Source organism: Juglans microcarpa x Juglans regia, chromosome 2D, assembly GCF_004785595.1.
Source record: "Juglans microcarpa x Juglans regia isolate MS1-56 chromosome 2D, Jm3101_v1.0, whole genome shotgun sequence".
NCBI classification, from domain to species: domain Eukaryota; kingdom Viridiplantae; phylum Streptophyta; class Magnoliopsida; order Fagales; family Juglandaceae; genus Juglans; species Juglans microcarpa x Juglans regia.
The window spans coordinates 43,052,319-43,166,569 of record NC_054596.1 but is presented as its reverse complement, the minus strand read 5'-3'; the positions used below and the strand labels follow the sequence as shown (position 1 = coordinate 43,166,569).

The 114,251-nt window shown below is 36.7% G+C and overlaps 10 protein-coding genes across 19 annotated transcripts; 7 read left to right on the top strand and 3 right to left on the bottom strand.

Annotated features, from left to right (window-relative positions):
* Positions 1-8,307: 8,307 nt before the first annotated feature.
* On the bottom strand, positions 8,308-9,009 carry LOC121249541. The gene has a single exon (XM_041148241.1). The coding sequence runs from the start codon at positions 9,007-9,009 to the stop codon at positions 8,308-8,310; it is 702 nt and encodes a 233-aa protein (XP_041004175.1).
* A 13,014-nt stretch (positions 9,010-22,023) lies between these two features.
* Positions 22,024-27,147, top strand: LOC121250418 (SNF1-related protein kinase regulatory subunit beta-2-like). Of its 3 annotated transcripts, none has more exons than XM_041149553.1 (5): positions 22,024-22,160; positions 22,984-23,168; positions 25,297-25,478; positions 25,574-25,736; positions 26,728-27,147. In XM_041149553.1, exons 2-5 carry the CDS (start codon positions 22,986-22,988, stop codon positions 27,097-27,099), a joined length of 900 nt encoding a protein of 299 aa, XP_041005487.1. In that variant the 5' UTR covers positions 22,024-22,160; positions 22,984-22,985; the 3' UTR covers positions 27,100-27,147. The 3 variants fall into 3 exon arrangements, with proteins under 3 accessions (XP_041005487.1, XP_041005486.1, XP_041005485.1); XM_041149552.1 differs by lacking the exon at positions 22,024-22,160 and adding an exon at positions 22,167-22,484; XM_041149551.1 differs by lacking the exon at positions 22,024-22,160 and having other exon boundaries at positions 22,167-23,168.
* A 1,056-nt stretch (positions 27,148-28,203) lies between these two features.
* Positions 28,204-29,167, bottom strand: LOC121250419. 2 transcript variants are annotated; one of them, XM_041149554.1, is made up of 3 exons: positions 28,945-29,154; positions 28,734-28,803; positions 28,204-28,600 (listed from the first exon to the last, which is right to left on the bottom strand). In XM_041149554.1, the coding sequence occupies exons 1-3, from the start codon at positions 29,072-29,074 to the stop codon at positions 28,456-28,458; spliced, it is 345 nt and encodes a 114-aa protein (XP_041005488.1). In that variant the 5' UTR covers positions 29,075-29,154; the 3' UTR covers positions 28,204-28,455. The 2 variants fall into 2 exon arrangements, with proteins under 2 accessions (XP_041005488.1, XP_041005489.1); XM_041149555.1 differs by having other exon boundaries at positions 28,394-28,617; positions 28,945-29,167.
* Positions 29,168-36,702: 7,535 nt separating this feature from the next.
* Positions 36,703-50,224, top strand: LOC121250869 (phytochrome C). 3 transcript variants are annotated; one of them, XM_041150100.1, is made up of 6 exons: positions 36,703-37,275; positions 37,378-39,487; positions 45,548-46,364; positions 47,345-47,641; positions 48,213-48,299; positions 49,380-50,224. In XM_041150100.1, the coding sequence occupies exons 2-6, from the start codon at positions 37,444-37,446 to the stop codon at positions 49,588-49,590; spliced, it is 3,456 nt and encodes a 1,151-aa protein (XP_041006034.1). In that variant the 5' UTR covers positions 36,703-37,275; positions 37,378-37,443; the 3' UTR covers positions 49,591-50,224. The 3 variants fall into 3 exon arrangements, with proteins under 3 accessions (XP_041006034.1, XP_041006033.1, XP_041006035.1); XM_041150099.1 differs by having other exon boundaries at positions 36,703-39,487; XM_041150101.1 differs by lacking the exon at positions 48,213-48,299 and having other exon boundaries at positions 36,703-39,487.
* Positions 50,225-50,865: 641 nt separating this feature from the next.
* Positions 50,866-54,990, top strand: LOC121250870 (putative pentatricopeptide repeat-containing protein At5g09950). The gene has a single exon (XM_041150102.1). The coding sequence runs from the start codon at positions 51,057-51,059 to the stop codon at positions 54,291-54,293; it is 3,237 nt and encodes a 1,078-aa protein (XP_041006036.1). The 5' UTR covers positions 50,866-51,056; the 3' UTR covers positions 54,294-54,990.
* A 1,179-nt stretch (positions 54,991-56,169) lies between these two features.
* On the top strand, positions 56,170-60,173 carry LOC121250646 (putative protein FAR1-RELATED SEQUENCE 10). Of its 2 annotated transcripts, none has more exons than XM_041149822.1 (5): positions 56,170-56,305; positions 56,428-56,515; positions 57,554-58,634; positions 58,708-59,151; positions 59,269-60,173. In XM_041149822.1, exons 3-5 carry the CDS (start codon positions 57,612-57,614, stop codon positions 59,869-59,871), a joined length of 2,070 nt encoding a protein of 689 aa, XP_041005756.1. In that variant the 5' UTR covers positions 56,170-56,305; positions 56,428-56,515; positions 57,554-57,611; the 3' UTR covers positions 59,872-60,173. The 2 variants fall into 2 exon arrangements, with proteins under 2 accessions (XP_041005756.1, XP_041005757.1); XM_041149823.1 differs by having other exon boundaries at positions 56,173-56,305; positions 56,437-56,515.
* A 2,651-nt stretch (positions 60,174-62,824) lies between these two features.
* LOC121248491 lies at positions 62,825-63,707 on the bottom strand. Its single transcript, XM_041146966.1, has one exon. The coding sequence runs from the start codon at positions 63,573-63,575 to the stop codon at positions 62,916-62,918; it is 660 nt and encodes a 219-aa protein (XP_041002900.1). The 5' UTR covers positions 63,576-63,707; the 3' UTR covers positions 62,825-62,915.
* A 7,335-nt stretch (positions 63,708-71,042) lies between these two features.
* LOC121250287 (glucose-6-phosphate 1-dehydrogenase, chloroplastic) lies at positions 71,043-75,526 on the top strand. Of its 4 annotated transcripts, XM_041149374.1 has the most exons (11): positions 71,374-71,512; positions 71,994-72,113; positions 72,209-72,437; positions 72,604-72,698; positions 72,790-72,904; positions 73,266-73,471; positions 73,547-73,696; positions 73,792-73,912; positions 74,185-74,414; positions 74,526-74,726; positions 75,132-75,526. In XM_041149374.1, exons 3-11 carry the CDS (start codon positions 72,279-72,281, stop codon positions 75,382-75,384), a joined length of 1,530 nt encoding a protein of 509 aa, XP_041005308.1. In that variant the 5' UTR covers positions 71,374-71,512; positions 71,994-72,113; positions 72,209-72,278; the 3' UTR covers positions 75,385-75,526. The 4 variants fall into 4 exon arrangements, with proteins under 4 accessions (XP_041005306.1, XP_041005305.1, XP_041005308.1 ...); XM_041149372.1 differs by lacking the exon at positions 71,994-72,113 and having other exon boundaries at positions 71,043-71,512; positions 72,247-72,437; XM_041149371.1 differs by lacking the exon at positions 71,994-72,113 and having other exon boundaries at positions 71,043-71,512; positions 72,244-72,437.
* Positions 75,527-86,678: 11,152 nt separating this feature from the next.
* LOC121248960 (transcriptional regulator STERILE APETALA) lies at positions 86,679-91,267 on the top strand. The gene is made up of 2 exons (XM_041147589.1): positions 86,679-86,942; positions 90,137-91,267. Exons 1-2 carry the CDS (start codon positions 86,700-86,702, stop codon positions 91,265-91,267), a joined length of 1,374 nt encoding a protein of 457 aa, XP_041003523.1. The 5' UTR covers positions 86,679-86,699.
* Positions 91,268-93,877: 2,610 nt separating this feature from the next.
* On the top strand, positions 93,878-95,329 carry LOC121249540 (desmethyl-deoxy-podophyllotoxin synthase-like). The gene is made up of 2 exons (XM_041148240.1): positions 93,878-94,546; positions 94,652-95,329. The coding sequence occupies exons 1-2, from the start codon at positions 93,878-93,880 to the stop codon at positions 95,327-95,329; spliced, it is 1,347 nt and encodes a 448-aa protein (XP_041004174.1).
* The last annotated feature ends 18,922 nt before the right edge of the window (positions 95,330-114,251 follow it).

Below are 114,251 nucleotides of genomic sequence, written 5' to 3'. Positions count from 1 at the left end.
AAGGTTTGACAAGGAAAAGTCCATAGATGGTAATTATGTTGGCATAGATGAAGTAACATGTAAAGATTTTGGAATTTGAAGTTGGATGGAATATGTGAGTGTTGTTGTAGAGGACTGAATTTTACAGGAATCAAAAGAGATATTAGTAAAAGGAAATTGATTTTCATAAAAAATAACATTCCTAGAGACATAGAAATGACCAGTTGAACGATCTAAGCACTTATAGCCCTTATGGTGGTTGGTGTAGCCAAGAAAAACACATCTAGTAGATCGGTAATCTAGTTTGTGGGTATGGAAATGTCTAAGGTGAGGCCAATATACACAACCAAAGACTTTAAGAAAATTATAGTTTGACTTTTAATTGAATAGAAGCTCAAAGGGTGACTTGTTTTGGGTGGCAGGAGGAGTAGTCTATTTATAAAATAGGAAGTTGTAAGAAAAGTTTCATCCCAATAGGCTTGAGAAATAAAGGAAGAGGCAAGGAGAGTAAGGCCAGTTTCAACAATGTGACAGTGTAGACATTCAATGGAGCCATTTTACTGATGAATATAGGGACAGGTGAGACGATGGAGTATCCCATATTTTCCTAAAGCTATCCACCACCATCAGACTATATAGCTTTAATTTTCCAACCAAAATATCGTTCAACATGAGTTTGAAATGTGATAAACACTTTGGAAACATCATATTTTGCAGAAATAGGAAAAAGCCATATGAACTTGGAGAAATCATCCACAAAGCAAATATAGTAGCGATATCAATTGATAGATAAAATTGGGGAGGGACCCCATACATCAACAAATAGTAAATCTAAAAGACCATATAAAATAGAAACAAATGAAAATGCAAGTGGTGACTTTTGCCAAGTTGACATGCATGATAGATAAAAGGAGACTTATTATTTATAAGAGAAGTTATTTTGAGAGACAGTTTTATGAACTATTCTTTGAGCTAGGTGACCAAGTCTGGAGTGCCATCTATTTATTGGAGTTCGTTCACCAAAAAATGTTGAAGCAGATTTGCAGTTGGAGAGCAACTGTGGAAGAGGATAAAGGCCGCAATCACTCTTACATGTGAGGAGTGTAGCTCCCGAGGATTGATCATTTATAAGAAAAAAATGAAGGATGAAACTCAAAGAAAACATTGTTATATTTGGCAAAGTGCTAAACAGATAGCAGATTTTTCTTTAAATGAGGAACATGTAAAACATTGGATAAAAAGAAAGACTAGGAGGAAAAGCATAAAATAGAAGAGCTAATTTAACATATTTTCAAACCTTATTGCCTACTTGCACTTGATCTAGTCTAGTGTAACTCTCATTATGCATATTGAGGTTTTGTAGATCAGAAGTAATGTGATTTGTAGCCTCAGTGTTAGGGTACCAAGCATTGTCAACTGGTGTAGGAGTAGCAGCTACATAAGCTTGCATGGGTGTTTGATTAGGAGTCTAAAATGACTGGTCAAAGCGATGCCAGCATATAGAAGTAGTGTGTCCATCCTTTAGAAAAATTTGATAGAATGATTTATTAGAACCCCAGAATTAGAGGTGTATCTAGAGAGAGCACCTCTGCCACGACCCCGTTCAAAAGAGCAATCATTAGATGAATTACCACCACAAGAACAGGAGCCGTTTGAAGATCAATAGCCATGACCTGAGGAGGAGGAATGTTGAGTAGCAAGATTAGCCGATGGAACCCCAATATCAGCAGTTGCTGCCTGTTATTCAAGACACATCTCTTGCATAAGAAAGTGACCATAAAGATAATCTAAGGAGACTGTATCCAAGCAAGTAGTAATAGAAGTGAAAAGTGATTCACAGTCTATGGAAACTCCAGCTAAGATATAAGAGATGACTTCTAAGTCTGGAAAGGGTTGACATATTGATTAAACCCAAACTACTACGCGGTGTTATAGTATAGTTCAGGGTGTCGATCCACAAGGAGATGAAAGAAACAATACAAGATGCAAGTTTAAAGAAAAAGATCAAATGACGAGATGACAAGAATCTGAAAAGTATTTTGAATTGTAATTAAAATACGTAATTAAAATGAGATTAGGGCACAGGTAAAAAGGCAAGAAAAGCTTTGGGTTTCTATCAACTGAATCCAACACTTTGACTTTTCCAATCGAAACTATACACACAATTAATAATTCTAACACCAAATTCCTAATTGAAAGATATGACAATATGCTCATCTAATTTCACAAATTTAACTCTAGAATCTATTTCTCCTTTGCAAATAACAGTTTTCATGTATAAAAAGAAATATTAGATCTAAAGATGACACTATGTTCATAAGCAATAGTATAACAAAAAATTACATTAATGGCAGGAAAAATCTGTTTAAGTCACAATCATATATTCATAATCCCATAGCTCAACAAAATTAAACAATAGCAAGATTTAATATAATTGTCTCAAACTAATATCCAAAACAAATAGAGAATTCAATCATAGACTTAAACAATAAAGCTTAATTTGTAAATTAAAATATAGTCAAAACATTTTCACCAATCAATTTCTGCTCTAGGCTTTACCTAAAATTTAGTTCTTCATGGGAGCAACAAAAGAATATATTCTTTTTTTTTTTCCTCCTTCAGCCATGTGCATCCTCCCTTCAAAACTCTCCTATCTTATATCAAAAGTTTCCCGCTTAACTTGGTTGAAAATTTGCTTGTTGAAAAGTCTATCCATTGGTTTGAAAAACTTCCTCACGTTTGCAATTGAAGAGTCCTAATTCAATAAAATCCTCTCCAATTTATCTACCAACCAACCTCAAAAACTAATTAATCCACATTGAAAATGATGATCACCTACCAACCTATTAGATTTGTAAAGTCCCTTGTATGTCCCCACCAACCAACGTACCCATATCTCTATACTTGCAAAATTTTCATTTATTTGATATTTTTCAAAAGCAACTCTAACCTATACAATCCTCACCTACCACCTTATTTGAAGTGATTCTTTATTTGATATTTTGGAAAGTTATCCCAACGTTAAAGGCTTCTCATGTTAAAGCATCATTGTTTTGTTGAAAGTCTACATGTCTATCCACATTGAAAGTCAGCCCACGTTGAAAATGAAGAGTCCTTATTACTTGAAAATTGCTCAATTCAAAAGTTATGCTTCATTGAAAACTCTTGAGAGTTATTCCAATTCAAAAACTCCTTTGAGTTTGACTGGGTTTTAACTATCTCTTTTATGAATTCTGAAATTGAATATAAAAATGTGCTTAGAAACATCTAAAATAAATAAAACCTAAGTTCAGAAATACAAATTAATTTCTATGAAATCTATTCACATTTTAGTATTTTAGTCTAATAATAGAGTATTTACATTGCACTTTCATACACTTATCACATATAGCATCTAAAGTGTTAGCAAAATTCTTGATCTTTTGATAATAATTAGATATAGAGAGGTTGTCTTTCTTGATTGTTGCTAATTGATAGTTAGTGTGCATAATATGAGCAACCGAATGAGTAGTGGACATTTTAGATAAGATATCCTAGAGGTCATGAGATGTTTGAATCCCAATAATGAGGAAGAACACTTTCAAATAGAGAAGAGATAAGGGTGCTCAGAATGGGCTGATCTTATTCATACTATTGCTTATAAGCAAGATTAGGCAATGGTGTAGGGGAGGTTAAGGAAGTTGAAGGAAGAAATTTGGGACGCTGAGTGATACTGCCATCCATATAACCAAATAATTTCTAACCACTCAGATAGGGAAGCAATTAAGCACGCCATACAAGATAATTATCCCAAGTAAGTTTTAGAGTAATGAGGTTGGCTGGGTTGACAGGGGAAGAAGAGGATTGAGAGGAAGTAACTAAATACAAGAGTGATGAACTGTAAGACTTCATGACGACTTATGTCAGAGTGGCTCTTGATACCATAACAGATTTATGAAATACTAGAGATAAAAGCTTCCCATATTCTATAATGGGAACAACATGTGTATTTATAATAGTTGTTTGTTACAATAGGATAACATCTGTTACATATGTTTTGAAATACAAAAATAAAAAATTCAAGTTATCTCATAATCTTGGGTGGCTTTATCTTCAGTTGACGATGTGCTGTCAATATTTGAACTTATGTTAACATTTAAACATTGAGTCTTATTTGAAGTTTTATCCGTTGGTTGAGAGTCTTATGGTGTAATAGTGTGTGTGTGTGTGTGTGTGTGTATATGGGGATCAATATGCGACATTTATAAAGCTATGAAATCTCTGATTGAGGAGTCAATATGTTAATATTGTGTGGGGTTCACATAACAAATTAAGAATGTAGCCTCATGTATAGTAGCAAAAATTCAACGACCCCTATATTACATTCGCTTTTGTTGAGAAAAAAGTAACTAAAGTAGGCGAGGGAGGAGCAATGAGGAATTAAGGCAAGAAGTCACTCGTTTGCCATCACCCATGTCCAAATCCACAAGAGCTTAGTAAGATGAGCCAATAGGCAGAGAGCTTGCCAAAAGGAAGTGGCGAGATGAAAGTGTAGGGTGAGACTCCCACTAGAAGGAAGTGGCAAGATGAAGGCCTAGGACAAGGGTCCCACCATAGAAAAGGATGATTGGTAGAGAATGAAGATTGATGGATAAGACGTATGATTAGACCCGACATGTAAAGCATAATAAATAAGAAATAGCTTGCAATATTTCATGATTACCCTACCAACAATAGCAACAAAATTCAACGTGTATCTAGCAGATGACTTATATTAAATGCTTCATCAATCAAGTAAGAAGTTAGGTAACTTCCTACATAAGACACAAATTGTATGCTACAAATACTACCTAGTAAGACATAAAACTCTCTAGACTCCTATAGGATTATACAATTATAATATTTTTAACTTAATTTCAGAGGTGTCCTTCACTAAAATTACTCGATGTATTTTTCCTTCTGGTGCTACGTGAAAGAGGCTACCGTTGTTTTTGGATGAAAGAAAATTGACCCAACAACTTTCATCACATATATCTCTAAAAATAAAAATTCAAATTAGTAGAAGATAAGAGCTAATAGCTAAAAAAACCTATGATTTATATTCATGTTGTTGTTTTGTTGTTTTAATATTCGTTATAGTTTGGGGATTCGATTTATTATTTGATATTTTAAACTTCAATAGTTACATTGTGAAATTGCAATATAGATCATTTAAGCAATCATATAATAATATATACGTACGCGTTCATGAATGGAATTTATGTTTATGGGTATAGTAGTAGAAAAAGAAGTAATTAATGGTCTTGCGTAGGGGTGGCAAATTGTGTTTTCGGGTTGTGTTCATATCATATCAAGTCATGAATATTCGACTATCTAGGTCAACCCGAACCCAACCTGTTAAGCTAAACGTGTCAAACTTCTAAACCCCAACCCAAACCATTTAGATAACGGGTCGTGTCGTATCACTCATTTTGACCTGTTTAATAATTAACTAGAAATATGTTAACACAACACGACTCATTTAAACTCATTTCTTTCATGTAAATGGGTTGAACTAAAACACATAACTCATTTAACCTGATTAACATTTTTTTAGATATATAATCGATAACATTTATTCGTCGAAAGGACATTAAATGCAATTAGCATAGCTAATGTCTTTTTTACTTTTCTTCTTCTATAACAAGAACATTATATTAATGAAAGAGACATTATAGACAACTATCAAAGCAAATTGCTTGAGAGATAAAGTCTAGAAAACTAGCCCACCACATCTCAATAGAGTCAACAGACCAAGCATATCAAGTTAGTCCATGAGTAGCCTCATTTCCTAACCTAGTAACTTGTTGAATCTAATAGTCCTAAGAAACAGCCAATAACTTCTTTGTTTCTTGCAATAAGATCCCCAATATTGAAGAAGAATCTGTTGTAGCTTGTAGCTCTCTTACAATCAGTAGAAAATCACTCTCTATGATTAGCTTTTTAATACCCATATGAGCACATAATTGCAGACCTCGGAAGACAGCAAGGAGCTCTATATCCTCAAGAGCAACAATCTCAAATTCAGCTTTGCTAACAGCCATAACAGTTTCACCTTTAACAACTCTAAGTATATCTCCAATCCCTGCTTTGTATTGATTTCTAAACATAGCTCCATCCACATTAAACTTCAAAAAATTAGAAGGAGGTGGTTTCCAACCACAATACTTCTTAACCTCTGAAAGAGACTTCGGCCTTATGTCTGTGTACATCCTATGAAGAGATAAAGCATGCTCAACAACCTATCTTGGTTGAAGTATCACCTATTCATGCATCTTTTTATTCTTCCTATACCAAAATCCCCAAGCTATTAAGAAAAAAGTAGTCAAAGCCTTTGTTTTACCATAAACTTTAACTCGCATAGTAGCCTTCAAAGTTGGGATATTTCTTTCCACTTATGGATGGACAATAAAGCAAAACATGAGTCAAGTCTTCATTTCCAGCATTACAGAAACAACAAACCTCCTCATTAATCATCTTTTTTCTTTTCAAATTATTTTGTGTTGGTAAACCATCCTTACAAGCTCTCCATGCAAAGATCTTAATTTTGTTTGGAACTTACATTTGCCAAATAGTCTTCCACGGAACTTGTTGTGTACTGGCATTCGAACATTCACTTGAGATTTTCTGTGATCCCTACCTTATCAACCTATAAGCACTTCTCACACTGAACATGTCATTCTTCTCTTGGATCCAAGTCCACCTATCTGGCTAAGTACTTAGGCAGATTAGTATTTTCAGAATCTCAAAGGCAACATTTGGATTGAATAGAGTTCTTGTTTTTGCTATATTCCACCAATTAGTATTACTATCCAATAAACTATCCACTGTTTCCTTCACATTTATTGCAACTCTGTCAGGATTAACCAAAGCAACATTACAGAAACCTGGAATCCAAGGCTCAATCCAAAGCTTAGCAGTTTTCCCATCACTAATTCTTCATCTACAACCTTCAAGCAGCCAAGATTTTGCTTCCCAAATTTCTCTTCAAGTGTATGAAGGTTTGGCCCCCAATTTTGAGTCAAAGAAATTTTTCTTAAGAAAGTATCTAACCTTATAGATTTTGTGAATGAGTTTTCAGCATTAAGAATTCTCCATCCATATTTAGCAAGTAAGGCTAGATTGAAAGATCTCAAATCCTTGAAAACCAAGGCCACCTTTAGCTTTAGACTCACACATTTTCTCTCAGCTAATCCTATTAACATAATTTCAAATCTAATAAAAGATAATCCAATTAAAAGATAATCTGATTAACATAATTTTACATAAAAGTTAAAAATCTATCTTTATTAATAATCACAATATCTTAAAAATATATATATATATATATGAATATTTTTCAAATTTTAGCATATAATAAAACTAATATTACAAACCATACAATAAAAATATGAGCATAGGTCTAAAATTACAATTCTAACAATAAAAACAATGAAAATATAAGAATACTGAGAAATACAAATATTACAACTTAACAATAATAAAATTTTAATTTTGAAATAAAATCTAAATGGGTAAAAACGGGCTGATTTCGTGTTAAACAGGTTGATCCGTTATTGACATGTTTATAAATCGTGTCTTAACGGGTCAAATACAAACATACTAATTTCGTGTCGTATTCACATTAGATTCACGAATTGTGTCACATACTACTACCTTAGACTCTTGCGGCGTGATGCATATATGAAACTGAAACTGATCAAAGGTGGTCTTTCCAAAAGCAAATTAAAGCAAAATTTTCATAGTTAACAATTAATTACCATCACTAAAAACTGACCTTAATTACTACATGATTAAATTCGTTGGTAATTGATCATTATGCTTTCTTGCTAGCTTCTAAAGACATACATAAGAGTGAATTTATTAGAATACTTCTAAAACATTGGATAATGCCAAATGAACAATTTTTTTTTTTTTTTTGACACAACCAAATGAACAAATTTAAAAAGAAGATCATGAGTGAAAAAGGAGATAGCAAGTGGAATAATTAATTTATTCCATCGATTGGCCATGGCCTTCCAACTTTTTTTCATTACTTTCATGTGCATGCATTAACATAAAACAAAGGGCCATAGTACAAATGCATTGATGGGCATCCAAAGTCTGGGAGGGAGCACAAGCAAGCTTCTCACAGTCACAGTCACAGTCACAGTCACGACAACATTATAACAAATTGAAGTAAAGGAAGATACAAGCTGTATGACATCCTAAATCCAACATAATCCACGCAAGAGGATCAAAAACTTCAGCAGTGTAGTTATTAATTTTTGTAACCCCCCCCAAAAACAAAAAAGATCTTACTGATCATCATCAAGCTTCAATCTCAAACCTTGAACACTTTATGGAGCCCATGGATATGTCGATCTCGATCATATTATCTTCCTCGTTCATCTCATTATTTATCTCTGATAGGAGCTCCATCAGACAATATGTATGTGGCTGAAAAATGGATTCCTGAGAGAAATCTGACACCTTGATCTGCTGCTTGTTATCCTTTGTCTTCTCTTCGTTATGACCAACATACTGCCCACTTGGAAGAGCAATTTCAATGAGGCTTTCCTCGTCAGAAATTGAACCGTCGGAGTAATCTAAGCTGATCTGATCCACATCTTCTCGGAACGGCCACTCAACTTCCGATCCCTCACTAGTCGATAAGTGATAGAGGCATTCACTCTCTGATAGCGCGTACTGTTCATAAATCTCGCTCGCACTTTCTTGGGCTTCTCTCTTTTGTGTTTGAGTTTCACTCTCAGCTGGCTCAAGTTTTGACACAACATCTTCCATTTGCGTTGAGCTTGCTTGGTCGGACCCGAAAACTTCTTGGCTCTCAGCTTCCACCACTGGTCTGTGCTTTGAGAATGTGAAGTAAACGAAAGGCAGGACCCATACTGTAGATATAAGGAGCAAAGAAGAGAACCCAAACCCCAAAAAACCAGCAGAAATCAGCAATGGAGCAAGAGTACTAGCAAACCATGGTAGTGGGTTTCTAAAGCCACGTAAAGGAGAAGCCATTTGATCTTTAGCTGTGTTTTTTAGGTTCATGAATTAGAAAAAGCGTAGTCTACTAATCTGCTATCCCGAGAAAAGTAATGATGCAACAAAAAAGGAAATAACTTTTCCTTTTATCGAACTGGAAGAACAGTAGATGAGATCAACGGAAGATAAAAATGGATGGAAAAGATAAAACTTTTACTGAGACATTAAAAGGATCAAGCTATGATATGGATCAAGGGCATGAGGAAGAAGAGAAATGGCAGTTGAAAAAGCATACTAGCTAAAGATACCATATATTAAACTAGATGATGGATCTAGTAGTATATAAGGTGGAAATTGCAATTACAGTACTACAAGTGAGAATAGCGTGCTTTTGTAGAAACAATAATCGAACGACGATTTAAGCTCCCCTGCTTTTCTTACTCAACTAGTAGAAGCGACACATAGCTAAAAAGGAAAGATTTTGTACGTGGGATTGAAACAAAATCTGCAGATCATATTAATAGGCAGATGAAAAATGAATGAATAAGGAAGAAACCAGAACGAACCCAACTGCACTGTTCTTAGAGATTTGAACTACAGATGTACCTGCACTGGCATGCACAAGAAAACACTGTCCTTCTATTTGGTTACTTTAAAATTGCACTTGCGCTGAAACTAAGTTACGGGCCTGTTCTCATATCTCATACTCACAGTCCTCCAGGTACCATTGCTCCTAAAATATTGGGTTTTCGTTTCCTAAAACCAATCAGGTGGTTTCTTTGCAACTGATTCTCTTGAAAAACCCAAAACAGCAGGTTCCCCACTACTGATTCACAGTCTAAGAGCTTGGGAATGGGAAAGCCATGTGCACATATCAGAGCTCACCACATGGCACTCCCCTCCAATTTCTATGCAACAAGTTAAATAAGGGACAAAAGAAAGTGAAAACATGCAGAACAGGCCTGTTAAAGGGAAAAAAAAGGAAAGAAAAAAGAAACTCAGTTACTTTTCTATTTCTCTGCACCTCCAAGAATACTCTTCTCAAAACTATACCAGAAGCCTCGTCAACGATGGATGAGTACATCACCCAAGCAAGAACATCCATTTATAGAAAAATTCTTGTATTCAAACGCCTCATCTGATTGACCAAAAAAAGAGCTATTTTGTGCAGAAACAAAATTGCTTTCAAACATTTATGTGCCGTACCATCCTTGGTACCTCAGGCGCAGAAGAAGCGGCCTTTAGCAAATTCAGAAACTTTGCTACAATGACATCCAAGTGTAATACAATCATCTGAAATTTGTATCGATCGAAGTATTTAACTTCTTTTTAACAATGTCATAGACCAAGTCCTTCGAAGCAAGTGAAGTTTTTAACTTTTTCCCACTTCTTACTTTATATGAATTTTACCTTAGAATATAATTTAAAGAATTAAATCTATATTTCCCCCTTCAGCTAGCTTAAATGTTTTTTTTAGATAAGCAGTGATCTAACGTGATATAATCATAAACACCCGTGTGATTAGAAGATCTATCATGCATAATCAACTTAGATTAAGACAAACACATGATACGAATGTCATTGTAATGAATTGTCAACAATGAACTATATATCAACTTGGGTACTGCAATTGACATAATCGAGTGAACTGAGTCGTCCTAATTAAGGTTTGTTTAAGCTCATACAATGTCTTGCGATCAAGGCGGCAAACATAATATGGATGATTATTGATATATATACAATACTACTTCCTCCTCTAGTGCACCATATTGGAGAGGTCAAGGTGTTTGATATTCCAATCAAAGTGTACTATTACAATAGCCAAAGCAAACCAAACAACTGATCAAAACAAGTTAATTAAATTATAACATAGTTTATAATAGTAATCGCTTGAAAAAATAAAGATAGAAACGAAACAAGAGCTAGCTATCTAGTAATTTTATAACTCCGAACGTACGTAACACACATAAAGTGGTATATATATTCAGATGGAATCTATATATTCAACTGATAAAAGCGAACAAAGGGACATTGCTTTGAATTTACTTTTAGAATTACATTCTAGCTAGTTCCTACAGTACTACTCATACACCCATGCACGTACATATGAACTACTTTTTTAATCTTTTGCATGGCCGGCCGGGCGTTACATACTAAGAGAAGAAAAAAAAAAAGTTGGTAATCAGACGGCCGGCCCTCAACCACATGATGGACTAGTAGAAGAAAAAAAAACACCTATATTAATCGATCTCAACCTGTTATATATAAAAAAACTGGTTTCTGTGGCCATCTTTTGGCCGCGGGGACGCTTTAATTCTCATCATGATCATTATCTATATATATATAGGAAATTAATGGACGTTGAATGATAACATGATACATATATTATATATATATATATATATATATATTAATTTATATTAATACATATCATAAGATGGGATGTTATTGACATGATTATGAAAATAATGCTTTCGGGGTCGGGCTTTAATTAGGAGCTAATGTGAGGGATAAAAGTTTAGACGTCGCGATAATGGTATTTTGCTAATTTCAGGGATGGTTGGGGCACTAATGATGGCTTCGAGCAATAAGCTGCTAGCTTTTAACATAAAGGCCAGTGATCATGATTCATGATCAGCAGTAGTGCGTGCTTGATCTAGTCTTATACCCCAAAACAAATTAAAAAAATGCATGCTTAATTTCCCCTCTTAGCGGCCTCCACCATTGATAATGCTGGCCGGCCTGTACGTGGAACGCAATGCCACATACAATCGGCTTCAATCAGTATCACAAGCATTACTAGCTCTTTGCAATAAGGCATTAGCTAGGAATTAGTCAATTATCTTCTTCTTCTCTTTTTAAGAAGAAAAGTCATGACCAATTAATTAGTTGTTTTCAGTCTCCACTTAGAAATAAGTTGGTGAGAAGAAAAAAAAAAAAGAAAAAGAAAAAAAGAAACAAATTAGATGATTCCAGTACTTTTAATTCGCACAATTGCAGGTGCTAGTTGCACAAGAAAGCAATGATGATCATCAGTCCCACATGAAGACACTGGCCAAAATGTGACTTAATTATATATAGGTGATCATGATGATGTTTACTGGCTTAGAGGAACCTTTTCCTTGAAAGAAGAATTGATTTAAAAAAAACCCATGCAACCAGTTTTAGGGCGGAGTATAACGTAAGGAATGTTTTAGTACTACTAGCTTGTATATATATATATCGATCGATGAGATCGAACGGGAGGGGACCATATCTAGGTTTTGATGAATGTTTCATTGTAATTGCATGTAGGAGTGTGAATAAATTGTACTTCTTGCTTTGAATCTAGATCGAGCTATAGCTAAGACTTCATTGAGTACTACTGGTCCCCAGCCTAATTAAATTAGCTATAGCTTATTTGATCGCAAAAGTGGCCGAATCATCAGCTGGCACATGATTAATTAAGACCAACTTCAAAGAAGAATGACTTTTCTTAATGGGCCTATAACCTAACCCAATCATATATCCAGTCCTAATTATTCACTTAAATTTCTTTTAAAATAAGAAAAATAGCAACGTCTAAAAGACAAGTATTTATCGAATGGTATCTTCTTCTTGATTTGGATCTAGAGGCCATCTGTTTAATAATGATTGTATTTATGTGCATACTTGATATACAGTGTTGTAAAAAGAGTTGTGCATGAATCATTACTTATACAGGCATATTAGATATTTTCTTTTGGGATGTTATCTCTAGGAGAAATTACCATAATTATCTTGACTGATAAGTGATTATCTTAAAGAATTGAACGCGTTATGATCAGTGTATGATCAGCTAGCTAAAGATATTTTGGTTAAACTGCTCTCTCAGCTCTCACTAGAGTCTCCTGCTCTCTCACTAGAGCTCTCCGCACACCACTGTTCTTCTGTTCCCACCGAAATAACCCAGTCAGTTTTGTTTTTTTGTTTTTTTTCCTTCTGCTACAACACAAAACAAGAACTTGTAAGGAGCTGCAGTCGACATCAGCAATGTATGGACTCCCTCATCACCCAAACAGAAGCTTTGTCATGGCATGATCTCAATCTTCAACCTACACCAGAGTCAGCAAGGCAACGTCAGACCAATTCTTGGTAGGAAGGTTAGTAGCGGACAGACCCTTGAACAAGTTTGCCATTTACTCTAGTATCAAAGCAACTTGGAATTTTATTTAGAATTTCCTTATCGAAGACATGGGCACAAACAAGTTCATATTCACTTTTCGATCCCCTCAAGATAAACTTAAGAGTTCTAAACCAAGCCCCATGGAACTTTAAAGGACATCTGTTAATATTAAAGCCGTGGTCACCTGGTGCAACTCCCCAAGAAATTTGCTTAAACCATGCAATGTTCAATGTACAAGTGCACGGGTTACCCCTTGATCATATGAACCTAAAAAAATGCAATCAACATTGGGAACGCTTTGGGAAAACTGATCAAAATGGAAGAAGACCCTATCTATGGAATAGTCTACAGAAAGTTCATAAGGATCAAAGTGGAAATAGATGTCACGAAACCACTACAACAAGGTTTCAAGATGCCAAGGCTCGGGAATCATGAAATATGGGTCTCCATTAAATATGAAAGATTGTCTTATTTTTGCTATGCATGCGGAAGACTTGGACATTCTCAGATTTTCTCTAGCTACCAGAAATCTACTTCAACAAAGCTTACTTTCGGTCCATGGCTTAGAGCAGAGTATAACAGCAACCAAGGTAACACTGAGGCATTTCAACAAATGGATGGAGGACAATACACATAGGTAGATCATTTGGAAAACTTGGCACAAACCTCCGACTATAGCAACAATTTCAGCAATAGAAGATCATCATTTTCAGCAAAGAAAAAAGGGGAAGAGAATCAGATTACTCTGATGGGCCAGCTTACACCAAACAGAGGAGAATTCAATCCATTTTCAATGGAAAAACCGGAACTCCTACAATTCTTCCCACCCTTCTCAATTTCCCAGCAACAGCGTATAAACCCCAAGCGTGCGACACCCTCCAACTCCAAGACACTGTACAGCTACAATGAACAAAACCCATTCAATTCTCCACCTGCAAGAGTCAATATATTCACTGTTAAGCCAACAACCGTATCAAATCACTTAACCTCAATCAATAGCCAAATCTCCCTCATAACTTCCAATCCGATCTTCAAGGCTACCGAAGGAATTATGGAAGCAGAAAATACTTTATCAGATTTCACATCAACGGTTGCTTCGGTGTCAGCCAGGAAACACGCCCCTTGAAGTCTCAGTGGAAGCAAATTTACCCTGCCATGCAAGGCTATAAAACACAGCAAATCAAACATGCGATTGGGTCTTCTTCGGCCCATCTAGATGAGCCCACTACTCAACTTTCATCTTCAATCATTAAAAAGCCTTATCTTGCAAACATCTCTCTGCTGGCCCAAGAAAACATCATAACCCAGCCCCAAGGCCCAAAAAACCCACTCAGTTGGCAATGGCCCAGAGTAGTACTATGCATGTCCGGAGCCCACCACCTTCAATCTGCAGAGAGTCAGCAAAGCATATGTCGGCCACAGAAGAAAAAAATCCCGTAGCCACTCAGACGGAATTAATTCATGAGAATACAAAAGTTAACAATGCAACTCCAGATTCCCAGCCAACAGATTCGCCTTCGACAGAATGCGTGTCAACTGATAAGGCCTCAAATGTACATATTTCTCAGACTCTACATTTGTACCATGATATTCTTCCAGATAAGAGACATCAGAGTGCAGAGTTACCACGATATCAAGAGAGGAAATCACAAAGTCTTAGTAAAATAGAAAAGATGGAATCTGAAGTGTGCAAAACCAAAGCTTCACAGACAGAGGAATCAGCATTGGCCCTTACACTTTTGGAAATGCAATCAGGCTCAACGGGCAAAAATTAAAAAAAAAAAGTCAAGGGAAAAGCCAAGATGACACCCTGTAGTCGACCATCACAGCAATCTCCAGAAAAGTCCAAACAAGTGAGGCAAGTTTCAAAATGCCTCCCCCGCTAAATGAAGACACTAGCATAGAATTGCAGGGTTAGCTCGACCAAGGCAATCATAAACCTAAGAGCTAATATTAAGACTTATAACCCGGACGTAATTTTTTTTTTAGAAACGTTGGTGACGGAAGACCACACCTTATCTATTGTAAATAGCGTATGTTTCCATCATTTTATTCATTATCCTACTGATTGTAAAAAAAAAGGAACTTTTACTTTTGTGGCGTCCAAGCATAGAAATAGAACCTTTCCATATTAATATTAATGCAATCTCAGTTTTAGTCTACTTGGATTCTCCACATCTTCCTTGGTTAATTATCTATGTATATGCACCGGCCCAATGAAACAACAAAGCAAACTTCTGGAGTCACCTGGACTCAGTACATCAAGCTTTCCAGAGGCCTTGGGTATGTATGTATGGGAGATTTTAACGACCTCATTGATCAAACTGAAAAGCAGGATGGACGACCCATCTCTTACAAGCCAAATATGGGCTTCAAAGCACTTATGGATAGAAATAGTCCCATCGACATTGGTTACATGGGTCCAAAATTCACTTGGACTAATAATAGACATGAAAAAGCTCTTATATGGAAAAGATTAGATCGAGTAATAGCAAACCAAGAATGGAGACTACTATTCTCATATGCCCATTAGACCATCATCCTCTCTTGTTGCAAACTATGGCAATGCATCGTCATGCACCATCTTTCAAGTTCGAAGAATTTTGGACTTGGGAACCTTTAAGCCATCAAATAATAGAAGAAGCATAGAGCAAGCACTATCAAGGAAACCCGGCTTTCATACTCTGCAAGAAAATCAGATTAAACAAAGATGCACTCAAAGTTTGGAATAAAAATCATTTCGGGCGAATCTAGAACAACATCCAACAAATTGGAAGGGAACTTCTAGAAGTACAAAGCAACTAGATGACTCCATGTAACCAAGAAAAAGAAACATTTTTGCAACATAGACTCCACAAGCAAAAAGAAAATGAAGAAATTCTATGGCGTCAAAAATCTCGGATCACTTGGCTCACCTCTACGGACCTCAACACAAAATTTTATCATCTGACAACAACAATACGAAGAGGAAAGAATGCTATATACTCCATCAAACTGGGACCTAGTAATTGGACAATGGACCCCCTTGTTATTGAATCTTCATTTATTAATCATTTCAAAACAATATATTCCTCATCGAATCCGCAAGTCCTGGAAAATCTTGAAAATCTTTTTGATAAACAAATTTCGGACAATGAGAATGAATTACTTAATGCAATACCAAATGAAGAGAAAATATTAAGAGCTCTAAAGCAAATCCCAAGCCACAAAGAGCCAGGTCCAAATGGTATGACGACTCTTTTTTATAAGCACTATTGGAATATCATAAAAAAAAGAGGTCATACTAGCAGTGTAGAATTTATTTAGAAGTGGTAAACTCTTGAAGCAAATAAACCACACCAACATTGCTCTTATCCCCAAAGCCCAAATACCTAAGCCAATATCGCTCAATCAGTCTCACAAATGTCAGCTACAAAATAATAACAAAAATGTTGCTGTAATTACACATTTTTTTATCAGATTTATCTAACTTTGATTAAATCTCAAAGCCTTCATTACCGTAAAAAGAAAATATCATTTTGCTCATGAACTTTTCCATCATCTCAAACGGAAGATAGTGAAGAAGGGATTAATGGCCATTAAGTTGGACATGGAAAAAGCTTTCGATCTTGTCGAATGAGATTTTCTTTTTACAGTAATGAAGGCTTTGAGATTTAATCAAAGTTAGATAAATCTGATAAAAGAATGTGTAATTACAGCAACATTCTCCATCATCATTAATGGTTCGCCAATAGGCTTCTTCAAATCACAAAAAAGAATCAAGCAATGTGATCTATTATCACCTTTTCTCTTTATATTAGTAACGGAAGCCCTTTCAAGAATATTATTAAAAGCTGAAGCACAAAGAAAGCTCGAAGGGGTGAAAATTAGCACAAACAGTCCATTCATATCACATCTGCTCTTTGTAGATGACACAATTATTTTTGCAAAAGCTACGGAAAAAAATGCACAAGTCATATTAGAAAGCTTGGGAAAATACCAAAGGTGGTCGGGGCAAAAAATAAATTTGAGTAAATCCTCTATGTTCATCACAAGGAATACTAGCCAAGCTATCAAATCAACCATATCTCAGTGGCTGCCATACAAAGGATCTTCAGCAAGAATGAAATATTTGGGTTTGCCTGCTTCTTTCAATAGAAACAAAAAAGAAAACTACAACAATATGTTGAGCAAAGTGGGAAGAAAACTGAAAGGCTGGAAATCAAAGATACTATCACAAGCAGGAAGAACCATGTTGATTAAATAAGTAGCAAGTACGATCCCATCATACCACATGAGCTCTTTCCAATTGCCAAAATCAGTATGTAAGGTACTCGACACCAACTTCAAAAGTTTTTGGTGGGGCTTCCCAAAAGAAAAAATTCATAATCTGACACTCAAATCATGGAAGTCCTTATGCCAACCAAAAAAATTAGGTGGCCTTGGAATCAGACTGATGGAAAAAATGAACCAAGCATTGTTAGCAAAGACTGGTTGGGAAATAAGTAGAACTAGTAATGGCCTATGACATTTAAACCTATCATCAAAATACCTTCAAAACTCAAATTTATGGTAGACACTTCCAAAGGCATCAGATTCAAGCATGTGGAAAGGTAGACTCAGTACAAGAAATCTACTCAAGAAAGGAAGATGCTACCAAATCTTTAATGGACTCTCAGTAAATATCTGGTCAGATCCGTAGATCCATTCTCTGGAAAGTTTCAAGCCAAAAGCGATTCAAGGTATGGACACAACTCTCCCTTCACTTACAGTTTCAAACCTCATAAAAGATAATCAACGAACATGGGACATGCTAAAAATGCAAGACCTCTTTGATCATGAAAGCATATCAGAAATTCGAAGAATACATCTGTTAGCAACTACACAAGAATAAGATAGGGCCATCTGGGTCCATAATCTCAATGGGAAATTTTCGGTTAAAACCACTTATCATGCTACATTAAGCCCCCAAGATCCGATACAAAAAAATTCAATGATGCCACTTTTGAAGCCTCTATGGAGTTTAAAAATTCAAGATCGCCACAAATTAATGCTTTGGAAGATACTCTGGAACATTCTCCCTACTAATTCTCAAATTATAGAGGTAATATCTCAACTAGAATCTAAAGAATGTCCATTATGCAACCAAGCGAAAGAGACCCTGCTACATCTCTTCATAGAATGTCCAATCAACCGAATATTATGGCAACAGAGTAGTTGGCCCTTAAATCTGGCAAGAGTGCCTATCAACTCCATGACGGACTGGATTAAAATAATCATACATCCAAAAAAGGAATTGGGATTATGAGACAGGGAGAAACTCCACTTCCAATTATTTGCAGTTATTATTTTGCAGAAAAATGTTATTCTACCAATCACAAAACTAATGGGTGATCGAGAAGACATTGGACCCAAGGTTCTTGGGCAAAATCTGACTATGCTTCCATCAATAAAATTGTAAGAAGTTATTGTAGTTTGCCACATATATAGTGTGCATAGCACATAGTAAAGTTGTCTGCCAAATTTGTAGTACTTATAAGCTTGTGTGTAAGAACATTGTAAGAAGTTGCTTGACTTATATTGTTTAGGTACATTCTATGTAATATATGTTGGTACCTTAGTTTACTCATCATGAGTACTAAGGGAAAAAAAACACTACTCAATAAGTGAAAGCAATTATATATTTCTAGTTAATATGGAATCTATGTACATATTAGTTTTTTTACTTAGCCAGTAGGATATAATGATTGGTAATTGGATTTTTTGTATTTACATGTATTTGGAATGATTTTTTATTTGAAAATATTTTTTTTTAAATCATTTCAGGTTAATTAATTGAATTTTTTTGTAAAAATTCAAGGGAAACATTAATATTTATTTTATTTATTTTATGGATTATTAAAGTTCCTAAAGCAGTAAACATTTCAAGCATATTTATCAATGACCAGAAATTCTAATATGCTATCTCGCTAAAAACTCATTTGCGGCTAAAAGACATTAATTTTTTAGCATCCAAAATATGCAGCAGGTAAACAGATATTAGCGTCCATTTTGCTATCGTCCGAAAAGTATAACATGAACCATGCCATTTACCTCTTTACCACCCAAAGCATCTGTGACGCTAAACTACCGACGCAAATAACTTTTTGTTTTTTGTTGCACTATCTCTCATATTTGCAACAACCTACATAGTTGCAAAAGATTATGTATTGCGGCTCCAAATTCCTTTTGTAACCACATTCATGTGCCAAGAATGAGAATTGATTTGCGGCTGTATGTTTTTACGACACTATAACATCGTTGCAAATAGGTACTTTTGTCACTATATCTAGCGTCATTTGCGACAAAACATGCTATTTTTGTGTCCCCACATTATGACACAAATAGTCTAGTTTTTGCAACGTTATCTACCTTCAACGCAAAAGTGCTTTTGAGAGTGAGCAGTACCGTCTCCCTTGCGTCGATGAGGAATGGATGGAAATAATCATTTGCATCACTATTTTGGCCTTTTTGTGTCGATTTTAGGGGATGCAAAAAGTCAATTTTTTTGTAGTGTTGGGTTCACAAGTTGTGTCACATATAATTATCACCACTACATTATTTCATAGACCCAATAACAAACTCAATCTGCTAATTGTTTACATAAAGTAATTAACCTAAGCCATGGCGTTTTGTTTTGGCAACCACTATAGATACAAATTATACATGAATTAATATTGCAAGTTATAATATTTGCTTTCTGATCATATAACCACTCATATATAATTTGGTCATGTGCTGTCGCAAATAATCCAAGTGAGTAATTCCTTGATCGGTCCATGCACCGGTACCTCAATATGCACAGCCACCGTTTTTTCTTCAAGACTTAATATACATGCAAGCAACAACTTATAGAGATAGTTTTACTAAACGAAAGTCATTTCCAACAACTGATCGACGCGTACCCATGCATGCAACTAACAGTACTTATGATCATGATCAGAACATAATTAAGTAGTACCGTTTAATGATAAATGACAAGGAACGTTAGCATGATGAACTCAAATCACGAAGAGCACAATTTAATCTTTGTGATCCAACAAAAGTCATGATCAATATATGATTGATATTCATGATGCATGCATGGTATATATATATATATATATTAAGTTGTCGGAGATGGACCCATGTATGATATTGAAGCCTACCCACTAAGTAGATTCTCAGCTTGCGCCCAGCTCGCATCGCCACCAATCATGTGGTGCTTATATATATATACGTAAACACCATCCTATAAGCATCAGTACTTGTCAATTCTCCCTCTCTCTCTCTCTCTCTCTCTCTCTCTCTCTCTCCCTCTCTCTCTCTCCGTCTTTTACAATTCTTTTAGTGACGTTTTTCACCGCTTTCTTTTGCGTGGATTCTTTAAGAACAAAATCACTCTCATTAGATTCCTCACAACCTCGATTTCAAAGGCCAAATGACCCAAAGATGGATGAAATTGTATGCTTGGGGTTTGCTTGCAAGCATCTGCTCTACCTTGAGCAATAGCTAGCTTTGTTATAAATGATCATTGGATGAACAAAAAAGAGATGCTCACTTATCTCCATATATATATATACACTTTGCCGTCGAGGTAGCATATTTTCCTCTCTCGCTCACTTGCTTGAAATCTCCAATATTACACCCACTAATTCTTGCCTTGGTGGTAGTCACAGCATCTATCTTAGCTAGTAAGCCTAGTATATATTTGGCACATGATATTCTCTTTCGAAAATGAGAAATATGTCACATGGGGTGACAGCTAGCTTTAAGTCCCTTTTTTTTTTCTTTTTCTTTTTTAAGTTTTAAGTTTTTTTTCCTAAGCAAGCGGTTTCATAGATAAACTAAGGATTACATAATACAAGATTCAATGGGGTGGGAGTCCCCAACAATCATCTAAAAGCAAACAAACGCAACATTAGTGAAAATAAAAATAAAAAAGAGAGATGATCTGGAGTCAAAATTTGGCTCTCACCCATTTCTCACTAAGGGGAAGCTGCTTGAAGCCGTTTTTGAATAGTCTGATAAATAGACTATTAAACTACGACTAAAAGTCGTAGTGAGACGATATGTGCTGCAGCTTGTTTGTCTGGACTGACTATAGGAGTCTTCCATGACCACTTTATCTTGATCATCGATTAGAAAAAGCAGAAACATAGGGACGTAACAATTGGAGAACTCATTGATACACCGGCATAGGATTAACACTGACTGTGGGGGCACGTGTGGATCACACCCACTCTAGGAAAAAAGGTGGTGGTCGGATCTGAGAGATCTGAAGCCACAGTGATGTCATGCATGGCGCTGACAGATGCTCACTGAAGTGGTGGCGTGTGAGGCTCACGCGCGGGGCTCACGCTCCGCTCTTTTAAGCAGTTTTCTTAAACCGTTCAATAGATCGGCGGTTGGAGAGTCTGCTAGCGTGGCGTGTGGTGGTCGTGGGAGGCCGGTAGGCAGTAGATCGATGCTTCTTGGTGCTATGGATGGAAAGCACTAAAATAAACGAAAAAAAAATACTATAGATAACTCCGACGTTAGCCGAACAGGAGGAGGGAGGGAGGTGCCGAAACTCCAACCCCCTCTGGGTAGAGCGGGGTAGAGAAGGATGCCGACCATATTGGGGAGAGAGAAAAAGGCTCGAGAGACCCATCTTTATTTGTATGGCTTGTAAAGCAGCTTATTACTACTTTATTTATTTATTTTTTTAAAAGATTTTGCATCAAAAAGGAGCCCCTACTTTATATGTACGTTCAATTACATTTCAACGAGATATATAAAATATTACTATTTATAAATTAATTTAAATTATCTAAAATTACCTCAACCACCACATACAGACGGTTACACAACACCTAATGTTTATATATAATTCTAATTTGTCTGCCCAGAGAAAAAAATTCTTTCTTTGTTTGCCCCACAAAAAGAATCCAATTCTCCACATGGCTAAAGCAGTAACTTGGTGTAGTGATCACTGATTTCGTGGAGTGGCAGGCTCGTATTCGTGCCCATGATTGAGGACATCCGCCAAATGAAGAGGAACCAGGTAATAGTGATGGCAACTTTGGCAAGGTAGCATTCCTATTTAGAAACCGAGGTCCACCCCAAGGAGAATCTTCCGAACTCGCCGGAGAATAAACAACTGTTCACAAAATTCTGTTTCTGTTGGAGGGAGATATAGAAAATTCCAGGGACACAAAAGTGATCATTTTTTTTCCTTTCTGAGGACAAAAGAGGGTGTTTAAACAAAGAGTCAAGAGTTGGAGGCTTGGAGCGAACAGAAGACAAATTGCAGTTTCCATAAAAACACTCCCTTCAGTCAATCCTCGCTTTGCTTCCTTGTGTTTGTGAAATTCTTTTGCAGATATGGGCATGCCACCAAACCCAGTGTTTTAAACACTTTTCTATTGCTTTGTTGTTTATGGGTTTGTTGTGTTTCCCACATTCTGTCAATTGGGTTCCTTTTTTATCTTTCTTTGTGGGAGGGGCGGGGATGGTTCTAGACTTTTTTGTCTCTCACAATCTGTACTTGGGCATGGCTTTTTTCTTCCTCTGGAAGATGAATTTTTGTTCGTGGGATTGTTCTGTTCATTTTTCCAGTTTATGGGCATGGCGTTGTTTGCTACTTGATTTCCTTATCTTGTCTTCTTCTTTGGATGGGAATGGCAATTTTTTTCCTCCTCGAACTAATTTTTGTTTATATGGTTATTATTTTATGAAATTATTGATTTTTACGGCTTGCATGATTTCTTATTACTGTTATGATTATGACTTTGATTGTTCTTTGATAAGCAGTATTTTTTAATTCCTAACGTTTATGAATTTGACAATGATTATAAATATTATGTCTGGGATTATTTTGTTTTCAGTAATGGGAAACCCTGGCGGAAGAAAAGGTCGAGCAGACCCTTCTGCAGCTAAGAAGTTTGAACAAAACTGTGAACAATCTGTGGAGCTTGCACAGGATCGAGCACCACTTAATAATCATGCTGATGTGCCCATGGTTCACTCTCCTTCCCATGACCCCAGGTTACTTTTCATGTTTAATCCAGAGGTCGGGTTTTCTATCTAAATCTATTTCTTTTTGGGTGCATATCTAAATCTAGTAGAATTTATGGACAAGGGGTTCTTTGAATAGGGATTATATTCATTTGTTTGTTTATATCAAGAGAAGCTGTTTGCTAGTGGAAATGTAAAAATATAAAATCTTGCATGCTGTATATTAAGGTGAATTCTGAGATTCTGAAACCTTTTTGTTAGAGCTCTTTGCTAGTCTAATGAAGTTGATTTTGTTTTCTCCGGGCCTATGTCTCCTGTCATACGCTTGAATGTTTAATGAAGTTAATGACAAAAGAATCTGGTTTATAATACTGTCACAAAACAATCAGGAGAATTTTTTTTTCTTTCCTTTCCAGACTAATTTTATTTTTAAGAATGTCTATAGGGAGTCAGCGCCCCAGATAAACTATGCTAAAAGGGGGATACCTAGGAAGTTTGTGTCATATCCATAAATGTCAAAATGCATGCTCACAGGACATATCAAATTTTCAATGCTATTTTGGTGTGCATATACGCAGAGACACTTGAGGGATTTTGGGAATTCCTGATATAGTTATACATGCTGAAGATTCATGCTTGTAGATATCTTCTATTCATGCTTATAGCATTATCCGTATAGACAGACTTATAATCGGGATACTAATATAGTTCCAAGATATGGTCAAGCTAGTAAGCCCACATAATACTCTTCAATTTCATGGAACACTAGTTGCAGACCTGCAAAATGCGTGAGAGTTTTAACTTAATTGTCGTGCATCAATTGTCCAAAATTCTGTCTCAAAGAGTTTAAAATGCAAGAACATTTTTATAATAGAAGTGTTAAGCGATGGGGAAGCATTAAAAATAAACTATTGAGAATATAAAAAGCTTAAAATAGAAGAGTATGTGATGAGGAAGTCAAAGGGGTGAGTAATGGAGAATCAATAACTATAATAAAATGAACAATTTTTTATTTATTTATTGAATTAGTAATCATATGATGGTGGGAAATCTTTCATCTTCAGAAAATTATTAAAATCTAAATGTTTAAATTTATTGAGTAAATTGGACAATGTGGCTCCATAGGAGCAAAGCTTCTGATTTAGAACTTGCATATTTTACTGATATGGCTTTGACACAATTAAACTTGCATGGACAAATTTATATGCAAAAGTTAAATGGACAGATATACACATAGAGGGGGTGAATTAGTGTTGTATACCTATACATGCCAATTTAAAGACTCAACAGGTCAATATTTTCAAGCAACCACAAATAAAAAATATCAAAATAAATAAAGTAGAAAAATAAAAAAACATTAGAGATTTGTTGATGAATGGAAAAATTTTGAAAAAAGTCTTTAAAAGAAAAACCACTCGTGCTCAGTTATCGCTTATAAGTTCATTATAGAATTAATTGATTACCATATGTTTTAGACACCCTAAAACATTTATCATCTCTAAACATCACTTGTAATGCTCACAAATAACCCACCTGATCTCCACATTATAGAAATTCTAAGACTTCAGTTTCTTCTATAGCTTCTTCCACAAACAAACTTATCCACAACCTAGATGTCCAGGAACTTTGATGAACTCATCAGCAATAATCCAAGAATAGAATTCTCCAGAGATCCTCAGAATGGTGGTCTGTATAAGGAGATTAAATTATTTGGTTTCAAGGCGTTCATTGTCACGTAGGACTTTCTCTCACAAGAACAAAAATTAGGATCTTTGAAAATATCCTCTTCACACTCAAAAAACCATGTAATCATGTATAGGAAATTTTTTATAGAAACCTTTTTAAAGGAGAAAATATGGTACATTCAATTGATTTTGGGCCTGCCCTGCATCTAGTGAACTCAAAATCACAATTTTTGCTTGACTGGGGGTCCGACAATAGGTCTAGCAAACTTGCTGGAATTTTAGCTTGACCAAACTGTCTCAAAAGAAGTCTAGCTAAAAATTTGGCCGGCCAAATGTCCAACAGGAGGTCTAGCGGATTTTGGTTTTGCCAAATTTGCACTTTTCTGAACTGGTTTCAAACTAGCCCTAATTTTATGTTTTCTCGTTGAATATGCCAACACAGCATTTTAAGTTAAGAAATATGGATTGATCAGCCTCATCTTATATTCTACTTTTCAGATGCTTGTGACTCCCTGGTTAGGACCTGGACTGGTTATGCCATCCCAAGTTCACTCTTTACCACAAAGCATAACAGATAATAAGGATGATTTCAATGGGAGGTGGATTTCCGTTGAGATCACATGGAAATATGCTGGCAATTTAGTAGCTGTTGTGGGCTCGTGGGACAACTGGCAGACTATGTATCATAACTTTCTTTTGCCGAGCTCCAACTTTATTAATTTTTATTTTTTAACTCAACAGTTTGATAGGCTGGAGTTTCTTCTGTTTCAATCAGGGAGCCCTTGCTGCATGGAGGCAAAAACTTAACTGTCACAAAAGTTCTTCCAGTAGGAACCCATTACTGCTGCTTCATTGTTGATGGAGTGTTAGCATGTGCTCCAGACTTGCAATGGGTTGGTGATGTTTATGGAAATCGCTATAACATTATAAGCTTACAGGTAACTTTATGGTTTCTGTTTTAGTTTTTACCCCTTTAAAAATGAGAAATGATATTTGCAGTCATAGAGTGCACAAGCGCTACTCACTTTTTTAAAAAAAAAAATTAGTAAATATGAGACCCACATGAAAAAAATTAATTTTTTAATAGTGGACCTCACTCTTTTTCTAAAGGAGTGTGCGGCGCTTGCACAACCCATGACTGGATCTAGCATTACTCTTTAAAAATTGTTGCAATTTTTCTCATCTTTTGTTATATTACTTGCGATAGCGTACTTCATTTTCAACACTAGGTTATCACCTTGTTTGCTTTTTAATTTGATCCGTTAATTCTCTTCAAATGTCTTCACGGCCCTTGGGTGGGGTGGTGGGGAACTAAGTATCTGCAACTCGTATTGCATTTTAGTGCTGAGTAACATTGTTAAGGATTCAGTATGTTGTTCATCGTTGGTAGCATCTAGTCTGGTCCATGGTCCTGCTGGCAAAAAAGGCTCCATGCCATCAAATTATCAATAATGCTACATTGTCTCAAAGAATTGATGCTTACTACACGATTCCCTTATGACAAGTTATTGTCAGGGAACTTGGATTATTTCTTATCTTCATTTTGACTTCCCTTAAAGCTCCTTTGGTTGTTGAAGACGTAAAGAGCAAATGAAATAGACGCTATTGCTCCAAAGTGAGCAAAAGGGACAAAAAAGCCTGCATCTGGATAATTTCCATTCTAATCCTGCCATCCTTTTAGCCCTGTTGATCATAATTAAAAATATGTCATTGATGGCATTTATATTGTATTTGGATATAGTTTAACATCATTTTGACTTACTTGCATGTTTCTCCTATTGGTGAGTATGCATAGGGAATTCTAAGTTTCTCCAAGTTGTTCAAGTTTTGAGTGCCTTTCTGGAGTTGGATTCTGAGCTCGTTACAATAGCATTCAAAGTCACATACTTATCTAAATCGGTTTCACTCTGTTGTGTAAATATTGTACAGGAGGACGTCCTAAAATCGACTGCAATTGGTCCTGCAAATCTGTCAGAGTTTGAACATCCTCCTTCCCCTCCATCAAGCTATGACAATAGATTTTTCACTGATGAAGATTTTTTGCATAAAACAAAAGGCAAGGTTTGTGAGGTTCTACCCCCAGAACTACCACCACAACTAGAAGATGCAGTTTTGGATAGGTCATTATTGGATAAGCCATCGTCGTTGACCAATCACTGTCTACCAAGGCCTGAATTTGCACAGTTGAATCATCTATACACTCGCAAGAATGATCAGTATGTAGAATTCAGCTCAACACAGAGGATGGGCGATAAATATGTCACAACCATACTGTACAAGCCATTGCCTAAAACAAAATGAGTGCAACCTATTTTTTACATTAGGACTTCTGGAGGTAAATTTATTTAACATCAATGACTTTGTATAGGAGATTGCTATTCTTTGAGGCTGAACAAAAACCGACGCAACCGGCCGCCATTGACGGGAACCGATCGGCCACGTCAGGAACCCGCCGGCGTGTGGTGGAAAATTCAAGGAACTGACGTTCAACGGTTCGGTCCCGATTTGAAGCTGGACCGGACATCTAAACCGACCGATAAAATAAAATTATATTTTTTTTAATATACACTAATCAAAACGATGGCGTCATTTTGCACTTATAAGTATACAAAACATAATAGAAACGATATTGTTTGGTACTATACCAAACGGCGTCGTTTTATTTAACACATGGGAAAAAAAAAAGTATAGTATGTATGAAACAACGCCGTTCCACTTAAACTAAACGGCGTCGTTTCGAGATGGGGTCGTCTTCTTCCCCAATCACCTTCTCCCCTGCATTTTACACCTCTTCAACTCTCTCCTCTGCAACTCTATCTCTCTATTCTCTCAAAAGAATCTCGTCGCTAGGGGAACCGAACTCCGACCAAGAACTGCCAAAGAACCACTTCGATCGGTTTCCTTCTCCCCATCGACCGGTTATGGTCGGTTGCTCCACCTAATTTTCTCTCATCGGTCGGTGTCGGTTTTGCCCAAAAATCGCGCTGAAGGGGTCAGTTTTCACCCCTTCTATTCTTATTGATTTAGTTTAGTAGATTTGGTAGGTTAGTGCAGCAGTTGGTCTAGGTTGGAACTAGGAACTTGATTTTGCGAGTGACCTGAAAAATAAATCGTGTATTACACATGCTGATGCTGCTGTATTTGATGACAAGTCATCAAAAGTATGGTTTAGTTTAATGAGATGCTTATGATTTAATTAATCTCAACAAAAGAAAAGGATTATGTAATTATAACTTCCGTACAATAAATAATGACAGGGAGCTCTCTCATAGATCCCTGCCATTTCAGCTGCTCTTCGTGCCCTCTGAAGCAAGAAATAACTCGATTGAATATGAATGGTTGAATTAATCAATGGGCTTGCGCTCATAGAGAAACTGATCGAAACAACCAAATGCATCAAACAGAAGCCAAGCAAAGAAATCCCTTTGTCCTTGATGGCATTCCTTGACGGTACAAGCTATAACTTGACATGGTATGTGCATTACCAGAAAACAATAGATAATAGTTAAAACTTGTATGTTTCAGCAAAGAAACTCTTGAACATTCAACGATTGTCGAAGAATATACGCTCTAAGAATGGTTGATTACTCATGAGTGGATAAGGATTGGGCATTCATGTCATGTTGCTGCTATTACATTACAGAACTACTAATCAAATCATCGAACAGGTACCTTAACCCAACCATTTGCAAAAGCAATGGCTAAGATTACAAAAGGTGTGGACATTCCAAAAATGATAATGTAAGGAAGGGGGGTTTTCATGGGATTCTCCCCTTCCCTTTCTCCTGCTGTTTGCCAATACCTGCATTTAGGAAACCCCTTTAATTGGTTATTGCCAAGCTGAACATTAGTTCAAGGTTGCCTTTGACTATTTTGTTGAAGATTTCAATGGTGTGAAGTATTGAAGAAAAGATTACAGTGAGTGGAAGACTTACTGTTCTGGTTCTTGATCTCTAGTGATGAATTTCTTTTTTCCTCCCTTCTTGATTTCTTCTTCCCCACCACCTAACAGAATCAAGATTTTAACCACTCAAGTTATCAATTCTTATCCTAAATTTTCTCGAAACTTTGAACAAAAGCCAAACAAAGACAATTCAGAAATACTTTTAGTTGCGGTGAACAAAAAACATAAGAGTAATCTCTTACCCAAATTTGCATGGATTTTGAAACGATGAACCCTTGTCTTAGGTAATATGTTGTTGCAAGAGAAAGGAGATGGTAAAGATGGCTTAAATGGGTGTGGAAATCTGGTGCTGAGGGAAGAAGAAAGTGCCATATTTTTTTCCCCAGGAACTGTATGCTCTGTTTGCTCATGCCTTGACCATCACATATATCAGTTTTGGATATGGTACTATGGATATTGTGGGATTGATATTTTTTAACTGTGGATATAAACATTGTGTGACCAACATACGACCAGCATACCCAAAGTACCGAATCATCTATTTTCTAGATATGCGGTGTAGAATCATGATCTTGAAGTCGTTGTCCATTTATGGTTTTTCTTTTTTTTTCTACATGGATGGTGTGGTGTAATAAAAACCTTCAAATAGAATTATTCTAAATCTTTTTCATTCTATATTTAAAAAGCTTATGGGGGCATTTTACTGTTATAAATTAACCTCTTTTTATGAGAGTGGGCAATTAATTCTTCAAAACCATACAAAACAGCTATCTATCCATTACCTTTTCTTGTGGATCCTATTTTTTATAAAAAGAATTTGCACCGAGTTTACACACCCTAATTTTGCACAAATCATTTTTCTACATTTAATGTTATAAGCACCCTAACAAATTAACAATGTGTGGCATCTTACATTAATTTTCTTTTAATAACAATTACATATGGCATCCATCCTTAAAAGAATTAAATTTAACTTAATATTTATCATTTTTTAATTATCATTTCTTATTTTCCCTAATCGTTTTTTAGTGACTGTCAATTATTATTTTCTTTCAGTACCTTATACCACCTATTTTGTAGAAATTGGTGACAAAGTGATCATAACATTTCATATTCATTGGAGAGTCACGACGAGCACCAACTTCCAATCCATTGAAACCACAACAATTGTAAGAGTGCATGGCGGAATACCTCAAGCACACCTTTTCGAATTGCTCCATGATATCTAGCCTAGCCAAAAAATCCAGCAAGCCTCAAGCGTCTTCTCTTAGTGGTGAAGTGTATTACGTAGAATAAACTAGAATAACACTCAAAAAATCTCACAGCCTAAAGGCTTACTCAAGAGAGAATAAAAACAAAGAGAGATTATGTGCTTATCAAGAATGGTGTGGGATTCAACTGAGGAAGGGCTATATATAGCTCTCTGTGTGCACCACTCACGAGTAGCCTTAAAGGCCAACCTTTAATCCTCATGAAAGTGCTTTCAATTTGAAGCATAACGTATGCGTTACACGTCGTTATAGCACATGAGAGGATAGGTCTGCCCACATAAGCGCCCTTCTATCTCACATCTCTCACTCGCACACAATAGGCATGACCCCAAATCTACATCTCTCAATCGTTTTCAATCTTGTTCATACAAGCAAATAGGTTGTGCGACCACTAAGCACACCTGCAAAAGGAAGGTGGAAGCACTATACCAAATCTCTCCTAGAGACGACCAGCATAGCAACATCCCTAAAGTTTCTTGTCATGCCCTAAACTCATTCGATCGCATCAGATCAAACATTTTTTAACCCTCTTGAGTTTCAAAAGGTACAAAACAACTTGACTACCTCCAAATCATTTTGATGTGTTCACAACCTTAGTCGTTACAATGTGTAGCGCTATAGTTTGACGTTAGCAAACACCATCGAAGATACGATTTTTGATAATTCAATATAATCTCTATCATTATCTTGTTTAGTTCTTACAAGTTGATACATGTAATATCCATATCTACATATATATATATATATATATATATATATATATCAATAGTTAATTAAACGAGTTGGGATTCTTGCTAATAACTAGGGAAATTGATCCACTTATAACTATTTTACAACTCTACATAAAATGAAAGGTAATTTTGTAATGAGTAATTCTACATACAATTGTGAATTGCGTAATTGTCGCGTAATCGCTTTAAAAAAAAAGTGTGGTCTACTATTAAATCATTTCGATGTGTTCACAACCTTAGTCGCTACAATGTGTAGCGCTATAGTTTGACGTTAGCAAACACCATCGAAGATACGATGTCAAATAGTCTTTCCTTCGCCCTCATATCATTCAACTTTGGTCGAATGACTTTCCCAACAATGTCTCTTTAGACCGTATCAATCATGGCCAAAGACAACATGCCAAAGTAGTAGACATCACAACCTCCATATTATGATATAGTCAAATGTAAATAAAGTGTACTCACTAAAATATGAGACTCACACAGTGAGAACAAAAGTGAATCATTTACTCACTTCCTTAGTTGGTCGAATAAACGCATGTAGTATGAAATATATGTTACGGTATATTTCTCTTTCTCAAAGAGCGTATGCATATCAACACCATATAGATCTTAGTCTAGTCGCTCCATAAGCGTTTAACCCAAACCCCTCCATTTGCTCACCTCCAAGACGCCAAAAAGGATCTTTCATCTAACTAACCACAGGCTATATGGATTGTAGGATATCCATGCATGGTCCTCTCAATGCAATGGACCTCATCTTAACTCTCACTAAGACAACATATTTTTGTGTCAACCAACTTATCCCATTGAGCAAGTACTTAGAGATACAATATCTCATATCTATTCACTACTCAAACGCTAGAGGTGATCACTCGTGTGAGTGGGCTGATCTAAGCCTGTTTACATACATAGTGTGTGTATCTGAAAACAATATGATAAAGACAAGAACCGAATAAAATCATATTACATTAATATCTCAAAGAAAATTTTACATCTTAATGTCAACTGAAACATAATTATGTTCAAAATCTACGCAATTCTAAATTCCTAACATAAGCCACAAAAGCATCTGGTGTGCGGCTTCAAGCCACTACTGCCCACCATGTGGGTGTGGAACCACCGGTTGCGGAGGGGGTCAAAAATGATGGCAGGCCACTGGGTAGCCGCTGGTGACCCTGTCGTGCCATGGCGGTACTGGGCCAAGGAGAACACCTTGACACGTGCAATTTTGTGCACATGGTCACGCGGCGAGGTCTCTGTCGTGGGGTGAGTTGTTGTGGACTGCCTCCGAGGAGACAGACGACACTAGTGGTTCGTTTGGTGATCGCCGACACATCCCTTTAGTTTTTCCACGGCGGGGCCGTGGCTCAACATTGTACAAGTTTCCGTGCACCTTCGTGCTACAGCCTGCCGATGGGGGCCACTGGCACCAAACAGAAATCGCCAGCGAGTCAAGGCAAGGTGGCGCGGGGCTCCTGGGTGCACCCGTGTACACTATGCATGCCATGCACAGTTGAACGTGCATGGGCAGTACACAGTGCCCGCCTTCTTTGTACCTATGTACGCGCCCAGTGTTTTCCAAATATACTATGTACTTTAAAGTGCACGCAATGACATTTACAGTTTAAGCAGCTCGGAAGTTTGGTTCCCGACCCTTCATGCTGAATATATAAAAAATGCTGCGTACTTTTAATAGCCTCTCTCTTGCAGTAGTGTTTTTCATAAAAAAATAAAAGTGGAAAGACTGAAGATACTTATTTGGAAAAGTTTCATATGCTCCTTTGGAGATAATTTTAGCGTGCTGAAAAATCGTCCTCCTTCCACTTCAAGTCACACAGAAAAAATCTTCGACGGCATACACAAAGAAAAAATTTCGTTCTTGACTTCTGAGTTGCCTGATACGGATTGTCACAGGCATACAAAGTACATGCAAGATCTATAGCGATCCCACAGACGATGCTACTGTTAACGTCATTTTTCGCACGCCTTTAGGCCAGACCCCTGTAACTTAGGTTTCAGAGTTGGGCCTCTATCGATGTTGTTTGGAGTTCTCGACAATGGTCCGGTGCGGTTGTACGATGTCGGTTCATACCTCCATAGTGATAAACAATATTTAAATATATAAAATAAAGAAAGATGAATACACAATTTTACATGGTTCGAAATAGGACTACGTTCACGGAAGTTTAAGGAAGGGAGATTTCACTATAATAAGCTTATTTACAGTCTCTCATAGACTCTCATTTTACACTGTACAATGGAAGTTCTAGATCTATCTATAGGAGGAGAAGTTCTTTCCAGAACTCTTAGGTTGAAGAAAAAGTCCTCCCAAGTCTGAAGAAGTCGAAGGCATCCCAAAAAAGGTCCCCAATCCGTAAGTTTCTATTGTCTTTTATCTCACCCTTTGCTTGCGTGCCCCCATTTGCTTTAAATCACTTCCATACTTTTTCTCTTCTGATACCTTACACCTTAGTTTCCCTTGCTTTATGTCAAATCTCCGTTTTCCTCTCCTGACATTAATTTCTCATGCTTCCTACACTTTCATGCCTTAGTCACTTTTTGTCTCCTCTCTTTCTTTCATCTCTTGTCTTATATTGAGTTCCCCAATTGGTTGGACTTAAGAAATTTCATGAGCGGGAGAAAAATCCTCTTACATAGGTGATGTTATTCAATGCGTAAGGTTAGATGCTCATGGATTTGAGCCATTGTAATTAGGCCCTACATGAGCTTATAAGAGTAGCTCTAGGAGGTAATAAATAATCTAAAAGATTATATCTGAAGCGGAAGCAGCTTGTTTTGTTGTCGCTTTTGATTATCTAACGTATCTAAGGGGATGTCAAGTTTTAGTTTTATATATAGTAAATGAGTCTTCCTTTAGGTTTCGATTGTTTCGAGGTAAAATATGTGGACGGTGACAAATTACAATGCAATGCATAGATTAATTGTATTGATTATCTTATGACCTTAACAACAACTTTTTTATAGGCTTAACAACGATTTTTGACAATTCAATATAATCTCTATCATTATCTTGTTTAGTTCTTACAAGTTGATACATGTAATATCCTTATCTACATATATATATATATATATATATATATATATATATATTTATATCAATAGTTAATTAAACGAGTTGGGATTCTTGCTTATAACTAGGGAAATTGATCCACTTATAACTAATTTACAACTCTACATAAAATGAAAGGTAATTTTGTAATGAGTAATTCTACATACAATCGTGAATTGCGTAACCGCCGCATAATCGTTTTAAAAAAGAGTGTGGTCTACTATTAAAAAATTAGAGTTAATTACATTTTACCTCCTTGAACTTTCACTCAATTTACAATGTGCCTCTGAACTAATAATTGCATCAAAATGGACCTTCGAACTTTCAAAATTTTCAAATCCCCCATTCCGTCTACCAGCAGCGTTAAATCTAACAAAAGTTTATTGCACGTGTTGCTCATGTGCATAACATTCATTGCAAAGATATAATTTTCATCTAATTTATTATTATTGATCATATAAAATAATATATATTATCAATTAATAATAAATTATAAATCATTAAATAATTTTTTTATTAATTTATATATGGTTAATGAATATCAAATAATTTTATGAAGTACATATGTTATTTATACTTGCTTGCAACTTAGGTATAAAATAATTTTATATATGGTTAATGATTAATGATTTACTTTTAATTGATAGAATATATTATTTTATATTTTATATGGTCAATGATAATAAATTAGATGAAAATTATATCTTTGCAATGAATTTCCATTAGATTTGACGCTGTTGGTAGATGTAATGGGGGATTGAGAAGTTTTGAAAGTTCGAAAGTCCACTTTGATACAATTATTAGTTTCGTAGGTACATTGTGAATTGAATGAAAGTTCGAGGGGACAAAATGTAATTAATCCAAAAAATTATATTTTTTGCATGTGAATCTCATGTTTTATTCATTTTTTTCAATGTGATTACACGACAGTTGCATAATTCATAATTACAAATATCTTTTCTCTTTTGTAATATTGAAATTTATTTTTAATGAAATGTCGTGATTGTATTGATTGATTGATTGAAAATAAATTGTAAAATAATTGTGAAACAAATTGTAAGTATATCATTACCTTATAACTGATAAGAATTGAATTGGAATTGAACTTTATGAAAGAGTTGGATTCAGTTAACATCCCATCCCAGTTACAATTAATAATGAGAAATTAGAATAGAATAAGAAATTAGAATAGAATAACGTAGTAAATTTCTTATGATGATCCCACTCTCGCGTGGCTTGTCCTGCTCATAGCTACCACGCACTGTTGCGTCAAAATGTATTTGATGGTTACACGCGTCTTACTAATAATTTCGTAAGTCAATATCTTTTAGATTTGACCCACCATGCCGCACTATTATTGATGCGTGGTCTCCACGCATAGTCATAGCTCGGGCTTAAAGAAAGTCAATCACAGGCAGTTCGGAATGCCCATCTTTTTATTATGTTTTTGCTTTTCTTAATTAAAGATACAGAGAGTATAAATCTCTTCTATAAATATATTAAGATTACAAACTGCAGTGCACTATCAGCATCAAACGCATTTAAAAGTGGCAATGTGAATTATAAAAAAATTTATCATTTAAGATGGCACACTCTTTACAGAAAATATGTGGAGACTAGTTTTTTATCCTAATTAAGCTCGATCTTTTTTAACTTTTTCGTTATGTTTGTTGTAACGGGCGTTTGTTGGGGGAAGTCCACCTTCCATGTAAAAATAAATTTACAATGACCTTTATCAGCCTATAACAAAGAAAAAAAAAGGCTCAGTATGACCGTACCGAGTTGGTAGTCAGTAGAGAGTACTTTTTAAATTTTACTACTTATCATTTTCATATTTATTTTTATTTTTTATTCTTTTTAAATTAATTAAATTTTTTACTCATCATTCATATACCATACATTTAATTAAAAAATAAAACAATAAATATAAAAAAATTATGAGTCGAATTTTTCTTATTTTCTACTTATCTCACTGAATTTCATTGCTCTAATATAAATAAACAAAATTGATAAAATATTAAATATTCAAACGAGATTCACATCCTCTAAAATAATTAGTTAGACTGCATTTAAATGTTAAACTGAGTTGAGTTGAGTTAAGATGATAAAATATTGTTAAAATGTTACTTTTTAATATTATTATTATTTTAAAATTTAAAAAATTAAATTATTTATTATATTTTTATTAAAATTTTAAAAAAATAATAATAATAAATTAAAATGAATTGAAATAAGTTAAACAAAAGTCATTGATATCTCCGCCAACCGGCCCCAGAAACTTTATCGTGTGACCATCAAGGACGAGAAGTGAGATGTCTCTGATTCTGATTAATCAAAATGGACGACAAAATCTGATCCCCAAACTACACTGCTGGTTGTACTTGAGATACACACAAATCCTCCCAACCCAATCCAACCCCGCTCCCCACCCCCAGACCACAAGTACAAGTCTACAGGCGTAGAGAAAGTAAATTTGAAGTTAACAAGAACACTACCCACAATGAAACAAAACCCACGTCCCATGTAAGCGAAACACTACCCGGCTTTATTTTATTTATGAAAACTATCCCAATCCATTTTTAAGTTATTAGCTTCTCGATTAATGGGTACGCAAATTCAGGTCGGTTTCACGTGTTGGTTATCCGTGGCCTGCAAGTTTGACGGTCAGTAGCACACATCACTCTCCCACCGTCCGACCGGCAACTTTTATTTGTACAAGGATGCGGTGATTATGCCGTTTCATGTTGACCGCTGAACGTATTATTTAGTATAAATTTTTTTTAATATTTTTTTAATATATTTAAAAAATAAAAAAAATATCAATATACTTAAAATTACCTTTTAATCATTAAATAAAAAAAAAATTAACTAGCAGTCAAATAAAATGGATAAAACAGAGAGACAAAATAACTTTTTCCTTTATACAATATAACTCTCTAAATAGTTTCGGAATATTTGTTTAATATTTATCTTTCATAAGCTTTTCGGAACTTTATGAATACTCGGCCTTGGGATTTGAATTTGATTTATATGAGTGTCAATCTCAATTTGAGGTTATAAAACAAATAGTTGGGATTAGTTAAGTACGCGCCGAGGAAAAAAAAAAGAGATCTTAAATAAGCTGCGGAAAATGGTTGTGTTATGGGTTTTCAGATTTTGTTCTTATCTGCTCTGAGTATGTGGGGATATTGTTATCTAGGATTCGTTTTTGGAGGGGTTTTGTGAACGCTTTATAGACAACCCTCTTTGGTGATGTTATAGCAGAATCCGTTTTGGATGACCCCTTTTTCTTTTCTTGGGGGCCTTTTCACTTTTGGTTGAGAATAGAATCACGAAGACTATGTGAATTGAAGTACCTTCTTTTTGTTTTTAAGCTTTTCATGGCTTCATGGGATTTTATATGAACGGTCTGCTTTTTTGCTATTGAAATGGTGGTGCGTTTTACTCTTTTCGACTTTCATGATGATTCGTGGTCCGGTAGATTCCAGCGGAAAAAAAGTAGGTTATTTGAAATGGATTTTGAATTTGATTTCGGTTTACGCAGATAGTTCGGATTTACATGTTTGGGGTTTAAACTCAAGTACAGTAGTTTTCCATAAGGGTTGGGTCGATCGAAATTGCTACTGGAGGAAGAAAGAGAGGATTGTGGAGGAGGAGGGTTGAGAGATGTCATCAAATTCGACGAACAAGACGAATTGCTCTAGGAACAGCTCTGATCGATCAAAACGTGGGGCTCGTGTGGTTGCGCAGACCCCCATCGATGCGAAGCTTCATGTAGACTTTGAAGAGTCTGAACGGTTTTTTGATTACTCAACTTCAATTGAAGTCAACATCTCGAGTTCCACTAGCAATGTTCCTTCCTCTACTGTGTCAGCTTACCTGCAAAGGATGCAGAGAGGAAGCCTTATTCAACCGTTCGGTTGCTTGATTGCTGTGGACGAGCAAAACTTCACGGTTCTTGCCTACAGCGAAAATGCCCCTGAAATGTTGGACTTGGCTCCACATGCTGTTCCAAGCATTGAACAGCAAGAAGCCCTAGCTTTTGGAACAGATGTTCGAACACTCTTTCGGTCGTCGGGTGCCACTGCTTTGCAGAAGGCAGCAAATTTTGGGGACGTAAATCTTCTCAACCCCATATTGGTTCATTGTAAAACCTCAGGTAAGCCCTTTTACGCGATTCTGCACCGAATTGATGTGGGGTTAGTTATAGATTTAGAACCAGTAAATCCAGCTGATGTGCCAGTGACTGCTGCTGGGGCCTTGAAATCTTATAAGCTAGCAGCCAAAGCCATATCGAGATTGCAGTCCTTGCCAAGTGGGAATATATCACTGATATGTGATGTTTTAGTCAAGGAAGTTAGTGACTTGACAGGTTATGATCGTGTAATGGTGTATAAATTTCATGAAGATGACCATGGAGAAGTGGTAGCTGAGTCCCGCAGACCTGATCTGGAACCTTATCTTGGTTTGCATTACCCGGCTACCGATATACCACAAGCTTCAAGATTCCTATTCATGAAGAACAAGGTTAGAATGATATGCGATTGTTTGGTGCCTCCAGTTAAAGTAATTCACGACAAGAGATTGTCTCAGCCACTGAGCCTTTCTGGATCTACTCTGAGATCTCCTCATGGTTGTCACGCACAGTATATGGCAAATATGGGTTCAATTGCATCCCTTGTGATGTCTGTGACTATCAATGAAGATGATGGAGAGCTGGAGAATGATCAGCAGAAGGGAAGAAAATTGTGGGGTTTGGTTGTTTGCCATCATGCAAGTCCTAGGTTTGTTCCATTTCCTTTGAGGTATGCCTGTGAGTTCTTGATTCAAGTGTTTGGTGTGCAGATCAACAAAGAAGTGGAGTTGGCTGCTCAACTAAGGGAGAAGCATATTTTGCAAACTCAAACTGTTCTTTGTGATATGCTCCTTAGAGATGCTCCTGTAGGTATTGTTACTCAATCACCTAATGTTATGGATCTTGTTAAGTGTGATGGAGCTGCACTATACTACAGGAAGAAATTTTGGTTGCTTGGAGTCACCCCAACAGAGGCACAGATTACAGATATAGCTGAATGGCTTCTTGAGTGCCATGATGGTAGCACGGGTTTAAGTACCGATAGCCTTATGGAGGCTGGCTACCCAGGTGCCTCAGGTCTTGGAGATGAAGTCTGCGGGATGGCAGCTGTTAGGATTACTTCAAGGGATTTCCTGTTTTGGTTCAGGTCTCACACCGCAAAAGAAATCAAGTGGGGTGGTGCAAAACATGACCCAGATGACAAGGACAAAGGAAGAAAGATGCATCCCAGGTCATCCTTCAAGGCTTTTCTGGAGGTGGTTAAGCGACGGAGCGTCCCTTGGGAAGATGTGGAAATGGATGCCATCCATTCCTTACAGCTGATATTGAGAGGGTCTTTGCAAGATGAGATTGTGGATGAGTCCAAAATGATCGTGAATGTTTCATCAGTTGATGACAAGATACAGAGGGTGGATGAATTACGCATCGTCACAAATGAAATGGTGCGCCTTATAGAGACAGCTGCAGTCCCCATTTTGGCTGTCGATGCCTCTGGTTGTATAACTGGGTGGAATACCAAAGCTGCTGAACTAACAGGCCTGTCTGTTGAGCAAGCCATCGGTATGACCTTGATTGACGTTGTCTGGGAAGATTCAGTTAAAGTGGTGAAGAATCTGCTCATCTTGGCATCTCAAGGTGATCCTAGTCTTCTTCTTTTCAATTTAACTTTTTAGCTGGAGAAATGCATCAGTCACAAAAAGATCCCACAAAAGTAAACCTACAAATTAGCGTGGCTTGATATGATATGTTAGATTGTAAAACTACTTTTATTGTAAAGCAAAATGAACATATTATATGAAATCATGTCAATTTATGAGTTTACTTTTATAGGGTCTCTTTGTGGCTGTAGCACTTATCTTTTAGCTACAGTTTCTTTTTTGATAAATAAGAAATTTATTAAAAAACGTAATTAGGCATAGCCCAAATACACAGGAAGTGTACAAGAGAGAAACACCTAATTACAAGCTAACCCTGAAAAACAGTACAAAAGTCATTAAGACTATTCCCATTCACTACAATACCTGAAGCCCAAAGCAACAAAGTATAAAAAAATGAAAACCCTTATCCCTTCCACCGATCGTTCTCTATTCTCAAAACAGCGCCCATTCCTCTCATTCTAAATACACCACATAAGACAAAGAGGTACCATTTTTCAAACAGTTGCTATTGGATGATTTCCTAGAATCCCTCTCCAACACGCCAAGAGGTTCACCACCCTCTTAGGCATCACCCAAGCAATTCCCGCCTTAGCAAAGACCTCGTCCCACAAAGCCTTCGATACATCACAATGAAGAAGAAGATGATCCACCGATTCACCACATATTTTGCACATAAAACATCAATCCATTGCAATGATACCACACTTTCTTAACTTGTCAATGGTAAGAATTTTCCCATGAGAAGCCAACCACCCGAAGAAAGCCACCTTAAGAGGCACCTTGCATCTCCAAATGTTTTTCCAAGGAAAAAAGTCAGTAGAAGAATGTGGCGCCAAGACCTTGTATAAAGATCTGACCGAGAATTTCTTATTACCAAACTGATTCCAAAGTAATCTATTCTCCCCTCTAGAGTTTATGTTTAAAGCATAAAGCAAGCTGTAAAAATAAGAAATGTCCCCTACTTCCCAATCTTGGACATCTCTAATAAAACATACTGACCACTGAATAAAACCAGCAGTAATCTCCAAGTAATTAGCCACAAAAGCACCTTTATTAGAAGCAATTCTGAAGAGAGAGGGGAAAACATTTTTCAAGGCCTCGTCTCCACACCACAAGTCATGCCAAAAACTTATCCAGTTTCCCCTTCCCACCTCAAATTTGAAATATCTGAAGAACTCCCCCCATCCATTATGAATGAATCTCCACACTCCCACACCATATCTCTTACTTCATTGGAGCTCCAACCACTCCAGGAACTCTCATACTTTGCATCAATAACAATTCTCCAAAGAGCATCCCCTTCTTGATGATACCTCCACAACCATTTCCCTAAAAGAGCCTTATTGAAAGTTTTCAGCTTTCTAATTCCCAAACCTCCCAATGTAAGAGGAGTGCAAATCTTATCCCACTTAAGCAAATGGAATTTCTGCTCATTCTCCATATGCTCCACAAGAAAGCACAAAATATCCCTTCCATTCTATTAGCCACTCCTACAGGCAAAGGAAAAAGAGATAAATAATAGGTTGGGATATTAGATAACGTGCTCTTGATTAAAGCGATCATACCCAATGTTTTGAATACCGTACCGGATAGCGTACCGGTCAAGGCACTGGAACGAAATATTTCGGTACCGGTACCGTTTCGGGATAGCGTTTCGGGATAACGTTTCGGGATAGTCGATCTATAAATAAATTATATATATAAATATATATAAAAATTATATTCTAAAATAATAGTCTATATATAAATAAATTATATACAAATACATATATATATAAATTATAAATAGTCTAGTCCGAATTGAGGGTTAAAAAATAAGTTTGTAGTTTGAAAAAACGAAAAAAAAAAAAAAAAAAAAAAAAAAACACGAGCCGAAATATCGGCCGGTACCGGCCGAAATATAGGCCGGTACAGGCCGAAATTGAGGCCGGTATGACCGGTACCGGCCGGTACGGTCGGTATTTTGGCCGGTACGGAACAGGTATAGTACCTGTACCGGCCGGACGGCCGAAACGAAAAATTTCGGCCATACCGGCCGGTACGGTACGAAATTTAAAACTTTGATCATACCACCTTTGGACAGATAAATCCTTTTCCAACCAGCCAATCGACATATTGGGCTTGTTTGGAAATAGATCTCATCCCAAAATTCTCATCTCATCTATCTCATCTCCTTCCCAAACATAATTCAAATACAAACATTTTCAAACTAATCATTACAACTTCTTCAAACTAATCATTACAAATTTTTCAAACTTTTAAACAAAAAATAAAAAGCAATTCAACTTTTTCAAACTCCCAAACAAAAATAATATTATAAAACTATATTCTAACAATATTTTAGCTTTATAATATTTTTTTCAACTTTTTCTCTCATTTCTCAAAATCCAAAAATACTCAACTCAAACTATCTCACTACTATTCACAAACTATCTTATTACTATTCACAAAATTCTCATATCGTCTCACTCCCTAAACGAGCCCTTAATCTTCCTCTATAATCCCATCAAATAACCTTGGATTTGTGAGGTGCCCCCAATGGGAGACCAAGATACTTCAAAGGCAAGCTAGAGACTTTGTAGCCCAAAATATTAGCCATATCCGCTATATTATTTACCATACCAACAGGAATCATTTCAAACTTTGATAAGTTCACCTTTAAGCCTGATGCGGCTTCAAAATATAGTAGGAGAGCCTGTAGAGAATGGATCTGATTAGAATTTGGCTCACAAAGGATTAAAGTGGCATCCGCAAAGAGGAGATGAGAAACATTAACGCTGCCATACGAAGGACTGCCCACCGAAAAGCCCGATATGAATCTCCTATCCGCCGCCACCTTCAACATTTGGCTCAACACATCCATGACTAAAATAATAGGGAAAGGGGACAGTGGATCCCCTTGTCTCAATCCCCGAGAGCTATTAAAAAAACCAGTTGGTGTGCCATTAACCAAAACTGAAAATCTAACTGTTGATATGCAGTGATTCATCCAATTACACCACCTCTCCCCAAAACCATATCTACCAAGGGTATAAACCAAAAAATCCCAGTTAACGTGATCGAAAACCTTCTCCATATCCAATTTACAAAGGATGCCAGGAACTCTACCTTTGATTCTACTCTCCAAGCACTCATTTGCAATAAGAACGGAGTCAAGAATTTGTCTTTCCTTAACAAAGGCATTTTGAAATTTTGTGATGATCTTCCCCATAACCACACTCATACTGTTGGCAAGCACCTTCGAAATGATTTTGTATACACTACTAATAAGACTGATGAGACAAAAATCCTTCACCTCCATGGACCCAATTGTTTTAGGAATAAGTGCAATAAACGTAGCATTAAGATTTTTCTCGAATTTCATAAATGAATGAAATTCGAGAAAAACCTTCATGATGTCGTCCTTAACAATGTCCCAACATACCTGAAAAAATGCCCTGGAGAATCCATCTAGGCCCAGAGCTTTATCTTTGTCCATTCCTCTGACCACATTGAGTACCTCCTCCTCTTCAAACATTCTATCCAACCAAAGTGCAGTAGGTTGGTCAATCGAATCAAACATCAGCCCATCAACCTTAGGACACTAGGAATAAGGCTCCGTTAGGAACTTTTCATAAAAATGAACAATGTGATCCTGAATTTCAGATTGATCCATCATGACACTACCTTCCAAGTGAAGCACCTCAATGACATTATTCCTACTATGAGAATTGGCAACTCTTTGAAAGAAGTTGGTGCAGTTGTCCCCTTCCTTGAACCAAAGGGCTTGAGACTTTTGTTGCCAAGAAATCTCCTCCATGAGAGTAATTTTTTCCAGTTCAATAGCAACACCAAGATACCTTTCCTTCCATCAACCGATAAAACCCCAACAGTCTATTTTTCATCAAAGCGAATTAGCTCCTCAAAAAGAGACTTTTTCTGATCCACTATGTTCCCGAGGACTTCCTCATTCCATTTCCTCAAATCATTTTTCAATGCTTTTAGTTTCCTTGCTAAGACATAACTAGGTGTACCCAACAACTGATAAGAGGACCACCACTCTCTTACCTTATTTACAAAGCCATCAGCTTTTAACCACATGTTCTCAAATTTAAAATATCTCCGCCCCCCATGAATTTCCCCACGGTCCAAAAGGATGGGAAAATGATCGGAACTTAATCTAGGAAGACGTTTTTGACATAAGTCAGGGAAATGCGCCTCCCAAGAAGGGGAAACAAGAAATCTGTCTAACCTGGACCATGCCCTCCCGTTCAACCAAGTGAAATCGCCCCCTGCCAAAGGGTAAGTCAATCAAACCCAGCTCAAAGATTAAATCAGAAAAATCAACCATGGCCGGAACAATACAAGAATCTCCATTCACTTGGATACCGAGTGATGTTATAATCGCCACCAATACACCACGCACCCTCCCACCAACTGCACAAGCCAGCAATCTCACCCCAAAGAAATTTTCTTTCACTATCGACATTAGTTCCATACACACCAGCAAAACTCCACCTGAAACCATCATTAACATTCATAAAAGAACAAGCCACCAGATATTCCCCAATGAATTCATCCACCAGATTTACAACTATCTTATCCCACATCAAAATAATACCCCTGGAAGCCCCTGAGAAGCTAAAGAGGCCCATCCGACATAAGAACAACCCACAAACTTCTTATAATGTTTCTGTCAATGGATTTCAGTTTGGTTTCTTGCTAACAAATGACATCTACTTTGAGCTGCATATCATGCTATTTGTGGAATGTTTATGCTTTTCGAGGAAAATGCTCAAGATTGTTCCTGCATGAATTTAGATTTGTTGTTATTGAGGGATTTGTACAGTTAAGCCTCTTATATTTGTGTTCTTTAGATTGAAGAATGTGACTTGGGTACAATCAGACTCATACCTTGTTGGACGTCCTTTCATCATGCAGTCACATCTAAGGATGAAGAAACAGATTATCAGATGAGCACAACAAATGAAAAATGAACCTTTGCATAATTGAGATTTAGTTAAGACATTGTTTCTAAGTCAGAGGTCTAACCGGAGAAATTATCATGCTTTTGCAGTTTTTGGTTCAAGTGCTGCTTCATAATTCACTCTTATCAACTGTGCGAGATAAATTATTGTTGAAATATAGTGAATAATTGATAATAAAATGATATAGCTTGTTATAATATAAATTAAATGATTAAATCACCTCTTCACTTAAGTTTAAACTTTTGGGATAATTGATGATTTAACATAATATTAGAGCAAATGTTCAGAGTTTGAACCCTAATTCAACACTTCACCCCATTTAAATTAAATTTTCCATGTGTTAACCCGCCTTAATAGGCGGGGTCTAATTCACACATAAGGGGAGTGTTAAAATATAAATTAAATGATTAATTCACATCTTTCCATTAGTTTCAGCTTTTGAGCTAACTAGTGATGTACCATAGCACATCAACCAAAGCCATTTCTGTTCTATCCATCTTATTAAATACATGGACGAAATAGAAAACTACAGTTGTATAACGAACTATGTACCGGTTCTGTATAATAAAATCTTATCTACCTCATGTTCAATCAGCTAATTGTATCCTCTTGCCTTTTTCTTGCTCGTAAAGGGTAGGAAGGGGCAGCCGGAGGTGACCTCCCTACCTAGGTGTGACTATAGTAGCACTCCACCTGCTGGGAACTAGACTGGAGGGGCTTAGACGTTGAGAAGCTGCAAGCATTTTTTCAAGTCGGTTTGAGTCATAGCCTAGAACCTAGCCCCATGAGGGAATTCAATGATCCTTTAGCGACCAATACTAATAGTCTAAGGCGAATTCATATTCGGGTTTGAACTCGGGATCTATTACATGCCAAACCACATGGGAGGAACCCAAGGACCATTGAGCCTACCCTTGGTGGTGCATCCTCTTCCCAATTACTTTTATGTTGTATTAATTTGCTTCTTTAAGTTTTAGCTCAACTCTTATCTTCTGCTTCATATTCTTTTTGTTTTTCTATTCTTTAATGATTTTTGTGGTAGACAATCTAATCTGATATTATAATGGCAGGTATAGAAGAGAAAAATATTGAAATCAAACTTAAAACATTTGGTCCTCAGGAAAACAGTGGTCCTGTAATCTTGGTAGTTAATGCATGTTGCAGCCGAGACACAAAAGAAAACGTTGTTGGGGTTTGCTTTGTTGGCCAAGATGTCACTGGACAAAAAGTAATTTGGGACAAATATACTCGTATCCAAGGTGATTATGTTGGAATTATGCGGAGCCCTTCTGCACTTATTCCTCCAATTTTTATGGCTGATGAGCATGGCCGATGCTTGGAATGGAATGATCCAATGCAAAAAGTGTCTGGTTTGAAGAGGGAAGAGGCCACTTCCCGGATGCTTCTTGGGGAGGTCTTCACGGTAAATAGTTTTGGCTGTCAGCTTAAAGATCATGATACATTAATCAAGCTTAGGATACTACTTAATGGGGTAATTGCAGGCCAGGAGGTAGATAAGTTGTTGTTTGGATTCTTTGATCAGCAGGGTAATTATATTGAAGCATTACTTTCAGCAAACAAAAGGACTGATGCAGAGGGAAGGATTACTGGGGTTTTGTGTTTTTTGCATGTGTCAAGTCCAGAACTTCAGTATGCTATGCAGGTGCAGAGGATATCCGAACAGGCTGCAGCTGATAACATCAAGAAATTGGCATATATTCGTCGAGAAATCAGTAAGCCGCTGAATGGGATTATGTTTATGCAGAATCTAATGGGATCTTCTGATTTAAGCAAAGAGCAGAAGCAGCTACTTAAGACAAGCTCATTGTGTCAGGAACAATTAGCTAAGGTTGTTGATGACACTGATATTGAAAGTATCGAGGAATGGTATGGCCTTTAGTTCGAGCATTTATTGGCATGCTTGTTTACTTAAAACAACTTATTTTTTCCATATAAAATCAGGTTCTCATATCATTCTGGATGAAGTTAATCTTAATAGACACTTAGGTTCTCGTAATCTTTCTGTGTCATTATTCTCATGCATAAATCTGGCACGAAGTCATTGATGGAAACTTTTGTTTTGGACACCTGCTTGTTATTTTAGTATGGAACAGCCCAACTGCATGCCAAAAGAAGTGTGGTACAAGGCCGCTTTTGAAATTGATGGACAGCCTGGTCTCCTTTGTTTGGTTTGAATGTCATAAATTGCTCATGAATTTCTTACTGACTTCTGTAAAAGGGGATTGTTTCAATAGCATTGATCAATGCAAAATGCAAAGTAAAGAGCACCAGTAGGGGAGAAATAAGATTAAAGGTTTAGTGTTATGTTTTGATTGTAGATATATTTATGCCTTCTTGCAGGAGTAATTGAGAAGGATAACGATATTATATTGGTCAGTTGTTATTAGAATACGAGGAATGTCAGATATAAATACCATGGACAGTGAGAAAGAATGGAAGATCTCAGTTCCCAACTTCAATAGCATAGAATTCTTGTCCTTTTTTAATTTGTGGTGTCTTCTCTGAGCCATTCATTTTTTACGTTCAAAGGAGTGTAGCTGGTGGCTCATTATGTATTCAGATCCAATTGCTGTTTATATGCTACAGTTTTTCCTTTGGTCAGAGTCCCCCCTTCGTTTGCCAGTTGCCTTTTTAGTCAATCATCGGGTAGTCATGCATATATCCCTTGTTCATGTTATATGCGCATTACAAGATTTTGAGTTTCATTGTGAATTACCCTTCTGTTTATGTTTATTATATGTAAAGTGATGCTCAGTGTGTATTCCAGTATTTTGCTTTTCTGATTGATGTTATAGATTTTGTTTGCCTTCTAAAAGACCTTTGATCTTTGGGACACCTGTTTACAGTTACATGGTAATGAGCTCTGGTGAATTTAGCCTTGGTGAAGCTCTTGAAGCTGTCATAAACCAAGTTATGATCTTGTGCCGGGAGCGTCGGGTGCAGGTCATCCATGATTTACCTGCTGAAGTATCATCGATGCACTTATATGGAGACAACTTGAGGCTTCAGCAGGTTCTTTCACAGTTTATGACTACTGCACTCCTCTTCACCCCTGCATTTGAAGGATCACTTATTGCCTTCAGGGTGAATCCAAAAAAGGAACGTATAGGGATGAAAATACGCATCGTCCGTCTTGAATTTAGGTAAATCTATTAAATACCTAATAGTATTTTCTAATTTATATTGCCTTGTCATAAATTTTAATGCTTTGTATTGCTCAATTATTAGTTGCCACCCTAGGTCAGTAACAAATGCTTGTCAGATGAATGCCTGAATGATGTATGGAGTACTATCATCAAAATATCACCAATTCAAAAATCTCTTATTCGTTATAAATATGAAAGTGAAAAAACAAATCAAAGAAGGTATTTGAGGCTCAATATTTTATTTGTCACTGAATGCCATAAAATATAGGATTATGAATGTGAAAAGGAGATTAAGGTGGATGTGTAGGATATGAGGTGATTATAATCTCTTTATAATTGTGGGTCCTGATGAGGTTTCTACATTTAATGCTTTTACGTATTTGAAAAATAAAAGTGTAACAGTGGCTCTTGATGCATGTCTAAGATTATGCTGCCACTTGAGACTTTCTGGGGAAGAAAGGCTGAAAATGGCAATGGCTTTGCTATGTAGGTTGACCTTAGTTATCCATTTTCAGTAAGGATGAGTGAGAACCTTGATCTCTTTTCTAAAATGGTAAAACGTATCCAGGAACAGGTCTGAAAATGCCACAAATGTGAGAGAAGCAAATATTAGAACGCAGAGGAAGCCACATAGGATGATACCAAAATTTGCAGGGTAAATAATGTTTGTGATAATATATATTCCAATCGAACGAGTTCTTTTTGCACTTGCTTTGCCATATGTAACACTTTCCAAATCCATGGTTTTCCTTCCCAAGTGTCCTTCTCATTTTCTCATTTCCATCCTGTACGTTGTTTTCACTTTCACCCTCCATATCCTGCATCACATTGTTGAATGCATAAGAATAAAAGATTAAGAAAAAAGCTATAATGAATAGATTAGCCATATCCTAATGTAAATGACTAGAAACACAAATGGATCCCACAAACTGACATGGCACACTACCAGCGTGCCTAGCCAGTTAAGTTTTTTATTTTTTTCCTTTCACTCCTCCCAGCCCCCATTACCCACCCCGTCAGGCCAGAGAGAGATCTAGATAGATAGAGAGAGAGAGAGAGAGAGAGAGATCGCGTACCTACCGGTGAGGGGCGACGATGAAGACGTTCCGATGTCAGTGACAGGGTGAAGAAGATGACTGGGCTGCAGTGAGGGGCGAGGAAGGTAAGGGGTGTGGCAGCAACGTCGGCGAGGGGCTAGGAAGGTGCGGCGGCAATGTTGGTGAGGGGCTGCGGCGGCGCTAGGTTCGAGGGTTTGGGAAAGGGAGCAGGGAAGGGGGAGGAGGGGATGGGCGCAGGGGAGAAGGGGAGGGGGGGGGGGGGGGGGAAGAGAAGAAGACTGACGTGGCACACTGGCATTGTGCCACCTCAGTTTGTGGGATCCCTTTGTGTATCTAGCAGCCCTCTATGCTAATTAATTAATCCAACTTCTGGCATCAAAGAGAAAATTGGGACAGAATTTGGGTGCAACGCTGGAAGAATTATTAGGCCTTTTACAGGAAAGAAATGAAGTTCTGAATATTTGCCATTCTCTCTGTAGTTTGTAGAGTTACCTCTTATCATTAGATTTTTTTATTTTTTTACTTTTATAGTGCATCTTATCAGCATAATTATGTGTGCGCTACAACAATATCATACATTATCCATTGTGTTTTATATTTTTTCCATGTGACATGCATCGCAATTATCCCAACTAGTCATTAGGAGTCCATGAATAATCGTGTGGTTCACATGGCAGGATCACCCAACCAGCACCTGGTGTACCAGAAAATCTGATTCAAGAGATGTTTCACCACAATCCCCGCGTCTCAAGGGAAGGTCTCAGTCTATACATCAGCCAGAAGCTTGTGAAGATTATGAATGGCACTGTACAGTATCTAAGAGAAGCAGACAAATCATCCTTTATAATTCTTATAGAATTTCCATTGGCATGTCACACTGACCAATGAATCTGTATTCTATGACACCCCCAACATCCGTTGGCGACTTATCAAGTGAATGGCACATGGGTGATGCCAACATGAGTTCCTGCATGGCCCAGAGATTGACCAGGGATTATTTAGAGGCTGGATGATGCTTGAATTTATGCTCTGCAACTTGGGAAACCAGAATCTTTTACCAGAAAACGCAGAACGGATGAGTTGAATAGCTGGGTGATCAATTTTGATGTTTCTGGAAGTGAATTAACATAATAAGCTCACTGGAAACCTTCTCAAAACCTCAAGCTTGATATATTCTTTCCGGACCCCCCTGTAACCTCTTTTGTAACATCACTCGTCAATTAGTTTGGCTTTGTTTTTAGGGAGAGCTTGGTTGCTAAAACCTCTCTGTGTCTTTGAAACTGACTCCAGCTCTGGCGTGTGCAGTTTAGGATGTGGAATAAGCCAAGTAGAGGTAGTATCATGTTTAGATAGAGATGTATACATTAACGTTGTGAAATAACATCGATCATACGGACTTGGACAGCCAAAGCAGGCCATTGGCATGGTAATGCTTACCCATTCTATATGCGGGAAAAAATCTTTGTTAAGCACGTGACTTCTATTAGTATTATATTATTATCAACGTCATCATTCTAGTTCAGTTCCATTTTCCTGTCAATAGATCTATGTTGCGAGTAAAGTGTAGTTGCCAGACACTGCCTCAATCATAACAGGAAGTTGATTCCTCAGGCATCAGGATGGAGCTGGTGCATCTGGACGTGCTAGTGAAGTGTATATGATTGAATTGCTTCACGCTCTTAAATGTGTACCAAATATGAATGCTAGAGGTATGTATGCTATCTATAGTTTACCAATGACAGCAGTCCCAGGGCACTAACTTCCTCATTGAAAAGCCTATCGTGGGGGCATCATCAGTGAGTACTCGCAAGAGGGCATCGTCTAATAGCAGTTAAACTGTTCTAAAACCACACGGATAGATTAATTAGGGTCTGTCTAGAATAAGAGTGGCATATAGCATTATTCCTTCTTTTAAATGGAGTGGTGTGAACTTTTATATATAACTAAGCAACATGCAATTAATTTAATTGAGGAGTTTTTTTTTTTTTTTTTGGTTTTTGAGTTGGGGAGGGGGGTTTCGAACTCTAGATTTTTATTTTGAAAATTAGAGGTTATGTCACCCAGATTACAGGCCTTTTGGCATTTAATTGAGAGGAGTTAAAAAGTCTGTTAAGACTATAAATGCTGAGCTAACAAAAACGAGGGCATATAATTGTATACATCAGTGTACTTTCGCGGTGATTAATAAAATTTATCGTAATTTAAAATAAAATAAAAACAAAAATAGGGACATTGCTTTTGCTTAGCCTACTTATCTTCATTTCCACGAATGAAGCCAAACGTGCCCTTAACTAGTGAAAACCCCAAAAGGCTCCAACAGGCATGAACCAAGACGTTGCTGTCATAGCAGTACTATGTTTCGCTGGTTCCTTACATGCACTCGCAGGCGACTACCCAACCATTTAAACTCTACTTTTACTACATGCACTGTCTCACCAATTCCACCACAAGACAATCCTTTTTTCCTCGAACCCCAAAACCCAACAAATCAGCTTAGAACATCCCCTCTTTTAATCCCATTACAAAACTTAGTTGATCAGTACAAAAAATCTCAGGCCCAACTTGCAAGGTCGCCCACCTCATCACATGTTTCCTATTCGGGTTCCGAAACGCGTGAATTTCTAGTTAGTCGATACCGCGATTCTCGTTGTTCAGAAGATGCAAAAGAGCTACATTTGCACATTTTCAAAAATGGGTTTGCTAATGATTTGTTTTTGTGCAATACCCTTATTAATATTTATGTCAAGAATGGTGACTTGGTTTCAGCACGTAACTTGTTTGATGAAATGCGCGAAAGGAATTTGGTTACGTGGGCTTGTTTGATTTCAGGGTACACCCAGAATGGCATGCCTGATGAGGCTTGTACGCTTTTAAAAGGGATGGTTTCTCAGGGATTTTGTCCAAATCACTATGCTTTTGGTAGTACTCTTCAAGCTTGCCAGCAGTGGAGACCGTTTGGAATTAAGTTTGGGATGCAAATTCATGGATTAATGTCAAAAACTCAGTACGCATTTGATGGGGTGGTATGTAATGCACTGATCGCAATGTATGGGAATTGTCAGGATTCTGCTGATGATGCTCGCCGTGTTTTTGATCAGATACATACCAAAAATTTGATATCATGGAATTCCATTATTTCGGTCTATTCTCAAAGAGGAGATGCAATATCTGCTTTTGAGCTCTTCTCGAGAATGCAACAGCAGGGCTTGGGATTCATTTCAAAACCTAATGAGTATACTTTCGGAAGCTTAATAACTGCTGCTTCTTCGTCAGTTGGTTCTGGTTTGAGTTTGCTTAGGCAGGTTCTCACCAGGGTTAAGAAGGCTGGATATCTTGGGGATCTGTATGTCGGTAGTGCTTTAGTAAGTGGGCTTTCCAGGTTTGGACTGAATGATTATGCCAAACAGGTTTTTGAGCAGATGAGTGTGAGGAATGCAGTCTCAATGAATGGCTTAATGGTTGGTTTGGTGAGGCAAAAACGAGGAGAAGAAGCAGCTGAGATTTTCCAGGGGATGAGAAATTTGGTTGATATCAATCTTGATTCATATGTTATTTTGTTAAGTGCTTTTCCTGAATTTACTCTGTTAGAGGATGGCAAAAGAAAGGGTACAGAGGTCCATGCGTACGTCATCCGAACTGGATTAATTGACATCAAGCATGAAATTGGCAATGGTCTTGTTAACATGTATGCTAAATGTGGTGCTATTGTGGATGCTTCCTCTGTTTTCAAACTCATGGTTTGTAAAGATTCAGTCTCATGGAATACTATGATTTCTGGTCTTGACCAGAATGAGCATTTTGAAGATGCCATCATTAGCTTCTGTGAAATGAGGAGAACTGGACTTATGCCTTCAAATTTCACATTGATTAGTACTTTGAGTTCATGTGCAAGCTTGGGGTTGAAGATGCTGGGACATCAACTACATTGTGAAGGAATTAAATTAGGACTTGATTTGGATGTTTCAGTTTGCAATTCACTTCTTGCACTGTATGCTGAGACTGGATGTCTTGCAGAATCTGAAAAGGTTTTCTACTTGATGCCAGAGTATGATCAAGTTTCATGGAATTCAGTAATTGGGGCTTTTGCTGATTCGGAGGCATCAGTTGTAGAAGCTGTGAAATATTTCATAAACATGATGCAAGCTGGATGGAGTCTTAATAGAGTAAGCTTTATAAATATTCTTGCTGCAGTGTCATCTCTTTCACTTCTCCAACTGGGCCATCAAATTCATGGTTTGGCGCTAAAATACTGTGTTGCAAATGACACTGCTATTGAGAATGCACTTTTGGCTTGCTATGGAAAGTGTGGAGAGATAGATGGATCTGAGAAGATCTTTTCTAGGATGTCGGAGGGGAGGGATGAAGTAAGTTGGAATTCTATGATTTCTGGATATATACACAATGAACTCTTGTCCAAGGCCATCGATTTAGTCTGGTTTATGATGCAGAGGGGTCAGAGATTGGACTGTTTCACCTTTGCTACTGTTCTCAGTGCTTGTGCTTCTGTTGCAACACTAGAGCGTGGAATGGAAGTCCATGCCTGTGCAATAAGAGCTTGCTTGGAATATGATGTTGTAGTTGGCAGTGCACTTATTGACATGTATACCAAATGTGGAAGAATAGATTACGCTTCAAGATTTTTTGAGTTGATGCCCATGAGGAACATCTATTCTTGGAATTCAATGGTATCAGGATATGCACGCCATGGACATGGACACAAAGCTTTGGAGCTTTTTTCACAGATGAAGTCATATGGTCAACCACCAGATCATGTCACCTTTGTTGGAGTCTTATCAGCTTGTAGCCATGTGGGGTTAGTGGATGAAGGTTTTAAGCATTTCAGATCCATGAGTGAAGTATATGATTTGGCTCCTCGGGTTGAGCACTTTTCATGTATGGTAGATCTCCTTGGGCGGGCAGGTGAACTTAAGAAGATAGAAGACTTCATCAATAAGATGCCAATAAAGCCTAATACTCTTATTTGGAGGACGGTGTTAGGGGCTTGTTGCCGAGCTAATGGTCGTAACACAGAGCTAGGTCATAGGGCTGCTGAAATGCTTCTAGAGTTAGAACCTCAAAATGCTGTTAACTATGTGCTTCTCTCTAACATGTATGCTTCTGGAGGGAAGTGGGAAGATGTGGCAAAGGCTAGAATGGCGATGAGGAAAGCAGCAGTAAAGAAAGAAGCTGGGTGTAGTTGGGTAACCATGAAGGATGGTGTTCATGTTTTCGTGGCTGGAGACAAATCACACCCAGAGAAAGAGTTGATATATGAAAAACTGAAGCAACTTAACAAGAAAATGAGAGATGCCGGATATGTCCCAGAGACTAGATTTGCGCTGTATGATCTTGAATTGGAGAACAAGGAAGAACTCCTAAGCTATCACAGTGAGAAACTGGCAGTTGCTTTTGCTCTCACTCGCAAATCCGGGCTGCCTATAAGGATAATGAAAAATCTTCGGGTTTGTGGTGACTGCCACTCTGCCTTTAAATATATATCAAAGATTGTTGGTAGACAAATAGTATTAAGGGATTCAAACCGATTTCATCATTTTGATGATGGTAAGTGTTCATGTGGGGATTACTGGTGATGGGCTTATGGAAACTTAAAATGGGGACGTTGTTCAGGGTATGATCATTCATTGGGGCAGCATTTTTTTCTAGAGTATTAAGAATACCAAGGCAAAATTGGCAGAATTCTACAGAGAAACTTCCTAGTGTTTCTCGGCATGGTTTTATTTGGGAAGGCTCAATACCAAGGCAAGGTTTTATACATTGGTTGGTTCTCATAGGCAGATCATGAACATAACTTAACATGAAATAAGTGAAGAGGAATGGTTTTGATGTTTTTTGTGCAGTAACAATGATGGATTTCTCTCACACTTCTTTCAATTGTCTGAATGTTACACTAAAGGGAATCTACTGTGCATTTGTTTTGCATCAGAAGATCCATTTTTGCTATGGGAGCGTGAAAGATTCAATTTATACGAGTCAGCCACTGTGATTTGCTGCCACCATGTACAATGCGTGCATTGCAAATAAAACTTATTTCTGAAGAGAGACATCCGAAAATCATGCTAGATCTATTGTCCTGTCATGTTGCTGGCTGTTGATAATATAACAAAAGGAACAGTAGGGATGGGCAAAATAGCCCTTTGATTGGCTGCTGTTTTAGTATGTTTTTGTTTTTGTTTTTTGTTTTGTTGATAAGTATTTGTTTAGGATGTTCAGGAATATTTGATTCTTGTGTAAATAGGAGGCACGCTAATGGTATATGTTTATATCTTATTTATCTTCATTAGTTATATGTGTCGTAACCCCAAGGGGTTGGCTCAAGTGGTGAAGGTCTTGGTCTTGGGATATCACTCTCTTTAAGGTCCAAGGTTCAACACCTCATGAGTGCAAACAATCCTTTAGAGCCACATCTCCTTGTGAAAAGTCAAAGTCAATCTTGGAATTTAACCCAATGTTTTGAATACCGTACCGGATAGCGTACCGGTCAAGGCACTAGAACGAAATATTTCGGTACGGGTACCGTTTCGTGTACCGTTTCGGGATAGTCGATATATGAATAAATTATATATATAAATATATATAACAATTATATTCTAAAATAATAGTTTATATATGAATAAATTATATATAAATATATAAATATATATAAATTATAAATAGTCTAGTCTAAATTGGAGGTCAAAAAATGAACTTATAGTTTAAAAAAATGAAAAAAAAAAATGAAGGCCGAAATATCGGCCGATTTAGGCCGAAACGGTCGGTACCGGCCGGTATTTAAGCCGGTACGAAATACAGGTAGTATCTGTACCGGCTCAGTGGCCGGTACGGCAAATATTGGCCGTACCGGCCGGTACGAAACGATTTTTAAAACTTTAATTTAACCACTTCCATGTAGGAAAACTTTCGAAGGTGTGATGCACGGGACTGAGGTTTATTCTACGGAGTGGATCCGAAAGGCCCTGCTTTGGAGAGGTTCCCGACATCAAGGAGAAAAAAAAGAAAGTTATTATGTGTCATTGTATTCTTTCTTCTGAGTAAAAATATTCAGGGAAAGGAAAAGAACCCAACCTGAAAGCAAAAATATTCATTTACTTTGGTTAATTTTGAGGAATGGTTGCAGAATAAATATAGGGCTCTTTAAGCTTTGATTTGTTCATTAATTTGATTGATTAATCTCGTTGAATGTGTGGTTACATAAGACGAATGAACTAGTTCAGTCGATCTCCTCACTCTTTACTCTTTAGCACTAAAAGCCCACGACTCAGTTCAGTTGTCGCCACGTCATTTCAGGGCCCACAAATATGTCCATGAGCTTTCATGACAAAGTATTGAGCCTGGGCCTTTACTTCTGCAGGCAACTGCTTAAATCATGACAAAGTATTGAGCCACGGGCCTTTACTATTGTAGACGACTGCTTGGGCCTCCATTGACTTTGGACTATTAAAATAATAGTACTAATAATTTGCCAATATGGAAACACTGCTGAAGAGGACGATGAAGATCCCAAATCGCAAACAAAAACAGAGTATCTAAAAAGGGTTCTGATTAGGGTTTTTTTTTTAATTATTTTCACGAAATTTGCGTTCTGGTACGTAATTTTTTCCTAATTAATCAGCTTGCACATTTAATTTTGGTTTTACTTACAGTAAAGTTAGATTCTTTCATCAAATTCTTTTCAATGATTTATTTTTTATAATTTTCATTTATCAGTACTTGCAGGTACTCTGCAGCACCACATTGTTGAAGCCAGAGAAATTAGAATCACTTGAGCGCTTTTTTGAGCAATTCTGTTGACTGGGTATAAGCTATATTTGAAATTAGTGCACAATTCTATTATTTTCTATTGTTAGTTTTCACTATCTGAAGCTTTATTTAGGGTTTTTAATCCTTCTGCTTGAAGTTTCGTTAACTGCCTGGAACTGGGTCTGTTTCATTTTTCTTAGACCTACGTAAATTTACTGTGAAATTTCTGTTAGTTGAGCATCCCAGCTGAATTTAGGTTCTTTAATTGGCCCTTTTGATATCATCTTTTTCTATATCAAACTACAGACTGAATTTGTGGAATTTAGATTTTCTTCAGTTTGTTTCACTTCATTTTTCATTTCCGTGTTAGCTTTGACTTGAACCACATTGTTGAAGAAAATCAAATACTTATATAGTTTTCTGGCTATTTGCAAATATCCCTAACTTAACAGTATACATTTCAGCAGTACGTTTAGCCCCTCCCATCATTTCTATTCTAGCTTCTCGTTCATTTTGGTTCTGAAACTGAGGATGAGGTAAGATTATGAAGTTTTGAATCTTTTGTTTTGGAATGAAAGTTTACTCCAATTTTTACTTATAAAAGATGTTCTTTTCCAAAGTATTGAGATATTTGCCACATTTAAGAAAGATGGATGTCCTAGGTTTACTTAAGTCGATCTTTTTTCTTTTCACTATGGCCATTTTTAAATATTTTAAAACTTTTGACTTTCCTTTTCCTGTTCTGCATACTCCGGTACAGAGAATCAAGCAGGACTTAGGCAAAGCCAAATTCTTGCACCAAGTCGAAATGATAAATTTTTTCTTGTGCATTGACCTGTTCATTTTAGAGGGCTCACATTCTAATTCTTGACATCTTCCATGATCAATTAGAAAAGTGAGGAAAAACACAAAAGGAAGCAAAATTATCATATTATTATCATTTCTGTGGTTTTAGTTTCAGTATAAGGAGACAAACAAATAAATAAATGAACTCAATTGACGAAAATAGTTCTATTTAGTCTTATTTGAGTGAATGTATTTGCTTTCTTCTGTCCCAACAATTTTTATATACCAACATTCTATGCTTTTTCAGCAACCAAGTAGAAGCACAAGAGATTTGGAACATTTTTGGGCTTTTCCAGGATACGACAATGAAGCCATCGAATAACATCTGGATTCGACGCCAACAGTGTTCATGTGGAGATTGGAAGTGTTATATCAAGTTTGAAGGAGATGATCAAACTTCAGCAAGCTCTCAGCTAGTAAAGAGTGAAGCAATGCCATCTTTGTCATTATTGGAAGCAGTCTTTACTCCTTACGTGGGTCAAATTTTCAAAAGTGATGATGATGCCTTCGAATACTATAGCAATTTTGCCCGAAAGAATGGGTTTTCAATTCGAAAAGCTCGTTCAACTGAAAGCCAAAATTTAGGGGTATATAGGCGAGATTTTGTTTGTTATCGGTCAGGGTTTAATCAACCAAGAAAAAAAGCCAATGTGGAGCATCCAAGGGAGCGCAAATCAGTACGATGTGGATGTGATGCAAAATTGTATTTAACAAAGGAAATTGTAGATGGTGTTACTCAATGGTATGTTTCACAATTTAGTAATGTTCATAACCATGAATTGTTGGAAGATGACCAAGTCCGCCTGCTTCCTGCTTATCGGAAAATTCAGGAGGCTGATCAAGAACGCATTCTTTTACTCTCCAAAGCTGGGTTTCCTGTGAACCGGATAGTGAAAGTGCTGGAATTAGAAAAGGGAGTTCAACCTGGACAGTTGCCCTTCATAGAGAAGGATGTTAGAAATTTTGTTCGGACTTGTAAAAAGACCGTACAAGAAAATGATGCTTTGCTTACTGAGAAAAGGGAGAATGATACACTGGAACTTGTTGAGGTCTGCAAGGCCATGGTGGAGAGGGATCCAGACTTTGTATACGATTGCACTACAGATGAAAATGGTAAGGTTGAAAGTATTGCATGGTCATATGGTGACTCTGTTCGTGCATATTCAGTATTTGGTGATGTGGTTACTTTTGATACAACATATCGTTCTATCACCTATGGATTGCTCCTTGGAGTGTGGTTTGGTATAGATAACAATGGCAAGGCAATTTTCTTTGGATGTGTTTTGCTACAAGAAGAAAATTCTCGTTCATTTACATGGGCTTTACAGGTTTGTGGATGCAAATTTTGTGATCAATTTGCATCTATCTGTTTTTACTTTTAATTATTTTCTTTTCCAACAGACTTTTGTTCGATTTATGGGAGGACAACACCCACAAACTATTTTAACTGATATAGATTCGGGGCTTGGAGATGCGATTGCAAGGGAGTTACCAAATACTAAACATGTGATATGTATATGGCATATTCTGTCCAAATTATCCAGCTGGTTCTCTTTGCCTCTGGGATCACAGTATGCAGATTTCAAAGCTGACTTTGATGTGTTGTGTCATCTGGAGAGTGTTGAAGATTTTGAACATCAATGGAATCTTTTGGTTGCTCGGTTTGGACTTGTTTCAGATAAGCATATAGCTTTACTGTTTTTATATCGAGCATCATGGCCACTTTCCTTCATTCGAAGTTACTTTGTGGCTCGTATGTTGACAGCTGAGTTTTCACAATCTCTGGACTCTTTCTTGAAGAGAATCTTGAATGCACAGACGTGTTTGCAAGCATTCTTCGAGCAGGTATGCTGGTCCCATGATTATGTTAAGTTTCTTCTCTTCACCCCCAGCCCCCCAAAGGGCCCAAACTATTTGACTAAATTGTTTAAGGTTTTTTTTTTTTTTTTTTTAATCTTGCAGGTCGGAATTGCTACCAACCTTCAAAATCAAACCAGAGAAGGAATGCAGTATATGCATATCAGGACATGCATGCCTATTGAAGAACATGCACGGAGCATTCTTACACCTTATGCTTTTAATGTGTTGCAACATGAAATAGTGCTGTCCTTGCAATATGGAACAACAGAAATGACAAATGGATCTCATCTTGTGAGACACTACAGGAAAATGGATGGAGACTTTCTGGTTATATGGATACCAGAAGATGAGCAAATTCACTGTTCCTGCAAGGAATATGAACATTCTGGAATACTATGCAGGCATTCTCTCCGAGTTCTCACCATGAAGAACTACTTTGAACTCCCAGAAAAATATTTTCTGCATCGTTGGCGATCAGAGACTTCGTCAGCGCCTATGGATGATCAAAATGCTCAAATCAGAAGTAATGACTGTGCCCAAACTTTTCATTCTCTTGCTGAAACTGTATTGACAGAGTCATTGATCTCCAAGGAACGGTTTGATTATGTTCATAGAGAACTTACAGGGCTCCTTGAGCATATTAGAAATATGCCAGTTATTGATGAATTTGCTTTGAATACGGCACCTAACAATGTCAGTGAATAGATTTGTTGGGTTTGGCAAATAGTAAAAAATGAGTGCTTCACTTTGGGCTCCGATTCGTTTAGAGATATAGGTTTGTTGGAAGATGAAAGCAGACAATGTGGAAGGAACCAAAAAGTGGTTACTGACATTTATAAACTCATCCTTTGATGGTAAAAGACAATAGAGCAAGGGAAGTACAGATTTTTTTTGTAAAAATGTAAAAAGTGTTATTTTTAAGTAACTTCTTTCAGAAGGGTGAACCGTGAAGGTGGTCTTTCCCCATCCATGAGATTTTTACCCAACTTGGAAGTGATGTTCTAGTTATAACTTGTTCATGCAGGCTTACCTTTCATAATTCTTGGTTTAATATTTCTTTCTCTGCCGCAAAGTACATCCCGTTTGTATTGTTGTTAATTTTGTACGTGTGAGTTCATCACTTGTTACTAAGGCTTCATATTATGAATATGATGTAAGAGCATATTCTGATAATAAAACTCAGTTACATTTGAGTTGTGATTCATTATAGTTGAGTTGGAGTAGGTTTTGGTCCAAGATCAGATCATAAAATAGTGCAAAAATGGGTCAATTTTCTCTCAAGACAGACGGTAGGGATTTCCTTTGCGGTCTCTCTAAACCCTTAAAATTGTGTATATCGGTTGGTGTTTTGACAGGTGCACAAGGACTTCAAAATTGGCTAGAAGCCTATAACTGCAAGTATCGCAATTTTGATGGAGCCAAAGTCGAACAAGCACGATTTTTGGGACATTTTCATTAGGGCAAGGTCAAGAACTGGTTGAATTAGATTATTGATTCAAGTTAGCTCAAATCAACATTAAATCAGAGTCGAACCAACATTTTGTCATTCTCAAGACTAAAAATCATGCTACGGCCACAAAGAAATTTCACGAAAGTAAACTCACAAATTGACATGATTTCATATGATGCATTAGATCTATTTTATAATAAAATTAACTTTACAATCTAATCTTTTCGAAACTAAAGTATTTTTAATAAGAAATAATTCTATGGACGGAAGTGTGTCATCGTTGGTACAGTACCCTAATGTTCAATGGAATAGATCATGACACGAACATGTCTCACTCATAAGAATTCAATGTCTCTGATTGTCGTAGAATCTGTCAAGCTTTGTCGTAGAAGTTGTTTTCCCTTTTTCTGAACTCTTAGGGGACAGCTTGATTATGTTTCTAAATGCTCTCCCTAAATATCTTGTTACCAAGTACTTTCAGAACATTATTTCAATACTCCACAGAATAATTTTTAGAATATTCTGTAAAACAAAACCTGGTTTTACAGTTTATACAAAATCAACGGGGCGAACAAAAGGTTTACATATTTCTCATCCATCCTAATCTGTCTTGAATATTTACTAAAGTTTGGTTTTGTGTATGTAATCAATAACCCAGATGGCCACATTAGATCAGTTGAAGAAAGAAGGCACTATAAGTCTATAAGTTAGATGTATTGGTAAGCGAAGGAAGCCTGCGACCTGCGTGTTTAAGAGTGGTGGGGTTTGTGTTTCTCTGTCTGATCAATAATTCAGAGAAAGGTGGTTTTTTGCAGCCCATTCTGCATTCAAGCATGCCCTCCAACTTCAAGGGGTGGGGACCTTAAAAAGTTTGGTTGGATGTTGATTTGATCCTCTGCCCGCTAATTAAAATTACCCCCAACAAAAAGTGATTGCACTTAATAGACACGCACCATTTTCATGGCTCTCGCCATGCGCTTAAAGACTGATGATCATAGGATTAATTTCACGAAGTCTGGTTGGTACTTGTCTCAATGTGCCTCCAAAAAGTGGTGGACTTTCACACGTAATTAATATTTGACAACTTGCTAGACATGCCTTTGCCAATGTGGTGTAAATTCCTGCCTGTGTTCCTCATAATGTTACTGTCATATCTTAATCTTAAAGAAATGCATTAAACTCAGACGAATCTCTCTCTCTCTCTCTCTCTCTCTCTCTCAATCTGTGTCTGCGTGTTGTGAATGGTGGAATGTTTGATTCGATTGACTTGTATTTCAACTTGTCCTTACCCGGAAGACCCAAGACTTGAGCAAAGCGGGTATTTGATTGGTACCTTCTTTCCAAGGGAACAGAAAGATCGCATTCACATGTGCATAGAACATAGACAAAGACTACCGACTACGACTACGACTACGACTAGTTAAAGTAAACGACAGTGCTAGCGGGCTTAACCGCTTGCGTACCACTAGTGTGTTTTTTTTTTTTTTTTTTTTTTTTTTCATTTTTTTAAATAATTTTTTAATATCCATAATCATTAAGAAAAAAATTTTAAAAAAATAGAATTTTACTAATATTCACTTCCTTAATCATTAAATAAAAGAATTAAACAGTAACTTTGATCCGTAACTTAGAGGGACTCCATTAATATTTTCTTAAAGTAAACATACACTTACGAAACAGAGCAGAGTAATATTACACCGATCTCACCTACGATTCTATTTGATTTTCCTGTCTACTTCTCTCTAATTACCGCAATCACAATTTCTTTCTGGCTCTAAGTTTCCATGCGCGATCATTATTCGTTTGTTGAAACCAAGAGATTCATGTCCTTAGCTTTCAAGTCTAGAAATAAGGATATTTTTACCATGAAAACTCCTATCCACACAAATAGATTATACAAAAATAAATTTAACATGGCTTCGGCCTTCGCGGGATCCGTTAGATTTATTTTATAATAAAAATAATTTTACAATCTAAAGTTTCATAATAATTTATGTCAATTTGTGAATTTACTTTTATATAATTTATTCACTACAAAAGTATTTTTCTGTATAATTTATTGCTCAAACTTCCATTCCAAAAAACACTTTGAGCTAAATCAGAGTTAGTACAGACACACACCCTGACGGAATTGAAGAGGGTTGGGAGAGTGAAATTCGACTCATATAATCTAGAGAGACTAATATGAATAATTTACATATTAGAGGTAGACCCTCCAGAAAAATCAAAGTCGGGCATCTTTTTGACAGGCTGAGCATCATGACTAGCACTGTGCGCGCGGGTGCTTTAGTCGCAAAAATCAAACCACGATCAGTTGCTGGCCTCCGAATTTTATTTCTTCTTTCTTCTTTCTGATAAAATCATCAAATATTTTGTTCAACTCTTCTGTACTCAGAAGCTCGAGTCCGTTTCCTTCTTCTTCTTCTTCTTCTTTGATGATAACAAGGCCATTATCTTGTTCTTCATCTTCATCGTGCATAGCCAAAATTAGCCCATTCTCTCCTTCTCCTAGCGCAATCAAAGTCCCATTTGCTCTTTCTTCTTCCTCTTCAACTTCAGGTAGTGCATTTTTACTTCCATCCGACGCCTTATTCTCTGACAGTCCAAGTTCCTGTTCTGATGGCCTACTATCTCCATTCTTCAAGACAAATTCTTCATCAAGATCATGCCATAATGAAGAATTATTCCCGACTAGACCAGAGTTCTTTACAATAAAAACTAGGAGTCCATTGCAAAGCAGGAACACATAGTTCTTGTCAATGGTGTAGCTAAAAGGTTTCAAGGGAAAAGGAGAAACGTGGACATGGAAGGATTCGAGAAGAAAAGGGAGCAATGAAGAGTGGGACAAAATGACAGATAAGAGTGAGAAGGAGAGTAAGAATCTGATGGTTTTATTGGAATTGCAGAAGTGGCTGAACGTTTTTGCAGCTTGGATATATGGATGCCTGAAATGACCCATGATCTTCGTGTCCAACACAACAAGAGAGGACCTTGTTCTTGTTCAGTGGGAGGGGAGAGAGTTTAAACTCAAAAGGGAGTGATGAGATGAGAGTGGTGAAAGAAAAATTGAGTATATGCTAAAGGGGCATGATGCATGTATTTATATAGACGCTCAGAACCTGGCCAGTAGTTGGCAAGGCAAGCAAATTTACACATCACACGTAAATATTTATTTATTTATTTTTCTTATCAAATGTCTGGTAGATAAATGATGAACAAAATATTTATTTTAAAAAAAGACCCAAGTCAACAAATAAAAAAACAAAATTCTTCTGAGACTGGGTCTTAGACATGGAATGGCTTCTATAGCTGTCCTACAACTTGAAAAGTAGATGTGTGGAATTGAATTGACTCGCTTTGTGGAAATCTTTCTGCGATTTAAAAAGATGAAGTAGCTTTAACTCCTGGGGGCAGCCAGTAAAATTAAATAAGATTAAATTAAAAGATGGCCATGGGGTCTCTGTCTTTTTTTTTTTTTTTTTTTTTATGTTTCTTAAAGAGAGTTTGTAAATGTTGTTATACATAAAGAGAAATGCTTTAATGGGTTGGTTTTAGTTGAATATATATATATATTGATTGAATGGCCTGCAGCTTCCCCCATTTTTTGGTTAGGAATGTAGATGAATGGGAAATGTTTATCTTTACGAATGGTCCTAACTTATTTTGATCGATATGAATGTCATTTTGTAGGTCCGATTCATCTCTAATTAGTAAATACGGTGCATGGATAAACAACATCACTTTGCAGCTCTATATTTTCCTTCCATTTATTTTTCTTTTGTTTTGGGTACGTATGTAGGTTGGATGGAGATGACCATATCATGATTTCAAATTAAAGAGGTGTACTAATAATATATATATATATATATATATATATATATATTTTAAAAAAATGTTTTCACGAGGTGGACATGAAAGCTTTAATTTGGAAGGTAAAATTATAGAAAGACTTTATTGAATATTTATAATTATGGGAGGTTTCATCTCAAGCATAAACTGGTTGTACCACATTTAATAATCAAATAAGTTGGCGAACTGAAAAACTTCCATCAATTTTCCAGACTTACAGGACGTTTGGTTAGTTGGATATGTCATTTTGAAGGAAGATGCATCTTTTCTTTTTTTTTGGGCTAATTACATTTTTTCCCTCAAACTTTCGCTCAATTCACAATATGCCTCTGAAACTAATAATTGTATCAAAGTAGACCCTCGAACTTTCAAAACTTCACAATCCCCCCCTTCCGTCTACCAGCAACGTTAAATCTAACGAAAATTCTCTACACATGTTACTCATGTGCATAACATTCACTATAAAGATGTAATTTTCATCTAATTTATTATCATTGACCATATAAAATATAAAATAATTTATGCTATCAATTAATAATAAATCATAAATCATTAACCATATATAAAATTATTTTATACCTAAGTTGCAAGCAAGTATGAATTCACTGGACGGCCCTGGTTTTGATCCAGGCCGGAACCCTGTTATCCAAGTTCCATACTGGGCCGGGAAATAATCTGTCACGGATGAACAATCCTAATATGGATGATGCTACCAAATGCTCTCTATAAATTCCATATGTAGCTTGTGCTAGATTGAGAGGATCGTGGTTTTTATTTTTTATGATTCTACAACTTGGGATTCACTACCACTTTTTATTATTATTATTTTTTTGAGATTTTAGAAATAACTTGAGAAACAGACATTAGGACTTTACATTTCAATATCCTCCATATTCCAAGCATATCTAGTTAACTAATGTGCATCATCATTTCTCATTCTATGAACATGAAGCACTTTGCACCCTTGGAAGCTTTTCAACAATCTCTGTATTTCATTCAATAAATAGCCTAGAGCTGAAAAATTATCTCTAGATAAATGAAGTTCATTAGCCAATAATAAGCAATCACTTTCCACAATAAGCTTCAGGATTCCCCATTGAACAAAAAACTGCAGCCCTCTATGCATAGCTAATGCTTTAACAGATTCTGGATTTGTCATCTCATTTCCCACCTTACTACATGCAAGGATAACTACTCCTTTTTCATTTCTAAGAATAACACTCATACCAGCTTTTCTTTGATAAAAACAAATATATCGCCATCAACATTCAGCTTTAACTATCCCGATAGAGGTGGTTTCCAACAACACATCTATTTTGACTCTTGATGCACAGAGACCTGCACCTCTTTGTGAGATTTCTGCAAAGATAAAGCATGCTCAATGACATATTTTGGGTCATGACACAAATTTTCATAAATTAATTTATTCCTTCTGAACCAAAATCCCCATACTATTGAGAAAAATATGGACAAATCCTCATGAGAGCCTACTTCCTTTACAAAATTTCCCAAATCCCAAAAGGACAAACGTTACTCAGCCAGCTGCAAAACTGGGGGATAATTATTCCAATACATACGGATTTCTTCACATAAAAGCATAGCATGTGCAAGGTTCTCTATTTGTTTTTTACAGAAATAACATTTGTCTTCCACAGCAATATGTTTCTTTTTTAGATTGTGGAAAGTTGGAAGACCATCACAACGTGCCCTCCATGCAAATATCTTTATTTTGTTTGGAGTTTTGCCATAATCTCTTCCAAAAAAACCTTTTTCTGGCCTCCATCGAGCTTTATCTTATGTGTAACTTTGAAGTATTATGAAGCAGCTTATATGCACTTATTCTTCTCTTGATTCCAATACCACTTGTCATTTGAGCTGGGGTAGATTATGATCTTTAATATTTTAGCTGATATATTTGAATTGAAAAGAGCTCTAAATGTTTCCACATTCCACTGTTGAGTATTAACAACAATAAGAGAATCAACAGTTGTTTCCCATTCTTCCACAATATTCTGATCAATGAGTTTATTGGAGTAAATCCAGGTATCCAAGGGTCTTGAACCACCTTCACTGATTTTCCATTTTCAATTCTCCACATAAAACTTTTTTTTCAGTAGTTTAATAGCTTCTCATATTTCTCTCCAGGCATAAGAAGGATTTTGGCCCAATTTAGAATAAAAAATGGTTGTTCTAGGAAAATATTTGGCCTTATACATTTTGTGGAGTAATGATTCCTCAATCTGAAAATTCTCCACTTTAAATATCAATCCTCCTCTAAACTTTGATTCACACATCTTACCCCTGCTAATTCAATGAATTTTATTTTCCTCTGATATCTTCCCCCACCAAAATTGTACCATCATCATTTCCAGCCCAGTGCATAATGATCCTGGTAGCTTAAAGCATCTCATTGCATAAGTTGGGATAAATTGTGCTACTACTTTAATAAGAACTTCCCTTCCACCTTGACACAATATACTACATTTTCAGGTTTGAAGCTTCTGCCAAATGTTTTGCCTTATAACCGAGAAAGCTTGATTCTTTTATCTACCAACAATAGGAGGTAAGCCCAGATAGCTTTCATATTGTTGAGTATGACTCCTACCTCATAAAGACATGATTCCTTCTTTCAATTCCTTTGTCACATGTCTACTAAAAATCATAGATGTTTTCTCTCGATTGATTTTCTGTTCCGAGGCATTCTCAAATTTATTCAGCAGCAATTGAATGTTTTTATTTGTCTCTAAGTCAACTTTACAAAATATGACACTATCATCTACAAACAACATTGATTCACTCAAGGGCCACCTCTACAAATTTTAATACCTTCCACAGATTCATTGCCACCACAATTCCTCGATAGACTTATCAAACCCTCAGTGCACAGTAAAAATAAGTAAGGGGATAAAGGATCCCCTAGTCTCAAACCTCGGTTAGGTATAGTAGGGCCTTTTGGGACCCCATTAACCAACACAGAAAAAGTAATAGTTCTAACACACTTCATAGTGAGCTTAATCATACTTGTAGCAAAACCAAGTGCAACCATAATTGTTTTCAAAAAATCTCACTCCATCATATCATAAGCTTTGCTCATATCTAACTTTACAAACATATACCATTTCTTACCCTTTCTTTTGTTTCTCAGGAAGTGTATAAGCTCATAAGCAATAAAGACATTATCAGTAATTTGCCTTCTCGGGACAAAAGCACTTAGAGAATCAAATATAACATGAGATAATACCTTCTTAAGTCTATTAACAATCACTTTGGAAATAAGCTTGTAAATAATATTGCAAAGACTTATTGGATGAAAATAAGCAACTTTTATCAGAGATTTTTTCTTAGAAGTCAATGTAATAAAAGTGTGATTTAAGCCCCTAGGGAACTCACCAATATTTAGCACTTTCATAACAACATTTGTGATGGAGCTCCCTATGATACTCCAATACCTTTGGAAGAAGATAGGAGATATACCATCTGGACCAAGCGTTTGGTGGGGTGCATCGTTTAAGAGCTTGATTCACTTCTTCTGCCAGAAAATGTTGTGATAACTCCTCATTCATCTGAGTTGTGACCGTATTTTCAACTTGAGATAGAATATCAACAGAATCCACTTGATCAGCAATAGAAAACATAGTCTGAAAATAATATGTAATGTGTATCCCTTTGTCTCCACATGATTTCATCTTGCAACCTTATAATCTTATTTTTTTTTTCATTTTTTTTGTTCTTATAGAAGCTTAGGAATGGAAATACTTCGAATTTTGGACACCCTTTTTAAGCCATAAGACCCTGGATCTTTGTGTCCGCATGATTTCATCTCTCTCCAGCCATTTTTGCACTTCGTCTCTTGCTGACTGGTGTCCTAGAATCTCAGAATATATAGGATCAAAAACTTGAAGCTCTTGTAATCTTAACTTAGATTTTTGGAGTTGCTTTTGGACCTATTCCATGTATTCAACTCTTCACTACATTTAGGAATCATTGCCATTGCCTCAATCATAGTGTTCTGTCTCCCAATATATCTCCAAGACTTCTCAATTATATCAACACATTCTCTCTCCCCCACCCACCGAGCTTCAAACCTGAATGGTTTCTTTCCTTGGTTGTAAATCCTACCCCCATCCATATCAATCCACAAGGGAAGATGATCTGGGTAGGCAACAACTCCATGTGTAACCATCAATAGGGAATAGATCACCCACTTAGAATTAGCTAGAAATCTATCTAATCTCTCACTAATACAATCATTACATTTTCTTTTATTACACCAGGTATATGGAGATACATTAAATCCCAAGTCCCCTAATTCACATTCAAGCAAAACTACTTGTTAAATTGAGTATCTCGTTAAAATTCTGAAACACTAACCAAGGTTGCCCTCCTCTACGACAAAGTGATCTAATTAAATTCCAAGTTTCTATTCTATGGACACCCTGATAAACCATTCCATTTTATTGACATCACACAAATCTTGGCATGAACATGGTATTTCGAAAAACTCAAAACAGAGAACTTAATCTCATCCTTCCACAGCATGGCAATTCCTCCATTACGACCCTCACAATCAATAGCAAAACAATGTTGGAACCCTAATTTATACTTATAGAATTTTATTTGGCGAGCATTCAACTTCGTTTCTTGAAGAAACAGAACATCGGGATCTTTCTTCTTGACAAGGTCTCAAAGTGTGCAAATTCCACGTGGGTTCCCAAGCCCACGGGAATTTCAGCTTAAAAGTTTCATTAATCTTGGGGAGCAGTGGAACAGCCTCCACCGATATCTTTGAATAGGACTTTGTCTCTTCGTGTTCATTGCTTTTGTTAGACACCATCTTCCTCCCTTTGTGTTCATCTTCTTCTTCGTTCACTGAAACTTCATTCTTTCCTTTTCCTTCTCCATTGTGTCTCACCTTTTGGAAAAACTCCTTGGGCCATCACATCTATTTCCATCTTCCTTCTTTTCCATTTTCGGCCTTTCCAATTGGGCTAATGATAAGCGACGTAAGTGGGCTCTCATCCTGGGATAAAGCCTCTAAATGGCCCAAGCCCATAGACCCATTTTCTATATTTATGGGCATGACTTCATCTTCCGAAATATGCAATTGATTTGTCCCGCTTGCATTAGAATCCCCCTATACTTCCGTTACGCCTGATTTCTTGCTTCCATCACCCTTTTTCTAACTGAATTACAGCGGGTATCATGTCAGTACTAGTAACTTGAGGATTACTAGGATTCTGCACAATCCCACGATTCCCTCTCTCTGAAATTTCCTAGACAATCTCACCATTTCCACCCTCCAAACTATCTCCCGAAATGAATAGTCCGAGGTTTTCACCCCTTCTGTTTATTGACATTTATTGCGCACCGGAGTAGTTGTCGGAATATGATCCGTTTTCACTTGTTGTTGCCACTTCTCCCATCTCCGATCACTGGAATTTCTTACACGGAGCCATTGTCCATAGGGAAAATCTTCCATCTCATAAAACTCATTTGCTGCCTCACTTTTCACACTCCCGATGTTATGCCCTAGTGTTCCACAACAATAGCAAAAGGCAGGCAGTCTCTCATATGTGAATCGAACCCAATAAGAATTATTTGTTCCAGCATTGATTTTTTTCCGTCGCTGGAGAGGTTTCGTGAAATCAAGACAGATTCTAGCTCACATATATTCTCCCCATTCCAATTCTCCTTTCTACAAATCCAATTCCATAACCTTGCCCAACGAACTCCCAATGAGATGGCCAATATACTCATTACGAGCCATAAAAGGCAGATCATGAATAGGAACCCATAATAGCAACTCTGTTATTTGAATGTGATGAACCTGTTGAGTACCATCAAACTCTTTAAGCAACACCAGATTTTTATCAAAAATCCATGGCCCTTCACATTGCACCCTTTCGTTATCTTGAACATCCTCAAATTCATCAAGTATGAACACCGACTTTAGGACTTGAAACCTTATAGGCTTCATAGATCTCCATATCTTCTTCATTGTTTGCTTAAAAGCCTATCTGTTATAGTGTTTTGTGGTGAGAAGCGTAATAATAAAGCACTTTTCTCCTCTTGTAATTGCATCTTCCAAAAGACTTGTCTCTACATGAATCTCTTCCTTCTCTTGTTCTGTAAGGGACATCTTTGCATATAGCGCCTCCAATCCATCCTCCATTTCAAAACACTTCTATCAAACCTATACATTGAAAGGAAAATACCTCTACCCAGGGGACACTTGGAGAGAGGAGTTAATACCTCTTTTATTAATTTTGGATAAAGATAATGATGCACATATAACTATTTATCAACGCATTTTACAATCAGTTCAATGATAATAAAGTTCAATAATGATACGTTGATAATTTTCCTTGGACAATACAGGGCTTGAGAATATACAGTACTAAAACGTCTAGGGCCCGAGCTCCCGAAATTTAGTTTCGTTGGCCCATGCAAAGCAGCCCAAGCGTTTAGCCTCTGTTTCTTATATGGGCCATTCCTAATTGTTTGGCAGCCTCCTTTTGTAATCAAGTATTTTATTGTTTTGTAAAGTTATCAAACGGTCGTATTGTGTTTTTAGAAAATCCTTGACCGCACAAACAAGATTGGTACTTTGATTTGATTAGTTGTGTGGTGGTTTCACTGATCGGCCTCTTCAACAACTCAAAAGGCCAGTTTTTTATCTATTCTTCATTTGGTTGTAGATAGCATCATAGCCATAGCCAAGCCAGATGTATCCAAAATTCTTTCCTCGCAACTAAGATCTATATTGCACATATCCCTCTCTCATAATTGCTGAAAACTGAGCTTAATTTTTGTCTGACGCAATTTGCATGGCTTCTCAGTTTAGTTATTGCTCGTCTTCTTCAACCACCTTCACACCCTCTTCGTTCAAGAATGAGACACATCTATCCAGTAGATTTAACATTTTGCCAAGAAAATCACATTCTTGCACATGGATCTCGCTGATTCGTCGGAGAATCCGTCCCAGAAAGCACTTTCAGCTTAAATCCTCAAATGGGCATCCGCTCAATGCTGTTTCTTTGCAAGATGGTAGAGTTTTTCTTTCCTTTTCGTTTTTTCCTGGGTAGATGGTAGAATTTTTTCTCTTTAAACCGATATGTACCGTCCCTCTTTGTCTTTTTCTTTTGAATAATTAGCTTTCCTCGCGTATGTTTTTTTCTTCCCAACTTGATTATCGGTTTTCTGTTTCCCACTTCTTGGTATTTTTATCATTACAGATGTGTGTGTGTGTGGGTGGGTTCTCTTATGGTTTTGTTGAATTGGTTTCAGATTGTCAGTTAATTTGGAGTTGTCTTGTTAGGTGCCTTCTGTATGCTATATCACTCATAAGCGTTCTTTCACTGGCATTGGATTTGTGGAAGTTTCTGAGATGGTGTCTTCAACCTTAGGATAGAAGACCCTTCATTCACAATGATAATGGGGAATACTTGTTGGATTACTAACCGTTTGCAAATTAGCCGAACAGTTGTTACTTAGTTTTTCCACAAATAATAAAGTTTTAAACTTGTAGAGGCAGAAAGTTCTAGCCTTTTAACTTCTGAAGTTTCATCTGTGCTGGTTTATTGGCCACAAAATAGTATGTGATCCTGAATACATGTACTGATAACAATTCCAGCAAGTGGTCGAGAAGGTATTTGCTTTTGAAGATTAGGAATGCATTTGGTTTGTTTATTCTGCTTATCCCTATGTTGGCATTCCATTTATGCATCTGTTTTCTTTGTTTAGTATCTTAAAATTCAATTTCAGATTGGATTTTAGAGTAGGTACAGCTGGAGTTCCTCTGGCCAAAAATGATATGGAGCCTCAAGGGAAAGAGGAATCCCTTCCATTTTCACAATCAGAAAATCTAGGACCTCAACTCAGCATAACCGTTGTTGGCGCTTCAGGAGACCTTGCCAAAAAGAAGATATTTCCAGCACTTTTTGCTCTTTATTATGAAGATTGGCTACCTGAGGTTCCTTTCTTCTATTGCTTCTTAAGTATTTATTTGTTGCCTGGCTATGTCAAATAGATAAAAAAAAAAAAAAAAAAAAAAAAAAAAAAAAAAAAAAAAGAAGATTAAAATGTTTGACAATGGCTTTCCAATTACAATTATTTATTGTTCAATTATCTCTATGCAGAATTTTATAGTGTTTGGTTATGCTCGGACCAAAATGACTGATGAGGAGCTACGGAACATGATTAGCAGAACCTTAACTTGCAGAATTGATCAGAGGTGTTCTATATTTCTAAACCATCATCCACATGCAACAATGTACTTTGCTTTTTTCATGGTAGATATATTGATACACAGCAAGAACTTACAGGGAAAATTGTGAAGAAAAAATGGATCGGTTCTTGAAAAGATGCTTCTACCATTCTGGACAATATAATTCTGAGGAGCATTTTGCAGAATTAAACAGAAAGTTGCAGGAGAAAGAGGTAACGTTTCTACTTCTGATGCTAGATTAAATCCCTTATCATTGTTTCTCGTCTCTGTTTGAACTGTTATCCTAACTATAGTGAATGGTAATTGTAATCTTTTCATATGTTTCAGCAGGTGTTGACCTGCTATTTTATACCCATTTCCAACCAGAGGGGAGAGAGAGAGAGAGAGAGATGAACAGAATTCCAATGTCTACTAATTTAAACTTAGCAGAAACAAGCTGTTTATTTTTGTTTCCTAATTTATTGCAGTAGCATAATTCAAAGAATATTCCTGTGATCTTAGCTGAATCTCTTTGTTTGTTCCCAAGGCTTACCCTTTTTGGTGTTGTGACTCTCTGGCCGTGCTCTCTTTCAGGCTGGAAAACTATCAAATAGGTTATTTTACTTGTCAATACCTCCAAACATATTTGTCGATGTTGTAAAATGTGCTAGCCTTAGGGCTTCTTCTACAAGTGGGTGGACAAGGGTCATTGTTGAAAAGCCATTTGGTCGTGATTCAGAGTCATCTGGTGAGCTGACAAGATGCCTGAAACTGTACCTAACTGAAGACCAAATATTCAGGTACATTTTTATTTGTTGCTTTTGATAGACATATAGAATTAGTGAGAAAATCTTGATCTTGCTGATGATTTCCAGGATTGACCACTACTTGGGCAAGGAGCTTGTTGAGAATCTCTCAGTGCTTCGCTTCTCAAATCTTGTTTTTGAACCTCTATGGTCCCGAAACTACATCCGCAATGTGCAACTTATATTTTCTGAAGATTTTGGTACAGAAGGACGAGGGGGGTGAGCTCCAAATATTAAATGATGATAAGAGAAACGAAGTTACATTAATCTTTCTCAGGCAATGAGCACCTGCTTGTTTTTGTTCAATTTCTCAGATACTTTGATAACTATGGAATAATACGAGATATTATGCAAAATCATCTTCTGCAAATACTAGCACTTTTTGCAATGGAGACTCCTGTCAGCTTAGATGCTGAGGATATCAGGAACGAAAAGGTATTATCTTTTGTCACTTTGAAGTCGACCATCAAGACTGCGGTGTTAGTTATTTCTTCTCTGATATCTATCACTTCCTTTCTGAAGACCTAGCTTACAAACCAGTCAAAAACTATTGATGACCTTTAGCATTACTCCTAACCACCCCTCCATCCTCGTTCTTTGTCTAACCGAAAATAAATATAGAAGTTTCTAGAGGTGTCTTGCAAAAGAGTGCCTTCATTTGTGAGGAGATCATAATACTTGACCAGTGAGCATGGTCTTGATTTCAGGTTAAGGTCCTAAGGTCAATGAGACCACTGCAGCTTGACGATGTAGCTGTTGGTCAATATAAGGGCCACAGCAAGGGCGGAAAATCATATCCTGCTTATACAGACGACCCAACTGTACCAAATAACAGTCTTACTCCAACCTTTGCAGCAGCAGCTCTCTTTATAAATAATGCCAGATGGGATGGGGTTCCTTTCCTGATGAAAGCTGGCAAGGCTCTCCATACTAAGCGGTATTACAAAAAACTTGTTGATGAGAAGCTTTTCTATTGAGTATGCTCTTGTATGTTGTTGAGGTGTCATAATTGTATGATCTGAAAAGTTCTGTTTCAATGGAACTCCAGAGCAGAGATCAGAGTTCAGTTCAGACACGTCCCTGGTAACTTGTATAAACGAAACTTTGGAACCGACTTAGATAAGGCCACAAATGAGCTTGTGCTTCGTGTACAACCTGATGAAGCCATTTATTTGAAGATCAATAACAAAGTTCCTGGTCTTGGAATGAGATTAGATCGCAGTGACCTAAATTTGCTTTACCGAGCAAGGTATGAGAATAATGAAGACATTTTGTTGACTATCTGTTCTCTTATATTGTAACAGACGTGTCAATTATCAGACTAAAATTTTCCTATGCTCATAACTATTTTCCAACCTTCATGACCTTAATTATGGAGGTTGAAAGAGAAGTATTATCTTGAGTTACTGTATATTCCGTGGTTCATACTTTATCTTTTAAGGCAATGTGTTATGCATTGATTTTCTCATTTCTACCAGTATATATTCTTAGGCCTAGGAGTTTTCCGAGAAATATACAATATAATATCATGAAGCACGAACCATGAGTGATAGTTAAAGTTTGAGAAGGATACATTTGTCTAAGACTATTGCAACATCATGGATTTTTTTAGTTGCTATTAAGACCTTAGTTAGGATGTGGTTTCGATTTGCAGGTATTCAAGAGAAATTCCGGATGCATATGAGCGGCTACTCTTAGATGCAGTCGAAGGGGAGCGAAGGTTGTTTATTAGAAGTGATGAGCTTGATGCTGCCTGGGCGCTATTTACTCCCTTGTTGAAGGAACTTGAACAGAAGAAGATTGTTCCAGAGCTCTACCCATATGGTAGTAGAGGACCAGTTGGAGCACATTATCTTGCTGCAAAACACAATGTTCGATGGGGAGATCTCAGCGGCGAGGACTCGTGAGTGGCAAAGAGCTCTCTATACTATCATTCTGGATGCTTACAGCCAGCCTACTCGCATTTCTTTGAACTTTTTCTCTTTTCAGTGGATGATTTATTGTGTTACGAAGTTCTATTATTCTGGATGCTCCGATAATTTGGTTAAATATCCAGAGTGATTGATTGAATAATGTGGGCGAAGTAAATCATGCAATGTGCAATATCAATTCAGATATTACTCGCATAATTATGCTCAGACCTGCAAGTGCAAGCATAGCAGAAACTTGGAAGCCCAGAACCAAAATAAAGATGCCTTTCTTAAGCTCTTTCCAAGCGGGAGAGACAAACCCTCGTCTTTCTGCAAGGTGCCTCCCCCTTCTCAAGTCTCTGTCTGGTTCAGAGGAAAAAGTAGTCCATGCGCTTAGTTAATCAAGACTGCTTGGAGTCGTACAAACTACAAAGCCTCGTCGTTGATACCTCTCATACCAACTTATAATCCATGACCTTGGCATTGAAACTTGTAGCATTATGAACCAGCTCTACGATGCAAAAAGAAAAATGGCCTTTCATCGTCAAAATAAGCAGCCCTTTGGCAATGGCGGGTGAAACTTAAGCCTCGTATGGGTTTAGAATTGATTTCAACTCATCCGACATAATCATTACAACTTTTCTAGATTTTCATACAAAATATAATAAACAATTCAACTTTTTTAAATTTTAAAATAATAATAATATTAAAAAATAATATTTTAACAATATTTTATTCAACTTTCAATTCAACTCATTTCATCTCAACTTACTATTCAAACCTCACATAAGAGTACTTAAATCAAGAGCACTAGTATATCATTGTCCATTGTTTCAGCACATGAATTGACAAAAATCCATGGTGGAGATCCCATCAACCATGCAGTGATTAATTGTTCGTTATGTGCCTGAGAAGTGATGAAGTGCAATGTGAAGGGTGTTGTGATAAAGTGCAAAAGAATAAAAAGAAGCCGACAGTTTTGTTAGTTAATAAAGGATGAATACGATGTCGTTTGCTTTAATGAATTGGTAGTTATTTTAGTTAGTCAATAGTTATACGGTGTCGTTTCCTTTAATGAAGTGTAAATGAAATAGTCGTTGGGTCTTAGGAGGTTAAACACAGTCGTTTAAACCTTTATGTATATGTTCATCTCGCAAATTCAGTATAAAGGCAGCCATGAGTTGGGGTTGAGACCAACTCTGGTATTCAAGTGCAATTCCTTTCTCTCTCTCTCTCTCTCTCTCTCTCACACACACACACACACACACATTTACTCCTCTCTCTAATTCTTGATCACATTTCTGGAGACAGACTCCCTCGAAGCAGTCAAATTCCATATACAGTAGAAGGGTCCATCACAGTTGGTATCAACAGTCAGTAGTAATGGCAAAAGGTACAAGATCTTATGCATAGATTGTGGATACAGTTAACCAAGTCAGATAGCAGCAAGAAAGGCAACAAAAACAGATAGAGGATACGATTTCCATCTTATTTCAATAGCAAGAAGTGGCAAGACTTGAAAGGGAGAATCAAGAAAAGAGGTTCTCATAGCTTTTGCAGCATATATCAAGAATTTCTTGCAAAAATTTTGAGGGTAATGGACAGAATGCAAGAAACAATCAGGGCAATCAACGTGGAGGTAGAGATGGCGATAATCATGAAGAAATGGCTGAGGTGCATACTCGAGACATGGGTGACAGATCCTTTGCTAAAGGCATTAAGCTTGACTTTCCAAAATTTTTTGGTAAGAACCCTGCAGCATGGATATATACAGTGAACCAATATTTTTTGTATCATCAAATTCCTCTTGGCCAAAAAATTTGTTTGGCTTCATTTGATAGGATGAAGAAGCTTTTATATGGTTTCAAGATACTAGTGAAGCAGACACTTTCCATTCTTGGGAAGAATTCACACAAGCTGTCCCAAGTTAGATTTGGATCATCAGCTTGTGATGATCCAATGGAGGCACTGACACGTTTGAAACAAGTTAATTCTATCACTGCTTATAAGGCAGAATTTGAATTGCTTTCAAATAGAATTAAAGGAGTTTCTGAAAAAAAAAAAACAAGCTAAGTTTTTTTTTAAGTGGCTTGAAGGATGAATTGAGACTACTAGTGAGGATGCTTAATCCCACTAACTTGAATGATGCCTTTGGGTTGGCCAAGATACAAGAATAATATGTTTGGTCGACTAGAAGATCTTGGAGGGGCACTTCTAGTGATCTTGGTTGTCAATCTGCAAGAGGATCAATACTAGGGACACCAAAGGTGTTGCCTAATCCTAAATTGCCTTATCAGAAAGTTTCTGAGGCACAAATGCAAGAAAGAAGAAGAATAGGGCTTTGCTATTTTTGTGAGGATAAGTGGCATCAAGGTCACAAATGCACTAAGCCAAATATTTATTTGTTAGAGGGTATGGATATTCTTAATGATGAAATTGTTAAAGATCAAGATAAGGTAAAGGATAATGAAGCAACAATGCAGTTTGGTGATATTGCTTCGATTTCTTTGCAAGCTATTGGAGAGACTCCAAATCCTAAGATAATGAGAATTGTGGGTCAGATTAAGAAAAAAAGGGTGGTCATTTTAATAGACACTGGTAGTATCCATAATTTTGTAGATACTACAATGGCTGAGAAGTGTGCTTTCGCAATCAATAAAGATCAGTCCATTCAGGTTCAAGTGGCCAATGGAGATGTTGTTCATAGTTTGGGTAGAACTACTACTGTAGCAGTACAGATGCAAAGTACCAATTTTATTGTTGATTTTTTCACCCTTAATTTGGCAGGGTGTGATGTGGTTATGGGAGTACAATGGCTGCTGTCACTAGGGCCTATACTTTGGAATTTTGCTGAGTTACACATGTAGTTTTCTTATGGCACCAAAACTGTGGTTTTTAAGGGGTTAACATCACCAACTACTGAGTTGGTTGATAACAAAGAGTTAGCCATTATTTCTAAAGTGGGTTCAAAGGGCTTTTGGCTCCAGTTGATGGTTGTGGAGCCTGCTCAAAAACAATATGTCTTGTCTCCTCAAATTGATGAATTGTTGCAGAAATATGAAGGGGTTTTTTAGGAACCTAAAGGCCTTCCTCCCATAGATCTCAGGACCACCAGATTATTTTAAAAGATGAATCTATACCTGTATCCTTGAGACCATACAGATATCCCCATTTTCAAAGGCAAAAATTGAAAGCATAGTGGCAGAATTACTTAAGACTAGGGTTATTAGACCAGAAAGGCAGATGGCTCTTGGAAGATGTGCATGGATTACAGAATGCTCAATGAGACCACCATTAAAGTTAAGTACCCCATTCTAGTAGATGATGAACTCTTGGATGATTTATTTGGCTCAACTATTTTTTCAAAATTTGATCTTAGATCAGGTTATCATAAAATAAGAATGAGGCCTCAAGACATACACAAAACTGCATTTAGAACACATGAGGGACATTATGAGTTCCTTGTTATGCCATGAACGATATATTTAAACCATTCTTAAGAAAATTTATAATTGTGTTCTTTGATGATATTCTAGTGTATAGCAAGGATCTAGAATCTCATTTGACACATTTAGCTACTGTTTTAGGAGTTTTTAAGCAAAATCAATTATATGCAAAAAGGTCTAATTGTCACTTTGCATGTCAAGAGATTGAGTACTTGGGCCATTTGATTTACAAGGAGGGTGTGAGAGCTGACCCAAGGAAATTAGAAGCAATGGTTAATTGGCCAGTTCCAAAAACTTTTAAAGCTTTGAGGGGTTTTTTGGGTTTAACTGGTTATTACAGAAAATTTATTAAACATTGTAACTAGATTGCGGCCCCACTAACTTCCTTGTTGAAAAATGATTTTTTTTTTGTGGAATGAAGAAGTTACCATGGCCTTTAACGAGTTGAAGAAAGCTGTTGTGACTCCTCCTGTATTAGTATTGATTGATTTTACTCAAAACTTTGTGATTGAGTGTGATGCATGTAAACTAGGGGTGGATGTTGTGTTGATGCAGAATCAGAAACCTATAGCTTTTTTAAGCCAAGCTTTAAAAGGGAAGAATTTGGCACTTTCTACGTATGAGAATGAACTATTAGCATTGGTCTTAGCCATTAAAAAATGGAGGCCTTATTTGTTAGGATCAGTTTTTACAATAAGAACTGATCATTTGAGTTTGAAATACTTGTTGGAGCAAAAAGTAGGTACAACAGCTCAATAAAAATGGATCTCAAAACTGTTGGGCTATGAGTTTTCCGTTGAATATAAGAAAGGAATAGAGAACAAGGTATTTGTTGCCTTGTCTAGAAAAAAATTGCCAAGAAAATGAAGCTGCAGCATATGCCATTTCATACCCTACACCATTATAGTTAGAAGAGCTTAAACAAGCTTATGTCACACAATAACTCAGAAACAGTCAGTATTGATGAATAATGGTTCTACTTCACATTCTTTTACTATGAAACATGGAGTGTTATTAAGAAAACACAATATTTATGTGCCTAATTGTCAAGAGTTGAAGTTGAAATTGTTGCATTTTATTTATTCCAGTCCTCTACTGGTCATTCAGGATTTCATAAATCCCTACAAATGGTAAGATATGATTTTTATTGGACTAGTTTAAAAAATATGTGAAGAACTTCATTTGAAAGTGTGAAACTTGTCAAATAAACAAGGTGGAAAACATCCATCCTGCCCTTGACTGTACCTCAGAATATTTGGACAGATTTGTCCATGGATTTTGTGGAAGGCTTGCCAGTTTCTAAGGGTTACTCAGTGGTGATAGTTGTTTTGGATAAGCTGTCAAAGTACTCTCATTTCATGTCTTTAAAACACCCTTTCACAATAGAGAGAGAAAGTGGCCTTATTATTTTTTGACCATGTCTTCAAATTGCAGGGTATATCTCAAAATATTATTTCTAATAGAGGAGCTACTTTTACTAGTTCTTTTTGGAAGAAATTATTCAGATTACATGGAGTCACCCTTTCCTATTCATCTGCCTATCATCCTTAAAGTGACTGCCAAACTAAGGCAGTGAATAAATGTCTTGAGCATTTTTTGAGATGCTTTACAGCTGACAAACCTAGATCATGGTTTGATTGGCTAATCTTAGCTGAATGGTGGTATAACACCATGTTTCACACTTGTACCAAGTTAACCCCTTATAAAGTGGTTTATGGCTGAGCTTCAACTAAATTACAATCTTATATTCATGGTTTATCTCTTAATCAGGTAGTGGAAGAGGTGCTGAGAATAAGAGAAAAGATGTTGGGTACTTTAAAACTTAATCTTTAAGCTGCTAAGGAAATGATGAAATATCAAACTGATAAGTCCAAGACTAATAGAGAATTCCAAGTGAGAGATTGGGTATTTCTTAGGTCGCAACCTTATAGGCAACAGTCCTTAGTTGTTAGGAGAAACTTAAAACTATCAGAAACTTAAAACTATCTCTTAAGTACTATGGACCATTTTAGATACTTGAGAGGATTGGTCAGGTGGCATACAAGCAGGATTTGTCTCAAAATTCTAGTTTGCATCCAGTGTTTCATGTTTCATGTTTGAAGAGGAAGCTAGGCCATCTGATATCTCCTTTATCTACATTACCTCTAGTCAATTTTTCATGATGAATTAGTCCCAGAACCTGAGTGCATTTTATAGAGGAGGACCATAAAAGTCAATAATAGGTCATTGGTGGAGGTTCTTGTACAGTGGAAGAGGGTTCCTATCGAGGAAGCTACTTAGGTGACTTATTGGAAATTATGTGACAAATTCCATCACCTTGTGGGCAAGGTTCGCTAAATAGGGAGGGTATGTTATGTGCCTGAGAAGTGATGAAGTGCAATGGCTGAGAAGTGATGAAGTGCAGTGTGAAGGGTGTTGTGATGAAGTGCAGAAGAATAAAAAGAAGCCTCGACAATTCTGTTAGTTAATAAAGGATGAAGATGGTGTTGTTTGCTTCAATGAATTGATAGTTATGTTAGTTAGTCAATAGTTATATGGTGTCGTTTCCTTTAATGAAGTGTAAATGAAATAGTCGTTAGGTCTCAGGAGATTAAACACAATCATTTAACCCTTCTTGTATATGTTCATTTTGCAAATTCAGTATAAAGACAGCCATGAGTTGGGGTTGGGGCCAATTCCGGTATTCAAGTGCAATTTCATTCACTCTCTCTCTCTCTCTCTCTCATTCTTGATCACATTTCTGGAGGCAGACTTCCTCGAAGCAGTCGAATTCCATATACAGTAGAAGGGTCCATCACATTGTTAACCAGGAAAGAGAACCTCTACACTTGAACTTGTTAATCTTTTAGAGGTTCTCTTTTCTTGTTAACTTAATCCATCGACAATAAAAGAGAAGAAAAAAAAAAGATAAATGATTTGACAAGTTTCAAATAGACAAGTCTTGTGCAAGTTTTTGTAAAAAAGTGAATCTCATTTTGAAAAAGTATAAAAAAACAACATTCATTTTTAGCAGGATCCATTTTTTAAAAAATGGCCTACATGAAACTTGTACCAAACATTACTCTTAAGTAAAATTCTATAATCTAAACATTCACGAAGCCAAGTTTACGTTATTTTTTTAAAATAAAAATAAAAAGAAAAATTTGTTTGGAACTTTTTATAAAATTCTTTAATAGTGAACTAATTCATATAAGATTTTTGAGAAATGATTTATACAACTTCAAAATAAACAGTTATCGCACAAGCTTTTGTAAAAAAAAAAGTGGACCCCACATTGAAAAAGTTGTTTCACTATGAGTTCGTGTCAATGAGTTTTTGAGTGAGAAATAGAGAGAGTTTTCTAGTGGAGGACGCCATAGACGCCGTCGTTGGGGGAGATTTGCCCTTCTTCCCTCCCCTAAAGATGAACCACAACCAACCACAGATCCAAGAAATAGAAAAATTAGCAACCAAAAACAAGTTCAAGAAAAACAAAAGCAAAAAAACACACAACATAAACACATATAGAATAGGCTTGAGAAAAATTCGTTAGAAATGGAGAGATATTTATTCTAGAAACAAAATGACATAGAGAAAGAAATCACAGCCTTTGGCAGTAGAGGGATAGAAGACAAAGAAGAAGAGTTGAGGAAGGAGAAGGGATGAGTGGAAGGAGAGTGCTCTTTCCTCGTCGCCCTAAACGGCAGAAGGGGAGAATGCGGCTGGCGGGAGAGGAAAATTCAAATGAAAATCTGAAAATGTGAGATGCAACGAAATGTGCATTTAGGTTAGCAGGAAAAAAGAGAAAAAAAAAAAAGCCACATCACCAAGTTTGCAATGTAAAGGCAGTCGAGTAGCATGTCTCTTTTATAAAATCTTTAATAGTGAATTAATTAAGAATATAAAATTTTTAAGTAATGATTTATACAAACTCCAAATAAATAAGTTTCGCATAAGATTTTATAAAAAAGTAAACCCCACATTAAAATAATCTTTTTTTAATGAGAGTCACTTTTTTATAAAAGACCTACACTAAATTTGTCTATTTAGACTTATACCTAGTTTTACTTTAAAAAAAATTACCAAATCGTTTATTTAGATTTTCGTAAAAAATTATTACACAGATAAAAGTAATTTCTTTGTAAAAATTAAGGTTACGTTTAGGTAGTATGGTATTATGAGATATTCCGTAAATATTAGAGAAAAAATAATAAAATAATAAAAAATAATAAAAAATAATAATAAAAAATAGATAAAAAATAATAATAAAATTATAAATAATACTGAAATATTCTCTGAGTATCCAAACTAAGTCCAAAAGAGAAATAAATTTTCAGTTATTTATACTCACTTTCACAAATATGTGTATATAACAGTATTTAAAGAAAAATTGTCGAAATAGTTTTTTAGTTTTCTCATATATCCACGTACTAAAAAATCTAGGAATTAATAAGCAAAATAAATAAATAATTAGAAGGAATGAATGAAAAGTTAAAAACCCTCATAAATGAATTTGGGAAGATCACACCCATTTTTGTCTGTATGTCTGTCGCTCCCTCCCTCGAGTTGTGTGGGAGATATACCGGGAATAGAGCAGGCAGAGGCCAGGCTATAACGGTAGGATGAGAGAGAATGAGAGAGTGTGTAAAAAAAGGAGGGAAGTTGTACTTGAAACTTGAATGAAAAGGAAAAGAAAATCAGATATTCCATCATAAATGGAGAGTCGTTGATTAGACGTGAGCATGCCCTTCCTCTAATTCTTCTTCTTCTTCTTCGGGTCAAAAAGAACGGCCCTGTCTTTGTACGGGCCCACCTAACCCATCCTATCCTAACTAAACACCTATGCCTCAACTATTTATTCTCTCTCTCTCTCTCTCACGCCCCTTCATTCCCAACCCCCCCACCTGGCCCTTTACTTCATTTCTGACTATCCACCCGCCTTCACGTCTTTTCATCACTTCTCTTGGTTACTCTTTTAATATTATATATTTAATATTATTATTCAATAAATCTTGGGGACTGCATCGGTTAGAGTATTTGCATTCTTTTTTTTACATGCATATATAAAATTATATATTTTAGAGATTGATTTTATATATTAAAAAAATTTCATAATTTATGAGTTAAATAATAAAAAATTATTATTATTTATTTTTTTCCTAAAATTACTTTTTTTGAATTTCTTTTAGTTGGTATCCAAGAGAGAAAAAAAATAATAAAATAAAATTTGAAAAGTGAACAATACATCTTAAAATTTATAAAAATTTTAATCTAATACAATCTAATTTAAGGTCATATTATATAAATATGTAGATGTATAATCCAATACTAATACTTTAAAAGTATATTCTGATCATCTGTCCAAATATCTAAGCTAGATGGAGCAAATCCATCAGTACCGCAAATCATATGAACAAGGCACAGTGGCATGCATAAAAGCACACAAGCTAGGGGGGTTGGGGGACAGGAGTTTCACGCTTAATTTGATTTGAGCATGTTGTTAATTAGTGATTTACATGAAGACTTTATCATCACAAAACATGCGGACTGATCATCTCAATCCAACACAGGCCCACCTCTTGCACCTTCATTCATATATACTTGTCATGCATGCAGACAGTCATGCTGTGCCAACTCTTTTGAGTACTACCGAATCTGCGCGCACTTGTTAATTGGTACTCGTATTTTTTTTTTCCTATCTCAAAACGCTAGCTATCGAGTTGCTGTATACATCAACCCAACCCATCATAAAAACAAAACAACGAGCACGGCAGTCTTTTTGAAACAGGCCGAAAGAGTTACTTCAATTCTGCTGTGCACTAGTACTCATAAACATATATATATATATATATAATCTAGTTTCTGTTTCATGTATATATATATATATGTACTATATATATATATATATATTATATATTTATATATTTTTTACAAGATCGTGTAACTAGCGGTAATGAATCTCATAAATATTATAATGGATGTATATAATTTATTTTCTAGAAATACGTACATACAGTAAAGCAGATTCGAAAAGTAATTATACACCATACCATGTTTACGATGTGACATAAGAATAACAGTTGACGTCATGTTCAACGCTGCTGCTTTTGTTGGAAGTGAATATTTAAGTATTATTATTATTATTATTATTATTATATCATATCATGAAAGTAGCTGAACGAAGTCATTTGACTGTAACCTGCACTCCTGCTGCTCCCAGTTGGAAGCAATGGTGATGGTGTGACCTAAGCTAGTTGTAGCATTGTGCTGTCTTCCTGTACTTGAAAGAAAGAATCCTCAAGAATAGATCGGTTAAAGTTGGGTTTCACATAAAACCATTCTACGGTGTACCTTTTGTCCCCCCACTGCTCTAACGAAATTTACTCACATTCTTTAAGATCACTGTATTTATTTTTCCATATATATATATATATATATATATATATATATATCTAAAATTACATCTTTTCAAAATTAATTTTATATTTTTAAAAAAATTTTCATATTAAATTATATATATATATATATATAATAAATTGAAATGAGTTTAAAAAACAAAACATGGATTTTTCAATATTAGAGATTTTTGCAGCTATCATTCTTGACAACTCTATTATATTTATCACATTTTGGATGCTGATCTTAATTTGTTTATTTTATATTGAAACAATTGATTGGAGGAAAAACGTCTTTGAATTAGTATATATTATGAAGTCAGGCATACTTTAGCCGAATTCAACTTCTTGTTCAAATTTTTGTGTGATCACGCTACAGTATGAATTACGAGAACCCACCGTCTGCCACTAGCGTAAGGAAAATGATTTGTGCGTGATATTTTTTACAATATATTTCATAATAATATATTAAATGAAAAATAATTTTATTAAACACTTTATAAAAATAACATTATTTTATAAAAATATTCTTATCTTATGACATTGTTGTAAAATATATTGTGAAAATATGTTGTGTGTATCAATACTCTTTAGGTCCCGTTTGGATTCAGAAATGATTTTAAATGAGTTGAATAAAATATTATTAGAATATTATTTTTTAATATTATTATTATTTTTAAATTTGAAAAAGTTGAATTTTTTTTTGTGAGAATTTAAAAAAATTATAATAATGAGATGAGATGAATTGACATGAGCTAAGCTGAATTTACAATCTAAGGAGGCCTAGTTTACTTTCAAGACTAAAATCTAAAACTTCGAAAATTTTAAAAACCTCTCATTTTATCATTATAATTTTCATAAATTTCAACACAAAATAAAATAAATAATTTATTTTTTTTAAATTTTAAAATAAAAATAATTTTAAAAAATATATTTTAATAATATTTTATTTAACTTTTTAATTTTCATCTCCTTTTATCACTAAAAACAAACTAGGCTAACTAATCTTCAGAGCGCAGAAAAACCCTCCAAAAGTTATAAACCACAGATATTACATAATCTTTTTTTTGAGAACCGCACAGATCAAAGAGGTACATAGAAAGCAAAAACACGAGAGCTAGTTTGCGAGATATACGTTGACGAGCACCTGAAAAAACCGTGGTGAAATGATAAAAACCAGCAGTCTCACTCTCACTGTCTAAAATGAACATGAAACTATAGGACCCCGCCGTCTTTGCAGTGCGGGAAACCAAAGAAACCCCACCTCCCATAAATGAAATAAAAACTTCCTACACAATTTCATATTGCATATATTATTATTATTATTATTATTATTATTATTATTATATATGGTAATATTATATCTCTCTCGCAACTATTACACTCACATTGTCATATATATCAAGAATCCCAGACACCCTCTTTTTGGGTCCCTCACATTGTGTCTTTATCCATGCCTTTTTGTCCTTGTTCCCTTCTTTTTCCCTTCTTAATGTCGTCTTCGTCGTCGCCTTCTTCTTCTTCTGAAGACGAGAATGGCAATGGTACTGGTGGTGGCAGCCCCAGCGAAAGAAGAGCGGGAGATTTTGAAGGGCCATCGTCGTCTCGGCGACGTGCAGTTAACGAGGTCTTGCCGGAGCCTTTTGTCGAAGCTTTTGCTGCCCAAGTTGCCATTGACGCTTCTCACTCTACCGGCCGCCTTGCTGCGGCTCCTGCCCTCGCAACTGTGTTTCAGGTGTGTTCGTGATTTTCATTATTAAGTTGATGCTTTACTTCTTTAACTGAGATGTACAAATTTAACTATGACGAGATTATCGAGTACTGAGAATTCATAATTCTTGGTTGAGATCTTGTCTTCGAAGCCAAAATCGTTATGTATTCCATGATTTGGGTAATCTCTTTCGCGTAGCATTAGGAAAAAGAAACGCTACATTGGAAAAGCGATGGTTTTGCTACCAAAATGGACAACATGACGTCAGGCGAGTCAATGTGTCTGCGAAAATCTAAATGTTCGCCGCTACCGGAGTTTATAATTATTCCCGTTTTGAAAAAAGATATATCTTTTAACAAAGATCTAGCTTAGATTGTCAAGAGGAGGAGGATCTGAATGCTTAGATTGTCAAATGCCTATAAGCATCCAAAGAAGAAACTGTTTTCTGAAAGCAATTGCTTTTTGAAGCGTCATATTCTTATAAAATCTTGTCCCTTTCAGAAGGTGTGTTTTTCTTCTTGGCAAAATGAGTTCCCTCCCTTTTACAACTTTAGAATGTCTATTTTTGGACCACCTTTCCATATCTTATGAAAAGGGCTCTTTTGGCGTGGAATTTTCTTTTCCCTTTATCGGCATGAATATTATTTATGCTTTAAAAAATTCTCCTTTTGACTCAACTTTCTTGCATCTACAAAATTTATGGGATGCCTTTCTGAGCTTCAAATACAAAAATGCCTCCTGTGAAAGTGAAACCTACTTTTATAGCTTAGAACTGCTAATCATATTGCATGATTTGAGGAAGGAGAGGACCCAATTGTGGCCTGTCTCCATCCTTTGCCTTGCTCTTGTATGTCTTACACTTCTATATTAATTTAGTTGGTTTTACCTGTATCTGAAATTTTACCATTTTTATCATTACAATGGATCGCGCTTATTTGCTCTCAAACATCCAGAGGCTGCACATTTCAACTCTTTATATATATATATATATATGTACATATAACTTTCATAATTAATTATTTATAAAAATCAATTTTCCAATCAGAAGAAGGTGCAGAGGAAAAGAGTGGTAGTACTGATGACTAGTTAAGTTAATATTATATTACCAGTAAAGTTTGATGGTGCTGGTGGGATTAGTCAAAAAGATACGCATGTGCTCAATGCCAAAAAGAGCACGTGGAGCCCCCTATATTGATTTTACGAGTTTGATGTCTCCCCGGGTTACCCCCAGGAGATATTTGTCTGTCTCGTTACAACCCCAACAGCCCAGTCGATGACTTGTATTTTGTTCTTTTTTATCATATGTATATGTCTTTTAGTGGCGAGGATGGATTCATGTACATGCATGCTCTTTTGTTTGAGTTTCTCCTGACAAAGAATTGGCGGGACTCTTAGCCTTTTTTTACCGTCCGTTTTCGAAAAGAGAGAGAGATTGTTAAAGCACCCGGCCGAGAATGTGCGTGTAAGAAGCAAAGCCAAAACACAAATGAAGAAGGTAATAGCCGTGTGAGCAAATTTGTGGGTATGTAGAGTTAGGGCATGCAGAGGGGTCAAAAGGCAAGGAGGGAGGATTTGGGTTTGGTTGGGGGAGAGGTAAAAAGATTCGCTGCTTTTAACGAGACAAGCATTTGGCTATATATGCCCTTTCTTGGAAATGAAAGAGAAATAGGTGGGAAAGCACGCTATCTAATTCTATGTTTTGTGTGTGTGTATATATATATATATCTGTGATTCTTATGAGTAGTATAGTGTGTGGACCACATCAAATGTTTTGTTTGTCCTTTCTGGGTACTTGATTACATATCCAGCTGCAACTTCCAGTGGATCTCCCATTATCAATCACCTTGCTTGGTTGTTAAGGTCTGGTCGTTGACATCAACTGTTATTATTGGTTATATCATTATTCGTTTTGCCCCCATGCGGCTAAAACTATAGTCCATCTTTTGATTGCAAGCGTTGTTATATTGTTAATATCGTTATTAAAACATTATCAATCACCCATGTACTTGTCCTTGCAGCTTGGCCCATATATATATATTTATATATATATATAGTGTGTGTGGAAAATCTCTCTCTCTCTCTCTAGAAATGATATCATATCACTGATATGTGTAGGGGCGAGAGATTGTACTTTGGTGTACCTGGTATGGTGTTGGGGCATGGATTGACTAATAAAAGGAAGAGCTGTCACGGTGTCCTCCCTGATAGTAGGATGGCACGGGTAGCTCTCTCTCTCTCCCTGATACGCGGCTACCTACCTCCTTCTGCTTGCAGTCTAAGCTACAATCTTACATGCTGCTACTGCTATCAGTCTTTCAGACAAAGCTGATTCCATGTTTGAAAAGGACAGCATACTCCAAAACACGGACCCCGCCTTCTTTATTTGCATAGCGCTCTCACTGACATCTCTCTTACACCTCTACCACTGCTCTCTAGTCCCTAGTCTCTCCTGCTTTCGGTCTGCCCCCTACTCTCTGCCATCCATGGCTCCACCTTCCCAAGTCGCATCTCTCACCATTTTAAAGCTTAACGCGCATGGCCAAATTGCCAATGGCCATCCACACAAAGTCTCTCTCTCTCTCTCTCGGATTTGGATACTTATCCTACCCATAAATGCTCCTCTGCTTTGCTGATTCGATAACCCAGATGCTCCCATCACCACTCACCCCCGCATCAATATACGGTCAACAATAATCGTGGAGATTAAAATTTTATAAATAGTAATAAAATAATTTAAGAAAAGTAACGTGAATTAATTATTTTTTAAATTTTAAAAAATGTGAGAAAAAGTTAAATAAAAAATATTATAAAATTTAAATATTATTAGAATATAGTTGCAATATTATTTTTTGTTTAGAAATTTTAAGAAGTTTAATTATTTTTTATTTTGAAAAAGTTTAATTATTAGTTTAAAAAAATTGTAATGATTAGTTTAAAAATTTTATATTTAAATTATATTTAGAAAAAAAATAAAATAAGATATTTTCAAACAAGCCTAAAATGATAAATATATGGTCAAACTTAACCTTCTTTTAATATTTCAAGGCTTCCAGTTATATTGTGAGTTGCTGCCCTCGTGCCCAATACTTTACAATGAATATTTTCTCTTTTACAATTAAACTGCCCCTGTTCGATGAGCTTTTTTTTTTTGAAAAAAAAAGGATTATCCACGTGCATGTGTTCTTAACTATCCACGTGGAATTTGGTGACGATTGCAGGTTTGTTCCACGTGGCGTGCCGTCTCTCGCTCTGATCTTTTATGGCAACGCCTCACTGGACTTATTTGGGGCCGGACTCGACTACTTCGTGACTCATGGCACAACGAGTACGTTTACTGGCATCGGACGGCCCAGAACTTCAGCATGCGCAGGTCATCGCACGCTACGCTCGACTTCTTCGACCAGATTGAAGTGGATGACCCTGATGTCAACTCCTGCCGTTGCCTCGCTCTCTCCGATCGCCACCTCGCCTGTGGATTCGCCGACGGTGCGGTCCGCCTCTTCGACCTTGATAGCCTGGCCCACGCTCGCACTTTCTTTCTCCCACCAGAGAATATTTTGGGTCCGTTTTCACGGGCCGTGTCCGGTATTGTTATCGTCGACGAAGATACGAGGCTCATCTTCGCTACAATGGATGGGGATATCAACGTGGGGATCATCGGTGGTCCAGATCCGGCGCCAATTCCTAACAGGGTCTGTGCTGGTAGAATGATGGAAGACGGGGCGCTGGTGGACTTCACCGGCTGCGATCGATGGTGGGTAGGGCTCTACGCTGGCGTGCCGGGCCAGGCATTCCACATATGGGACGCTATCACTGCGGAGCTAGTTTTCATGGGAGGGGCGTTGACCGACCCGGAAGCGGTATTGGGTTGGCACATGTTTACGGAGGTGACGGAGTTCGTGGGCCGGGTCCGAGTTACGAATCAGGAATCGGCTTTGGCGTGCACAAGTTCGAGGTTGATTGTTTTCGACCTGAGGAACCAAGGAATGGTGTTGAGGGATCAAGAGTACAGAAGAGGCCTAGTGGTGACATCGGTGGATGTAAGCGAGGAGGCATTCGTAAGCGTGGACAGACGTGGGGTGGGTAGAGTACGGAGAGTGGGAACGATGGAGGAAGTGTGTAGGTTTAACGTGAGGGGGCGTGGGGGCGTGGTGGGGTGCATGAACCGGGGGTACGCGCTAATGTGCTCGGGGGGTGTGATAAGAGTGTGGGAGGCAGTGAGCGGTGAATTCCGGTACAATTTTGGAGAGAGAATAGGAGAGGTGAATGCTATGGTGGCAAACGAGAGGCATGTGGCGGCATCATCAAGGGACTCGGGAATACACATATGGGATTTTGGTGCACAGTAGTTTTTGGGGGGGGGAATCCTATATTATTTTTTTATACATATGGATGGAATTGAATGGAATGGGTGGGAGGGAGGGAGGGAGGACTGTAGGGTGTGAGGTACTTAGAAGAGAAGAAAATTGAGTAGTGTTGTTTATGGTGGCTGGTTGTATTTGACTTGAGATATTGGCAGACTGTGGATGGGCGTGGGATATACGCACGCTGTTTTGGGGTACTTTCTAGGTTTAAATGGTTCTGCTGGATCGTGCTGGTATTTTTTTAGGTTTAAATGGTGCTGACCCATACCCAAAAAAAAAAAAAAAAAAAAAAAAACTGAGGGAGGTGCTTTTTATTCTTTTCTTTGTCGTATAGTTTTGAACTTGTCCGTAGGTTGGATGCCAGCAGCAGCAGCAGCTTCTGGGCCCTCTCTCTCAGTTGGATCTTTCTTTGTACTTTGTATGACTTTCTATTTTATTTGGGTAATTCTATTTTTTATCATTTGAGAAAAAATGCTAAGCTCATTTTGACTTTTCTTTGTTCCTTTTACTCAGTGTTTGGCCAGCTTCTTCTTCTTTTCTTTCTTTTTCCTATTTTTCTATCTCCCTCGAGTTTACCGAAGTTTCATAAAATATGCCAACATCCTTTGACCAACAGATAACGAATTTGATTAAAGTCTAGAAATCCATAAAAAGTATTTGGATAACTGTACAAAGAATTAAGACTACCTGTATCAACAACTGAAACCCGGTTTATATGATTGTTGCAGTATAGGAAAGTTAATGGTCTAATGAATTCGTTCTAATGACTTACATTGGGCGGTCAGATTAAGCTATTCTGCAACCAAATTAAAGCACAATTTGCATCATTATTTATAATGATTCTTTCCCTCCCAACACGCATGGATCCACTGTCAGTTTACTAGTCGGTCGAAGGCTGCATGTTGCACATTTTAAGATTGTCTTTTTCTAGGATTTGTAGTTTGTGTAGTGTAGTTCTTATACAATAGGAGCAATGTATTCTTTTTGTGAGTTGTCATAGTTCTGGTTTTTGTACTCATGATTTCAATTATGAGAAGTGATTTGTACAAGTCTTTGTAAAAAAAAATGGACCCTACATTGAAAAATTGTAAAAAAAAAAAATTCTTTATTATTGAGATATTTTTTTTTTTACAAATGGTTTGCACGGAATTTGCCTATTTTAAGTTTGTACTTAATATTACTCATCATCCTTTAAACGATTCCGAATACAACAAGACCTCACCACTGGAGGATCCCTAGTCCTTGTCAGTTTCTTGAACACCATGCTGCTAGCTACTTCACCCTTCATCACCTTCCTTCTTCCACAATGATAATTACTCGTATGTTCTAAACTATGGCTTAAATTCAACTTAAGGGAGCATGCTTGCAACTTTCTACCATCTAGATCCCTCGATCGTGTCCGGTTTCCAGAAGGTAGAACGCTATTATGGTCATGACGGTCAGAGAAAAAGCCACCTCCGATCGCTCCCTACATCCTTTTTTATTCAACAAAAACAAAATTACTGTTAAGCTAAATTCCACATGCTCGCTGTTCTTTGGAGTGCATTATGGAGCCACATGTTGTCCGTACCTTGTATTGGCCAAGATACATCTCCCTTCTCAAAAGAAGGGGATTAAATGTTGAAGAAGGAAGCTGTTATATTTATATATATATATATATATATATATATATATATATATATATATATATATATATATAGTTTAATCTCAAAATTAAGAAGCCGGCCAGCAGCAATTACGGGGTAAATAAACTAAGGGCATTGACAATACATCTTAATTTGTGTATATATGCATGTCGGATATGTGCTATTAGACATAAATTGTGATCAGACCTAATTGTCATTATTACCAAGCATGCACGCACCTCTTAACTAAAAATACCCTACGGTTTTTGAAAATGCTAATAATAATTTAGCACGCGATCGATGCTAACTGTTTGTTTGCATGTGAATCTCTGATATTCCTTTCTCCTCTCCCTGTCTTTTAGTGCCTGAGCATTCAACAAAAGTCATTGGAAGTTCTCTTAGACCTACTGAAAACGCCAACAAATTATAATCCAAGTGATCAGATCCCGTGACGAAGAAAATTATAAAACAAAATTGATAATTAATGATTTTTTCCTGTATTATTGCACAGTACACGATTAGTACTAATTAATTATAAAAAGGGAATCAAGAGTTATCTAGATTCTACGATGACATGCGCGCACTATCCGACACTAGTACTGTTTGCATGTGTGTAATATAAAAACAATCGCATATCTACTACTAGCATTATAAAATTTTGAAGAAAAGGAGGAGTTTGGAGTGCATACAAATCAACAATGTCCCTAATGGCTATTGTACAAGCGGCCTCTCCAATGTCCATAATGATCCCACTGCCCTCTTCTTGGTCACTCTTAATTCCTAGTCTTCTTTTCTTCCTCGTAGCACTACTGATATTTCGGAAGAGGTGGAAAGCCCGAGGTCCAATCCTCAAGTTGCCGGGAAGCTTCCCTTTATAGGAAACTTGCATCAATTGATTGGCTCAGGCTCACTGCCACACCATTCTTTGAGAAATTTAGCCAAGAAATATGGGCCTGTTTTCCACATAAAGATGGGTGAGCTTTCCACTGTAATCATCTCATCACCAAAAGCAGCTAGGGAGGTGTTGATGACACATGATCTCAGTTTCGCACAAAGGCCTACCTTTCTTGCTGCTGACATTTTCCCAAATGCTCGTTCAGGTCTTTTTTCCTGTCCCTTTAACGATTACTATAAACAAATAAGAAAAATTTGTACCCAAGAACTCCTAGGTGCTCAGCGTGTCCAATCCTTTTGGTCAGTAAGAGACGAGGAGGTATCAAATCTTACTGAATCCATTTCCTTGTCCCAGGGACTACCCTTTAATCTCAGCAAGGGTTTATTGTCTTTGGCAAATAATACAATTTCTAGGACAGCCTTTGGTTCAGAAAAGAGCACAAGTCAAGATGAATTCATACAATTGGTCAAGGAGATGATGACGCTTAGTCAAGGCTTCAATGTTCCCGATTTGTTCCCTTCAGTTAAATTTCTCAGTTTCTTCACTGGGATGACACGTGCCTTGGAGAGATTATTCCGACAGATTGACAAAATTCTACAGGATATGATCGACGATCATAAGAAGCAAATGATGCGCAATGATTTCCCACACAAGGAAGATCTCATTCATGCGTTTCTAAAACTTCAGAAGTCCAGCGAGATCCAAATGGATATCACGACCTCGCAAATTAAAGCTGTCAGTTTGGTATGGTTTTCAATCTTAATGGCATACAAACTAGAATATATAATAAGTTTACGTACGTACATCATGGTGGTCTACATAACACAATTAATGTTCAATCTTTTTCAGGACCTCTATATTGGAGCGGGTGAGAGTACAGCAATCACCTTAGAATGGGCAATATCTGAGCTGCTAAAACACCCAAGAGTAATGGAGAAGGCACAGGCTGAAGTGCAGCGAGTCCTGAGAGGAAAGTGGAAACTGGAAGAGACTGACATCCAGAAGCTAGATTACGTAAAATCAGTCATCAAAGAGACTTTAAGACTACATCCCCCTGTGCCCTTACTCACAAGAGAGTGCAGGGAAAGATGCAAAATAGGTGAATATGACATACCAGTTAAAATGAAAGCTATAGTGAATGCGTGGGCAATAGGAAGAGACCCAGAATGTTGGATCAATGCCGATAACTTCCAGCCGGAGAGGTTTCTTGGTTCTTCTATTGATTTTAAAGGAACCGACTTCGAGTATATTCCATTCGGAGCTGGGAGGAGGATATGTCCTGGCCTACCATTTGGTGCTGCAACTCTTGAGATTGCACTTACGCAACTGCTGTACAACTTCGATTTGGAACTTCCAAATGGGATGAAACCAGAAGAACTTGACATGACCGAGGCTGATGGTGCGACCAGCAGGAGAAGGAATGATTTGTATGTGATTGCCACCCGCCGTACTCCTTTTTTTAACTTGAGACGACATAGCCAAGGCTTCTATAAAAGTTTGACGGAGTTTCAAGTGAATGTTCATTAATTATGTGGTTGGAACATGCATGCATACTTGTTCAGTGGTATGGTACGTTTTAATTAATTCACGAGTACTGTGGCTTATTTGAATGTTATTTTCCATTTTAAACGCAAGTCAAGTGATCAAATAAACTAATCATCATTTTCTGACAGATCCCAACATGGCACCATTATATAATTAAGAATTTAGCAATTAATGATTAGGAAGGTAACATAAATGTAGGTCATATATAATGTCTCTTATGCCCATGATTTTTTAGTTCAGGCCATTGTTTCATGTATACGTACGTGTGTGTGTATATATATATATTGTAAGGAAAACAGAAAATGAGAACAGAGAGAGAATTGAGAGAAAAGTTACTGCACTAATCTCATTGATTTGTTGTAATTACAATGTGGACTACGCCTGCACATATATACTAGAAATAGAAATCTAACTGACTAAAGGAATCAAATAATATACAATACAGCTCATGTACAGCTCAATGGAGGACTTTCTAGTAAATCAACTACAACAATATCAACAACTAGCTCATCATTTGGTGGCTGGTGTTGAGAATTAATGCCGTTGATTTCATCATGGTTAGTTGGCTGTACATGATTCTGTATGAAATCATCAGTGTGATGTCCATGCAGTAGATCCTACTTTAATACCCCCCGCAAGATAGAGAATAGAGATTTTCCATCTTGGAGAGGTGTGAATAGAGAAGGTAAGATGGCAGTGACTTGGTGAAAATGTCAGCAAGCTGTGAGTAAGTGGAGACATGAGCACTTTCGATGTTGCTCTCTTGAATTTTATCTCGAATAAGATGACATTCCACTTCAATGTGTTTTGTCCTTTCGTGAAAAACAGGGTTGGCTGCTATATGGAGGGCAACTTGATTGTCACATAACAACTCAACAGCTTGAGGATGATCAATGTGAAGGTCAGAAAGAAGTTGTCTCAACCAGGTGAATTCTGTACCAATGGAAGCCATAGCACGGTATTCTTCTTCTGCAAAGGATCGTGACACCATTGTCTGCTTCTTGGAATGCCAAGAAATAAGAGAACGACCCAAAAATATGCAATAACCAGTAACAGATTGTCTAGTATCAGGGCAAGAAGCCCAATTAGAATCACAGAACCCTCGAATATGAAGTGGTGATGTGGAGGAAAGTAAGATACCCTAATCAGGAGTATTTTTTATATATCTCAAGACTTTATGAGCAGATGCAAGATGTGTGGTAGAAGGGTGAGCCATAAATTGGCTTAGGACTTGGGTAGGGTAGCTAATATCTGGTTTGGTTATGGTAAGGTAAAGCTGGCGGCCAATTAAACGTCTGTACATTGTTGGATCAGTTAAGGGAGTGCCAGAAGATTTGCTAAGGTACTACTCCATGGGAATTTTCAAGGGCTTACAACCCAACGTACCTGAATCTGCAAGTATATCCAGGGTATATTTTCGTTGGCAAAGATGAATGCCATTAGGTGATCTAGCAACTTCAATACCAAGGAAGTACCATAAGGTACCAATGTCTTTGATTTTGAATTGTTGGTTCAAAAAGGTTTTAAGGATAGCAATGGAATCAAGTGAATTACTGGCAACTACTATATCATCCACATAGACTAATAAAGCTATAAAAGTTTCACCATCAATCCAAGTAAAGAGGCTGTAATCAGACTTAGATTGAGTGAAACCAAACTGAATAATAGAAGTGGAGAACTTATCATACAACTGACATGAAGCTTACTTGAGACCATTGAGACTTTGAAGTAATCTACAAACTTGACTAGGTTTGCCCTTGTGGTAGCCATGAGGGTTTTTCATGTAAATCTCTTCCTTAAGTTCTCCATGGAAGAATGCATTGTTAACATCAAATTGTTGAAGGTGTCACCCTTTGATGGCAGCCAAGGCTAGAAGAGTCCTTACAGTGACCATCTTAGCCACAAGTGAGAAAGTCTCATGGTAATCTATGCCTTCTTGTTGGGTGAAGCCTTTAGCAACTAATCTGGCTTTCTTTCTTACAACAATCCCATTGGAATTATACTTGGTCTTGTACACATATTTGCAATCTATGGTTGTTTTACCAGGGGTAGGTCAGTAAGTACCCAAGTGTTGTTGAGTTCTAACGCTTCAATTTCAGTTTCCATTGCCTTACACCAGTCTGAGTCTTTGGCAGCTTGAGTATATGTGTGTGGATCATTGTGTGAGGAAATAGTGGCAGAAAAGGAACAAAATTGAGGTGACAAATTAGCATAAGAAAGAGAGTTAGACAATGGGAATAAAATACTTGAAGATGAGGATGCCTTGGAAAAAGATTGAGTAGGTGAGATAAGAGAAACTTGCTGAAGGTGATAATCTTGTAGGTATTGAGGTGCTTTTCGAGTTCTAGTTGACCTTCTAAGGGCTACAGTGGGTGTACGGAGTGAAGGGGAAGCTTCAAAAGGATCATGTGTAGAAGATATAGTGTCTGTAAGAGGTGATGCTGAAGGAGATGAGGTTTGAGGGGTTTGCATGAAATCTGTGCTGATATGTGAAAGATGGAAAGGAGAAGAGTTAGGTAGTGCAGAATAAGAGGGGAAAGTGGAAAAATGAGTCATGTCAGGAGAATGTGAAAAAGGGCAGACATATGGTGATGGAATGGAAAAATGTCCTTATAAAAGGTCACATTCCTAAAATAAAAGCTGTATGGGTGTCAAATTCAACAACCTTGTAGCCTTTTACCCCAAATGGATAACCAAGAAAAGCATATTTCCTGCCATGAGATTCAAATTTCTTCATGTGAGAATAGGTGGGGGGAGTTTTGAACAAAAGCTCAAAGGGTGTCTTGTTTGAGAGTAAGGGACTAGGGACATGATTGATGATATGGGCTGCAGTTAAAATACATTCCAATACTTAGTGGGGAGGTTAGCTTGTATTTTGAGAGCTCGAGCTATATTTAAAAGGTGTTGATGTTATCTCTTTGCAACTCCATTTTGTTGTGGGATTGCCACACATGTCCTATGGTGTATGATCCCCTTTTTATTAAAGAAAACCTTCATCTGGAACTCTACACCATTGTCACTTCTAAGGATTTGGATTTTGGTGTTAAATTGGGTTTCTACCAGATTATAGAATGCCTCAATTTATGCTCTTGCATCAGATTTAGCTTTAAGAAGATAGATCCAAGAACTTTTAGAAAAATATCTACAATAGTTCAGAAATACTTAGATCCATCATAAGTCTAAACATGATTGGATCCCCTTATGTCATAGTGTATGAGTTCAAAGACATGCTTGCTTTTATGAGTGCTAACAGGGAAGGGAAGTTTATGATGCTTGGCAATGGGGCAAACGAAACAAGGCTTTGCATTAGAGGTAGTTGATAAATGATTCTTTATAGAAGGATCTGGTATTACACTCAATTTGAAAATGGGTGTATGACCCCTTCTAAAATGCCAAAGATCTGAAATTAAATCAACATTGCTGAAAGTAGTGGAAACAAACATGTTTTTGTGTAAAGAAAGTGAAAAATTATCAAGAAGAGCTGTAGGCGACACTTCATCAAGCAGCAAGTGGTATAAACCATTCTCTATCTCACCCATGTCAATCGTGGTCCATGACAAAAGGTCTTGAATGAAACAGATTTGTGAAAAAAATAGAAAACAACAGGAAAGAGAGTTAACCAATTGTTTAGCTGAAATCAAATTGAAATTGAAAGAGGGAACACATAACACATTGTGTAAGATCAGTGTGTTGGTGATTTTGACAGTTCCAATGTGAGTAACAGGTGTTATATGGACATTAGGAAGTCTAGCCATTAATGAAACTGGTAATGTAATGGATGAAATGCTACAGGCCATACACCAGTATCAATGATCCATGGTGAATGTGTTGGTGGTTTGTGTGCTAGGGTATATGAAGTGAGGCAAGAGTGTATACCAGTCATGGTGGAAGGTTGATTGAAATCTGCTTGGACATTGTTGACTGAGTGATTGGCAATGGAGACTTCCTTTGACTGCAATAGAGACAGAAGTTGCTGGTATTGATCATTTGTGAATGTCATTTTCTCATCTGTGCCCTCCTCTTGTTCAATTGTGGTCAAATTAGCAAAAGAAGAAAAACCATTTGTCCTGCCCTTTGTGGATAGTTTGTGCCCAGGTGGGTAACAATGTAACCTATAACACTTATCTACCATGTGTCCTAACATATTACAATAATTGCAAATTGGAGTTTGGACATTTCCTACCTTGAAACAATTATCTAAGAGATGGCCTTGAATTATACACTGTGTGCAGTATGGCCTTTCTCGTATTTGTGGGTATGTTGGTTTGGTAGAGGCTTTGAAGGAAGAATATCCCTTCTTAACAGCAAAAGCCATTGAGTCAAGAAAAGGGATACCAGAAAGCATAAGATGTTGCATCTCCTATTGTTGGATCGTTGAAAAAATTTTGTTCATGGGGGTAAAGGATCCAACACCATTATTTGGTCACGAGTGACATTATACGAATCATTCAAACCCATTAGGAACTATATCACATAGTCCCTTTGATATCAATCAAGCAATACATTGAGTTTTCCATAGCTACAGTTAGGAATAAGGTCATAGATGATTAGTTCATCCCATAGAGTTTTCAGCTTGCCAAAATAAACACTTATAGAGTCTTGTTTTTGCTATAGACCTGTCAAGGCCTTCTTCAATTGAAAAATTCGTCGCCCATTTTGTTGAGTGAACCGATCTTTTAGTTCCCCCCCCCCCCCCCCCCAAATTTGGCTAGAATCATCTACCAGTGCAATGCTTGATTTCAAACTGTAACTAATTGAATTTTGAATCCAAGAAACAACTAAGTCATTGCAACATTCCCTTGCATCATACAATGGGTCAATGGTGTCTTTGGGTTTAATCAAGGTTCCATTGATGAACCCGTTTTTGTTCTTAGCCCTTACAGCCCTGCACATGGCTTTCAACCAAGTGGTATAGTTGTTAGTAGTGAGTAGGTCAGGGACCAAAGGAATGGAAGGATTGTCCCCATGATCAAGTCTATATGGGTTGATAATGTTGGTAAAGTCAAGAAAAACTGATGAGGGAGGCATGTGTGGTGCAGCAACCATGAAAGCACAATTCTCACTCTATAGCTCTGGTACAATGTAAGGAAAACAGAAAAGAAGAACAAAGAGAGAATTGAGAGAAAAGTTACTGCCCTATTCTCATTGATTTGTTGTAATTACAATGTGGACTACGCCTGCACATATATACTAGAAATAGAAACCTAACTGACTAAAGGAATCAAAGACTATAAAATGCAGCTGTACAACTCAATAACTAACTCTAAAATTACAAAAATAGACACAACTAGCTCAGCTTAAAGGAGGACTTTCTAGTAAATCAACTACAGCAATATTAGCAACAGCTAACTCATCATTTGGTGGCTGGAGTTGAGAATCAGTGCCTTTGATTTCATCATGGTTAGTCGGGTGTAAATGATTCTGTTTGAAATCATCAGTGTGATGTCCATGCTGTATATCCTACTCTAATATATATATATATATATATATATATATATATAAAAGAATGTGGAAATTAAATGATTGTTAGAATTAAGCCTGCATTTGGAGGTACTTCTCCACGGATACCTTCAACGTTTTGAAGAAAATCCATGCGCGTGTTGATCAATCTTGCATTTGAACTTGGTTGGAAACTGGTTGTGATCGGTTATGGCCATAGATTGGTAGTAGCTAGGCTTGTTATTGGACAAGGTGCTACTGCACATAATGGAACTAGATAGAAAGTATCGGCTTAATTGATCTTGGTTTCACATGCCCATTCTTTACATGGACTAATAATAGGCAGGGCAGGGCATGTATATAGGAGAGATTGGATCGTGGTATCGCAAACCAACAATGGAGACTGTTATTCCCAAATGCCAACTTGCAACACCTTACCTCCTCAGTATCAGATCACCACCCTCTGATCTTAAATATAATACTGCACTAGAATTGGGCATATTCTTTCAAATTTAAAGAATTCTGGATCCATGAACCACTTAACCAAGTAATCATACAAGAAGCATGGAGCAAATCCTTCACAAGAACTCTAGCTTATATACTTTGTAGGAAGATCAAGGCCACCAAAGATGCACTTAAACACTGAAACAAAGTTCACTTTGGGAAGATCCAAGACAAGATTCAAAAGATAGAAAGTGAGCTTCTTGAAGTATAATGCAGTCAATCAACAATATCAAACCAGGCAAGGGAGAAACAACTTGAATATAACCTCCAAGAACAATTGAAGAATGAAGAAATTTTGTAGCATCAAAAATCCAGAATCTCATGGCTAACCTTGGACCTCAACACCAAATTTTATCATCTATTAACAACCATCTGAAGGTAAAGCAATGCGATCAACTCCATTAAATTGGGTCCAGGTAATTGGTCGATGGACCCATCTATTATTGAATCTACATTCATCAATCGTTTCTGGTCCATATTTGTATCCACAAATTCGACAGTTCCAAGCCAACTTGAAAATTTCTTTGATAAACAAATCACAGATAAGGATAATGTTTTTCTTAGTGCAATGCCCAGTGAAGTAGAACTTTTTGTGGCTCTAAAAAAAATCCCAAACCAAAAACTCTCAGGATCAGATGGAATGATTGCCCTCTTCTATAGACACTACTAGGTTATTATAAAAAAGGAAGTCATAAAGGCAGTGCAAAATATTTTCCAAAATGGGAAACTTCCGAAGCAGATGAATCATACAAACATTGTTCTCATCTAAAAAATCCCTAACCCAAGCCCAACCCATTATTACTGCCTTGAAAAATGTCATCTACAAAATTATCACAGAAATCCTGGCCAGCCATCAAAACCACTCTTCCCCTTGTCATATCCCCACCACAAACAACTTTTGTTCCTAAGTGCAACATAAAAGAAAATGAATAAATATAGATGGGAGCAACCATTTTGCACACATGATGTGTCATCATCTAGACCACACATCTCCTAAGTCTAAAATAAAAAAGTAGAGAACTAAAAGCAACCATGTAGTGAGTGCAAAGTGTGCACTGCTACAGTAACTTCTCTCTAGCATTACTCAAAGATAGACATAAAGAAGGCTTTTGATTATATATAGTGAGATTTTCTATTCACAATAATAAAGGTTTTGGGATTTAGTAATACTTGGATCAATCTAATTAAAGAATATGTCACGATATTATCATTTTCTATTCTCATTAATTGATCATCGAGATATTTTTTCAAGGCTCAAAAAAAGGTGTTCCCATCTCGCATTTTCTTTTCATATTAAGCATGAAGGTGCTATCAAGACTAATAGCTAGATCAGATGCCCAAGGAAAACTCGAAGGCCTCTGGCTAAGTAGAAATAGCCCTCCCAATCACTCATCTATTATTTGCGGATGATCTAATCATTTTTAGGAAGGCAAACTAAAGAAGCGCTTGAGTAATATCTGAACAACTAGAGAAATATTAGGGTTGGTCAGGGCAAAAAAGCAATCTCAATAAATCCTCAATCTTCATCACTAGAAACACCAACTCCACAGTCAAAGTTGAAGTAAATCAAATATTGCCTTACAAGTCATCCTCATCCAGAATAAAATATTTAGGACTTCCAACCTCTTTCAATCTTGCCAAAAAAGAAAGCTTCAAAGCATTAATGGAGAAAATCAACACTAAGTTATAAGATTGGAAGTCAAAATTACTTTCGCAAGCAGGGAGGACAATGTTAATCAAATCAGTGGCAAGCACAATTCCTTCATATTAGATGTAGTCCTTTATGTTACCAAAATTAGTGTGGAAGTCTTTGAATAAAAACTTCAAAAATATTTGGTGGGGCTTTTCCAAATATCAATGTTACAAGTTCACTTTGAAGTCATGGAAAGCTATTTGCCAACCTAAAACCTAGGCAGACTTGGACTAAGGTTAATGGAGAATATGAACTTAGCGCTTCTTGCAAAAATAGGATGGGAAATAAACCAAGCAAATAACGGACTATAGCATGAAATCCTCTAAAAAAAATACCTCAGATCTACAAATTTTTGGAATGTCTCATCAAAAACATTGGACTCATGGACATAGAGGGAACTTTAAAAGACAAGAGAACTACTTTCAAAAGGCAAGTGTTATCAAATCTTCAATGGTTCATCAGTCAACCTATGCTCAGAAACTTGGATCACTACATTGGAAAATTCCAAGCCAAAGCCCTTCTATCAAATGAATGAGACACATCCTCACTTGAAAGTCTCAGATATTATTGGTAACAACTTGTGCTCTTGGAACCATGAGAAAATGCAAACTCTTTTTCCAGATAGCATTATAGAAATCCAAAAAACCCCATTCTATTGAGTAGCCAAAGACAAGACTCAGAAATCTGGACCTTGAATCACACCAAAAAATTCACAGTGAAAACTACTTACCAGATAGTGGAGAAAAACCCAGATACCACACCACTACCAAACTTTCCTATTTCCAATTTTAAAAAACTTTGGAGTTTGAAAATCCTTGACCGTCACAAACTACCACTCTGGAAAATGATATGGAATATGCTTCCAACAAGGGTTCGACTAAACACTGTCATTCAAAATTTTCAACTTGGATGCAAAGATGAGGAAGAAACAATGATCCATCTTTTTATAATCAACCCAGCCCCATTGGTATTAAATGCATAAGAGAAACACTCATTTAAGCTCTTTGCGATGATATCGCTCAATTTTATATGGAGGTAACGAAATGATATTGTACATAATCAAACTGCCATTTCGATGGGAAACGCATCTATCCAGTTGGGGAAGATGTGTCAAGCCTACAAACAACCATGGGAACAAAATTCAAAAGTCCAAAAATTAAGTTGGGTATCTCCACCACCAAACCAATGGAGCTTCTTCTTTGATGCTATAATAAGAGACTCTTTCTCCACATCCTCTGTTGTATGTTGTGACTCAGAAGGTAAAATAATAGAAATATGAACCTCAAAAAATTTTAACTACTAACTCAGTTATAGCAAAAGCATTAGCAGCTCTTCTGGCTTTACAATTAGCAAAAAACTCCACAAGCACCCATCAATCCTGGAATGAGATGTGCAAATTGTCATAGATGCAATCACGCATGAAGCCCCTCCACCATTATGGCAAATAACTCCAATCATAGATGATATTCATCAAAACTTTCATCCTTGAGACTATTGGAGAGTGATCAAAATACATTAATATCAAAATCAATATTTGCACTCAGTGGCGCAATGAACAATGACCAATTTAATTTTTGGTCATATAACCCTGCATAGTATTCCTAGACGCTTGTTATAGATTGATAGTCGCAAAAACTTGCCTTGAAACATTATGTAACTCTTATAATTATTTTTTAATATTAAACATGCTTAATTAGAAAAATAAAAACCACCATGAATTAACTAAGAGCAATTAATAATGATTTATGAAGGCTTTTGGAAAGAAGCACACACGACCAACAACAAACTCCAATAAGGGTATAAAATCGAAACAAGCTGTACGTTTGTGGTTTCAATATATATAGCTAGCTGTACGAGGTAGATGATATGCCAAAATGTTGGGATTGATTTTAATGAAATAAAAAATTACCAAACTGTTTCAAGGTGGCCGAAAGAGAAATTATTGTTCAAGCTGAAGCAAGCTGTTGTTATGTTTTAACAACAAATCGTAGAAAACATTTCTCTCCAAATGGTTTAATATTCCAGTCAGCAAAAGTTATGGGGTAATAAACTGATTAGGACATTGACTATCTTTGTGTATACATCCATGTCTCATATGTGCTATTAGGTAAAAATCGTTGTCAGTGCTTGTCATCTTTACAACGTACCTAATAAAAATAGAATAATGCTACATACAGTGGTGGAGTGCACAAGAGTCGTGCAGTCGCTTTGAAAAAGAGTGAAACCCATTATTAAAAAATTAAGTTTCTTTTCATGTGGGTCCCGTATTTATTTAATTTTTTCAAAGTGATCGTGCGGCGCTTGCACACTCATGACTGCAACTATCATTTCTCATAAAGATAAACTACTAATTCACCCACACTTGATGGTAATTATATGTTTGCATGTGAGTCAGTCTAGCTGTGATATAATTCAAAGAATAATAATACACTTATAACTCTTTTACAATTACTTATAACTTATTTTAGAATCAATCATTTGAATTAATGTGCAACTTCATTTAAAATTATTTCAATTTAGATAACCATCTTCGATTTGAAAGAGTTGTAAAAAGATTATAAAGTAGTTGTAAGTTTATCATTATTTATTTATGTCCTTATTGTCAGGATGTTTTTTTGAATATGAATAACGTGTCTCTCAAATGACCAAAGTACATCTCCATTGAGATAATCTACAATCAAAGAAAAATTAATCTGCCTAACTAGAGAGGTGCATGAAATAATTGTCAAAATGCTTTCTCATTTTTAGAAGGGAACAAGTGTTGTCAGGTGCAAGCTGTCATTATATTATGACATTAAGGAAAATGAGATGAGATGAGAATTTTGTAAATAATAGCGAGATAGTAACATCCAGGACCAGTACCAAGGCCAATCCAAGCCTGCGTACTATTACATTTTTTTTTATCGGGGTTCATAAGTATGGGTAGTCAGCTTGAAATTTTACGAGTGATTTTGAATAGGCCACGACCCCAACAATCTATTTTGGTGGAATTTGAATTTTTTTAAATTACTTTTAACGAGCCAATATTTCAGAAACTTCAATTGAGATTTATTGGATAATTTTGGTTAAGATCATGGGCTATAATTCTAGGGTTAACCAGGAAAAATATTCTTTCGACTGGAGAGTTCAAAATACTTTTTTTTTTTAAGTCCATTAAAATTTAGTGGATTATTTTTGGGAAGTTATTAATGGATTATGTATTAGGAAGTGCAAAGAACCAGGACTCATGCGGAAGGTAAGGCTTAAGCCAAATGTGACACCAACCCACGTACAAACCATGCACACGGATTTTTCTCTTTCATTAGAGTTTTTAGCTACCTATAAATACACATTTAAATGCATGTTTTCACGCACAACCCCCACAGAAGATTTTCCCGAAATCCTCATCTTCCTACTCTAACCTCTAGGGTTGTTGCAACCTTGAAGTATTTTTCTTTTTTCTCCTTGTGAAACTCGTCCTCCACGTAGCCTGCCACCTCCTTCCCTCCAGCCCTGTCGCATAGAACAACAGCAAGCCATTACATCACGAGAAGACCCCCACTGCCGCAAATGGTCCTCCACGATAGAACCTCCACGCCATGGTAAGCCTTCACTACACAAGAGCATCATTGCCCTTTCCCCCCATAGAACCGCAACGTCAAGCGGTTGCAAGCAACGCAGACCAATGTTGAAAGCCAACCTTCACCACCATAGCCCACACTCAGCCACGATAAGGTTACCATCGTCGCTTCCTTTCTCCTACTCACATGCACTGTGAGCCACCAATTGCACCACTGCAACCCACTTTTCCTCCAAACTTCCAACCAACACGACAAGCTCTGTTTCTATACAACAAAAATAGAGCACGACTTCTTGCATTAAGCACGACTTCTTGCATTAAGCACGACTCCTCCGCAAGCTGCACAACCACTTGCCGCCCATGCACCGTAGCCCAGCCATGAGACATTACCCCAAGTCGATCACTATTACATTGTAAGCCTCTGTCTCTTCCTCTTTCATTCTCACACTATCTCGTTCTCCATCTCTATTTTTCTCTCTATTATCTCCCTCTCATCATTTTCTCTCTCCCTTTCTCTCAGTACCGTGCCGCCGTCCTCATGATCACCATCAACCTTAGCCCAGCTCCTTGCGCCGCCGCATCTCTTTATTCTCTCAGTAAGCCTTGCTGCCCCTCTACCCACGTACAATGTTGCCTGGTTTTCTATAATAATAGAAAATGAAAGTGATATCTTTTAAGTTCCCCCGTAAAGTTTCTTACGCATGTAGTAGAGAAAAATTGCTTTAAGATGACACTATAATTATGCCCTTTGATTTACAAGCCAAATCATAATGTGTTTTGAACTTGTATTTTGCTGGGCTTGATTTAAGATGGGCCTAAGTTGGACGGTAGAAAACTATTGTATTATTTTTAGTGGGCTTTGTCTCACTTTATATTAGCCCAAAAAGTTTGTTTAATAGAAAATATTTAGGATTTAAATTATATTATTTGATATTAAATTTTATGTTTACAATTGAATTTCAGTAGTAAATAGTAAGCATTTAACCCTATTTTAAACACTTTAAATCTGATCAAGTCTATTTTTATTAAACGAAATTCTGTTGTTTACTTTAATAGATTTTGCTATAATTACGTTAAGTAAATATTAAACTAGAAATGTATTTTACATGAGTTTAGTCTTAATTGAATAAATATATTAGTCATGCACTTTATTTTTACATAAATAATTTAGAGTTTAGTAAGCAGAGAAATTAAATGGATATCGATAAATTAAATGGCTATCGATTAATTTGGAAAGTGAGGATATTTTAGGGCTATGAGAGTTTTAAATTTTAGAAAAGATAGGTTATTTTAGTATTTCAAGCTTCAATATCAAAATGTGTGTTTAATTAGGGATTTAAGCAAGTTACGTGTCTATTCTATAGGTGACGAATGATATTCGTTTAGCACAGTTGTGGAAAAAATTTAGAGAAGTAAAAATCCAGTTAAGCGAGGTTCTTATATTAGACTTTGCATAAAAGAAATAAACTAAGGTTAATTTTGAAAAACTATGCATGCTTTGTTATGAAAATAAAATTTGAAACAACCTCAATTATTTGTTCTGCATTACTCATGAAATCTGTATAAAAGAGAAAAATATTTTTTTACATGACCAGTGTAGACATGAGTAATATTTTGGCATTCTGTTTCTGAATTGCACAAAAAGAGCGACATGAAATTTGAAAATTTGTGCATGTTACATGAATATGCTTTGAATATGTTTTGATTATGTCAAGATGCTTTGAATTTGCTTTGATTATGTGAAAATGATATGAATCTGTTCATTATTCTGTTTTGATAAGATGTGGTATCTGAAAATCCTTTGGCATAAAGGTCATGATTCGAATATTCTCATTCTGTTTTGCTTTGATATATGGCCCTGCCATAGGTGATAATCCTGGTCTCTGGCCCTATCACATGTGATAATAATGGCCTTTGGCCCTATCACAGGACATAATAGTGATCTCTGACCCTGTCACGGGACATAATAGTGACATCTAACCTTGCCACGGGATACAATTGTGGCTAGGGCTGTAATCGATACGAGCCAAGCTGGTCTTTGGCCTGTCGAGCTCGGCTCGACTCAAAATACTCAAACTTGAGACTTTTTTTATTCTTTGTTCGAGCTCGGCTTGATAAGTTAAACGCTCAACTCGCTCGAACTGTGTATTTTTTGAATAAGATTTAATAATTAATAAAATAAATAAATAAATAATCTAATATTGAATTTATACAACTAACAAGTAGAACCTCTATTGAATTATAAAATTTTAAAAAATTTATAAGTAATTAATATCTAACTAGTTGATATTTATCCAAAATAACAATATATTATATGTCTACATATATTATTAATACATTTACTTAATATGATAGCATATATCTATTTCATATATGGTTCCCACATACTAGTATATTAAATTTTATCTACTAATTATTATACAAATTATAAAATATACTTATGAAGTATATTCAATATATATATATAAGTAATTAGATTACATATTATATATTTAATTATAAAAGTGGTATGCTTATATTATTAGTTACTACATATATATATATATATATGTGTGTGTGTGTGTGTGTATATACACACATAGGTGTATGTATATATTTACCAATATATGAATGAGTTTTAATCGAATCGAGCTAACGAGTCGACTTGAGCATAAATGAGCGAGCCTTAACGAGCCTTAACCGAGTCGAGTCGAGTTTTGTCGAGTATGTGTCATTTACAATTCGGGCGGGTATCTACTTTCACGAACGAGCTTTTTTTTTTTTCACGAGTTGAGTTCGATTTGTGTTTAACCGAGCGAGTACTGAGCGGGCTATTGAACAGACTGGTTCATTTACAGCCCTAATTGTGGCCTCTGGCCCCGCCACGAGATATAATAGTGGTATCTGTTCAGAATGCATCACATTGGGTGACGAAAAATGATAGGTTCTGTTTGGTTAACTGGAAACATTCACAACCCTACCTCGGGGGTTAAATGTAGTCTCTGTTCTGATATGATGCTTTGATATGACATGACATGATGATGAAGTTCAGTTATGCTATGCCAAATGATACTTTTGAATATGAACATTTTGAACTGTCGTCCTGATATTTTGATGACATGTTTTAGATCTGCATTTTGAAACTAAAATATTTTATTCTGCATTCTGAACTCTATGAAAAGGCACATGTTTACATACTAGTATATGTTTCTGCTTACTAAGTTGTTGATAACTCATATCTTATTTCCAAAATATTTTTCAGATAATTTTGATGATTCAGCTGAAAATCAAGAGTATGAAGTTTTGAAAAAGATTAGATAATCGTAGAGAAATAAGTGCCAAAGGATACAAGTAATTATTGGAAAGTCCTATTCAGTAAATTTATTAATTTTTAGTTTGTTATATTTTCTTTGGTGTTCTTGTGCAGGAATGTAAATGTTTGGTTGAAACAAGTATATTTAATTTTATGGAGTTTTTGGAGTGTATATAATTGTGTTATGGAGATGATTTTAGATAGCAAGAACTAACGCTCCGGACCTCCGGGACCAGAGCGTTACAGTGATCACTAGATCTGATTCTTTATTGATCAGTTGACTCTATTGTGGTTCTATGTGCTCTTTAAGACGGGTGTTCCTTTACCTGGTTTGCTCGTATGATTTTATGATATGAAAGCAAGTTCGTGTTGAATGCATTTTAAAAAAAAAATGGTTAAGGACTAATGTTTATTTGGCTTTCTTATGTAATAATTCTATACTGGTATTATTGTCTTGTATTTTGCTTGCATCATAACCATATGAAAAGGGTAACACGAGAAATCTAGTGACGAGTAATTTGGGAGCGGTTCAATTTTTGGACTTTGGTGCACGAGAAATTGAAAAGAGTAACAGACAACTGAAGTGTAAGGCAGGAGTTATAGATTTGTATTAGACTGCTGTTGATAAGAACTTATAATTTTAGAATGAATTCAGTGTTAGAATTTTGGATTTTTTTTTTCTACAATGGTTGTGGATTCAATTTATTTATACCCAGAGCATTAACACCATGGACTTGAATTTTTTCACAAACCTGCTCTAAAACACAACCCTAATTCATAATCATAGACCCAAACAAAAACCAGCTCTAAATCACATCACCATTGGCTTTCAATACAAAACCAGATCATCAACACCATGGACTTGGATCTTTTCACAAATAAGCTGTAAAACATAGCCTCAACTCATAATAATCATAGAACCAATTCCTAATAATCTATCAAAAATTTATAATCACAGACCCAAACAAAAACTAGCTTTAAATCACGTCACCATTGATTTTCAATATAAAACTAGAGCATCAACACCATGTACTTGGGTTTTTTCACAAACAATCTCTAAAACACAACCCCAATTCATAATAATCACATAACCAATTCATAATAATCTACCAAAAATTCATAATCACAGACCCAAACAAAAACCAGCTGTAAATCACATCACCATTAGCTTTCAATACAAAACCAAAGCATCAACACCATGCTTTCTTTCATTGGATTTCAACACAAAACCAGAGCATCAACACCATGAACTGGGATTTTTTCACGAACCAGCTCTAAACCATAACCTCAATTCAGAACAATCACAGACCTAATTCATAATAATCTACCAAAAAATCATTATTACATACCCAAACAAAAACTAGCTCTAAATCACATCAACATTGGCTTTCCATACAAAACCAGAGCATCAACACTATACTTTCTTTCATTGACTAGCTCTAAACCATAACCTCAATTCATAACAATCACAGATCCAATTCATAATAATCTACCAAAATTCATTATCATAGACCCAAACAAAAACCAGCTCTAATCACATCACCATTGGCCTTCATAATCACAGGCCTGATTTCAGACAGAAAAATAAAATAGAGAAAAGTTATGAGAGAGAGAAAGAGAGAGTGAGAGAGAGTGTGTGTGTGGTGAGAGAGAAACCCAAGGTGAAGATTCCAAAGCTGGTTTCTGTCGAACGTGAAGAGAATCTGAAGCCTCTGAGCAGAGTTTCCTTTGAGTCCTAGGAATACATTCGGAAGCCTTACATTCTCTCTCTAGGGTCTTTGGTTTCCATTGAAGAATGATGGAATCAGATAGCAAAGGGGATTCAATTTAAATGAGGGCAAATAAAAAATGTATGCTGAAATCGAGGGTCGGAGGGGTGTGTTAAAATGAGGGCTTCCAAATAGTATTTTTTCAAAAATTAATTTTAGCTTCAAAGTACGGGGAGATTTTTTGATGAAAATGAATTTATTCAGTGGTTAATTTACAGAGAGCCGTCCAAACATTAAACCTAAGTATTTGTTCCTTTTTTCCTTCTAGAGTATTGGAGAAGGGAACAAAAAGAGAAAATACAAGAGTGACCTAATCCGTTTCAGGAAATGCTTAGAAAAATTGAAATGAGATCCACTTAAATCCGAATAGTCAGTTCATGGGAGCAAATATAGTTAAGCCGATGCAGAAGCAAAAGAGGTGCAGATGCGAAGCTTACCTAGTGAATGTCGTAACAGATCGGCAGATTAGCTATTCTCGTCCTTAGATATTCACCAACTCATAACTTTCAGGATGCCGCGGTACAGAGGGCGGAAGAGAGTAGAGGTTGGTTCGGACAAAGCGTGAGAAAGTGACAAGAGAATATATAAGTGCACAGTTATAAACGCAGCGGAAAAATAAAAGGACAGTTTGAACTACTAATAGTACTAGAAAATTTAAATTACAACCCTAGCAAAATAATCCATAAATTATTACAGCCATCCGACTAGATAAAGAAAGTAAAAGCCAAATCAAACTACTTAAGGGAAGAGTCCCCAGGTCTTCACTCCTCAGGTGGACCCAGTCTTCCAAATTCATACTCTTCCTCTGCATCAAAGTTTACGGCTCCATTCTGCGAAACCTTAGGTGAGGACACCACAATGAGATTTTGCAATCTCAGCAAGTACAACCATAGATTGCCACCCAAAAATACACACAGAAAAATATGAATAATCCATAACAAAGAGTAAAAATTGATATTTTCCAACAACACTGAGATTTTTCCAAAAGTAAATTCCTTCATAAAAAAAATTTACAGAAAATGCCACGCGCGCAAAAAATCACATTTCCATAGGAAGACATCCATTTTATTACGGCATGTACATGGTCTCTGTTAGGGACCACCCGCACGCTCTGGCTCCCTTCGTCACACTACAGGTAACAACCGCGCGTGTGACTTTGTAAAGAGCAATGTCCAGCTTCGCACCCGACACATACATGACTAGGCATTCTCTAGCCTCCACCAATAGATAGGCCACGGAGTCGATCCGAGAGCGTTACTGTCTCAACCGAGCCGGTTGTTGCTAATTCAGGGAACGCCACTCAGTTTTGTAGGCTCTCGAGTGACTAGAGGAGCTCTACCGAAATAACGCCACATCTCAACTTGGGGTCGTGATACACACACCCAGAAAAACATGTTTTAACATTTGACATCAAAATTGCAATTTCCTAGTTTACAGCACAAAAACAAAGCAGAGCTTAAATAATAAATTGCGGTTATGCAACAGGTAAGTATTGGATGGCAAGGGACAACATATTATAGCAAACAAACATAGTGTATCACACAGTTTCATTGTTTCACATTTTTACAACTGCATGCAATTCCCAACGCTTCACCTGACCTTCAGCCAACCAACCATCACCAACTACAGTTATATCCCAACACTCCACAAGCTTTCAGCCACTTAACCAATCACAACTAGAATGCAGGAACACACAGATTAACTATTTTTCCAATGTCAGTATTCCAAGGGTCAATCCGAGTTTTTATTTACAACACGAGAGGGCAGATTTTCTAGATGATCACACGATGTCTAAGGTATCCCATAAGTGTGTGCGCGTGTCATGTGGTGGTGTCTGGAGGGGCGGAGCATGGCGGCGAAAGTGGAGGCGCATGGTGGTAGGGGTGGATCTAGATGAAATAAGGGGGATCTACGACTAGGAAGGCTAAAGGATGGCAAGTCCGACGTAACAAAGGGTGGAGGAAGGGGATTTCGCGGCGGAGGGTGGCGGTAGGCTGCTACACAGAACCCTAAAGTAGGATTCTAGACTCGAGTTGGGGTTGTTCGGACGACCACAAGAAGCTTAGGGAAAAATTTCCTCTAACTCATAGAAAAGGATTGGAGAGGGAGGGCTTGAGAGATCTGACGATGAGGGGACGAGATTGAGAGGAGAGGGGCTCAGATCTGGATTGTGGAGGAAGTGTGGTGAATCTGGGGTGGTTGAGCCAAAATCAGTGGTTGCTGGTGGTGATTCACAGCGTTGCTTTGGTGGCTTGCTCGACGTGGGGTGGTGGTGGTGAGGCTCACTGTGGCATTGTTGTGAGAAGTGCGAGGAGGCTGGGCGTGGGCTTTGATGGAGGAATGAAACGGTGGCCAATCGGCTTGAGGGTGTAGGTCATCGTGCGACAGTCGTGCTTGCGTCAGCGTGACGGCGACGAGGGGCTGGCATACTTGTGCAAAATGGTTCTTTACTTTAATACTTATCATCGCACTTATAATTATGGGCACTACTTCTAGCTTAAATAGTAGGAATGGAATGTAGACGCATCTTAACATCGGATCGTTGCTCTGATCAACATGCATATACATGATGAAGCCGATTCGTTGAAGAGAGATTTGCAAAAAAAAAAAAAAAAAAAAAATCGTGTGGAATATGAAACATATATGTA

Bases quoted from the DNA above. Each gene is read 5' to 3' on its own strand.
- LOC121249541 (XM_041148241.1), bottom strand. From the start codon at position 9,009: ATGGCTTCTCCTTTACGTGGCTTTAGAAACCCACTACCATGGTTTGCT.
- LOC121250418 (XM_041149551.1), top strand. From the start codon at position 22,932: ATGAATTTGACAATGATTATAAATATTATGTCTGGGATTATTTTGTTT. The intron at 23,169-25,296 runs GTCGGGTTTTCT...TCTACTTTTCAG, and splicing joins TTTTCATGTTTAATCCAGAG to ATGCTTGTGACTCCCTGGTT. The intron at 25,479-25,573 runs GTATCATAACTT...TGTTTCAATCAG, and splicing joins TGGGACAACTGGCAGACTAT to GGAGCCCTTGCTGCATGGAG.
- LOC121250419 (XM_041149554.1), bottom strand. From the start codon at position 29,074: ATGGCACTTTCTTCTTCCCTCAGCACCAGATTTCCACACCCATTTAAG. The intron at 28,804-28,944 runs GTAAGAGATTAC...TGATTCTGTTAG, and splicing joins CAAAATCCATGCAAATTTGG to GTGGTGGGGAAGAAGAAATC. The intron at 28,601-28,733 runs GTAAGTCTTCCA...TCCTAAATGCAG, and splicing joins AGAGATCAAGAACCAGAACA to GTATTGGCAAACAGCAGGAG.
- LOC121250869 (XM_041150100.1), top strand. From the start codon at position 37,444: ATGTCATCAAATTCGACGAACAAGACGAATTGCTCTAGGAACAGCTCT. The intron at 39,488-45,547 runs GTGATCCTAGTC...TTATAATGGCAG, and splicing joins GCTCATCTTGGCATCTCAAG to GTATAGAAGAGAAAAATATT. The intron at 48,300-49,379 runs GTAAATAATGTT...TTCACATGGCAG, and splicing joins ATGATACCAAAATTTGCAGG to GATCACCCAACCAGCACCTG.
- LOC121250870 (XM_041150102.1), top strand. From the start codon at position 51,057: ATGTTTCGCTGGTTCCTTACATGCACTCGCAGGCGACTACCCAACCAT.
- LOC121250646 (XM_041149822.1), top strand. From the start codon at position 57,612: ATGAAGCCATCGAATAACATCTGGATTCGACGCCAACAGTGTTCATGT. The intron at 58,635-58,707 runs GTTTGTGGATGC...CTTTTCCAACAG, and splicing joins CATTTACATGGGCTTTACAG to ACTTTTGTTCGATTTATGGG. The intron at 59,152-59,268 runs GTATGCTGGTCC...TTAATCTTGCAG, and splicing joins TGCAAGCATTCTTCGAGCAG to GTCGGAATTGCTACCAACCT.
- LOC121248491 (XM_041146966.1), bottom strand. From the start codon at position 63,575: ATGGGTCATTTCAGGCATCCATATATCCAAGCTGCAAAAACGTTCAGC.
- LOC121250287 (XM_041149371.1), top strand. From the start codon at position 71,293: ATGGCTTCTCAGTTTAGTTATTGCTCGTCTTCTTCAACCACCTTCACA. The intron at 72,438-72,603 runs GTTCCTTTCTTC...ATCTCTATGCAG, and splicing joins ATGAAGATTGGCTACCTGAG to AATTTTATAGTGTTTGGTTA. The intron at 72,699-72,789 runs GTGTTCTATATT...AAGAACTTACAG, and splicing joins ACTTGCAGAATTGATCAGAG to GGAAAATTGTGAAGAAAAAA.
- LOC121248960 (XM_041147589.1), top strand. From the start codon at position 86,700: ATGTCGTCTTCGTCGTCGCCTTCTTCTTCTTCTGAAGACGAGAATGGC. The intron at 86,943-90,136 runs GTGTGTTCGTGA...TGACGATTGCAG, and splicing joins CCCTCGCAACTGTGTTTCAG to GTTTGTTCCACGTGGCGTGC.
- LOC121249540 (XM_041148240.1), top strand. From the start codon at position 93,878: ATGGGTGAGCTTTCCACTGTAATCATCTCATCACCAAAAGCAGCTAGG. The intron at 94,547-94,651 runs GTATGGTTTTCA...AATCTTTTTCAG, and splicing joins AAATTAAAGCTGTCAGTTTG to GACCTCTATATTGGAGCGGG.